The 144,179-nt window shown below is 41.9% G+C and overlaps 3 protein-coding genes across 4 annotated transcripts in view; all 3 read left to right on the forward strand.

The window, feature by feature from the left end:
- Positions 1–33,101: 33,101 nt before the first annotated feature.
- CHN1 (chimerin 1) lies at positions 33,102–90,338 on the forward strand. 2 transcript variants are annotated; one of them, XM_039712614.1, is made up of 9 exons: positions 33,102–33,253; positions 44,183–44,471; positions 61,857–61,934; positions 74,594–74,678; positions 85,012–85,185; positions 85,887–85,964; positions 87,097–87,234; positions 88,223–88,328; positions 89,414–90,338. In XM_039712614.1, the coding sequence occupies exons 1-9, from the start codon at positions 33,180–33,182 to the stop codon at positions 89,583–89,585; spliced, it is 1,194 nt and encodes a 397-aa protein (XP_039568548.1). In that variant the 5' UTR covers positions 33,102–33,179; the 3' UTR covers positions 89,586–90,338. The 2 variants fall into 2 exon arrangements, with proteins under 2 accessions (XP_039568548.1, XP_039569329.1); XM_039713395.1 differs by lacking the exon at positions 44,183–44,471 and having other exon boundaries at positions 33,128–33,253.
- Positions 90,339–102,823: 12,485 nt separating this feature from the next.
- CHRNA1 (cholinergic receptor nicotinic alpha 1 subunit) lies at positions 102,824–113,349 on the forward strand. The gene is made up of 9 exons (XM_039722653.1): positions 102,824–102,866; positions 104,627–104,772; positions 104,908–104,952; positions 105,383–105,492; positions 105,733–105,928; positions 106,539–106,776; positions 107,887–108,110; positions 109,386–109,625; positions 111,582–113,349. Exons 1-9 carry the CDS (start codon positions 102,824–102,826, stop codon positions 111,711–111,713), a joined length of 1,374 nt encoding a protein of 457 aa, XP_039578587.1. The 3' UTR covers positions 111,714–113,349.
- Positions 113,350–127,105: 13,756 nt separating this feature from the next.
- WIPF1 (WAS/WASL interacting protein family member 1) overlaps positions 127,106–144,179 on the forward strand; it is a 45,555-nt gene continuing 28,481 nt past the window's right edge. The window contains exons 1-2 of the mRNA XM_039699483.1: positions 127,106–127,286; positions 138,423–138,534. The gene's annotated coding sequence lies outside the window, so the exon portion shown is untranslated. The remainder of the gene's footprint in view (positions 127,287–138,422; positions 138,535–144,179) is intronic.

Consider the following 144,179-nt stretch of genomic DNA (forward strand, 5'->3'; position numbering starts at 1 on the left):
GGGAAAGTGAGCGCAGAGATCAAATGGCAGATTGTCTGTTTGGAAAAAAACTCCTTGTTTATGTTACATTGTATCATTTTGAATTAGATTGTTTGAAAATCTATAGTTTGTTACACTGGCACTGAAGGTAAACATTGTCATTTTCCCTAACAGAAAAACATTTTTTAGGCTGAAACACACACATGCTCCATGCTGAGTGTCATAATCTTTTTCTGCAAAAATGAAGAATATTTTAACTTTTAAAGAAAGTGGTGTTCCTGTATCAGCTGCCTTTTTTTTAACTGATGTGATTCCTTTCCAATTTGTATGTGTTTAATCAACTGCATGACATATTCTATTAATACAAATTTGCATTACAAAGTAACTTGGTGGTTTTGTGTGTTATCACATCTGTTGTTACAGTAAATGTCATTGATACATGTAAAAGCTAATGAGCTAAGAGAAGATAGAATGGGGTGCTCTGCTGTGTCTGTCTCATTTTGAAACATTGTCTTGCTGAGGGTAAAACCTCAAGATTGCACCTTTTTAAGAAAACAAAAAGTGACGATAAAACAGTGCAACAAATATGTCTCATATGCATCAACAAATGAATGTGATGCCTTTCACAAATGTAAAAGCTTTACAGTATGCCTTAAACTGTGAATGCAGGAGTGTGACTTGTGTAAATGCAGCAAGTGTATGTGAGTGCCATGTCTTTGCAGATGTGCTTGTGATTAATTTATGGTTGAGCCATCACAGATTACTGTGTTGCTGTGGGTCCTCTGAGCTGGGGTAGCTTGCCACACTTTGTCTCAGCACACAACAAAGACACACTACTGCATGCTTGCTTTGAGCTCCAGGAGCAGTGTTCAGCCTTTATTACAAATGTTGGCTGCTGATGGATAGTTACATTTTCAGTTACTGCACTGGAGCTGACCCACAGTAAATCCTTAAAAATATAACCCACAAAAGAGGGGGTTTTTGTTTATTTCAATGGAACCCCTACCAATATCAGCAAATCTGAGGAAAGGCAAATTAAATGTCTGAATTAATTTATCTGTTTTAAGGCGTTAAGCAGCTGTAACTGTGCTATTTTAAATTCACATCTATCTTATACCAGTAAAATTGTCCTGAGCAAACAGATTTCAGGGGAGTGGTTTCTTTGGTTCTGCTCACTCATGTAAATTCTAGGCTCAATGTTGTGTTTTTATTTTCCCTAGCCCATAATGATATACCACACTGAACCAAATTTCACCGTTCTCAGGCTGCTTCTAATAAGTTGCACTCCAAAGGCATGTAAAATTTGACATAAATTGCCATGTCAACTTTTGTGGGGGAGAAAATTCCCCAAGTTTCCTGGGTCCCTTTCAATCAGTGTGTACTTGTATGTGCACAGCCAGGGAGAGGGGAGGGTTGGCAAATGTCCTAACATGCTCTAGGGAGTGTTTTATGGCTCTTCCAGTGCACAGTGCAAAGACTGCTCCAGGTCTGGAGACCAGGCTGACGTTGTTGCAGATCCTGGATTAGGAGGGGCACGCTTACCAGGAGGTTGAAAGTCAGGTCCTGGTGGAGGTTGCCCTTTGCCATTGTCATCAGAGCAGCCCCACAGGAGCACTGTCTGCAGTTTGCACCTTTGAGGCAGCAGCTTGAGACTCTTGGAAAGTTGGAGTGTAAAGAGTTTTTAGTATTAAAAATGTATCCACAGCATTTTTCTGCAGGAAACCACATAAAGCCTAAGGGGTTCCTGACTTACCCCTTTTCAGTTACAGCCTATTGGCAAGATTATGATGCAGCAATAAAGTACAAGGCAAGAAAACATTAAGACCTTCACTTTATCAGTTTTAGTTATTTTGAAATTCTTTTCTTCATCTTGTCGTTGTCTCTCTCTCATGCCCTTCCCAGATATCCTGTGCTGACAGCTGGCTGGATGGAAGGCACGTAGGGGGCTGCCCATGTTCCCCTGGTGCAGTGGTACGGATGATGAGTCTGTGATGTGGGTTAGGGGAAAGAGGGGTTCAGCTGCTCCACAGATGGGAAGAGGAAGAGCAGCCCTGTTGGAATTAGTCAGCAATGGGAGAGCCTGCAAGTTGTTAGGTGGAAACATACCTCTGTTACCTCAGTCATGCTGGCTACTTCAGGCAATGTGTCATCCCAGCAGGGTTCATAGTTAAGCAGGGTTAACACTCACAGATGTGTGCTGAGATTTTGGCCTGTTCAGGGCCAGAACTTGGGCTCCATGATCCTATTGGGATACAGCTCAGGATATTCAATGACTGTGTGATAAAGTTGCAATGACAGAAATAGCCTGTTGTGACCAGAGGTGGTCACCCATATGTGCCATGCCTCTTCATGGTACCAGCCAAAGCAGGTACCAAAGGGTTTCACCAGTACATTCTGTTTGTGTTCCAGTGGCCAAGCACTTGGAATGCAAGTTTGATCTAACAGTGGAAAGCAGGTCCTGCTCAAGGACTGCATGAGCAAAAGACTGGAAGACAGTCAATTTCTCCGAGAAGCAGAAAGAATTGCTGTCTGATTCTTTTGTTTGTTGCAAGTAAAAGATGCAATTGGTTTGATATCCATGTGAATTGCTTATTAAGAGTCAGTGGGGATTTAAAATTCATCTTATTCCACACAAAGTGTGCATTTTCACATGCAGTGTGTGTAAATGTCTGGAACTTGAGCAGATGTCCAGTTATATTGCTGTTTTTCCTCCTACAGCACAGTCCTGTTGCCTTACAGAAGGTTGTGGTGATTACAGGTGTAGCCTCCTTTTTCTCTCTGACTATTTCTTGCTGCCTGATGCAGCAGCTGGAATGGTGTATAAGCCATTCTCTAACACATTCTCAGCACAAAGTCTGGTGGCTGCATGCCCAGCCTTTGGGAAGCTGGGCTGAAGCCACTGCCTGGCTTAGCAGAGGTGGCTCAGGGATGCCCACCTCTCCTGCTGTGCTGAGTCCCTGCAGGGTAGCAGCTTCCTAGTGACAGGAAGAGCAATCAGTCACGTTCCTATGGCTAGACTTCCTAAAGCCATCTGTTAATAGCCTAAGATGTGAGATTGCACAGTGACAGGGCTGAGGTGCACACTGTCATTCCACTTGGATGACTCAACTATTGGAAAGATAACAAACAACACAGAGGGAAAAGGAGGGGAAGTATTAAGTTATCCTACTGTTTACTTGTGTCTTTGAATATCCTGAAAAGTGTTTAAAGAGAGTCAACACTGTACTTTGAAAGAAAAATAGTTTTGTTATGTTTAGTGCTCGCAGGTTGTCCTTTTCTTTTATGAATTCCCTTCCTGTTCATTTATTTGCTCATCAACACTCTTGTGTGAACAAAGAAAGACATTTCAAAACAGCCAGGAGAGATCTTCATGGACATATTTGTAATTTGTTATCCATGCTCTTGCCTTCTTGCTCGGAGCCTGCCAATGGATAAAAACTCATCCCTGAGTACTGGTGGTTAAGAAATGAGAAACGAAGCAATTCTCTTTTAATCTTCAAAGTGCTTGCACTCTGATGAGTGGCTACAGCTGAATGGGATTAGAGACAGAGCTGTAGTCAGCATGACAGATATGGTTTTATAAGGAGATGATGAACAAGGGCAGTTTTTAGACAGTTCTTTAGGGAAAATATCAGAGTAAAAGGAACAAGCAATACACTGCTACAGGCAGAAAGGGCAGGGACTGAGAAGCCAGTGATACCTCTGTTTCAGGTGTCCATGCATTTCTGAAGGAGCATGTAAATAGTAATTTGCTCACTTAGCAGAACTACTTCCACGGCTGTGAGCTCTGATGTTGTACTACACAGAATTAATTTTCTGTGACTATTTTCCAGTATGGGTATGAAGTGAACATTTTGAAATAAGTTCTTCCATACTTGAAATAATAATTAACAAATTGCTGTTTCAAGTTCTATGTATCTATGATTACTGTTCTCCATGCAAACTGTGCTTACTCATGCCTGCTTCAAAAGGTAGGATATACTTATGTTGGTTCAAGCACATAATTTCTAATGTGTCAGTCTTAAAGAGAGAAATTTTTCTCTGAATAAATATTTTCTTTGCTTGGGAAGGGGCATTAGTTTTTAGAGTGCTTGGTTGGCACAGGTACAGAGAAAGTAAGTTTTCCTCAAAAAAATGGCTCACAACAGGTAATGCTGCAGATTCTCTGTAGGATAGGAAGTACTCAAAAATTAATCTGCTCATTTCTTGTCTTGTGTGCAGAGCCTTCTAAAAATAGGAAATAAACAGATTCCCTACAATTCAAGTTATTCTCTGTGTTTTCTCTATATTTGGCCCTGAGCTGCGCTTAAAACTTGTAGATACCTGTGATTGTACAGTTTATTGCCAGAGCCCCTTAACTCAAGAGTCCAGTTGTACCAGAAAAGTGGTCTCTGAATATGTTCCTTAACTGAAGTAGGTAATGGAAGCTTGTTCATGGAGTTGGGACGTTTATAGCAGGGTTTTTGTCACTACAGGGAACATAAATGTAGAATGATAGGAATGGTATTTGTCATGGATGCTTCTAGGCCAAAAAGAAAGTAAAAAACTTTGAAAACTGTTTGAAGAGTGTAAGGTGAGCAACAAAGTGAATACATATCCCATGTGGCATGTGCTAGGTCTTTTTCAGCAGAAAAGCAGTGAATTCAAAGTCATCTTTTTAACCTGGTTGCAACAGATACTCTTGAAGTGGTTAGCCCTTGCTTAAAATACTTGGGCTTCATTCAATATTGACTGATACCAAGCTAATTTTAGAGGAATTCAACATCTAGTCACAATGGGAACTACAAATATTCTAATTAGATGAAACTATTTAGGGACATTAGTACCATGTTTAGGTTTGGGGGGTTTTTTAACATTTAAAAATGAAGGTGATTTGTTAAAAATTGAAACCATTTTAGAAAGAAACTAGACCTTCCAACTCCCATTCATGTGTCTGGGAGAAGTGTCCAGGTGCTGAGAGTTGTAAGAACATTTTCTCGTAGGTGCCGTGCTAACCTTTCATGATTTATAAATGAAACAAATGAAGAGAGCAGGCTTGAAAAGGTTTTGCCAACAATGCAATGAAAAGAAAAACCTGTATAGGATCTATTAACTAGTAAATTGGTATAAATTGATCAAAATACCAGAGAAGTGACACTAACAGTGTAGACAAGGATGAAAAAATTTGAGTTATGGCTTCTCAGCTTAGTACTTAGAACTGTGTGCTTCACACAGTGGCTAGTATAAAAACTGTGTTTGCTTTCAGTTGTGAGTATTAGAATAAGAATCTAAAGAAATCAGAAGTTTGAGGATTGTTGCTGAAACTGGAAAGGACGTGTCCAGTTTTGTGCTCAAGTAATGAATTAAGGTGATATTTTTTAATTTTCTCCAAGAAGATTCTATTATGCTATCATCAGCTCAGGCACATCATTGTCAATTGGATCCCTTTCCTCCTTGACACCAGCAGATCCACTAAGAACAGAGACAGTCTGTGTAACACAGAATCTCATCTGATGATTACAAGGTGAAAGGCATTCTGAATGTGAGGATCTAGGAAGGTGTCCTGATGGACACTTCACGTCGGCCAAGGGCTGATGTTTCAGGTGTAAATGTGGGGTGTCTTCTGTTTGTTTTGGACTCGGTGCTTTTTGCTTTGTCAGGTTTTGGGACTTTATTCTGCCACTAATTCTCTTCAAGAGGTCTTGCCTGTTTTTTTCAGGTGTATGAAAAGTTTTCTATTGACAGAAAGATTATCTCAGTGTCCAGAAAAGACTGTATGTACTCACAGTGGCAGTTCTATAGTCATAATTTAAATACTGCTCTAACAGTAAGCTCGAAGCTCAAGCCTTTTGGAAGACTGTGCTTTTTTTGGTTGAATAAAGGCAGATTAATCAAAATCCCCCAGGGTGCAGACATGGATAACTGCTCTGTGCAGTCTAAGGTGAATGAGCATTTGTGGACAATTCTGTTTTTTCTGAACTGGGGTGTAGCATCCACAGCTCAGGCTACTGAGCTGCTCCACCCTGTGGACAGAGATTGTACAGTTCTGCACACAAATGTCTTCACAAGGAAACAAAACAGACCCGAGACCTGCCCCAAGGGCTCTTTTGTAGTTATTAACAGAAGAAGAGATGCTTCCTCCTTCCTCATAAAATTGTAAACTGGCTTGGTTATTCTTCCAGTGCCATGGATTGTACCTGGCTTGTACATCTTCACAAATGATGGCAGAAAGTTTAAAACCCTCTAGAAATTGCTTTTTTGAGTCTATGTTGAAACAAGGAAAAATACTATTTAAGGTCTCTGAAATGTTTGGTTTTCTAAAGCATTTAACAATATAGCTAGGACTTGGTAATTGCCTGACATCTGGGCCTCAGGCACCCTTGCTGGCTATGCCCAGGAAGGTGCTGGGAAGAATTCCTGCAGTTCTCCATGCTGTTCTGAGGGTTTGGCAGTGTGTGGAGTGATTGGTCATTGTCCTGGTTCTAGTCAGGGGGAGGGAGGGAGGTTGGTCACACCCAGCTGGAAGCCAATAGTGTTTCTGTGTGTGCAGCAGCCTCTGTGAATGTGTAAGAGGATTGGTTGACATTTGACATTTACAGCACTCTGAATGAAAAAGGTATATAAAATGAAAATTATATATATGAAGTGATTTGAAAGTTATTGGAAATTGTGCTCATAGAATTCTGTTTATTCATCTGTGAGTCTAATTTCCATTATATATTTTGAGATATTCATCCCTGAATTTATTTTCATGACCTTATTAGCTGTTCTGTGATAAGCATCATGGAAGACCAGTCATGTCGGGGCTGGTTTGCTTTTGGTTAAAATTTTATAAATGCTGATGGGATGTGATAAAGTGGTCTGTTTTTCATGTGACCAAAGCTTAGTCCCTTGGGGGAATGCATTAGGAAAACTGCATTCTCTGGTTGTGGATCTCTGAAGAGGTTGCAGGCTGGACCTTCCTGCTCACAGTGAGCAGCTAGCTTCCTTTTGGTGTCTGTCAGTCTGTAAGGAAGCCACTGTCACATCCAGCTTTGCTGCAGGTGGCAGGATCTGGCTCTGCTGAGCACATCGTGTGGTTGGGTCTGGGTACTCCTGGTGCTGGTGGGAGGTGGTGGTTTCCTCTCTGCTACAGCCCTCATCTCCATCCCCTTCCTGCTTCCTTTGTTGCAAGAGCTGTCTGGCCATTTAAGAAGCCAAAATAAAAATATATGTTTTCTGATCTTGATCAGAAGCTGAATGTCCCAAGGCAGCTTGCTTGTGTAAAAGTTCACTCTAAACATGAAGGTAAAACTGTTTCCTAAATACTAGAACTGTTTTGTTGCCCACTGCATTGTGTGTGCTACCCCAGCTACAGAGCCACAGTTGCAACCATTTAAATTACACAGCAAGTACAATAGAGCATCACAGAAACACAGAGGAGTTGCAGTTGGAAGGGACCTTAAAGGTCATCTACTTCCTACACCCCTTGCCATGGGCAGGAGCACCTGTCACTGGATCAGAGCCCTGTCCAGCCTGGCCTTGAACACTTTCAAAGATGGGGCAGCCACAGCTTCTCTGGGCAACCTGTTCCAGTGCCTCAGCACCCTCCCAGTAGAGTATTTAATGTGGGAAAGCTTTAGAGTGCTGCAGCACTGATAAGGAGAAACTAAATTATTTCTTCTATGGTGTAAATAGGGGACTGTGAAAAAAGGAGGAGAACAGATCTGAAAAAGAAACTACTGCTGCAGCACTGGATAAGGAGAAACTAAATTATTTCTTCTGTGGTGTAAATAGGGGACTGTGAAAAAAGGAGGAGAACAGATCTGAAAAAGAAACTTGGTGCCTTAGTGCAGTACCAGACCATTCCTTGTGCTCACACTGGCAGGGTACGAGTCAGTCCCTCAATGCTGAATTGGTCTGATGCATATGCAGTCCAGAGCAGAGTACAGACTATAAAAGTTGCTGATAATTATTTGGTAGGGCCAGTCTTCCAGTGTTTTTCAGCTGTGCTTTATGGTTTCCATGTGAATCTGGACACAATGTTTCAGTGCAATCTGGGATCATTTTTCATTTTAAAAAAAGCCTACCAGAAAACCCCAAACAGGATGTACTTCTTCCTCACCTCTCTCTTACAGGCAGAACATGCACATGTGGGTTTATCCTTCCAATTAAGGAAGCATAATTTTGACACAGCAATTAATTCTACTGATTTCCTTTTTGGCTTTTTTTTTTTTTTTTAAAGCAGTATATTTATAAATGGTTGATTTCCTTTCTGGCTTTTTTTTTAAAAGCAGTATATTTATAAATGGGACTTAACAAATGTTGAGTAAAATCTTCAGTGGTTTAATAGAAACAGAAGGGGAGGAAGCTTGCCACAGCATTCATTTCCAGTGGTGAGCTCATGTGCCTGTAGCTGTGCTGTTCCTTTATTGTGGTGCTCAGGGAGCTCCTGGCTGGCCTGTGTATTTCCCAGTGCCACATCATGTCAAAGCAAGCTGTGGCCACAGTCCTCTCCCTGCACCACCGTGTGCCCCTCCTCAGTGGCAGAGCAGCAAGCACAGCAGCAACTCGATGGAGCATCTTGTATTCCTTAGATTTTATTGAAACTGTACTGTGTAAGAAGATATCCCCACCCCAATCCACCTCCAGCTGCATTAGACCAAAGATGATAATCTAGTCTCGACTTGCTCTTCTGCAGGCTCAGGATTAGCAGGAGCTGGGCTGTAGTCCCTGTGTGCCAGCTGTCCCAAAGCATGGTGAGCCCCAGGCTGGGACAGAGCATGCAGCGCTCCTGGGACAGGAGCCCAAGCAGCCCCTGAGATGGATGAGCTGCAGACTGCTCTGTCAGAGGGAGAGCTCACTCTGGCTAACTCAGCTTGTTGCCTTTTTTTCTCACTTCTCTAAGAAGCAGAAAGATATTTTCAATTGCCTTTTTTTTTTTTTTTTTTTTTGGTGGGGTGGTTAATTCTGCTGTTAATAGTGATTTTTAAATGTAAAAATCTGTCATTTTCCTTCTCCCACTGCTGTGCAAGAAAGAGCAGCTTGCCATGTCAGGCAAGACACAGGCAGGCTTGCCATGTCTCAGAGCTGTCTTAGCATTTGCCCTTCTTTCTCTACAGATATCCTGTGTATCACAGTCTCTGACAATTGCTTGCAACATTCTGCCTCACAGCAGTTTTCACCAAGCTGTGTCAGGCCAAGACCATTTTTAAATTATAAATTGGTTTTTGATCTGTCCCATCCTATCACTATCCTTCTGTCTGTCTGTATGTGTTTTCCTGTGCTGTCAGTTGCCATGATAGGGTTCTTTTTATAAAGTCAAAGTGGGGTTGAAGACACAAAAAAAAGCTGTTATCCAGAGAGACAATGCTGGCTGGGGGAATACTGGGTTAGCAAGACTTGGGACTAGAGATACTGATCTTTCTTTGATGAACTCATCTACAAGGGCCTCTGCTTCTCTCACCAGCTACTGTTCCTATTTTCTGTTTAGGAAACAGAAAATACGTAGGACTGAGTCTGCTTTTCACTTGTGGACAGTTCCATGGGATCTTAATTCCAGTAAGGATGCTTTGATATCCTAGAAAGGCAGCTCATAATTGTTGGAAACCTGTTTAACGTAGTGCCATGATAACATGAGAGTTAATAACCCAGGTTTCTATTACTTGTGGACAAATTTGTCTTTCTTCTAATTAGTGGAGAAAAAGGAGAAAGAAAACAATTTCGAAACAGAGACAAGGAAACCATCTGAGTTCATCTTCTGTAGGGGGAAAGAAACATGGAGTTATCTGGAAAAGGACTAGGGGGTTATCTCTGAGCATTGATCAGATCAAGCTTTCCAGCTATTTCTCCCATTCTTTCAGGGCAGTACCAAACCTCTGTTCTGCTCTCCTTCCAGCAGCCTGTTCCCAGCTCCCCTGATCTGCTTTTCTCCCCCCAAACCCAGAAGGAGCAGAGGACAAAGGGGAAGCCCATGCAGGAAAGCTCTCAGTGCTTGCAGAGCTGCTAAGGCCCTCTGAGACCATCTGGCTGGTCTGGCTGTTGCTCAGTGTGCTGGGTGTGCAGGAGTGGACCCAGAGCACAGCTTCTCCATGGACTGGCCCTGCTCTCTCTCCTTTGTCTGGTTCCTGCCTAGTGCAGCAGATGAGCCTGCCAAGGAGGAAAACCATTATGAAAATGATGGATGTAATGCTATAAACAGGGAGGGGCTATTGGGAGAAAAGCTTTCACCATAGTTCATTGGCTGCAGTTATAATAGTGAGCCATGGCATTGCCAAAAGGAAATGTGAAGTTTTCAGCTTTTCTACCTGGAGCATCCTAATTCATTTCTTTGGAGGCCTCTTGAATGTTTTACATGTGAAGCGGACGAGGTAAGGAGTGGTATGTCTCAGGGGAGAAGCTCACAGCAATCAGAGAATGCCTTTTGGAATAAAATCTTAAATTCCAATTTAAAAAAAGGCATTCTACCACATTGTTTCCATTTCCTGTCTCAGACCCTGCCAATAATTCTTTTAGGACTTTCCTTCATGACACTGTAAAAAGCAATCATGATATTGGGCCAGGTTACTTTACTCGGTAGTTGCATCTGTTCTGAAAGTAAGGACGTAAATACAAACCATATTTTTGCCTGAGCAATGGTGTGTGTTATTGACAGCTGTTTTAGAAAATGAAAAATCTGTTTGTAATAGGAATCATTATAGGTTTTTATAACTTGATGGTCTAAGAGTTTAAATGGGTCAAGTTTGGGGAAGGAGAAGCCACATCAGTTTGACCATCTGACACAGTTGGAGCGATGTGCTTTGGAGTATGTGAGTCTATCTTGATGCCAGTTGTAACAGCAGTCAGAAATCAGATCTGCTCCTAGTTTTCTCTGGAAGGCTCTGATTTTTGCCTGGGCTGCTAATGGGTGGTTTGGTTTAGGTTTTTGGGGTTTTTTTACCCCAGGAGGTTAATGAATGCACAGCAGCTACCTTGGTCTGAAATGCAAAGGTGGGCAAGTTCTCAGTGGGTTTTTACCAAGGGATAGGGTGGCAGAGTCAGTCTTGTGCTCTTTTATTGAGGTTTAGCTTTTGGTAAAGCCACAATGGTCTAATTAAAAGTGTATTTTAGAGTGGGAAAGTGAACTTATGTTCATTATGTTGGTGTTGTGTGTGGAAAAACAAATCAAAGCAAGCAAGCAAACAGTGGTAAAGCGCATCTCCCTATTCAGCAAATTAGGGGATTATGCAATGGATGGAGGGGTTGTATTTCAAAAGAGCTTGTCCGTTTTTTAGGGTCTTTTCTATCAACTTTGACTGGACAGACATTGTATTCAGGGGAGAAGATTAATTTACAGCTAGAAGACACTTTTATACCCTGTCATGTTGGCTTTTTTCACTAGTAGGGTAACTGTTCTGAATATTTGTGTAATGAAACCCCAATCAATATTCCCTATTAGATGTGTTAGAGAAATGAAGACAAAAAAGTGTTTCTGTGAATGCCTTGAGACAGTGGCTGTAACAGCTGTCACTGGCTTGAAGTTATGGTAAAACTGCTGTGCCCTTGTTAGTGCTATTAAGGTTTGGAGGAAGTGAAGCAAGTGATGGGAAATGAGTTTTGTCTTTGTGCAGGCAGACTTTTAAAATAGGAGACAAAGAAGGATTTGCAGAAGAAAAAATAGGAACGGAAATGTCAAAGGGTAAATGTTTTCTCTTGTATTATCCCTTGCTATGGTTGGAATGAGAGAGTATGAGAGCAATGGCCTCAACAGATATTTCTCCAGTCTTTCAGGTGAACTTCACTGGCCATGACCAAAACAGTGTCTACAGAGAAAACCAGTCTCTGTTTCAAAACAAAGAAGTCTGATTGCAGTGTTCAAACTGTGCAACCTGCCTTTACTCTGAATTTAAAGTGAATAAGAGTTTGCTCTACTGACTCTAAAAGGTACTTGGAAAAATTTCCTGTTAAATCTAACAGAGGCAATTCATCCAATAAAGACCTATTTCTGAAAATTTTGACCTTGCAAAATTAGTCTGCAATAGATCTTTCAAATAACCCATAGGGAGGATGGGAAACTGCCAAACTCATTGATCCATCTCTTCAGGGCTGCAGTCAGACATAGTCAGCTCTGTCACAATGAATTAAAAAAAAAAAAGGCTGTTTTTCTTTCAAATAGATATATTAGAGAGGCATATCTGATTTTGACAACATCTTTAGTTGGAAGTTATTTACTGTGTAAATTAGACATTTCAGGATACGTGTTGTGATATAAACAAGAGGGTTACAAGACAGCCTTTGGCCTGACTTTGTTGTTTTACCTGCAGCTGACCTGCAGAGCCACATCAGGAAGCAATTCCCATCGTGTCTTTTCTTAGAGAGCAAAGGGAGTGTTCCCAGGAATACTGAAAATCAGCAGCAGCCTGTTTTCTGGAGACTGAGGTCCAGAAAGTAACATTAAATTCCGTCTTTATTAAATGCCCACAAGGTGGCACTTGTCATCTTTTTACCTCTCTGAGAGTCAAATTTTTATACTTTCAGCAACACTAAGAAATAATACTAGATGTTTTGAAACTTAAAGAGCAAGCTACCTGTGCTTTCATGGCATATTTCTCCACCCCTCCATTAAACTACTGTCAAGAGAAAGACAAAAACAGCTGTTTTCCTTGTTACCATTGCATATGTGAAAATTTCACCTTAAAATTTAAGAGTTATTTTTTTTGCTGTAAAAGATATAATTTTTTTTTTATTTTTCATTACTTATGCAGTCATATGCCAGTATTTTATCTGGCAAAGAGGAGGAAAAATGAATACTTGCTTCCTTTGCTTTGGTTAAATGAAAATCTAGAAATGAATGATTTGCAGCCTGGTCTAATCACTTAGAGGATGAGTTCATTTCACTGCAGCAGTGCTTGTGATAAGCAAAATATTACTTCTTAAAATTTCCCATCATTCATAAAGAGGCAATAATAATAGACCTGCTCATAAAAGTCATTGAACTCTGGCTGTTTTCAGTGGGTCTCTCATTCAACCCCATTAGAAGCATTCCCACAGAATTTATTGTTGCCAGATCAGACATTGTAGAAACAGGATGGCAGTGTGATCCATTTTTTCTTTCCTCCTCAAGACTGATGTAATTATCAGAGCATGCCCCTCTTTAGGCCCCTTACTTTTGCTGAGTGTGCTTTCTTGTCTCCCCCTTGGTCACAGCAGAGAAATGCCATTAGCCCTTGTAGCCTTCTGGGGCCTTGTTCACACTGACTTTCTCTTAATCATTTTTTCTCCAGTAATAATAAGAAACCTAATTGTACTTTTTTGGAGTAGTAAAAGGAATAGTACAAGAGGATGAAAGAGCAAATAAAAATAAGTTTTTAATATTAAAAATTCCTGAGGCACAGGATGTGTGATGTAGTGCCATCTTGCAACTGAAGGGATGCTTTCATTACTGGTGTCTGTTTTCAGTGATTTGCATCTTTCCCTTAGATGTATTTTACTCTTGTTCTCCTCCCAGATGGGAATGCCTCTGAAAAAGAGAGGAAAATACACTGAACTGTTTTCTTGCTTAGATAACTCAAACATAATTTAATTTTAGACGTCTAAAGCTGACCATGTGCATTTGAATTTATGGGCATTGAAAAGTGTAGCTACCTGTGCCAAAGGTCAAGGTAAAGGAGTAACACTTAGTATAAGAAGCATTTTCACTGATGACTGTCACCTCTACCCAGAAGCTTGGGCACGTCCCTGTGGGTGGATGCTTCAGTGGTGGAGTGCCTTTCTTGTGTGCCAGCTCTCCCAGGGCTGGCCTGGGAGCAGCTGGGTGCTCTTGAGCCGGCTGCCTGGGACCTCTGCCTGCAAATTGCCATCCCCTGGCAGGAGACGAGCCACGTAAGCTGGCAAAATCTCCTTTTTGGACCTGGAGGCAGTTTGTCTCTGTGGTCAGACTGGGATTTAGTTGGCATTTAGCTCCCCAGCGTGGTGGGTTGTGTCGTGTCAGCAGCACGATGGGCTCGGAGCAGGGGATGCTCTGCTGGGAGAGTTAGCTGTCTGCACACCACTGAGGTGCCTGCTGAGCTCTGGCACCTGCCAGCACGTTGAACTGGATGCCTGTCCAATGTCTTTTCCCTATCTGGAGAAGGTGGAGAAAATAGGTGGTTTATTTGGAGACTTTTGCGCTGAAGCTCCTTACAGCATTGATGTCTTAGGAAGAGCCTTGATACATTTAAAAGTTCTCAAAGCATTTTTCTTTTTCTTAATTCAAAGGAAATTGTGTGCCAAAGATAACATTAGAGAAGCATCAAAGACTCAGTAACATTCTAGAAGTATCAGTCATCATTGCTGAGTGACATACAGAAATGTGGTGCTTATTGCCTGGGGTGCTCTCAGCCCTTTGGGGATGTTCCCATAAACAAAGGAAATTCTGTGATGCTCAGGTTGTGAAACCCTAAGCGTTTTCCACATGGCCCCAGGCCATATATGCCATCAGATTCTTGTCATTAATGTCTTTGTTTTAAGTCACTAATGGAGCAACATTACATTTGTGTTAACATTATTTATTCGGTGGCTTCTAAACCCCAACTTTTTTTTTGTAAAATAACAGTATAAGAGGTTTTGTTTTAAGAGAAAAGGAATATTCCAAAAAGTTGTGTGTCATATCTTTAAAAATGTGCTGTAAACCTGTGCAAGATATTTTGGTCAGAAATAGTTTGCTGCCCCTTTGCTTTGAAAAGATGAAGGTAGGACAGAATTGAGCCAGAGGATCATTTCCCTTTTTCTATTCATGTGAAGGACTTAAATGCTGAAAAAGTATTTGTTTCTAAGAAAACATTTCTTGCCAGGTAAGAAAGCCTGACCACAGCTGTCTGCCTTGTTTATTGACACTGACTGAAGTGCAGTTCTCTGCAGCCTTTGGCAGCTGTGTGTGGCTCCCTGAAGCCAGGGTGGGGCGGGTTGGTTTCCACAGGACCTTGGGCAGCAGCCATGCATGTGGCACTTGCTCTTTGCATCAAGGTCCTGCTCCTGCCCACCACCCCATGATTGTCATCTAACTTATTGCTCCTGGTGGCAGAGGGGTGCAAAGAGGCTTTGTGCAAAGAAAAGGGCATCCCAAGGGCTTGTCTTGGAGCAGTGAAGGATGTTCAGTGTGTGTCCCTTACTTTTTCCCTACACGTGCTCTAGGTAGGGATGGTTTGGTGTTTTCTGCACCCTCCATCCTGCTGCCCCTCTCCAGAAGCTGCCTGGCATCATCTTCCTCTCCTGCTGCCAGCTGCACAGGGATTTCTGCAAAACACTTACAGTGCTGCTGCAGCCAAGGATCAGCTTCTCATATTTACCCTGAAACCATGGAGTTGTAGCCCATCTGTTTTAGTGCTGCTGCCTAGGGCAGTGGCTGTATTCATCCTTTAATTAACTCAGTGCTGTGTGCGTTTTATTTTGGTTGGAGTGTGTAAAGGCCCTCATTGCTAGGGCCTGCTTGGCTGCTGCTGAAAACATTTTGTGATGGTTTGAGCTTAGTTTCTGAAATGCTGTTGGCACTTGTACTCTGAAAAACAGGCATGAAATGACATTTTCTGTTAAATTGTGTTGGTTTTGTGGCTTGAGAATCTCACCAGCAAATAAATTATGGCTTTGTTTCTCTAAGTTGAGTGATTTTTTTATGTGCATCCATTGGGCATGGAGAAGGTGCTAATAAGGAAGATCTGGGGGCTGGAGACAAATTTTCTAGAAGTTGCTTTTCAGGCACAAAAAGGAGTCTGTTCTATGGGTCAGCTAATGGCCACATCCACTGGGCTGGTTGTGAATCTCTCCAGGAGTTAATTTTTGATACATGCTGCTGCCAAACAAAGCAAGATTAGCCTCCTACAAGACATGCCTCTGGTTACTGCCTAGCTGGAGCTTACAGAAGAATGTTTGTACTTTCTTGCATCTTTTCATATTTGTGACCTACACCATTCTAGGTCCTAGACCAGTTCTGAACATGAAATTATAATTTATTTTTTTTTTCTCCTGATCATGTTGGTATTTGGTCCACCTGGCTGGGAACTGGCCTCTTCCACAAAGTTCCCCACCTGAGGCCTCACCTGTATTCAATAGAGATATTATCACATAAAACCAAAGGTTGGGGTAAGAGCTGCTGTCTCAGCAGATTAATGTTGCTTGGGAGGAAACCATCATCTATCTCTGCTAGAGATGACCAAGGTGCAGGTACTGACATACAGTAAAAGAAAACTAAAACTAAATTCTCTAGAGTAAATCTCTCTGTAAGTCCTACATTGCTTTGTGGGGTTACCCTGCAGAGTTAAGCTGCTGCAGCTCCTCTACCCTTGAACTGGCTGATCTCTGGTGGGAAGAGAAACAGCCATTTCAAGCAGGGGTAAACACCTTTATTCTTTCTTTAAAAGGAATACACAGAGACAAGCACTCTAAACGGTTTGAGGCAATAGTAACAGTTTTCATATCTGCAGTTAACATGTACACTCTGAAAGTACTGCAGTTGTCCAAATTTATATAGTGGGATAGAATAGGAGTGTGTAAGAAAGAAGCAAAATAATGCAGGGAAATGCTACATTGTAATGTCACAATTAGTCACATTTGTGTTTATAGAAAATCTGAGATGTTCTCTTAGTGTTTGTGTCTGTATAAGAACTTCTAAACGGCTGTATGGTTGTCTGTTGGCAGAAGCCCATTTCTGTGGGAGTATTTCTGATGGTCAAGCTATGCTTTTCAATTCTTAGTTGCAGGTGGTTCATGCTCAAGATGGGTAGTTAATATTTTTTAATTTTTTTGGTGAATTGGTGTTGTCAAAGGAGGGCATTCTGGACTCAGAGAGCAATGCTCCTGCCCACTGTGGCATTTCTGACTGTTGCCAGAAGCTGCCTGTTGTACTGTTCTGGGCTTTCTGTCTCTGTTTTCTCTGCATTTAAGCAAATTACAAGGAGCCTTGGAGTAGAGATGAGATAAGATGGCTTGAGAATGAGACGCTGAGCAGATAGAGTGGGATGGATAGGTGACTCCTAACAGGACAACATGGGGAAGCAAACAAAGCGCTGCTCAAGGATGAGCGGAGAGGTCTTGCATGGAGGTGGAGATTGCTAAGGCTGGGGGAAGGCAAAGTCCTGGAAAAGAAAGGAGTGAAGAGGATGACATGGCAAGCAAGTGCTGAGTATCCAGGATTTCTCTTGTGATTAGAATATAAGGAAACCAAAGGCGGATCTTCAGGAAATTTTGCACTTCTGAATGAAACAAAGTGAGAAAGGATGAGCCACTTGGATCATCCTCAGAATACTACATATATGAACTGATGGCATTAAAGAATGCTTGTACAGACTACCAGAGTAAGAGCAAACACTATGTCTGAGTTGCTCAGAGTAAACTTCGTGTAACACCACTTGTCAGAAGCTCTATACAAAGCTGAAGAAAAGTGTTTACTGTCTTACATTGTAAATTTGGCTTATGGGAAATCTGTGTGGTCATATCATGTGCAACATGTTTGTAGCCCAGTTAATTCTAAGGGAAAGTATTTGTCAGCTTGAAAATGGTCTCAGTTTGAAATTGCAATTTATGTACATGGACAGTGTCCCTGATCTAAAATGTCCTTGCTGATGAGAGTGCCTTCATATTGGTAAAGACCTGACCAGTGTTGGTAGGATCACATCTGGACAGAGCTGATAGCATCAGCTTATGTATTTATGTTTTCCCTAATGCTCTGGGCCTTTGGGGAAGAGTAGCTTTAAGTTGAATCGCATCTTATTTAGGGCAGAAAATACAGTTAAGATAGAACCTGATGCACAGCTTGTAGAAAATTATTTTATCCTGGAAACATTTAGCAGAGCTGAGTTACTGTGAAAAAATTCTGAGAACTGACAGTGTACTTTATTGCATTAATTAGAAAGTGCTGCAGCATTAGTGAGAAAATGTATTTTGGGTTCCACATTTTTTGTGGGCTTTTTATCATGCCTGTAAGTGCTTTTCAGATGCCTAATTGGAGATACTGTACGTGGAAGCCTGTACTATCTGAAAATCAAACCCTTTTCCTAATAATGAATTTCTAAATACTTTTGATGTATTGAATGGGACCACATTGGTTAACCTTTAAAAACAGGTGACTAATAGACAGGGCTGGTGTTTATGCTTATTCTATTTCATCTTTGTGTAGTAGGATAGTTTTAGTAATAGAAACATTCTTGCTCAGAAACAAACACTACAAATCCTCTGCCTCACTGTTTCACTGTGCTTATGTTTGCTGCTACACTTTAAAAAAAATCACAATAGAAATCACCTTTTGTTTTTTCATTACCTTGTGTGGGATGGCTGGAGGGTATTCTCACACTGCAAAGGCAATAAAGCTCGCCAACAGATTTTTTTCTAACAAAATCCTTCTGCACAGCTGTGTAACATAAATCATTCCTTCCCATTTCTGAATGTTAGCTATTTCTTGTATGAAAGTAACTGCTGTTCTTGCCCTGACTTTAACAAGGTTTGGGGTTTTTCATTTGGCACAAATATTGTCACTTTTTAGTTTTATAACCACAATGCCCTTAGCTGTAACAATTGCATGGCTTGAGTGTGAGCAAGTATAGGTTAGACTGCTGAGATGTTTGTATTTTTGTAACAGTCAGCTCATATTTTAAAAATACAGTGTGTGTTGTCCTTTACTTAAACTATTTATTTGTGAATTCAACTAGTGCATATATTGCCAAAACCCAGAGTATATCAAAAGTAAATTCAGGTGGTGGGGTAAGAGTTGTCTTCTGGGACTAAAGCCATTATTTTTACTTTCAAATTTTGCTCCTTTTCCACGTGACATTGCATTACTAAGGGATCATGTTACGATGCTTCTGGAATGAATCGACTTGCACTGCCTTAATTAAAGGTATCAAAGCAGGAATGAATAACCCTGGCTGCATCTGTTGCTGCTGATTTGCTTTTACTGCCACAGTGAAGCACGAGCTGCTTAAGGTCTCTCTGCAGATTCAAGGTGTTCTTGCTGTTCTGCAGGATGTGGTAGAGCATCTGCAGGACCTTCCAAAGATCAAACCCCATCACAATCAGGGGGATGGCAGTTTAACTGAGTGCTGCCTTAATAATAAAGTCATAATGAATTGTATTTATAAAACCCACTGCCACCAAGGTGGTCTGCAAGGTCTGCACCCTCTTCATGCACAGAGCTAAAATATGGGGTAAAAAATGGAACAAAATTGCAGTGCAGTCAGGGCAGGGAGTGTTCTGGGAGGGTCTGGCAAAGCCCATGCCACTTAAACTGGGAAATATCTCCTTCCACTAAGCTCTAGTTTAGAGATATTTGACGTGACTGTGTGTGAAAGATGGACTACAGCAAATATCTGAAGAAGACAGATTGCTTACTCAAAGGGGAGGCAAAGCCAAATCTCAGCTTCAGGCTCAGTTTTGCAGGCCATAAGGACTCTGAAGTGGAGATGCCACTCAGGCCAAAATCCAAGCAGCGGGTTCCCAGATTGCTTGATCTTTATGTAACCTTATAATAACTGGAAATTCCTATTGTGTTGGGTGCAGCAGGTAGTTCCATGAGCTGACGATGGCAAAGAGAGCTCCGGCATGAACGCTGCAGTCAGCAGTGGCTTCAGACAGCAAGGCTGGCTGCGTGGGTGGCTCAGCTTGGGACCCTGTGGCAGTGAGGGTGGAATAATTCTCAGGATAAGCACAGCATCTTGCTGAAAACCTCAGTGACTTGTGGCATCAGAACTGAAGCTGGTCAGAGCAGTAGAACAGTGGATCAGAGTCAAAGCCCTGAGCTCAAAATATTGTATCAGTTATAAAACAAGTCATAGGGGTGACAGAACTTAGAATACATTGGATTCTTATTTTTTAAAAAAATTATTTGAGAATTAAAATCTAGGAGGAGAAATAGTTAGAATACATTGGATTCTTATTTAAAAAAAAAAATTATTTGAGAATTAAAATCTAGGAGGAGAAATATGTTGTTACTTTTAATATATACTCACTACTTCCAAAAAGAGCTTGTACCCAGTATGGAAAAAAACTCCCTTAATTTTTCCAAAGTATTTTGCTGTCCTTGCATAGTCTGATTTTATTTTAGGAGTTGTTAATTGCCATCCAGAAGAGGAAAAAGCCAATGGCAGGAATAAGTTGCATGGAAACTCATTTATTGGAATATAAATTGAGATTAAAAAAAATCTTTCTGGTGTAGTTGAAAATGGAACTTCTAGATATATACAGGGTAAAATAATATACATTCTTCCTCCTCACAGTATGCTGGCTTCTGATCTGCATGTTTGCCATTTTTCAGATTTGTTTCTATAGGTTTTTTTTCCTAGCTGGATAAAGAAAATACTTTTTTCCATTTTTAGTTTAAGTAAAAAGGGGGAAATTATAACAGGTTGTTCTAAAATAGTAAAAAGTAAGTTCAGAACCTAGGTCAATATTATCTTAATAATTCTGCAAGTGCTTCTGCAGTTTTTTTCTGTGTTAAATATTTCCTACGCAACATGAAGATTTTTTGTTTCTTTTCAGATACTGATGAATACAGACCACCTGTTTGGAAATCTTACTGTAAGTATCTCAGCATTTTGGGTTTTTTTCCCAAGTTGAGGCTGAAAAAGCTTCAGCTGGATGTTTTAAAAGACTCATTTCTCTTTTCATCAGAATGTGAGTTTAAGAAGTATCAAAGGGGTTCACTTCTGTTTAGAGAATAGGTACAAGGAGGTAGGTTCACTACCCCAAGGATAAGTGTACATAGATTATTTAGTGGAGTAGATTCTCTGCCCCTTATTAACGTGCCTTGTCCCACTCCTGCTTGGTCTTGCTTATAGTGGTTTGTCTGCCTAGACCAGGGCTTATATAAACCCCATTCATGCCTTAAATTTGCCTTAAATCCTTGCAAACGTCAAGGGCTCCTGTGATCCAGTGCCTTGCATCACTAGAGCTGAGCTTGAGCTGGCTAAGAAAACTCAAAATAAATTGTTTTCTTCAGGAGTTTGCTGGTGTAGTAAAACAAGAGCATTTGTTTGGCCTGGTGTGACAAATCGCAAGCAGGTTTTTGGAAGTCCTGACTAGAAGGGCCTGGATGCTACCAGCCTGCCTGTGCTCTGCAGTTCTTGGTGTGTTTGTGCCCGTGCCCAGGGGCAGCTGGCCTTGCAGGCTGCCTTAGGCAGGTGTGCAGGGCAGCAGTCCAGGTGCCTTGCCCTGAAATTAGTGCCACTCTGTTGGGAACTTCACAACTTGCTGATTTTTTTTCAAAAAAACCCCAAAACCACAAAAAAGCAAACAGCCATTTTTAAATGCAAAAGAATTCCATGTAAAGGAATGACCTCTAATTTGACTGTGCAAATGGAGGTTTAGGGACATGGAAGAGAGCATGAGCAAACTGTAAAAGAGCATTGTAGCTTCCCACAGTGGCTCACCTGTAAATTCTAGTTCTTCGTAGATACAAAAGCCAAGACGTGAGACATTTTGGGACATGAGGAACCACAGTGAAAAAGAAGAGTCTTTTGTGAAAAGCAGATTTTGCAAACAGAATGTTTGTGTGTATAACACACTTAACAGTTTAGGGATGTCAGACTTACATTTGCATTACTTTGTATATGTTCAGCTTGGTGTCTTCAGGCTGGATAAAGGGATTTGCTCAAGCAACATTTCACATTGTGAAAATGTTTGCTCTCTAAAGGTTGAGGAGATTTAGCACTTGAGAAAATATAGTTACTTTAAAAGGTAACTTTTAAAGGTAACTTCCATCCTGCTGTGGGAAACTTTAAAATCAGAAATGTGGAATTAAAGGCTAGGTGAGAACCATGGTTAGAAGGAGAGCAAGTGCAAGAGGGAAGATTAGATATTTTTTTCAGCTCTGTACCTTCTGTGAACTCAGGGAGCCCTGCTCCAGTTTATTCCACACCATAATCTAGAAGAAAGAGCTTGAACCTTTCTAATACCAGATCTTCATTGGCAACTTGACAGAACCTGAAATCCAATCCTGGCACGTGCGTGTTCGCACCCACTCTCCAGCGTGGTTTGCACGTATGGTTTGTGTGTACCTGTTCTCCTACCACATCGTGGTTTGCCTGCCGTGGTGAACCTTCCTGTGGGTCTCAGAAGAAAGCTCTGGATCCCGAGGTTTGATTAGATCTGTCTCATGACAGAGAAAGAGGAATGTCTTGTTTGACTTCCCTGGCAATAATTACAGCAAGGAAAAGCTGCCATTGAACAATTTGAATTGCATATATCAGAGGAGGAGGGATAGCAATCCTATTTTGTAACTTAGCTAGTCAGCCTGCTGTGCTACTTACTGGAAGAGGAGAAAGATATTGCCATTGGTGAAAAAGAATTTCCTTTCAGAAAATCTTTTCACCTTTGCTTGAAGTAAGGTGGGAAATAGTTCTCACTTTTCAGCCAGTTTCTGTGGAGCATGCTGGTTGTGGGTCGGTCTCCTCTTTTGTGGAATTCAGAAAAAAAACTTAATTGCTCTTGCATTTTGGTTTTTTTTTCCCTTTGAACTTGGCTCTGCAGTTCCCAGAATTAGATATGGACAAGATCCAGTGCCATCAAATACAGCTTTTAAAACAGAAGTTAGGGAATCTATGTGCTGGCAATATAAATGGTCATGCTATGTCTAAAATGATAATTGCACTTTTATATACCAGTGTGCTGTTCTTCATCACTTGCAAAAATCATTTTTGTATTACCCAGCATGGAAATGACTGATTTTAGTAGCAACAGGAAAAACCATTAGGTTTTTTTATTTGGAACAAAGGGAATGGTTTTTTCCAGTTTATCATACGATTCAATGGTCATTGGGCATCTTGCCATTTTCTCCATTCCCATGTAGGTTGATAGATAAATACAGCATTTGCTAGTGGAAAAGATTTGGGATCAAATGAGAATTGTAATTAAGTCAAATTGTATTGGTTAAATTTATGTATGGCCTTTTCATCTGAAGAAGGTGATGGCACAATGTAGACCTTGGTATTTGTACTAATGATTGCAACATAATTTAATTTTAAAATGTTACAATTCCAAATGTCCATTTTGCCATTTCTAGTGTACTATTGAAATACTAAGTGTTGACAGCCTCATTTTGAAGGTGACTTGCCAAACCAGATTCAGTTGGCATAGAAGTTGAAAGTCATTCCTTTGGTATTATACTATAAAGTCTGCACATACTAGTAGCATTAAATTTACATCTGGTTGCAAAGATCTGTTATGGCTTGATGAAGCTTATTTTAAAAAATAGAGAAAAAGGAGGAGGAAAGATATAAATGTAAGTAAGTGTATGTCATAATTTGGGCCTTAGCTATTTTACTCTGCTACTCAGCTCATTATGACTTTAGATCTGCAAAGGCAAAGGCCATCCTTCTCTTTCTTCAGAAGGTTTCTCACTGAGCAGTGGCAAAGGCAGAGGGTTTGACAGTGCACAGTTCTGAGTGATTCTTGTAAAGTCTTGATGTATTGCAGGTGACTGGGTGTGTGCCCAGCATAGTAGGATTGGGCTCCATCTACTTACCCAAGAAAGTGTGACAGCAGCCTGATTTGGTATATAATGAACTTTAGTTTGTGTTTATTATGATTCTTTTTCTGATCTGTTTCTTGGAACTTGTCTGATCTCACCTAGTTATTCCATATTACTTGATGAATTCATTGTAAAGAAAATCAATATCCCATTTTGGCTTGCAACATTCTTTTTTTCTGACCACTTCTTAGTAAATTTTTATATCTTTCGTATCCTTGTGTTAAATTTTGCAGAAAGTCTCCTTTATTTAAACTGCAATGTTTAATGTTAAAATGCCTAACTTACACAATGATTCTTTATAAATTAGAATTTAACTTCTGCCTCCTTCCAGTGTATCAGTTGCAACAGGAAGCTCCCCATCCTAGAAGAGTAACCTGCACTCGTGAGGTAGGTACCAGTGTTCAGTTTTATACAGTCCAGTAATTCCGTGTCTGTACTTAATTGTGTCCAGCCCAAAGAGTGGTTCCTTGGGACACTTTGTGCTGTGATTAGAGTGAGTAGCCTTGGGGCACTGGTACTTGGAAATCCATTTGTTCTAAAAATGGAATTTTATGTGTACCATCATTTACCGAGACTAATTTAATACTTTTTGATTCTTAGACATAAGGAAACATACATTTTCTCCTCATTTTCTCATGAGGATCTCATTTGTGAATGTTTTAATTCCCACAAAATTAGAACCTTCATTTTTCTGTATATGTTTTTATTTATTTAAAATAAAAAAAAAATAAAACAACAACGACATTTTAAAAACCCAAACCAACCCATAACTGAAAGTACCAGCACAGTTAAGGAAGTCATACAATCCTTAACATGACAATTGTAATTATTTTGTAATTATTTGACTGCACAAAGTATATGTACTCTGTAGTCAGAGAGAAATTGTAAACTGATGAAGGAGTCTGGGATAATCAGTAAGATATGTTAGCATTATATCCCAGGCTAGTTTGGCTGCAGGGAAGGGCTTGGAGGTCTTCTGTCCTACGTGGTGAGAACTCACAGGCAAATTTCATATTCAGTTCCTTTTTGTAATGTTTCTTAGAATACTATTAGCTAATCCAGTCAAATGAACAGAGACATAAATGTGTAATCAGTATCTAAAAATGAAAAAAATTTATTGCCCCTGGTGTGATGGAAATTGCTCAGCTATTGATCAGATACAGATTATCCTCTTTATAGAACAAGAAACTTGCCAGCCAAATATAAAAGCATCTGTGTAAATCTTCTTTAGATACGAATCACACTTACTACTACAACTTTCTCATCCTCATTTTCACTGAATTTAAACTCTTAATTGGAAAATGTTACTAGGTCTAATAGAGATAGTTAATTGAAAAGTTGGACTGGTTTTCAAAGGAAAATTTGCTATGGGTAGTGGTGGCCTGTTACAGTCAATGGGGGGTTGCACAAGTACCACAAACAATAGAAACACTGCTAAGTCCTGTCTTCAGTAGAGAATGAAATGCAACACATTAGTGTCTGTAATGTCATATTTCTATGAATTTATTCCAAAACAAGATTATGACATATGACAAACTTTAAGTAAGGGTAAAACTATCCCTGAGTGAACAAAAAATGAGACAGTCTGTGTTTTAAAATAGCTTCTTGAGTTCTGTGGAGTAAACCTGTGTCTGCACCATGAACATTGTTGTAGAAACTGAGACATAAAAGCTGTCGATTTAGAAACTAGTGAGAATAGAAGTAAATAACACAAAACTATGAAAGAATCAGTCAAGTATTTGGCTGCAGAACAGGGCATATTAAATGCACATCCTATCACTGAAGAATTAGTTTATTTAAAAAAAATTACTGGAAGCTTATTTTTAACTAATAGAGGTAAAATTGAAGAAATACATTATCAGTGTGCATTTTCCTACTTCTGCATTAATTCTTTATAATGCAGATAAGAGTTTTTCATTATAAGTGTTGAACAATTTATGCAGCTGAGCTGATTTGTAGTGAAAATATATTCAGCAAGCAGTAACTTGTTAACCTTTCTCTCTGGTCTCAGCCTCTCCTGCTTGCGTTGAGCTTTGTGATCTGTTCTTTCTCAGCTGGGTTTCTATTAGCAGCCACACATGAGTCAGTGGGAAGCAGAGTCTTTTCCTAAGTGCTTGAATTATTCAGCTGTATAAACAAATTCATAATATTAGGAAGAGAATTTTGGTCCTGAGAACATCAGAGAGGTCAGTGGGAATGAACAATGTGTAATTTGGTGAGGTATTAACACATAAATTGCTCTTCTTGCCTTATTGTAATCCACTTGTTGACAAAAGCAGGAGTGATGATTAGGGGAAAAAACACTTGTTAAAGAATAATTTGAAATCATACCGTAAAAAAACCCCAACCCTTTATTTCATGTGCAAAGGCACACGTTGTACAAGTGCTGATACTGAGAGGTGTATTCAACAGAATGACCTACTTAACTTGAAATGCTTCTCAAATACAAAGAATTGAAGTTTCTGCTCTGCTACACCAGTTTCATATCAGAGCAACACACAGATCAGTGGAGAGACACTGAAGTAAAAAGAGCATTGCATTAATTTTGAAGTTTTTGTTGTGGAGGTGCAGCAGAGCTGAGCCTTTTAATACTCCATGAGGTTAAAGTTGATAATTCCATAACATTGTAAGGTTATTTGACTTCTGCATGAGGCTTGCATGCAAATTATAATGTTGTTTGTCCAATTAATACTGTATTTCCTCCATTTTATTAATATTAAAATTAATATTTTTATGCATATAATCTTACATACACATGTGCATGCGTTGGCATATTTAGGGCAGCCTTGACTGATATATAAAAGCATTCAATGAACAATTTTAAATAACTATATTAAAAAATACATAGTATAAAGATAATTAAAATCACTGTCTTTTCCTGTCCTTTTAGGAGGCTTCACCTAATTCAGTGCTAATAGTTAATAAACCTGTTAAACAGCATCTCTGTGTAATATTGTGAAAATGGTCAAGAAAGACAGAATATGGGCATATATAATGCACATCCTTATTAGAGCTGTTTGTAAAGGTGGCTTTATCTGTTGATATTTGACCATGGTGACTTTGCAAATTTCATTATAGCTAAGCTCTTTTCCAAAGGAATGTCTGTTATAAAGTGCTTGCCATGTCCACTTGATTTGTCTGTTCATAAATTTGGTTTCATTGCCTTCACCCCTCAGTTTGAAACAATGGCAAATTAAGCAATGGTAGATATCTTGTTGATCTTTGTGTTTCTTGAAGGTATCACAGGGAGACCTTAATTGTTTCCCATGGCCTCTATTAGTGATATACAAATAAACACATTTGAAAACAAATTTCTCATGCTTTTTTCCCCCCATTTTTTTCCAAGTTAGAAGCAATTTTTAAAACCTTGCCAAGCAAACAGCAAGAGGAAATTTTCCCATAAGTAAAAATCCTGAGAAGTCAAAAGGCAGTGTTCAGCTGATCTTTGCTGGATGCAAAGAAAAAGAAGCAGCTATGGCTGCTCTTACTCACACTCAGCAATGCTTTGGTCCAAAAATATTGCCAAATCAGAAAAGAATTCTGCAGACAATAATTGCACTGTATTTTCAGCTATCATATTTGCTAATAGGACCAATTTCTTGCTATCATCTTATTTTAAAATATATTTCCTTTCTTGGACGGGTTTAGTTCCAGTCCAGATGTTTTGGTTTTGTCTCGTTAACTTACAGATGACAAACTTTGAAAGTTGGACTATTGAAACTTCTGAACTAAACTGTTTTGGCTTTCAGTGCTCATGTGCAAAGGGAGGATACGTGGATGCCTGCAATTGTCATTTGTAGAATTAATTTTGTAGAATACGGTCTGCCAGGAGCTCTTTGAAGTCCAAGGAAACACAAAAGACCAAAGAAAGCTGCACGTTGCTGCTGATTCCAGTGAAGTTAAGGATAAGAACACTGTGTCTAAGTTGCAAAGGGTGCAGTTGGTGTAACACCTGTCAGAAGCTTTACAGAAAGCCTGAGAACAATGTTTACTGTCTTACATGGTAAATTTGGCTTACAGAGAGTCTGTGTGGTTTTCTCAGTGCACACAAACTGCACTGTGTATGCAGCCCAGTCATTCTGAGTGAATTAGAAGGCCCCTGCTGAGTTCTGATGGAATTTTCTTAAAAGTCTTAATGTATGTCAGTATAGATGTCAAAACCCCCTAATATCATCGTAAATGTAAAAAGTGATTAAAAAACCCCAAACCACAAATAAACAGACAGTAAAAAAATATCAGTGAATTGAGGTTCCAGCTGCACTGAGTCTTATGCAAGCAAAAATGTTGCACATCAACATCGATACTGAAGTTATTGCAAGTTGGTAAAACTGATCAGTAGAGACAGTGTTAACAGAAGTGGTTATTCTCCTTTTTAACTCATCATCCACTAAAATGAACCGCAAGCCTAGCTATGAATGTCTGGAAATCCTGTGGGACATTTTTCAGATGCTTTGTTTCAGTCATCTGCCCATTCACATTTTCAAATGTTTGCACAGAGTGTATTATAAATTTTCTTAGGACTTGCAAGTACTCTGAAGATGCCCTGTCAAGTTACTAATCCATGTCTGAAAAGGAATGCCTTTGCTTATATAAATTTTCCAGTTCTGTCTTATGAATTCACTGAGATAAAGATAAAATCTCACTAGACAGACAACAAAATCTTATTCATGACAGGATTCTTCTTTTAACAACTGCCCTAAACTAGTGTCTTGGCTTAAGGGTTTTAGTTCAGAAGTGTTGCAAGTTTCTATAATAACAAAAATAAAATGCTTTATTTTTTTTTCTGTTTATGTTGCTATCTTCTTATTGAAGAAATAGCCTACATTTAACAAAAAATATCTAAGACCTTTCTTCTTTTTTGAAATAATCCTGTCTCTTTAGGCCCTTTGAAAACAGCTATCACACCAGGCAACTCTCGTTTGCTGTTATAAAGAAAGAGGAAATATTTTAGAACATGATAAATCTTTCCAGCGATGGAATGTTTTTTCCAAAGTGATGAATCATTACAATAGCTTTTTATTTGCTGGGAATGTTGAAGAATTGTTATTAAACACTACATCAGGATGTATGTTGTTTTTTGTTGTTTTGGATATCTGAAATCTTTATACTCCACTGAAAACTGGAGACAAGCACTAATATTATTAATAGGCTTTTTTGTTGAAAAGATGGAAAAAAGAAACTAATGTGGCATTCCAGGTTTCAGCATAGCTGGATTGTTTTCTACTTCTGTAGTTCAAGTTGTATAACTGTTGACTTTTACTCCCCAAAGAGTTTCGCCCTTTAAATTTAGCAAGAAAGGATAACCTGGTGGTTTAGATTATTAGCTGATTTCTGTGGGATATGCTGTTCCTCACTTGGCTCTAAACTTCTTGTACAAAGGAAGATGCATTACTTCATCTAAAATAATTATCAGGCAACTTGTACCCTGACAGCCCTGCATATTGTGTGCATTTACACCATGAGGTCTCTGGGGCACAGCAAGGTGGAGTTACACTACATAACACATGCACACCTGCTTCTGAAGTCTTTCAGGTGATACTGCAGATCACACAGTTTAGTGAAGTCAAGAAGCACAAGACTTAGGCACTTGGTGAATTTACTCAACCATTTGCCCTCACTCTGAGGGGCTGTATAGTAGTGGCTTTATTTCAGCAGGGCACCAACAGGTCTGTGATGGAAGGCAACCTGTAAATTTAAGAGTTTTATAGATGTTTCATTGTATTAGTGCACTCAGCAATATGGTGCACTTACATGCATGAAGTGCAAACTCATTTCCCCTATCTGGCACTTTGTAAAAGCAATATTTAATGCCATCAGTTTGTATATGCAGAATCCTGAGGATTACATGATCCAAGTGGCTCATCCTTTCTCACTCCATTTTAAGCCATTTACAAGTGCATTGTTTTCTGAAGGTCTCCCTTTGGTTTCCCTATGTTTTAATCACAGAAGAAATTCTATTCTAGATTATTTTTGCCAGCACTTTCACATAATATCCCTTTCTGGTTTTAATACTATATTGTAAACAGTCCACTTACTGTATAGCTTCTCTTGTTATGAAACATTACAATTTCTGTTGTTTCTTCTAGGTAGAGAACAGACCCAAATATTATGGAAGAGAGTAAGTAACAGACATCTCTGATAGTGGTTTATCCTGACGTATTGGTTAATAGCAGTTACAGAAAAGGTGTTAAGTGCTTACTCTGTGCTCTTTGTTTCTTCTCCGTGTTTTACAGCAGTGTCTCAGCATCAGAGCATTATTGCACTGCCTTCACTTTTGTCTGCCTAAAATTACAGCTGCAGTTTCTGATGGACATGGATATCACTGAGTGCTACTTTGAGAAAAACATACATATATTTCTGTACTTTCAAGGGATTGTCTTTTTCTACCCCACTCTCCTGTTGGCTTTGCAAAATGTGTTTCTGTTTAGGAAGAAAAGATATTTGGATCCCAAATGCAATATATGATCAGTCTCTATGTGTCTTCTGTTTCAGGCTGCTAATGCAGAGATGGTTAGAATTAGTGTGGAGAAACAAAGAAGATCTTACTTATGTTTATTTTGGTAAAAGATGTGTGGTGTTACTGGGTTATTGCATCAGCAATTACTGAGATTACAGCAACTTGCTAAAATCTCAGGGATCACATAAAATATCCTCGAATGCTTAAAAATGTTTGATTGCATGCCACTAGCACAAAACATGTGAAGCCAGCAGGAGAAAACAGATTTATTTCTACACATTAAATTGATAAATGCAGATTTAAAAACAATATACTTGTTTCATAGATATTCTTTCCTAGAAGCTTTTCTAAACCATTTGAAGTACCTTCAAATACAGGCAGAAAGGGGAGTTTATTCAAACTGTAGATTTCTGGAAATCAGTCATTTTTATGTTTGTTTCTTTTTTAATTACTATTGTTGGTGCTTTTTAAATGAAGACCAAAAGGTGATTTAAAAGAGAAGAGGCATGTGTTTAAAAAACTCTTTGTTCCTTAGATTCCATGGGATGATCTCAAGGGAGGAAGCTGACCAATTATTAAGTGTTGCAGAGGGAAGCTATCTCATTCGTGAAAGCCAAAGGCAACCTGGAACCTACACTTTGGCATTAAGGTCAGTAATTAATATTTCATTTTTAAATTTATAAAATATTCAAATGGTTTTACTGTGTTGCTGACCTCAGATCATAAAATTCTTTGTAATTGTTTTAATTTCTTTTTCATCATTATACTTTTTTACCCTAGTTACAGATTTGGTATCTTTGACCTTTCATGCCCTTTTTTGAAGTGCTAACATTCCATATTGTTTGCACCATCAGGATAGCAGCAATTGTGGTTTTTCTGGTGGGGCTTCATTTTGCCCTTTTCCCACTATGATACAGTTGTGACCCCATGGAGATGTTGGGAGAGCAGGTGATCAAGAAATAAAAGGCACATTATGAGTTGCCTGATTAGTCTGCCATGTACTGACCAGGCAGCTGAAGAACACTTAGTCCTCCCTAGTCTCTCCATGGGATGGAGGCCTTTTTTTGTCTGAACACCTGTTAGCTAACAGTGCTTGCAGATCTACTTCTTCATTCCTCAAAGTTCTGGCAAGCGGGTCAGCTGTAAATAAAAAACTCAAAAAAGTAGTTGTAAGGTTTAAATAGCTTCATTACTTTTAAGACATTGGAGATTATTTTGGCCTGTACTGTACACCTGAGTACTCAGATGGGAAGTAGTGATTATTAGCAATGTTGTAAATCTAAATGGGACAACAAACATTGAAGGAGAAGATGCAGTTACTGAAAGTTTTATATGGGTAAGATAAGATTATTATTAAAATACTAATGTCTTGAAATAATAGGTTGTGATGAATTAATTTTTCAGGGGAAAAAAAGTGTATATTTTCATAGGATATTTGTTTCTGTAGTAATAAGATTTCAAAGAGAAACATTAGTGACATTTACACTGAATTTCATTAACAGTGTAATTTTGGTATTTCTTATTAAAATAGTTCTCAATTTCATCATCTTCTGCTCTTACAATATTCTTTTAAAGCTACAAAGAAATCAGTTTTTGTAACACCTGGCTTGAAGGCAGAGCTCCCACTCCCTGCTTCCAATGGTGCAGAAGACACAGGGCCTGTAGGCTAGTCTGAAACTGCTGAGCATCTTCTATGATGTGCTGCTACAGGCTGTTTTTCAAATGCACCTCCAGTCCATCAAAAGGTGGCTTTTTTCCCAGGTTTGATGGTATCTCTCACACTGGAAAACCCCTTTGAAAACAATAGAATCAATTTTATACCAAATAGAGAAAAGTTGTTAGTGATCAGTTTGGGAAGAGGTTTCAAATTATAGCAAAGTTGTTATCATTGATTTATTTTGATGAAGTTCAGTGTTGGGGAAAACACATCAGAAACTGAAACTGCAGCATCTTGCAGTCATTTCATGATGTTTAAGTGGTAAATGACTTGTGTATCATGGGCAGTGGGTTTAGGCCTTCCAAGTGTGTGAATGAGGGTGTTAAGTCTCATATCTTAGGTGGAACTCTGTGAACTGTCGTGCTCTATCTTCCACACATTGGCATTTTACCACTAGGATTTATTTTTATCACTACTAGGCAGTGTAGCAGGAGTCTCCTTTTCCATTGACTGGAGGGAGAGTTTTTCTCAGGTTTTATTTTTCCTCTCCCTGGAATTATAAATGCAGAATATGACCATTGGCCAAAATGCCCACTGACTGTGTTTCTGACATTGTACCCTCTCTTCAAGTCTAGGTCCTTTCTGCAGTCTCCCTGTGCTTCCTGACTGTGAGAAGTTTGCTGTGATTGCCATGATGAGTTTATGTAGTTCTGTCATTTTCTGAGAGCATCACTTGTGTTTGGGTCACTACACTGCCAGATGACAAAGATAGCCCCATCTGCAGTTTAGATATTCCCAGCAGGAATTTAAGAATGTAATTTCCATGGCCAAAACCAGAGCTTGTCAGTAGGATGGTATGTATGAGCAAAACTTTTCCAAGTTCAACAGAAAGCTTTGATTGAGTGCAGGGTCTCTAATTTCACCCTTTCTCTTCTGGTTGTATGATCAAATTTGGTATTTTCATACTAGGTTTAAGTGCCACTCTGTCTCTGAAGCAGCCATGTTAACTTTAAGGTCACTTCAGTGTGATTTTTGCTTTTCCTTCTTTACCTTTGTTTTACACTTTAGAAGGTATGGGAGGAAAGAAAACTTGGTCAGCTGTTACATAAAAAAACAGACACAGAATAGATTCCAGTAATTTTATGAAGTTAACCCAACAATTCTCTAGAGGTGCTCTAATTCTGCAATAACATAGTGACAAAACATAAAATGAAATATCCTTGTTTTCTGATTGGTTTTTAGGCACATTTTGGTAAAAAATGGAAAAAAGTTCAGTAAAATTTGGATTCTTGAAGGTACTATCAACTCTTGGCATAAATACTTGGTTCCCTCAGTATTTCTGTGTATCTACTCAATCTCTCTCACTGTTTGTTGTCTGATGTGTCAGTCTTTGACAGTCTGTCAATTCTGGCTAGGGCAAATTGGAAACTGCCTATGAAGTGTGATTGCATCATGAAATCCCAGTTCATGGAGACATAAAAGCCTTGTGGTAGCTCTGGGTAGGAGCAGCTGATGTTGAGACTGAGACAGGTTTGTTTCCTGGCTTGTAGCTGCCGATGGCTCTGCTGGGGAGGCAGGCAATTCAGTGAGACAGACGGCCCAGCACGTCCAGCTCTGGCAGATGTCTTCTTCCTGTGCTTGTGCCAGCGTGCCTGGGAATGCTGAAAAACCCAGTGCATCCAGTCGTGAAGAGCAGTGTAGTGAAACAGGATCATGTCCCTTCTGTGGCAAGGTATGATGTCTCTGTAATGGAATGTTTCCAGCCATCTTTTCTGAAACGAGAAGAACAAGCTCTTTGTGATTTGTCCTGAGGACCCAAGCCAGACAATTCCTCAAATCATCATGGGACACTTTCAGTGTTACATTTGGTTCCACCAGCTATTGTAGCTGATGTCCAAAATCTCAGTGTCCATACCAGCCAGGACTGCACATCCTGTTCAAGATAAGCTGCACCACATGTTTTAGTTCTTTGTTCTCTAAAGCCTTCTAAATGAGTTTTTGACCACTGTGAAGCATTAGGCTGTGGTGCTTTTATGGAACTAGCTTTAGCAGATCTAAAGATCTTGTTCCTGAGCTGCTATAGCTACAGACATAGCCTAGTACCACTTAAATGACCAAATATAGGACAGGAAAAAATAATACTTTTTGCAAGCTTAAGCAAAGAGGTCAGCTGTTCTTAGTGCAATACTGTGGAATAGTTAATTGAGTAAGGTAGGGAAAGTGACTCTTACCCAAAAAAACTTTTCATTTTTTTAAAGTTGCTGTTGAGTTACTGTAAAATCTGCTTTCCACTTATATAACAAGCTGCATTTTGATCGTCTTATGATGAGCTATTTTTGTCTACTTTCATCCATTATTGTGCAATTAATTTGCATCATGACTTTTTTAAAGGCAGACTACCTTTTAAATATAAATTTGAAACAAAAGATGGTGGGTTTTTTTCAGAATTTTTTTCAGCATTTGTAAGAGAGATAGAAGTATGTTCTTAAAGAAAAAGAAAATTATAATTTAAATGTTCTTTGAAATATAGAAGTTTGGCTAAATAGTCAGAGCTGTCCTTCAAATAAAATTGATGTTCAGAGCCTAAGAAGGCCTGTAAAATTGTGTCAGCTCAGATACCATGTAAAGGAGAATGAAGCATAAAAACAACTGAGAGCAGCAAATCAGCACCCTACTATATTTAATGCCTGTACTTAATCATGGATGCATTCACCAATCTTTACTAATTAATTAATCAATCAGAGAATGCCACTGAAAATGTTTTGCAATCTTGAGGTTTAAAAAAATTGCTAACATGAGAAAACAATCATAGATATATTTTTGTGTCCATACATATCAGCAAGTCTCTGTTAGAATAAAAAGATACAAAATACATTGTAATGTTAATTCAATGTTCCAAGCAGATTTGAAATAATGAAAATTCCTAATTCACTTCATTCACTTCTGGAGCTATTAGATCTGCTTTTACATTTGGCAAAAGAGTAGTACATTGCTTAATGTTAAGACCTATAGCAAATGACAGTGACAATAGACATGGTTTGCAATGTAGCCTTCTATGGTGGAGAGCTTGTTTAATAATTAGGATGAGGATAAAGAGGAAATGGGTAGAGAGTGTACTAGTGGTAGGCGTTGAAGTGTGATGGTACTGCATGTTCTTTTGAGCAGATAGCTGCTGTAGCACATTTAATTGGTTACCATGGTTTCCCTTCCTGCAAATTCTATTGTTGTGATACTGAGAATGAATTGAAATAAGGTTCTGCGGCATGATTTTTTTTTTTAAAAAAAAAGGTAATAATGTGAGCCATGATTATGAGTCATGTTTTCTTTATGTTTGGAGGTTTGGGCACATTGAATATTGTGTAGCACCAGGAAAGAATTCTTCAGGTGAAATGAATGTCAAAAATTAGTTATCTTTATTTTAGTCAACATGTATGGTGCAAATTCATACATACATTCTCAATCCCTAAGTTAGGACATTTCTTTGAGGAAATATCCACAGGCATTTAAAAGGAGACCTAATTGGTAGGCTATTAGGGCATAATGCTGCAAATGAACCTTTTAAGTTTCAGAGGATGACTGCTTTGGTAGCTGGATGCTATTTATTTTCAGTGGGCTCTTTTGGGACACATGTGTAGTGCTGTTCCAGAACATGTGTGGATTGCTGTGGGATTACTTACACATGTAGAATTCAACATCTGCAAAAGGCTTCTTGAATTCAGAGATTAATGCTGTTGATCTGTGTTCTGCTGAAAAGCCTTGTTGTACATACTGGGGCATGGGAGAGCAGTTGGGGAAAGAAGAATTGTTTGAAACTACTTTCTACATGATAATAACTGAATTATGTTTTTTGAATTATTAATGTATCAAAATCTGGTCATAGTTTATCCTGCATCTACGGCTGATCTGTAAGTAGTCAGAAGGAGCCCAGCAAAGCAGTAGCTAACTGCTTCTCTTCACTTTACCATGGTAACAGTATTCTGACATCATGCTAGTTGGTAGGGAAAAATTATAAAGACCATTTTAAAGACTAAACTTTGCATATCTTTCTGTGTATTTTTTACCTGATTTGCAAATGAAGTGATTGGCAGTAGCATGGCTTGAATTCAGTTTCTAGAATCCTTTCTAAAATATTCATACAATATTCCTTGGTTGCTAGCTGAAAAAAAAAGGGGGTTAAAGTGGTAATAAATTCTGGAGCTTGCTTTTCTGCTTCAAGTAAAACAATTGGCCCTCTATCTAAATTATGTTCCATATAAAACATTTCTTTTCCTCCATAAAATTTCATACTAAATAATTGACTCTGTTAGTTTGTCAATGACATGTAAGGTTCAGCTATCAGTAAACACCTGAGGTGTCTGTTTATCATCTGCCTTATGTAAGTGCACCTGGGCACTACTGAAATGGCTTCACTTAAGTATTTAGAATAATAATAAATAGCTACTAACCTTAATGAGTAATTAACTGGCTACCTAGGTCCTCCCACAGACTAGAATGCTTTTTTCCTTATGGTTCATGTCTTCTTGCTGTGTTCCTGTTCTCCTTCCCTCCTCTTCCCATCTGTTGTTGTTGTCAGCTCTGTTTTCTTTTGGCTAGAGTGTCTAATTTATCTTTAGCAATTCAGTTTTCTGCAGTCTTTCTCCTGCTGGTGTTAAGTTCAGCACTTCTCAGAGGAATACTCTCTGCTTCAGTGTGTTGTGAGCTTTTTTGGGAGAGCTTGTCCAAGAGATGCCTGTGCTCAGTATCCACAGCTCATGTCATTGATGCCGTGTCCTTCACCCTGGCTGCAGCTCCTGCTGAGCCACAAAGCTTTGCTGTGATCTGCTGGGCAGCAGAGGCACTGGGCTTGTGGTGAGCTGTCAGGAGGTCTGGGCCACTTGGCTTAAATTGTGACTTTGGCTTTAGGCCATGAAGTTCTGCAGGCCTCATTTCTCCATTAGAGAAGATGTTTTCTCTTCTCTTCTCTGTTGTCTCACGTGCTTGTTCAGTACTAAAGTCTAGGATATCTTAAAAATGGCCTAGACAGACTGAAAGTTGTACTCAATCTCTCAGTCTACCCTGTCACAGCTTCTGAGCAGGAATCTGTGTTGGACTTTGCTGGTTTTATGCTGCATAATGTCTGCCTGGTTCAAAGCTTTTGGGCACTGTTGGAGTTGAAATAATAGTTGAAAAAATCAAATCATAATGCAATCAGTTGCTAATCAAATTGTGTGTGCAAGTACATTGTGCTCTCCTCTCCTGTCAAAGCATATATATCTTTTCTGTCTTCTGCAAGTTCTACTGGAAAGCCTCTTTTTCTCTAGTGCTTTTAGAAAATGCTAGGTAGAAATATATCTGCTAGTTAGTCCTTTTGATTGGCCTCTTATTTTTTATATTTTTGGAATTTGTATTTAGAAATTTTTGTATTTGGAGAGACACCTTTTTTCCTGTACTTCATCAGCTGTAGATACTGTGGGTGCTTTATAGACATATTTTCAAGATAACAGACAATAACTGTACGTTGTTGTTTAATGTCATAATTATTTTTATCAAAACATGTATTAATTATTCAAACACCAAAAGAACTGACACATATAAGTGTTATCTGGCCCAGTTTTCCTTGTCCTTCTCCCTCCTTTATACTTAGTGAAGCTCAGCTGAGTTGAGTATGGTGCCTCCTGATTTTATAGGTTCTAGAAAGAGAATCAAGCTATTTTTTTTTCTTTTATGTCTTGAGATAAATGAACTCTAACAGTTTCAGTAATAAGTTGACATCTGCCCCATTTATTGCTGCACTTGGATGAAAGAAGAAATTGTATTCTAGAAAAACAGAATATAATAGTAAAACAGCTATTAATCTTCATTGATGAACTGTTAGTAGCCCCAAGAATTCCAACAATGCATGTTATGTATGCAGGAACTATCTCATTTTATGTTATTATGCTTGTTTATTGTTAAGGAAGGCAGCTTTGAGGGAAAACCATTTAGAGAGCAGGGTGAGTATATTGGTGAATCTCACTGTTTGCAAAGGAGTGATGAGTACTAGAAGATTAGAGGTAGACTACACTGAGAAAATAAGTGAATAGCAAATTCTATAATACCTTTAAGTAAGTTAAGTAAACCTGCATTGTAAGCTTTGAATTAGCAGTGGCTTATTGCAAATCAGGTTTGACAAAATCTCTGTGGAACAGAAATCTTACTGTAGGTTGGTTTTTTTTTTGATCTAAGTGAATTTGGGTTTTCTTGAGACCCTGAACAACAACCTGCTGTGTACCATAGGAAAAAACCCAAACAAACAGGAACAACAGCAAAAGCAATGTTGCTCCAATCTGCTCTCCAAAAACTTTTTCTGGACTTGCACAGCTATTTTACAATAAGAACATTTCTTTGGGTTTTGACTTGATGTCTTCCACTCTGGTTTCCTTGACATACTGAATTAAAATATCCACATTGTTTTAGAAGGATAAATTAAGAGCAAGTTGCTTTTAGTGTGAGAATGTCTAGAAAAGCAAAAGAGAAATACGACAGCCATGAGTAACTTTTGAGCTAAAGGAGGGTGGGTTTAGAGTAGATACAAAAGAAATTTTTTTATGATGAGGGTGGTGAACCACTGAAACAGGTTGCCCAGAGAAGTAAGGGATGTTCCATCCGTGGGAGAATTCATTGGATGGGGCTCTGAGCATCCTGGTCTCTAGGTTAAGACGTCACTGCTTATTGCAGGGGGATTGGACTGGATGACCTTTAAAGGTGCATTTCCAACCATTCTTTGTCTCTATGAACTTAAGTCCTTGTAGGAAAAGCTACTCTAAGTGAAACAAAAATGAACATATTTGAGCATTATGCTCTGGCAGTTTTTCTCCATAGTACTCAATTGTAGTGGAATTCCTGCTATGTTGCTGATGTTGTTCTACTTCAAAATATACCAGAAAAACAGTGTCATATATGACCTAAAATGAAAATGTTTTACATAGAGCAAAATTTGCATGCACATTTTGAAGTTTGCTGAGCAGGCAGTAGTAGGGTTGATACCTTAATTTAGATGAATTTGAAACACAGTTCTATTTTAAAATAATATGAAAGGTCTCTGTAGCACAAAGCCACATGGTAAAATTAAATCTTGTAGAACATTTCTTCAAAAATTTTGTAAGCCTTAGTTATGTATTAGGAAACTGTGAAAGTTAGTAGCTTTCCTGCTAGTTATATTTCAAGATGATCCTTATCCAGGCAAGACAGCATAGGTTTCCAAATACTGCTCTCATGTGAAGAGAATATACCAGGCTTTTAATACATTCCCATGTGCACGTAGAATTCAATGTGTCTTAACCACTAACCACAGTGAGTCTACTTCCAGGAAGCATGGACTTTCATCAGGTAGAAAAGGCAGTAAAACAGTGCCCAAAACATTGGTATTGGTTCTGATTCAATCTTCAGATTAAACCCAGCAATTTATATAAGGTTAAATGGAATAAGGCATACAGGCTCAGTACTAAGAAGAGGTAATGCATCTGGTCAAACGAAACAGATTATTTTCAAATGCTTACCACTAATGAAGAACAGTAACTTTTACCTTAAGTATTAAATGGTTTTACTGCATATTAATAGCATATCATGGCGCCTGATCAGCTGACACTTTTTCAAAATTTTAAGATGGTGAAAATCAGCTGTTAATGGTAAAGCAATACATCGAAGCAAAGGAATTATTTTCTAGTTTTGTTAGATTTATTTGTGAAATGCTCTATTGCAGGTACCAAGAGCTGATAACACTTGTTTTTCATTGCTTTCAGCAACTGTTGCCTACTGCTGATGCCCTAGAGCAGTTGTTTTGTCCCTGACAGTGCTTATGATCCCCAGGGAAGTGCCACTGCTCTGGTCCTCCCTGCCTGCTGTTGGCACGCTATTTATGCAGTATTGTTTTCTGGCTTGGACAAGGAAGTTTGGGCAGTGATGTCTTCAGCCTCAGTTGAGAGAGACTGCTGGGAAGCTGTTATCAGTGATACCCTACAAGCACTGAATTTTTTTGTTTGATCCAGGTTAGACAGAGGTTAGAGACTCAAAGGTTGTGTCTGTATTGGCAGGGGATAGACATGTTGCAGTACCAGGTCTAAGATCTCTTTTCTCTTTGGGAGGATGCCATGCTTTTTCCATGCTGAACTCAAGTATCCTGCATTCAGCATGGCTGTTACCGGGTTTTAGGGATAACTTTACACTAAATTAATGTTCATCAAGCAACAGTCTGCTAGCCAGTACTGCCCTTCCAAATGGCCCTGGAAAACTATCCATAGTGACTGTACTCTGCCACCCTTCCCAGCATGGATTTTTTTTTTTGTCTCCATTTGTATCAACCCCTAGTGCATTTGATTACATTCATTCATATTCATATTCACATATATATGTGTTCTTGTATAATACTGCTCAGGTTTTGAACACTTTATTTGTCAGGTAGGTATTCTGGAAAGTTGGCAAGTTCTGCAGCTCCCTGGCCATCATCAGCAATCTTGTTGCCAATGAATATTTAAAAAAAAAAATTACCTGCTTTCAGGAGCTGGAGACCTTCAGGGATAATTGTGTGGAAGAGGTTTTGGCTGCATGCAAGGCTTGTCTTTCTTTGACAAGGAAATAGGCCAAAAGAGGATCTATGGAATAATTTGTTTTCACTCCCGAGAACACAGCATGATTAAGAGACATTCGTGATGGCAATATTGCTTATATTCCTGTGGCTTTTTATGGAGTGTCAAGACTCTAGTCGTAAGTGTTGGTTGAGAGTTTTCAGAAGATAGAACTGAAATTTTGACACCTAATTTTAAGAAAGACTTCTGCCTTCTGGCTGTAAAGCCCATTAAGACTCTTTCTCCAAGGGAAGATTAAGTCCAAGTGGCCTTTAAGCCCAGACTTAAGTTTTCCCAGTTCAGTGTATGAAGTTGCTTGAAACTAAGGAGGACACGAGTAGTCCTGAGGGGTATTAATTTGTCATTTGGTTGCAGCTAGCATTCTAAACAATGCCTGTGTCTAGAAATTCTTCTCATCATAAAGTAGCCTGTGAAAGTGGTGAATAGCTACTATAAATTCTGTATGTGGACTGTAAAATTAATCCTCTCAGATGGTAAGAGTGTATCGGTTCTCTCAATCCTTCCCTTCTTCCTTTTGTTTCTTTACTGAATGCTGCAGACAGGTAGGTGGCTGATTCTGAGGCTTGTCTCCCATGGCATGATGCCTAATTCAACTCCTCAGTCCTTTATTATCCTTTATTATCAGCCACGTTTGCTCTACTGTTTGATACATTTTCCCACGTTGTCTACTCTGCCCCACTGGCAACCAAAGGAACTAGACAGTGATTGCTTTTCAGACAACTTGGAATAAAAAGTCTTTTATCTGTAGTCCTGCTGCTTGCAAACAAATGCATAGTGGACACAATGAAACTGTTTGACATGTCAGAGGTCTAATTCTTTTTCTTGGAAAAACATCTGATGTTCCCCTGTATAAACCAAAAGAGAACATATTTTATCTGTGTCCCACTTTCTACTTATTAAACAAAAAACAGCTGGTACTAGTACTTGCCTTTAGGAGGAGAGCATCAGGAAGTTGAAATATCAAATCTTGGCTCTACTTAGTTGCCACGGTGATGTATAATTAACTAGGCTGCAGGAATGTTGCAGAAAGTAAACATAAGAAAATAGTCTTGCTAGTGGAAAAATTTAAACCATAGTTTTAAGTAAGATTGAAGATTAAGTATTTAGTAATAATTTTCAATTTAACATGTATGCTTTTTTAATATTGTAATTTGATAAAAATAGTGTCATTATGTGGTCAGGAAAAAAAATTTAAGTTAATTTGAAAGAAAACAGGATTCTGAGACACATTATTGACAGCACAGTCTTTGTAAAAGACTGGTGTTTCATTGATTTGTGGAGATTTTGGGAGTTTATTGCCTTATTACTAGTAGGATTCTATTTGAAAACCACTACCTTTCTCCACAACATATCCAATTAGAAAAGAATAAAGGAAAAAAAAAATATTTGGAACAAATGGGAAATTGGATAAAGAGAAACCATGCATCTCTTGGAAACTCTATTCATTATAGTATCTCTCAACAACACACTTCATGTGCAGCAGTCTGAACAGATCTACAGCATAGGGGCTGCTCAGTAAAACATACCTGGGGTGGGAGGGTGCACCTTCTGAGCCTGTGGGAAAGACAAATAATCTTTTAAGAAGTTCTGTCTCTTTTCTGCATTTGGTCATCTTGTTTTTCAGAGCAGGACTGTTAGAAAAGAATAAAGGAAAAAAATATTTGGAACAAATGGGAAATTGGATAAAGAGAAACCATGCATCTCTTGGAAACTCTATTCATTATAGTATCTCTCAACAACACACTTCATGTGCAGCAGTCTGAACAGATCTACAGCATAGGGGCTGCTCAGTAAAACATACCTGGGGTGGGAGGGTGCACCTTCTGAGCCTGTGGGAAAGACAAATAATCTTTTAAGAAGTTCTGTCTCTTTTCTGCATTTGGTCATCTTGTTTTTCAGAGCAGGACTTCAGAACCAGACAAGATGGGTTTTAGGTTTTGAGGGATGTTGCTAAAATCAGAACATTGTGTGTACTTAGTATTAGGCCTTGTGATGCTTTTCTGTGCCTTATCATCTCTTGGTAAAATTAGTGTAATACTTTTAGAAAACTAAGAACAATAAGTGACCTCCAGCTTGCTTGAAACTCTGCTTTAAGTAGTCAGAGCAGATGTTACTGATTAGAGCAGCAGTTCACCTGTATCTCTTAACATAAGTCATTCCAATTTATACGTCATTTAAGGCCCATTATTCTTCACCTTCAAACTTATTTGGTTCTCCTGATGAAGTGAGAACCATCAAGGTGTTTCTATGTGCTCAGTGTGTATTATTCCCACTGACCTGAGTAGGTGGCAGTGAAGGTTGCTCACTTTGGCACTGCAAAGTGCTGAGCACTCTTGCCTCATGTGGGCTTCCCTGACAGTCAAGGGTGTATAAAGAGGACATCTCGTGGTCAAAGCTTGTTTGCCATACACTGTGTTGAGTATAAAGGTGCCCTGAAGAGTAAGTCTGAATACATCTACCCCTTCTGCTATAACTTAGGACATTATCTTTCTACTTTCTGAATGACTTGTATTCACTCAGAACTGCATCTTGTGATGAAATGAACATTGGGTAAAAATGTGTTTCTTTTTGTCATTTTGTAATTTCTCATTGATTCAATGAACTTTTAGTTTGTATGGCATAAAAATATGCATGGAAGTACCAGTTAATCTGCAGGAAAATGTCCACTTAGTTCCTACGCATTGTGTCCCCTTTCCTTACTGAGCAGGATGCAGATTCCATTTACATTTGAGTGTTTTGCAGGAATAGCAGCTTCTGAAGTTGCAATCACTGTCAGAACTGTTGATAGGGTGATGGGAAGGTTTGGCATTTTGATATAGAACAGAGAAAAAAATACAGATTCCAGAACCATGTATTTTTTGTCCATATTTGCAAGAAGAATGCAATATTTCACCTGAGGCAAGGTGTAAACTTATGCTTTCCCCTGTTTGGTGAGGCCCCACTGACAAGAGGAGCCACTTCAGCAAAATATCATTATTTGCTGTGCTCCTTAACATCTCCAATGAAGCATTTGATTGTAATGTGAAACCAATCCATCCTTTCAAATTTAGTTCTTAAAACTTACTTGGCACATCTGACCTCATAAAGAAAGAGGCCTGATACCCTCGTTGCTGTCTGACCACAGAACAGCACTGGAGTGAGCTGTGAAAGCAGCTTCTTGCCTCCATCTTCTCCACAGGAAATGTTGCCAAGTGCAAACACCAGTGTGTTTTCACATGTTTAGACTGCTTTGAGGCTGAAAACGGTTGCAGATTCTAAGTGCTGTTTTTAAAAATATGCTGCTCTTCAGGTAAATTCAGCATTCTAATGGTTGCTAAGAGCCTGTATCAAAATGCTGTTCCATCCTGATGCAGAATGGCTGGTGTTGGATAGCTTTCGTGTTATATATCCTGTATATTACAAAGATTTGCTTGAAGCTTGGGACTTAACAAGCATAACACAGAAGGACTTTTGTACAAAGCTTGAAGAGTTAGTCCTGGGCCTTTGGCCAGGAATAAAGAATGCTTGCCCTTGTGCCATTTTGTCCTGTGCTGCTCGGGTTCTGGCAGCAGTTCTGCCTCAGTGTAATTGTTGGCACTGGAGCTCAGCTGAACCTTGACTGGCCTCTTCCTGCAGGCAAGCAGGGGAGCAGAGGAGCAGGACGGCATCAGAGCTGCGTATTGATCGGCTCTAATAGAGGACTCTGTTATGAGAGCTCTTCATATCGCAGCCAAGCAAATTGACTGCAGTGATAAAGTAGCAAGGCACTAAAAAAAGCCATAAGGAGTGTGAAGTAATTTTTCAGTTTTTCCATAGATAATGGAAAGGCTAAAAGAATACCAGAACAAACAGCTCCTTCTGGGACAGTACTGTTTTGGCTGTCTGTCTGCAGTTGTTGTTGATCTCTCCTTCCTCTCTGTGCTAAGCAGTAGTTCCCCTGCTCGGCTGGACAAGACACAGAGCATAGTCACAGCTTTAAGTGATAAAGTGTTTTTAATTGTTTGCAAAGGCTTGCTTACTCTTATTTATTCTGCTTACTCTTATTTTAAAAAAACAACTTTCCCATTTCATTGAGGCAGATTTGGAAGTCAAACCAGAAACTTCAGACTCTACTACGATGGAAAACACTTTGTTGGGGAGAAACGTTTTGAGTCCATCCATGACCTGGTGACAGATGGATTGATTACTCTTTATATTGAAACGAAAGCAGCTGAATACATTTCCAAGATGACAATTAATCCAATTTATGAACACATAGGATATACAACCTTAAACAGAGAGCCAGCACACAAAAAGCATATGCCAACCCTGAGAGATGAACATGATGGCAAAGAGTCTACAGGAGAGGATGAGGTAGCAGAAAAGAGGGTAAGCAATTGTTAACCCACGCTTTTTTTCTGTTAGAATTTTATTTTGTACTTTTAACCTTTCCCCTCTCCTATAAGTACTACAGGTCTCTGCAGCTATTTAGTCTACATAGTTATTTCCAGTGTTACATTAACAGTAATATTTAAACTGGTTATAGAATTTTGTAATGGTAATTTTTTTTGTCATTGTGGTTCTTCAGGTGTTTTTATAGTTATGGATGTTACCATTAAGCCACTCCTTTATTTCAAATGGGCAAAGAATATTTAACCTTAAAATTGTTTACAGTATATAAGACAATTGCATTTTATTTCTTAATATATTCAGATTTCCCCAAACAAATGCATTCCATAACCTATTCAGCAGTCTGCAAATAATGACAGTAAAGTTGTCCACATTATAAATAAGACTGTTCATTAAGTTGAAAAAATGTTAAAACATTTCACTTGGCTAAGTTCAGCCTGTCAGAAGCTGACCGAGCTATTTTTGTCCTCAGCCAGACTTAGAAAGAGGGATTGCTCTCTTCAGAGAGTTGCAGTATCAGCTGAGAAGTAATTGCATCCTGGATTATAAAAGAAAAACGAAGAAGGAAAAAAATCTTAGAACCAGTGAACATAAAAATATTAAGGGAGATTGGGAGTGTACTGGGCAGACAAAGTAGCTGCCTGAAATTTTATTTGTATTTCAGAGACTAAACGTAAAAAGAAACCATAATGTAAATTCTGTTGTGTTAAATGAAATACTTTGTTTATTGAAAATCTGACAAATTAAATTATTTTTTAAAAGTTATTTTTACATGGGTGTAGGTGTTAATGCATGTATAATAGTCTGATATGTTTCCCTATTTCACAATTTCAGAGTGATACACATTAGGCCTATCTAATATGCTTATAGTGCATAGAAGAAATGCTAACCTTGGTTGGGATCTTTTATCTCTCCAATCAGAAAGATGTGATTTTAGTTTCTGTGGATGTGGAGGAAAGGTCTGACTGACAATTTCCAACATACATGGCTATCACAGTGAAACTAAGCTCCATACTGAGTCCACACAGAGAGAGGCTCATAGCTTTGGTCCTTCAAATCCTCCTTCAGCAGAATCTGTCATTCTGCACTGAATTTGCTGAGAGATGAAGCACCCAACTTAGCTTAAAGTATGAATCTTCACTGTTATCAGATCATTTTGACAAAAGAAATACTGCTGGGATATTGAAGCTGGCTGACCACATTTAATATCCAATTTCTCGCCTGTTAGGTAGCAGTAGTAGAGGGGTGAGTTATCACTTACAGTTCCTGACAGCCACAGCTTCCAGCGTGCTGTTTCAAAAGGATTTTTTTTTTTTTTTGCATATTATCATAGGCAGTTTATTATAATGCAAAGCCTGGGTAAAAATCTTCTCTAAGTCTTCTGGAAGTTACCACTTCGAGTTTCTTTGGTAAAATTAACTTTTCCTGCATTTAGAAACATTCAAGTGACAGCAGAACTCTGTTCTGCTACATTTTTTATATTGATGAAACAGTGTTCATAGTAAAGAGATTTCAATGATTAGTGTTGAACAGCGCTGGTTTTTCCATGGATTACATTGTGTTATGTCACTCACCAACTGTTTTGAAACACTTTTCATTAAATAGCTCAAGGACTATTGAATATTTCTCAAAGATTGAAATTTTATGTGGACCACCTTTAAACAGGTTAGACACGTAATCTCAGCATCTCACTCCCTTCAGCATCTCATTCCCTTCAGGAATTTACATGTGACTAAAGGGACTTCAGCCACAAAACAGTTCAACAGCAATGGTGTTTTCAGTCCTGAAGCCCAGGTTTTAATGCTCTTCTTTATTTTGTCTTGCAACTATATTAATGTGAACACACTGCGGCACACAGACATACAGGATGATTAAATGTGGAGATTTCTATTTATTTTTTGAGTCAATGTCCAGTTGGGATTGCTGTCTGTGGCTGCATGGGGACAGTGCAGTGTGGTCTTTCTCACCATGGAGTGGCACAGAGGTGACATCTAGGCTGTCTTTGCACCTCTTAACGTTTTGGTGGGAAGATGGCACAGATTTTCCTGCATGTCACTTCGAGTAAGGCATTCAGCTCCATGACCAACACCTGACCCCACTAGCAACCTCAGCATTTGGAACAAGCAGCTGTTTGTAAATAGGTCAAGTAGTTTTTTCTTCTTTTTGGTGGCAGGGCTGGCAGGTTGATTCCTGTCCAATAGGAAGAGAGTATCATTGAATTGCAATGAACCCAAGAAAATTGTTCAGAGTTCAACACGAAAAAAACCCATTGTTTATGATCCAAGCAGCAAGATCTGTGTGCCCATTAGCCCCATGGTGAGGATGAAAATTTCCTCAGCATCTGGCAATTAATGCATCTTTATCAGTTATATAGTCACACAGCTTCTCCCTGCACTGTATGCTTCTTCCTCTGTAAAGAGAGAAAGAAGTGTGGGTCTTTAACGTGATCATTTGATCATCCTGAGCCAAAATATGTTCCCAGATCTGCAGGCTCTGAGGCTGTTCAGATACAAATCTAAATTTGTGCCTGTGACCGTTGCCCAGTCATGTGTAGGTGGTGTATGGAATATAAGTCCTTCAGAAGAAGGAAAGAAGAGACACAAAAACAGTCAGAGCCTGTGGAACAGCTGGTGGGAATGGAGTCTCACTTTCTGCCATGGAAACTGGGCAGCTAGAGAATACACCCCAAGCCTGAGAGTGAAATATTAAAGGGCACTCACCCAGTCTTCAGTTTGGTGTGGGGCAGTAGCAGGAAATGCTGCATTTTGTGGTAGATGCCTCCCAGCAGGCACTTGTAATACTTCATTTGTTCCCTGCTCTTTCTGTAATTAATGTACGGTAGAATAATTGAGTATGTGTTGGGTGACACTTTTCATTTGCAATATATTAAAAAGGAGCCCTAGTAATGGGGAAAGATTTAAAGACTGAAAGAGATGAAAAGTCAAAACTTATGCAATCGTTAGATAAGGATTGTAAGACAGAAATTGCAATACTCCTGAGTTGTGCAAGAGACCATATTGTGGCATGATTTAAGATGCAATTTTTGATGGGAAAATATAATCCTCTACACAGCATGTGCTTCACTGATAATGAGAAAGAATATAACTGCATACCATGTACAAGTGTACATTAAAACTTAAAATTCCTGGTTAATGATTTAATGCTTTTCTTAACCTATGAAGGAATTACTAATTAGTCAAGAGATAACTGGAGGAGGAGAGACTGAAAACAGGCCAGTGCTTGTCCTGCTTGAATGCCCCAAATAGACATTTTAGCTGTTGCACTAAAAAGGTGATGGTGGTTCTCAAAACAGTCTGCAAATTGTTCAGAGGTCAATTGTGAGGCTATCATGGTCTGTGTGTTAAGAGAGAGCTAAGAATGATTTAAAAGAGGGATTCTCTTGTGGATTCAATCTGTGTGACCTAGTGTGGAAGTGGAAATAATAGCCAGTATCATAAGATTTAGTATTTCTCCTGTTCTTTGAATACTGATGGGTCTCAGAACATCTGTACTCTCAAAGGCAATTATGGACTTAGAGCAGATGACTTGATTCAGCTAAACACTTTATAAAAATGGTAGCTCTCAGAAATTAGTAAATATCTAGAAACATGTATCAAAGTCCTTCTTTAAAGCCTTGCAAAACATTCTTTTTAAATTTTGACATATTTTTGATTTCTTTATAATATGTATAATGTGTAAGAAGGTGTATGAGTGATTGATTCAAGATTTAGTATTTTTTACGAAAAAAATTAAATCATTAGTTATGAGTTATCCTGTCTTTCAAAATGAAATGCTGGGGTAAATGTTAGGATAGCAACTGAATCACATCTATTCATGTTTACTTCAGTGATATGTGCTATTTCTTCAAGACACTTCAATGGCTGCAAATCAATTAAAGACCCCTTCTAGACTGTACTAGATTCCATTCAATTCCTATAGATGGAAAGAATTGAAAGAAGGTTTGTGGCAGCAGTCACCCAAGAAAAGCAATCTTCTTTTTCTGTTTTCAATTACCTTAGTTGGTGATACCATTTTTTCCTCTATAGTGAAGAAGGCTGATTTTCTGCAACTCTGTGCAAGGAGATCTGAAAATGTAAGTCTGTATTATTTTAGTAGGAAACATGCTTTTGCACCTGCCTCCAAAGATAATATAGATGACAAAGTTCCGTGTGATCTGTGTACATTTCTAGTAAATTCATAATGGACTCCACATACAAAATCAAGGGTGATACTTTCAGATGTTTGCAGAGGGACCAGTCTTACTTTCCAGCCTTAAACTAACACTTCTGTTTTCATTAATGACACTACTATTTTTCTACTTTTGGTCTCAGTCAAATCTCTTAGTAAGATCTGCTTAAACCTTTCCTTCACTGTGGCTTATTTTATCTTCAGGGACAGCACATGAGAATCTGTAGCTGAGGAATTGCAGTAGCTGGCATGGAAGTATAGGCACACTTATAGAGCTCTGTGATAGAGGCACAGAGCTTTGAACAGCACTGTTTGGTGCCCAGTAATGCCAATTCTGGAACTGATGGGGCTAAAAAAGACCTGGTCTTAATAATCAGGGAGCAAAGTGTGCTTTGAGAGCTGAAGCAATCTTCATGCTGGAAGTTGTTTGAAATATTTCCATTTACTTGAATTAACTTCAAGATGGATGTATAATGTTCACAACGTCTAAACAAGCCATAGCTGTAACAAGGGTAATAATGAAGCAGTAATGTTTTTAGAAGTGCAGCTAATGAATGTTTGCCTTAAAGTGCATTTAAAGATGCAGGATACTGAGCACTGGAGGATCCCATGGGTTAACTGGAGAAGATTGTCAACTCTTTTCTCACAAATGTTCCTTTCCAGTCCCTGCGCGGGTGTCCATGACAATCACTCTGTAACTTTAATGTAATTTATAAATAAAACATAACTCTGTGGAAGGCAGAAACTTCTATTTATTTCTTCTGGGTTTAGCCCATCTTTCAGCAGAGACTTCAAAGCACAGACAATTTTGTAAATTCCAAGAAAGTTCTTAGCAGGATGAAAGATGAACCTACTTTTTAGGTAGCTGCTCCAGCATATCAGCAACATTGTGCTCAGAAGAGATTGGCCCAGCCTCAGTCTTCCTCATCTCTCCTTTCTGAGCATTAGCATTTATGTTGGTGTGGAACCAGTGTCATGTATGGTGTTATGTATGACACTTAGAGGCCAAACTAAAACTGCAAATGGTTACAATGCATTTTTACAAACATATATGGTTTTAACTTAATTCTGTATTTATCAATGCTCAGGAAAAGAGAGCTAAGTGCACATGTTGCCCAGTGTACAGACATCAGCACAAAGAAAATTATTTTCTCCAAACTGCAGAGTGCTTTTTCTACTTATAAACACCCACAGTAACCAAAGCCCTTATTTGTGTTCATTATGGCAGTAAAATTGTTTCACTAAAAAAGCTCATATGAACTGATTTTGTTTTAAGATTCAGAGCTTCCAAATGAAGCATGCATGTTGCTAATTTAAACCCCAGGTCACACACGGAATATCTAGTTTACTCTTATCAGTATCTCATGCTTATAAAAGATAAATTAGGAAGGAAAATTTGTTTTTTAAGGGTCTGTAACTGGACCTCCAGTGTTAAACACTGTCCTGTAGTTCATCTGTTTCTCCCAAGACAAATTCTTTCTTCTTCTATTGGTGCCAGCTCTGCTCAGTTCATTCCTGCAGGTTACAAATGGCCTCCTAGTTGATCCCAGTGAGCCCTGCAGGACTTGCCTGCCTCTGTGTGCGTGTCTGCACCTCCAGAGCACATTAATGTAATGCTTACACCATAGTGTGGGGATTAACATGGACTAAAAGCTGTGTGCTCATGTTGGTAGCTCAGTTGCATGTTGCTGGTCCAATATTACAAGGGTCAGAACAAATAGGGCTCCACAGCCTGCAGAGAGGGAGTTGTGCCTTAGGTCAGGCTGCATTTCCAGCAGAGACTGCACCTCCTGTTGCTATGCTACTCCTGTAGAGTTGTTCCCTGTGTTCTGAAGGTAAACACAGTTGAGGATCAGCATCCTGCTCCAGCCTTTTGTCATGGGTACGTGTCTCTTCACTGCTTGCTGAGATGACCTTTCAAGTTTCTTTCTGCTTTTTCAGCAAAATGTGGCTCTTTTATGATCTGACATGTGAGATGTGTACACAAAGATAATCTTCAGAAAGTTTGGTGTCAAATTATACTGAGACAGGCAGCTGCCATATGAAATCGAGTGCAGCTAGTCTTTCAGGCTCACACAGCAGACCCTCAGCAGAAGTGTGGTGAGTAATTACCCTCAGCATATGCCCTGTGCCTGATTGAGCCTTTGTAAGATGAATAGTGTGCAGAACTGTTAAAAAGGCTGTAAAGCAGTACAGTTGCTGTGCAATTAATTCTGAAGTATAATGCTTGTGTTGTTACTGATGAAATGAAACCATTAGCAGTGAATAAACTGTTACTCTTTTCCTGTGTTTCTCAGTGTTGTGAGGTCAGTCAGTGTGAAGCCCTCACTTCAGTTCTTTTCAGGGTTTCTATACTTGGTGGTTTGGATCTGGCTACATTTTTAATGCCCTTCAGAAAGTATTGTACAGCCTTAGCCTCTCTTACATGTACTGTCAGAAATTTGTTTTGTAACTGGGATAGGCTAGTACAAGAAGACACACAGGGAGAGAGGGAGGACTCTTGAAGAGCCAAAGAGGATAGCTTTCTTTGGACTCTCTTCAGGGTGAGAATTAATTTTCCCACCCTAGTGGACATTAGTAATTGGGACATAGAAATACAGAGGTCCAGCTCAGCTCTGGATGAGCAATGGAGGGCTGTTGTGCCTTCAGTCCTAGCGTGCTGTAGGAGTCTGCTGCTGACCTTCCCCATGGGCCTTACACTTGAGGCTTCCAGAGGTACAATGGAGAAGCCACATAGACACATATAAGTAAATTACAACCTTCTTTCCTCCTGTTTTTAAAAAACCCCTGTAGCTACCCTTGACTTTTTATGCCTTCTCACAACTGAATAATCCATGCAGTGCCACAGAAGGGAAAGGTGGGTGTCTCAGAGCAGCCTCTAAAGCAGGAGTGTGGTTCTGATTTATTGCTTGTGCAAAGGGCTTTCTGGATGGTGAGGGACTGCGGTGGGTTGCTAGCTGGCAGCTCCCTCGTTTGTTGTTCTCATTCCTTAGCTGTGTGAGTTTGGGGTCTTTTTTTTTTAAACTCCTCCTCCCATCTGGCATCTCCTAATTATTTTCTATTACTAATCACTTCTACAGGAAACAGACTGGACTGTTGAATTAAGAGCCCTATAAAAGGATAATTTTGTTATTTACAGGTTTCTTAGCTCACTTAAACTTTATAGCGTGACACTGTATAGCTGGTGATAATCACCTTGGGCTACGATTGTGTCCAATCTCATAAACTGGGCAGGGTCAGGTCTGGTCATTCGTAGAATGTGAGAGGCTCAAGGAGAAGCTGGGGCACTGCAGCTGGTAGCACAATTGGTTGTGAACTAATATCTGAAATATCTTGCATTTTATGCTTTCTGCAGCTCTGTGTAGCCAGTTCAAACCTGTCCTAGGAGTCTGACTAACAGGATTTTCTCCAGTGATCTCCCTCTTCATTCAGCAAAACTCCTTTCTCTCCTTACTGTTTGTTCTGTGTGTATCTAGATGGAAGCAGGGACAGCATTTTACATGGGTCACTGTTTACATGCTTCCAAGTACAAACCCATGTTTTTTGGCTTCTGTACAGAGATGGAAAGGACGTGGAGCTGTGGTGGTCTGATGTGTCACCCCCATCCAGCTGGAGAAGGCACATCTGCTCCACTAATAATTGCCCAGTCATAAGTGGTTATCAGGTGCTTAAGACCCATGGTGAGTGAAATGCTTGCTTTAGAGGTGGTAGCAGAAAGAGAAGTAGTTAGGTGTGCCTAAAACAAAAAAGAAAATAAGAACAACGTTTTTCCTGTGGTTAATGCCACAGAAGCTGATCTGTTCTGGTCCTTGTTTCTTTCTTTTTAATCTTTCATAAGAAAAAATATATTTTCAGTAAAGCTTCTCATGCTTAATTTTAGTCTCTAGCTGAATGTTTTCTGACTGAACAAAGTAAGGAGAGCAGTTTTATTACTAAGCTCAACAAACTACTTGCTCCTATTATTTCAAACCTGTCACACTTGTCATCAGCAAAGACAGCAACTCTTGACAGTTTTGCAAAGTCTTTCTTTGATCATTAACTTTTAGAACATTAAACTTTTCCATATTTAACCTTTATTCTGCATGGCATCAGCAGCTAGAAACAGTGTTGCTTCTGGCATCTAGTGTTTCTACAGTCTTAATGTTTCGGTAAAGTAAGAATCACCACACTGAAAATTCTGGTTCTCAGTTCTGTTGTTGCTCTAATCTTCATCATGTTAGTATTGATATCCCTCAGTTTGAACTTCTATACAATTTCCAAAATAAGTAAAGGATTATGTGCTTCTAATAGTGAAGTTCATATTATAATGCACTTTGATTATATTGCTGTGTAGTGGGAATTATTATTGCATTTTCTTAGAGCTTAAACAGTTAGAAAAAAGTTGCCTAAGGAACCTTATAGCTGGTATCACAGAGTATAGTATCTTCTATTAAGCCTTAGTAATATGTGTATGTGATTTAATAATTTTTTAATGTTTTCCAGTTTGTGATTTAGATTAGTAGCACTTAGAGGAAAGCAGCTTTTACCCTTTTTGAGAGGGGATTGGAGGAATACTGTGCAATTATGAAAAGGCTCTGTTCCCAATTTCCATTTTGCATGTAATGGTGAAACATTTTAAAAACTCTATGCTTTATATCATGTGTCAAATAGTTTATTGGTAGAAGATTTCTGATGATTTTACATTGCTGGAAAAGTCTTGAAGCCATTTCCCAAAGTTAATATGATCATGAATTACATTTGCATTCAGGCGTTTCTGTGAATTGGATGATGATTAAAGGAGCAGTATGTTTAATGCAAATGCACAAAAACTGTAGAAAGTATCCTGTGTTATGTTGCACAGAATTTCAAGTGCTCAGTGTCTTAAGTGACAGCTTCTTATTCCCTCCAGCTCCATCCCAATCCTTGCTAGTGCTGGTCACAGCTGGTGCCTGGGAGCTTCTCTGCCACACTGCAGTTCTCCAGGCAGACTCCCTGCTCAGTAAGCTGATCATGCTGAGAGCTTCCTGGACAATTTTTTATGGACCTGATGGGTTAATTCTCTTGGGCTGTTTTTATTGTTGAAAATTCATACAACTTCAGTGTTAGAAATCTTACAAGCAGTGTCATTTTTAAAGTGCTAGTTGATGGTGGCAGTACAAATGAAAAATTGCCCTGTAAGGTAAGATGAAAAGCATGCTAAGAAAGAAAGAAGAAGTTTTGCTGGTTTAACATTTTGTTTAGTTCCAGTGAATTTAAGTAATGCAAATATACCCTAAACTTAGTCTTTTAGCTTTGATGTGACCTGTACCCAAAAGAAAAGCTGTTGGTCAAAGACCACACACATCTGAAATCCCAGGTGTGGACTGGGACCTGGGACTAGTGTATTTCAACTGAAAACAGACATCAACTAAGCAGTATGTTGTAAGAAACCACAGACTTGCTGGGGGGCAAAAATAAAAACCCCTAGAGCCTCTCCTATGTAACAGAGGTTGTATGATCTGTCCACATGCTTCTCCCTTGAAGGTAAATATTCTGTGTAGCCAAGATTTATGATGGGGGTTACGTTGCCAGCCCCATTTTGAATCATTCAAAATCAGTCCATTTTCAAATCCAGTGGTTATTTAAATTTGTTTCAAAGATGCTGTGTTTGACCATTTGAGATGATGATTTCTTGAGTGCCTGTCTCAAGAATTTTTAACAGTCATAGCTTTCTGTAGGGAAATGGGATGTTTACTGCCCTTATAGGAAATTTTTTCCTGACAGAAGCATTTTAAAATGTTAATTAGGAAACTTAGAGGGAATAAATAGGAAAGATGAACCATATATATAAAAGGAGAGAGGAGAAAATTGGAACACTGGTCAACAGAAGTGAAATGAGCCTTTTCTGAGAATGTGATCAGGGATTAGAAGACTTTATGGGTGGAAATAAACTGATAATTTGTTAAAAATTGATAATGTGACTTTGGGAGCAGACTAATTCTGTTGCCAATTCCACTCTGCTTTCATTCATTGCAGGTTTCAAAGCAGTCTTGATTTAAATAGAGATTTATGCAAGGAAGTGGGAGTCCACATGAGACTCATTTGAAGGATGATCAGCCCATTTGATTTTTCAAGTGTGCCTGATTGCACTGTGTAAAATGAACAGACCCTGACCCACTGGTGCAGCTATGCCCATGGACACACATGACCTACAAAACTGGTAATCAGGGTTCCTCAGGAGTGTTGGGGAGCACTGGGGGTTACCCCATTGTTTAATTTTTCTGCAGTGAGGTGGTCCATAAGCAGGTTTTCACCGTCATAAATTTGGCAAGCATGTTGCATAGAGCCAGTTGACAACTCTAGTATTCCTTCAGGTTAAACATTGTTTTCATCCTGACTCATGGGTTCAAATCAAATGGTAATTCAGGAAGGGCTAGGAGACTTTGCATTCTTACTCTTATTTATGCTAAATAATTATAATTATGGACTGAAAGTATGATTAAGAAAGAAACTGTGACAGCACATGTACCATAGCAACATAGCTTATTCAGGAAGAAGTGCATGGATTCAAAATAGACACTGTGCCAAAGGAGCAGGTGTAGTCTGAAATACAAAGAGTGTTTAGAAATTAATGAGCTGCAGTTTTCAATTATAACATACATTGAATTACTCTAAATTGAATTACCATGTAGAACAAAAGAAGGCTAGTATTAGATGCATTAGACTGCCAGTCAAGACTAGACTAATGTGAAATAAGCATAATACATTAGGTAAGAAAATTATGATGAGACATAAAAAGAAATTTCCATACCAGTAGCCAAAACTCCCTATTCCACAAGGAAAAAATTAAAAAACACCTAATAAATATATGAACAGAAAAATTTAGTGGATTACACTCTTTTCATTCCCTAAGTGTATACATTTTCAGTCACAAAAGATAACAGAGGTTGATTATAGATTTATTTTATCTGTAAGATTTTTAAATGGATATTATAAAGGAAATGTAACATTTACTTCCTCATCAAAGGTATGGTTAAACTTCTCTTATTTTTATCTTTCCTTTTATTTGAGGAAATCCTTATAACAGTATGGGTCAGATGAGGAATAAAACCACCAGTCCTTTGGGGTTTCAAACAATTAGTCTTAATAGCCTGTTTGTTCTTGCAATACTTTAATTTAGTATATCAGTAATAAAGAGCATTTGCCAAAAGAGGAGCATTCATGCAGCTGCCAATTTGCATTACATTTTAACTGCTATCACTCCTATAGAGCACATGACATTTATAAATTATTTTTAAGGTCTTATTGGAGTACAGTCTGCCTCGACATGTCATGAATCAAGAGGCTTTTGCTGGAGTGACCCTTCACTGCAATGAATGTCAGTGGAGCCTCAGTCACAGCAGCACAGCTCTCTGCAGACCAGCAGGGAGACATATCCCAGACAAAGGGATGGGGAGAAAATGCAGTGCTCCTCTGGCAGGAGAGGAGGAAGATAGGATGGACCAAAACTAAAACTATGAAGGATGGAGGGTAGATGGGAAGGACAGAAGGCAAAATTGGGAAGGACAGTCTTTGTCTGGAGGATTTACTGGAGACAAATTCCCGTGCTTAATGATGCTTCTCTTTTTCACATATTATCTTGGATGGTTTGCCTGGGGAACAGTGATGCTGCCAGGCCCCTTGAGGCAGGAATGTTGGTACTTTCTGTACTCTACCAGTTCTTGGTCTCCTTCCATACTTTCCCAGATTTGGTTGGGGTTGGCCCCCTTTTAATGCAGTTTGTTTTCAGGCAGATGAATGGGAATGTGGTAAGGAGCTACTACAAAGCAAGGAGAGAGTTTCTGAGGCTGATGCCTCAGCTTGAACTCATAGTCATGGCAACTTCTCACCACGGTCAGAGTTAGGAGCTCACTTCTTAGCTTTTTGGGTAGCTTTTATCATGGTGTTTGATTGGCATCTCCCGCCTCAGTGTCACACAGCTTGGTGGCAGCTCTCCTTTTGTCAAGCAGTCCCATCCTGCCTCTTGCAAGCAGTCTAGTAGTTTCTGTCTTTAGGGAAAGGGCTGGAGCAGTGGGTTATTTTAACACAGGCAGCTGGGACCATGGGGACATCTTGCACTGGTGTCTGCAGGGAAGAGCCCCTTGGTTGCTGCTTGTCCTGGGTTGAGGGCAGGACTGCACTTCTTCATCCACAATGCAGCTCTGTGAGGATGTGTATCACTACTTATGCTGTATAAAGGAACTTGTAGCTATAGCTTATAAAACCCAGTGAGCACCATTATTGATTGCAACATCCCACCCCTACCTGTGCCCACCCCTACCACGTGCCCACATACACCCCTGTGGTGGGATTTGTACCTATGGAGTGTGGAGGACACCCCAGGAATTACCTGTGCATGGCAGGCCAGTTGCTGACCTCCTGAAAGTTAAGTCACTTGATATTAGCAAAGTCCTTCAGATCAAAAGCAGGACTTCTTCGTGAAGGTACTGAGAAAATTTTATTTTTGCCATGTCTAGATCCGTAGTTATATACCAAAATATATCCCCCCACCCCTTGGAAAAGAAGGGGTTGTATTTGCCACTGAAAAGTTCCTTGCTTTTGTGCCACTCTCCAGAAAAGTAAATGTTCAGTGTTTTTGCCTTGCCAGTGACTGAAAGAGAGGAATGGTCACAGGGGTGCTCTTTGCTGGTGCACAGTTTGGAATTGTCATTCCAAGGGCCCCTATCAGTACTGCCAGGAGCAAACATACAACCTGTCAGCCACTGGAAACAAAATAAATCAGATCCCAATCAGCTGTGGTGACCAGTGGGTTTTAGGAGTAAAGCAACAGAAAAACTTTTCTCTTGGCTTCCCTTAAGATCTCCTTGCTTTTTTTGTGAGTATGCTCTGCATGGTAAGCACACCACTGGGAACATACAGTCTTCCCAAATAATGCCAATACACTTTCATTGTATTGTACAATACAGCACTGAAGGAACACACTTTTGATGCAGTAATTTCTAGCAGAAATATCAGGCAACATTTTTTCCATGATTTAAACTTTGTATTTATTTATTTAACAGCCTTACTTGAAGTCAAGAGAACATTTTGGCTGAATTTGTTTAATTACATTTTCAATTAAACATTTTTTAAACCTTCTTTTAAAATTCTAGATATAAGATGTTCATTAGCAGCTACAGAATAATGTATGTTTTTATCAAAAATATAAATAGCCATTTATTTAGATTTTGCTGTAAGTATGTCACCGGAGAGAGTGGGGAAGGTCTCATTTAATTAGAAGTCAGTCCATTTGGAAAATTTTGTTATAAAAACCAGAACTTTCCTCAGGAGTAAGATTTCATCATTTAAGCATGAGTTAAACCCAGCTCCCCTGTGGGTAACTGAAAGCAGGGCTCAGTGTTGCCTGAGGATTCCATTGTGCCTGAGCACTGTGGGAGCCTGAAGGTGTCCATGTGCCAGGTGAGTGTGGCTGTGTTGGGGTGGCAGCAAGAGAAGTCCCTGGTGGCTGAGGCTGCGTGATGGTCCTTCCCACCCACCTTCTGAGATGGCATCTTTCAGCTGAACTTTTCTTTTAATAGCATTCCTACCCTCTGCTCACACCATGTGAGCAGAGGCTGTGCCTGGCATTAGCATTCTGCAAGTAAAGAAAATTCACTGAAAGCAAGTTATCACCACTTTTATTTAAAAAGTAAAATTTTGGGCTTGTCTTTCCCTTCAGAAAATCCTATGAAAGATATGACTGGGAAAGTTATATTTAGCTTGGAACAAACTTCCACTAAGAGCAGCATTGAGGAAGTTGGGCTCAGTTTCACAATCCTACTGATTAGCTTTTGAAAATCATGTACTGAGGCCATAAAATATGCTCGTAAAGTGTTCATACATTTTCTGAGCATGTGCATTTGGCTAAGTTAGCTATACAGTGAAACAGAATACTGCAAAATGTACAGTGGCTCACTGCATAGTAAACCAAGTGTCTTGTTTCTTTATACATGTACAATAGGGCATCATCTTTGATGTTTTTAAAAATTGCATGCAATATAATTGCTGGTTATTAGTAAAGTACAGGGAAGGGATCATATTATATATACATTCTGAAACAATAAAGACATATTTAGTCATAACAACATGAAAGTACTATTTGAGAAGGAAAAGCCTGCAGTGTACTACACATGCATTCTGAAGAAAACATGATTATGTGTGTGAAAGTGGAGCCAGGTGCTCGGAAAACGAAGCATTCCATTGTATTGGAAATGCACCTGGGCTTCAGGATCAACTGATCAACTCTAATCTGGTTATTCTAGGACCTATGATCTTAACCTGACTTGAATGTTTCTGTTTTGGTTGGGGTTTGGTTTTGGGGGCAGAGTTTTCCTGAAGTAGTTTCACTTTATTACTCACCAAATGGGAATGCATTGATTTCCCTTTTTAGAAAGATAGTTTGTGCGATGTTGACTGAACTGTGTGACTGGATTAAACTTACATAATGTGTCTTTCAGAGAGTGACTAATTGGAATTTACTGCAAGTCGCAGATGACTTTTAAATCAATTCTGTGAAGGCTTCATAATAAGACTTACTGATTGGGAGATTAGTACCAGAAAACACGCATACATTATCCAGCTGACACTGAGAGCAAATAGTGCTCCAGAGAGCAGCTGTTTCTCCTGCACCCTGAAGGACTACTCCAGGGGAAAGTAAGGAAAGTAGGACCTACACTGAACAGCTCTTGCAGCTGAGGTTTTACAGCAAATGGGAACATTTGAAATAGCACATTACAGCCTTTTATTCCTTCCCCCCCATCCCCTTCAGTCCATATGTAAATTGTAGAACCTCTAAACAGATGTTGTAGTTTAAAGGTTGTTGTGTTGCTGGGTTTGGCTTTTTAGTGTTTAAATCACTAAAATGTACAATGACTGAGGCTGCTCTGGTTGCATGCTCTGCTGAGAAGTTGCTCAGCTGTTGCTTCCAGTCATTCCATTTTACAGTTCACCTCAGTCCTGTGAAATCATGCCCTGAAATTAAATGTAAGAGTGACAACCCCTGCAGTTTCCTTCCTCATGCAGTCTGCACAGCATATTCCTCCCTGCACGTGCAATTGTGATTGCAAATGTTTGTCGCACACAATTGCTAAAAAAATCCCAAAAAAATTGTGATCCAAAAAATTAAGAGGTAGGAAAGTAGAAAGGAAATTACTTTCCTCTTCAGATTTTTACCTCTTTTTCATCGAGTATGTAGCAGACAGTATCTTCAGGCAGTATCTTCAGGCAGAGCAAGTTACAAAGATAATTTGTTGGAAAATGAAGGGCTCTGGAGAGGAGACTTTGCTGGCAGGGAGTGCAGGAGCCACTGGTGGAGAGCAGGCACTGAATCAAAAGCCAGCCCAAGGTGTAAGAAGAGGAGCAGGACCTGCAGGCTACCAGCAATAGAGACAGCACAGAGAGCCTGGAGCAGGAGTGTCTAGGGAGTGGATGGCTTCCTGCAGGATTTGAGTCAAGCCCCAGGTCCCTGACTGCACTTGTTAGCTCTCAGGGATGACTCACCTCTGCAGTGACCAGGGCTGCTGAGGACAGTGGCTTGCTCTCTGTTTCTTTATTATCTCACATACTAAAAAGTTAAAGATCTGGACCTGCCTGATGACCCAAACTGTTGTCAGGAAGGTGTGTACAACAGAAATTTCATTCTTCAGTTTGGTTTTTGAAATCAGGGATGTGGTGTGTGTAAAGGAAAGCACTGCTTTGCAAAGCCAAATGCCCAAAGTTAGGCAATGGCAGAAGAATGAGCATACCCATTATAAAATTGTGTCATCTGAAAGCAGTTGTATAAATTTTAATTTTTCGGTTTCTAGCTTTATGGCTTTAACTTTGTTTCAATCTGTTTCTGGTGTACACTACTGTAGAGCATACAGCCCAGGCTGTAAGGGTAGGCTGAAAGGTGGTAAGCCCAGTACTCCTTTATTTGTAAACAGCAGAAAATGCTATGAATTGAACAATGGGAATCTGATTTATGTCAAACCAATAAGCAGTCTCTGTTAGAGTAGTGTAACACAAAGCAGTGTTAAAATTAAAATTCATAATTGTATAACTACTTTCCAGATTATAACGCATTTTCATAATTACAGCCATGAGATAGGACCTTTCCCTGTTGGGTAGTTTTGCTTACCTTTTTATTGGCATTCTTAGATTTAATTTTCCAGGATCCAGAGATCTGTTTCTACTAGCATGACTCTAAAGTGCCATTGAAAATAACTCAGTTCTTCAGAATTAGGAAAAGGGAAGCTGACAATTAAGGAGTAAGTATGCCAAAACCCAGATATGTGCTCTACTAGTGATTGAAAGGGAAATTCAGCCTGCTTTACCTTGCTTCTGAAGTGAAATTACACAAAATAATAAGAGTTGATTCTGATAGTAAATTTACTATCTTGAAAATCACTGCATTGTTTATTTTCAACAAATTCCATCTTCAAAGAATTTATTTCCAAAATGAAGTTTTGGTGATGCATTTTTTCCCCTTAAAAAATAAGAGGAATTTTGGGTTGCAGAGAAATGGATAATGAAATGTTATTAGAATTCATTACTTAATTCCTGAGCCTGTCATCACTCAAAGTTGTTTGGAAAGGATGACTCTTCTGGGGCAGGTGTAGGTCCACCTTCTTCCATGAGGATTTCACCTGATGTGATTCCTGGGAATTAAACTATGAAGTGACTTTAGCGGAAAGGAAAGGAAAGGAAAGGAAAGGAAAGGAAAGGAAAGGAAAGGAAAGGAAAGGAAAGGAAAGGAAAGGAAAGGGTCCCCTGAGTCCATGCTATTTTTACACTTTGTGTAGATAAAGTGTCAGTTCTTATCATCTCTTACTCGTCATCTTAGTTTTCTTGATGGTCTGTTGCCATGGTGTGTTAATATACTTGCAAGGATGGACAGAAAAATGCCTCCCCTGAGTCTATGCTATTTTTACACTTTGTGTAGATCAAGTGTCAGTTCTTATCATCTCTTACTCATCATCTTAGTTTTCTTGATCTTCTGTTGCCATGGTGTGTTAATATACTTGCATGCCGGCCAGGGAGCCCTGGGCAGCGCAGCGAGGCGGCGGCAGCGCGGGGCACCGCGCCGGGCACGGGGGCCGGCAGCGCGACCTGCTGCTCGCAGCCTTGGGCATGAAACTGGGCGCTCGCAAGGCGTCTGTGACAATCTGGCAGCCTCTTAAACTCTTTGCTTATTCGCAGTTGACGTCGCTCGTCCGAAGAGCAACTCTGAAGGAAAATGAACACGTTCCGAAATACGAGAAGGTTCATAATTTCAAGGTAAGACGTTTTCCTATCTAATTTTTTTTTCAGGCAAAGGGACTTTAACTCGTGTTTTGAAATGGGTCTGGTATCGCAAGGAAATCATAGGTATGCACACCGTGACTTTCTAGGAACTTAAAAGCTGCAAGCAAAGCTCATTGCCGGTTAGATCAGTGAGGCACATTTAGAACATGCAGCAGAGAAACTGGGATTTTGTTGTTGGCCGCTTGTGTGCACGCATTTGTTTCAGTAACATTTGCTATATCTAGTTATCTCTTTTATTTAGAATTGGTTCATACCGAGAGAGATGCTAAAGGTGAGAAAAACAGCAAAGTTTTCTTGCGACTCGAATGTAGTGCAGTTTTACTTTCAATGCAAAAAAAATCTCTTAGATCTGTAGTTAACTGACTAAATTGACCTTATCTCAGTTTGTCGATGGTAAATAGCTTTGGAGGTAAGAAGTGTGTTCTGCTGCACCTGGATTGAGCAGATGGTCTGCATTTCCCTTAGTTTCTGGCTTTTCTCCTGTGTCAATGAATTGAGTGTTGAAACCAGCGAGGCTTATGCCATGAGGCTGTTGGACATGCTGGCATCAGCAACTACCTTGTGTTTTAATAACATTTACTTAGTCTTCTATGTAGCTTCTAGTTATTGTTCTAATTACTTTAAATAACCAGTGTTCTTTGGTAAGAGCGATACATGTCAGTACAATGTATTTGTGTTTTGTGTCTGTCTGTAATAGGTATCCAGTAAGAACTCAGTAATGCAATCTTTTGGTGGTCAAATACATTAATTTTAAGACTGTGTAAATTGATGTTTTACTGGATTCCTGTAGATGACAGTACAAATTTCATATATATAGTTTGAAGGCCAAATGTTGTCTTTAATGTAAAAAAAAAACCCACCAAACCCAAAAAACCCTACTTTTATTTTTTTTAAGAGAAGGGCAGATTGTTAATATAATACAGGCATCTGATGATATAAGCATCCATTTAAATGTCTCCTGTTTTCAGTTTTGATTTCTATCACACACACATGTAGGAATGTGGGAACATCCACATGCATGCACATGTATTAATTTACCTATCCTCCATCTGACTTTATTTAAACCACCTTCTGGCTTTTGAGTGCAGATAATCACCAAAAGTGGACACTTTATGTGATCAGGATGTTTTGTTTCATTTGAGTACTTCCATTAAGCACAAATTTGAAAACTGTGTACAGAATGGTATGTAAGCGTTTAATACAAATGCTTGGCATAACATATTTGTGCTGGCTGACAGTTCAATGCAGAGCATTTTTTCACAGGCTCCTGAGGTGTCCTAAATATCTGCAACGTCTTGCAATTTTCATTTGTTCCTTAGAGTTTGAAGATAATTCTTGCAGATGCCAGCAGATTGTGATTTTCCATGTACTACGGTGTATGTAGGATATTAAGTATTTAATTTTGCACATCTGTGTTCCCTGGTTGCTTTTCTTTAACATCCTGAAACATACCTGTTTTGAAAATAATCTGATAACCTGATTTTCATTCATTCGGGTTTGTTTATTTCTTTTTCTTCCATGGAAAGTTTCAGAGCTGTGAGTTTTCCAGTCTTTTCCAAAAACAGACTGTATGTCTGCTCCAAGGTCATAGCCATGGCATAAACTTTCCACACAGATTGTTTTCTTTATAATAGTTGTACTGCAGTTCCTTTATACATACTGTTGCCAGAAAAATATGCCTTGAGAAGTGTATTCTCACGTCAGTGGAATGGAGTTGCCTTTCACAGATGATTTCTGCTGTAAAAGACTAGAAGGGGAGAAGCTCCTTACAGGGTGTGCTGCAACCAACCTTCCCATGGAAGGAATGCTGCTGGCATTCATGAACTCTAAATGTGTCCACTCTCCCATCAGAATAAAAAGCAAAAACATAAGCTCTTAGCAAGTATGGCTCTAAAATGAATGTTAGCTTGTGTGCTTCTCTCCTTTATAATTTCTTTGCATCTGTCAGGGTTTTTTCCTCACATGTATAGATGTCATCATTTAAAATGTCTGCATGAGTCTCCTAGGTTGCCTGCCAAGCAGCAAATCTGCCACCCATGTGGAGAGGAAGGAAATGTCAGGCCCAGAGTCTTCAACCTAGACTTTTGTAACAAGCTAAGAAAAAACAACTCAGAAATTAAATAAATTTATCCAGTTCAGCTAATCAGCAGTGACTGCTGTCCCCAGAGGCTCCACAGCAAACAGGAGTGTGTCCGCTGCTCTGTACCTCTGCAGCTAAGCTGCTGTGTGTGCTGCAGGCACCAGGCATCAGACAGGGAGCCCTCACCCTCTCCCAGCAGCTTCTTTGGTCAGTCACATCGCTGCTCACAGAAATAAAGGGGTCTCAAAAATCCTTTTATACTGGAAATGCTGCAGCATCCTGCTAGAGAGAGGAGAAATGGAGAACCACACACGCACAACAAGCAGCGGTGTTTTCTTGGGGGAGGGAAGGTGACAGCTGCAGCCACTCCAGAGGCAGCCTGTGGTTAGCAAACATCCCAGAGTTCACAGCTGAGGGATCTCAGTTCTCCCTGCACCTCCTGCCTCTGTGGGGTGGGTATTGGGGCTCAGGTGCAGTTTGAACGCTCAGACTCTGTTTCCTGCACAAGGCTCAGGTAGAGGAGCATGGTGGCAGAGGGGCAGTGTAGTGAATCCTCATTACAGGAGTGCAGTGCCTAGGGGAGGGGTGAACATGAAAGCTGCTTTTAAATCATCAAGAGGTCTCCTGAATAAATCCATTAACCTATGTTTTGCTCCAAGCGTTGTTTGAAAGAAGAATGTAAAGACAGTTTTACTGGGAGTGCTGACATGGCAGGGTTTTTGAGAGGATTTAATCTTACTTAAATCTCCTGGAATGTGAGTTGTCTCTTGCCTGAAGGGAACAGGCTGGGTAGCCAGGGTGACAGGGAGCTCTGCAGGCAGAGCTGGTTGGTAATGATCTCCAACTCTGTAATATTCTCCTGGCTGGGGAAGTCTGGTCTCTCATGAGCACATCTCAAATGCAAATATAGAGTGCCTGAATTCTCTTAAATTAATCTCCATAAGTAAAGAAAGGAATGATTATTTGTAAATGTCAGTTCTGACTGAGTTTTAAATGTGTGTCCTTTAGGATGAAAGCTAGATGTGAAAAGTATTCTCCTTTTAAGCATATTTTTGCCTTTTCCAAGTTATAAAAAAAATTAAATTAATATTTCTGTGTTCTTCTCTATAAATCTATTGTAAAAGATCCATTTTCTAATAATTCAAATATATCAGATTAAAGAGACTTACATTGTTTGATAGAGCATTTTATTTAGCTCTAATTGAATAATGGAATTTGACATGAGTGTGACTTGATTGGGTCTGTCTTTTTGCATATTTGGATTACTTTTGGTTTCCCTCTGTTTACTGTGTTTTCCTAAAATCCAGCACACTGAATGAGATCTCTTGTAAAATGAATCCTTAGACCAAATGAGGACAGTCACTTCATCGTCCTCAAAATTTCAGCCCCACCTTTTCTCACAGAAAGGCTTTTACTTTCTTTCAATTCACTTACCATTATGGGGAATAAATCTCCCCACAGATACCATTGTGGTACAAATGTATCAATATGGACAGGGGTGTCTGTGTGTGATGGATATCAAGCTCGTTCTTCCACCCAGTGTAAGTGAACAAGAGCATCTTTTATTTGGAAGCTCTGGGAGACCTGTGCTCTTGGAAGTGCTGACAAGGAGCATAGCTGAAGCCAGGGGAATAATCACAGGGGAAAGTTCTGTAACAGAAGAGTTAAAAAGTTCTGTAACTTCATAGAAGTAACCAAAATAGATTAATACTTAATCATTCTCATAAATTTTACTCCTATATCCTACCAATAAGAATGCTTTTTACTGTCCCTTACAGTTCTCATAGTTGCTTATATTGTCCCCAAAAGGCAATAACTGTGATAGCTTGTAAATTAAAATCAAATTTTTTACCCAGCTGATATTTAATCTATTCAATAGGTTTAAGGATAGGAAGCAGCTGGGCACTTCTGGGCAGGCAGAAGGAGGAGGAGATTAAGGCAATAGAGGAACAGTAAATCTGAAGAGAAAAGGGGCAAGATGCCATGTGGATGGAAAATGAGAGGAGGACCAGGGGAGGACCAGCTCTGGGTTGGAAGGTGTGAAGTGGGCTCTAGCCCAAAAGACTTAGATAGCCAAGTTATCCAAGAAGGGTTTAAGGTTTTCTCCATCTTCTCTCTCTGGTGAGGCAGTTTATTAGGGTAGTGAACACAGGATTCCCCTTGCTCAGTCCTCTGCACTTTCCCACTCTTCCTCTCCTCGTCTCTCCATTTCTGCTCTTGGTTTGTTTCAAAACATCCCCTAGTTTTTTGCTGATAAAAAGGTGCATCTAATAAGGTATCTTCTGCCCTGGGTCCACCCTATCTGACATGGACTGTCTTGTGCATCTCCTCACCACCTGGTGCTGTGCTTTGGACTTGGGCACTGACCTCACTCTTTCGCCTGCTGTTTGCATGGGGCTGGGGAAGGAGATCAAACTGTGCTTGAAAAATGTTCTGGGTAAGGAGGGCAGTTGTGGAAGAGGAGCTGGGATTAATGGGATGATAGTTTCAAAGGAAGAGAAAGGTGAAAATCTGAGATTAACAACAAGAAATCTCCTGGGTTGTGACATTTGTCAGTCAGTGCAATAATCTCCTCATCACTTGGCAAATTTAAAATAAGCCTGGACAAAACACCTTAAAGGTCTTCACTCCCCTTCAGCTTTTGTGACTCATAGGCCCTGGGGAAGTTTTAGCTCCCTTGGCTGGTTACAGGTATTCCTTCAGACATCTCTGGCTCCTGATGCCTTGAGCCAGCAGAACACCCTGCAGGTGTTTTCTTACTGCTGCTAGTCCAAGGCACAGACCCACTCTTCTGCCTGGGTTAGTGCCATGGTGCTTCACTGAAGCAAGAAGGTGTCTGTGCCTGTCAGGGCTGGACTGAAAGCTGTGCCCCCGTGCATCATTTTATCCAGGATATTGTCTTGTTTCTCTCTTGCATTTCACAAACCAGATCTATCTCCAGAAGACTCATCTTTTGCTATCTCTTTGTGCAGTGCTGGGTACTCTCATGCTGTCTTACTAGTGCTGAGGGCACAGTCAGTTAATTGTAAAAAATAACAGTTGCAAGGCTGCTTGCTAAATCAGTCAACATTAACAACATGATTCCCTTTCAAGCCAATAGTTCTTCCAGAGAGATGTTTTTCCATGGTTGCTTGAAGTGAGTCAGCCAAGCTGCTGATGAGCCTTGTTTGTTAGGATTCCTCATCCCCCTCCTCGACTGAAGCAGTATCCTGGCTTTCTGTTTGAGGATTTGAAAGGCCAAATGGGGAGCTCCAGACCGGAGACAACATTTTTTGCAGAAATAACTGGAGGTGGAATATTACCTTAAATATGCACAAGGAGTGAAGGCTCAGGTGAGGACCAGTCCCTGGAAAGACTTTGCTAGTACAGACAGACTCAGGCATCACTTTAATGAAGAGACTGCTGATATTAACAAGAGTTACTCTGCTCATGAAATTTGTATCACATCTTGGAAACAAATTAACCCATCTGGCCCTGCCCCAGATTTTACTGGGATAATTGAACATATGCTGGGTGCTTTGCTACTGTAAGAAGTCGTAGCAAATCACTTCTATGCCACATCTTATTCAAGAGAGCTTCTCAGTAGAGCCATGCCTAAACACTGGGAAACTGGGAGATGGAAAATGCAGAAGTGCTTCAAAAAGGCCAGAAACTATAACAAACTCATACTATATTAAGCAGAGCCATTTTTCTGTGACTTCTGACATGAACTCATTTCTATTTCTGATGTTCTGAAAACTGGGGCAGAAGCTGATTTGGGGTAAATTGATCTAGCTCCACTGAAAAGAAGATGCTGGATTTTTTATTAGGAACAGAACTGGCACTGGACATTTTTTTAAATATCTTTAATTGAGCCACTGCACTAATATAAATATTTAGAGAGAGAGAGAGAGAGAGAGCTGGGTGCCTCTAGCATAATCCCTGGGGAGAGTCAGTGTGTGTTCCCACAGATAAGGACACCTCAGGAAATTTAATGTTTCTATTAGACTCCTAGGACTTGAGGGGGGAAAATGGTTTAAAGGCATAGAAAATACCTGGAGAATATAACTGGAAAAAAACTTCTGAGAAGACCTCAAAAACTCTATGTTGTTCCTTCTGAAACTCAGTTATAAGACAGTTCAATCCAGAAAAGCTTTTAGTCATTGATGGATTTTAGTCTCCTAAAGTATTTATTTAATGTTACTTGCACTTTTTTTTTTTCCAAAACAGATTCCAAATAGCACAATGTTATTTAAACCTTTCTGGTTTCCTAGTGCTAGTCCCTGAATTCATGCTTTGCCGTTGATTAAAAAAAAAAAAAAAGAGAGAGAGAAAGCCTTTATTCTAAATACTTCATTTATTTGGGCTGTAATTTCTTCCCACCACACCAGCAGTTTTTTAGTCTGCATATGTGAATCCTGTGAGTTTGCCTTGTGCACAGCCCAAAGCCAGACCAGCTCATTTCTCTGGCAAGGCTAGGAAGTGCTTTTCTGGGGAGGACTGGGACTTTGCCTCTAGAAGCTTCTAGTGCATGTTATGCTCTCTCATCATCAACAGCTTTTCCTCCATGTTAGCCTTAGGATCATGGCAAAAGCATTCATTTAGGAATCTCTCAGGGATTTATATTCTATTTACATGTGTATATGCAATTCTAATTCTAAGGATTATATTCAATTTTCACCTCTAGTTTCAGAATTTTTTGTATGGCACGGATCAAGTAAGTTAGACTTGGAATAAAATGCAAGATGTTCCTGTTTCCAGATATCAATTTAAAGAAAATCTGCTATTCCATCCTCAAGGAAAGGTGGCCATTTTCACTCAATTTACAAGCAAAAAAGCCAACAACCTGCAATTCTCATTTCTCACTTCGGCTCTTGTAGAGCACAAACTAACCTCAATTTCCTGTTGTTCCCATCTCTGCTGACACAGGCAGTGCAAACAGAGAGTAAACAAGACCTGACAGCGCTTCTGGCTCCAAGTGGGTGAGGATGTTGAGGGAGGTTGTCCTGCTCCACATTCCCAGTGCCCCAGCGGCGATAACGATGCTATTTATACCCCACGCTCTGACAGCATCTCTCCTCTCCAGAACTGCTGCACAAAGGCACTGGGGAGCTCCCGGGCTGGCTCCCCATGGCTAACACCCCAGCTGGGCTAAGCAGAGTGAGCTCTAGCTCTGGAGAAGGTCTGTTCCATGCTCTCAGTTAACATTCATTTCTGTTACACCTTCACGTGAAAGCAGTTGCCTTGCAGGTACTGCTCTGCCATGTGGGTTGTCATGGCAGTCTTCTTGCTACTCAGATTACTTGTCAGCAGCAATATTTTCCTCACAGGAGAATTACCATGTGCTGGAGTATTTGAGACCCTTGTTTTAGAGGCACTATCTAATCATCATAATAGATACAAGGACAAATGGAAGCATTGCACAAACTGATGGTTGAGTTTCTCACTCATATCTCTTCTTTACCCTTCACGTCCAGGCAATCTCTGTCTGGACCAGGGATGGATGAAAAGGACAGTGCCTATTGGATGCCAGCATGGGTGTGCTCAGTGCCTGATACAATCAGCTGTGACAGGGAAAACAGATGTTAATAATACAGGCTGAGTTCATCGTTCTAATTGGGATTTACAATGTCTCCCATATTCAGTTTAAAGCTTGGTAAAACCCCAATAGGCAGAATTCAGCTGATGGAATTGCAAATCAACTAGGACCACTGAGCTGACTGTCTCCATCAGCAGTGCCTCATCATCCTTGGGAATTTGTTTGAAGAACAGTATAGCCAGCAGACCTGAACCTTTGGAGTGCTGTGTGGTGCAAATGCTGGGGGTGTGTTCAGTCCCTGGTGGACTTGGTCTCCTCTCTGAGCCCCAACAAGGCTTCTGCCTGAAGTGTAAGGCTCTGGTAGCCCAAGAGTATAGAGCAGCAATTTTTTTCCGTCCTTTTTCATGGTGATGTATTCCATCCCACAACAGATGGTAATGCCTGGGTTTCCCAGACCCTGTTACTCTGACCAGCAGTTTGATGTGGAGGGCTGTGAAGAGGTGCTCTGTAGGGAGCAGGGTCTGATGGAATAAGCATTCAGTGAGACTGTGGCAGCAGCCTCTCAACAAAGGAAGCTTTCTTTGTATACTGTCCCAAACACTTCTGTTTTATGTGCTCGGTGCTGCTTTTCTGTAACCATAGTTTTTCAATTCCAATCCTGTTTTCTTCCTGTCAGTGGCTTTGCTAAAGCTCTCTTGATCCACCATCTTCCCTCATATCACATTTGCACAGCACTTCACTGATATTTTCCCATTTTCTTCCTCCCTGCCTTGACAAATGATAAAACGTAGGTCTCCAGTTAAGAATAAAAATTATCTGCTGGCTCATTCCTGATCTTCAGTTAGCAATCAAGGACAGCTGAATAACTGCCTTGGAAAAACCAAAAGCATAAAAAATAAGTGGAGTAACAAGGTAACTAACTTCAACAGTGATCTTTATAGAACCTGAGAAAAAATGGGGAGAGATCTGCTTGAGCAGTTCACAGCTTGTGGTAGGATCTGCTGTCAGAGCCACTGCGTCATTTTTTATTTGGTTCTCCTGAAATTTTGTCCTTTCTAAAAAATTGAATTAACTACAAAACAAAAATGAGTGACGTTTTCTAACACTCGGAGTTGTTAATCACAAGAATTAAGCTATTTTTCCTTGTAAATACTTTTTAAGGCTGAGCAAAAAGCTTCTCCTACGTGGTTCACAGCAGTTACATGTTTATTATGCCTTGCTGATAGTGCAGGAGAGTTCAAAATAGAAATGCCCAGGGTATAAACCTAACGTGAGGCTCTCTTCTTGCCTCAGACTTGCAGGACAGCTTAGTAATGGTATTTTATGTAGTTTCTGAAGTAGATATTTTTCTTTAAAATTATCTAGACTTTTCTTTTAAATTGATTTTCTTTTGGAATTTTACAAATTAAGATTAAAACCAGTTTAATTTGCTCTCCCACTCATTTATTTTCCAGATTCTTAAAAAAAATTATTCCCATTTGGACAGAAAGAAATGAAGATTTTTGGGTGGGTGTGAGAATGGATGGATTGGGAGATTTAAAGCCACACTTGGCAATCCCGCTCTCTCACATTTTATGAGACAGTAAAAATCTGCATATGGCAGATGCTCTTTTTTACAAGGGGAAAGAAACCCCTTGTAATTTAAGTCAGGATCTCTGGGACTCTGCTGGGTGTGTTTTTAGAAATTTTTCTGAAAATCATCTTTTAGTTTTGAAAACAGACAAATTGCTTGGCTAGTTTTTAGAATGGGGAATTGAATATAAAACTAGAATGCTGTGTTAAACAGTGTTATATGATAAATACAATATTGTTTGCAAGTACTGGCTCTTGAACTAGCAAAGGGATGGATGCTAAGGTGTTTTTTAGCTGCCAGACCCCACCCATCCTCTAGGATTAGAGGCTGTTCTGACCTACCTCAGAGGACAAATTTTTCAGTATTTCCTGGCATCACTCACTGTGTCTGATTTAATTCCCAGGGAGGGTGTGTATTCAGAGCAGGGTTAGGTGTCCAGTTCCACTCCACAGAAGTGGGAATATTGATGCTCTGGGAAAAGAAAGCACTGCTCAGAACCCCCTCAGAAACAGAGGCTTCAGAGCTGATCTTGTAGAGCTGTTTACACCAGGGCTGGGAGGACATTGTGACCTTTGGGCCTCCTGTTTAATATTGGCAGAGAACCTCCCATCTCATAGAAAGGATGAAGCAAGGCGGCGCATCACGGGACACAGAAAAACCTACCCTCACCTTTTAATCTGCTTTGAGTTTGCAATCAGAATAATGGATAAGAAATAGTAATTTGGATGGGGCAGCATAAAGCAGAGCAGGCTCTGGGTAAATCCAGCTGATTATATGGAAAGTCATTTCAGTGTTTGGATGAAGCCTGGCTGCATGGGATGAGGCAGAAATGCCAATGCTGCTGAGACAGTGGTTCTGAAGGACAGAGTCAGTCCTGGTGTTGTGAAGGGTGACCAGCACATGCAGTGTTGGTAGGGAAGAGGAGAGTCCACCTTGTCCTTGTCGTTTTTAAGGTGATGATGAGTCATGAAAACTCTTCTGAGGAGCAGGCTGAGAGCCAGGGTGATGCCGGGGAACTGGCTGTGGTAGAATCTAGGTGAATCACAGCTACTACATGTAAGAGAAACTGAGCTCATTAGAAAAGTTCATCATATTAAAAATGGAGGCAAAAGGTTGGAGTGGCAGATTTGGGATGTGATAGATCCTGCAGAAGAGTTTCTAAAGAGAATCAGGAGATGGAAACATGCAGACCCTGGTGGGGAACAAGAGGCCAAGAAGGAAGAATGTTCACTGTTAAAACAGCCAGTTAGAGATAGGACATCTGAGCTTTAATGAGTGTCAGCACTGGGGGTGGCTCTGGAGAAGCTAAGCTGGGACTCCAGCACCTAAGGACAGCATTAGAAATGCTTCAGCAAATAGAACATTCAGTGATTTGATGTTTGATGAATTGAAATCAGCAACCACAGAGGCACAAGGTAGGATAGTATAATTCTTTTTATTTAGAAAGAACTAATAATGTATTCGTCAGCATTTTAAGGAACAAAACAAAGTTCCCCTCCTTTGTGCAACCAGAGATAATGAAATCAAAGCAACTTAGGAAACTGAAAAATATTGTGAAAATAAATTCATTATTTTTCAGATTTCTGAAATGGCAATTTTGTTTCAATTTTCCTTGACAGGATTTTTGAGAAGTATTTTAAAGGGTATGTTTCAGGGAAATTTGACCCAAAAAAAATATGGTGACCCAAATTATGCCTTCTTTTTTTTCCCTGAAAAAGTTCTGTTAGTTCTGCAGGCATTAAAGCACAATGCTTTGCTTCAGGGTATTAGAATGTTCTTATTCTGGGAAGAGAAGACTGCCAAAAACCCGGATAAAAACCACCAATCTGAGGAAGAAAGTCAAAAGGATGTGGGTAGTGCAGGTGGGTAATGAAATGAATGGTGTGAAAAATCTCTTTGTGGTGAGAGGAAGAAAGAAAATGGAGAGTACAGCTGCTGACAGTCTTGTCATCATTTGGTTTGTGGAAGTCAGCCAGATCTGCAGGGAGAAGAGGCCTCGTGGAGCACATCTCACCTTCCAGGGGCGAGTGGGATGGGTGGGGACAGGCAGGGCAGGGCACTGGGAGCTGTGCTCGCTTTGGACCAGGCAATCAGGAATCACTTGGCACAGATGTGGATGTGAATTACTTGGTGAATTCAGCAGTAAGTTTCCAGACTGCCTCAGCAATGTCACTGCTGCTCTGAGGGTACCCAGGAGGCTGCAGACAATCCTGTAGCCAGAACGGAGCTGTGGCCTGAATTGTCACTCGTGGGGGTGCCAGCTGGATCCAGCTGCCTCTTCCATCAGTGGCACTTGCCTCCTCAGTCAGGCCACTTTGCCTTTCAGTGTTCATAACCAGAGCTGTGTGCAGCTGTCAGGAACAAACACTTCCAGCAGCTCCTTCTCTCTCCTGCTCCACACTGATCCGACCGGGCGCTGCACACACGTGAGGTTACTGCCTGCTCAGTAACTTGGAGGAGCTGTGTGACTCCAGCCTAAAGCAGTTTTGCTGTATTTCACTGCAAATTTCATTTCTTTATGATCATCAGCTACTAATTTTATTTTCAGCCTGTCTATTCTAAATAGCAGCTCAAAGCCTTTTACACTGGCTAAGGAAGTAATGATTTTCTCTGTAAAGAATCCTGTGGTTTCTTACAGCAGGAGCTTTATCAGAATGAAATCAGAAGCAGTTAATGGTGGCTGCAGGATTTGTAACAAGCATGTGAGCCAGGAATGAAAGCAGCATTGGGGTTTTTTTTAATTCTTTAGCTTTGAATTTTTTCCTGGTTCAGTGGATTCTTTTTTTTTTATTTTGGGTTTTTCAATATGTAGCATTAGTCTGAAGAAAATTAATTTCCTGTTGGAGTTATTCTAAATTGGAAAGTCTCTAGGCAAATTTACAGTATTTCTGTGTGGCACTGGTATTTTTGCCTGGCAGGACTGTTTCCATGTGAGGTGGAATCTTGCAGCCCTGTACCCATTTCACACAGTGCCTTATGAAGAGGAGGCCACAGCAGAAGGCATTGGAGATTGAAAAGTGAACTCTTGCACAGTTGCTGCAAAAGCCTTGCCTTGTGGCTAGGCTCCTTGCCCAGACAGAGGGATGCCAAGAGGTGGGAGAAGGGCTATCTGTGCCTTGCCTTCTTCTCTGACCTGGGCTTGGAGCAGATCCCCACAGACCCAGTTCTGCTGCTCTGGATGGCTCGGGATGGAGGACTCTGCTTTTCCACAGAGTCTGAAAGAGTCCTGGTTATTAAATCTTTCATAGTTCCTTTCTTCCTTTCCTCCAGAAACTGCATGTGGTACCTTCAAAGATTAGTTCCTTTCTTCCTTTCCTGCAGTGATAAAGGGAAGCTTCCAGAAACTGCATGTGGTACCTTCAAAGAAGAGGAATTCTGCACTGTTTACATGCATTGATGCTGATGTCTGTGAAATGGCTGGGTCGTTTTCTGTAATTCTCCTTTCTGCTGCTGTCTTCCAGGTGCACACGTTCAGGGGCCCGCATTGGTGTGAATACTGTGCCAACTTCATGTGGGGCCTCATTGCTCAGGGAGTAAAATGTGCAGGTAACAGTCATTCAGTGTTCTTTTCCTGAGTCATTCCTCACCCTGTAGCTCTGTAATGTGCAGCCTGCTGTGCCATGCCACTGGGGCTGGGGTCAGTCTGCTCCCTGTTCAATGGAAAGAGGAAATTTGCCCACTCTGCTGCTGCTGCTTTCAGGTATCTGTCAAAGTGACTCACTGGAGTGATGCACAGCACCCCTCCAGCACTCACAGAGAGGAGACAATCATCATTATGAGATTTTTTTTCCCCCCACCCTTTTAGAATGGAGGAGAAAGTAGATGCATAGTTAGCTTGATTTCTTTTACACCATTCCATGTATTGGTAGGTGTGAGAAAGTCATTGGGGATGTTGATGGGCAAGGTGGACCTCAGCAAATTCCACGTTGCTTCTGTCAAACAGACATTCAGGTTAATTTTATATATAAACCAGCTGTGTCCCAGCATGCCACAGACCCTAAATCGCATCTCCTACTTGCACACTGAAAAGGGATGATGCATAAGGGATGCCTGCTGAAATGTTACATAAACATTCAGGTGCTGGTAGAAGTGTATTACACGCCTGGGTATCACTGCAGGCATTTCTGGGATAAAGCCTCTCCAAAGGAAAGCAGTTGGACAGCTTTATTGATAAGGTTCTTCTGAAAGGAAAGGACAGTCGGCTTTCTTTCAAAGGCAAAGAAAAGGATCAAAGTGATCCAAATAGTTTGCTGTATTTAAAAAGTATTTTATGACATTCTAGCAAACCGTATTTATAAAAATGGTGCAGAGATGTTGATGTATGAAGACCTGCTTACGTTGCCCTGGAAACTGAATTTTCAAGCTAATTTAAGAAAATCTGCTCTGTCTAAAGCTTTCTGAAGTCTTGTCTCAAGCAAATAAGAAGGCTTTTTATCACAGACCTGCAAAATGATGTAATATTTAAAATCATTTCTAGCCACATAGGATTGAAATGTTTTTAAATTCTTCGCCCATAACTATTTGAATGCAATATTTTGTTGTTACCATTACAGTCTGCACTGTCCAGGACACATTAGAGAGTGCAGCTCTGTTTTAAGACATGATTATGCAAAAATGGCATTTCCTTTCTCAGTATTTTTCCTCTACTAAGAATACAGGATTGCAGCCATGTCCTCCACTTGTGAGTGAAGATTGTTAGTAGGTTTTACTGCTCTTGATTTTATACAGGGTGTACAGTGCTAGGAGAAGAAGAGAAAGCTTGATTTTGGTTTTCTGATTAGTATGTTTTTGATTACACTTGAATCAGTAAGTATGCTGTATTTATTCCCTGCCTTAGATTCCTCCATTTGGGCATTTAGGAGAGATATCAAATATTTTGCAGATCAATGTTAGGTAACTTTGATCCAGAAAAACAATAGAAATAAACGGTATGAAGGCTTGCAATGCTGCATGACACTGTGGAATTAATTCTGTTACTTTTACAATTAAACCCAAATTGCTTATTATTTTGTACTGCCTTTTTTTTTCTTTTAACTGAAGTACAGCTGATTTTTCTGGATTTATGCAGATTTTTCTAAATTGTGGATTTCCAAAAGCTTCCAAAATCTGGTTTTCTTTCCTCCTTCTGAGGATGGTAATAAGTACTGCATGCACCCATTCTCTCCTTGCAGCATAAGGATGTGTATTAGATGACTTCATAGGTTCAGAAACTATAATTAGGGCTTTCTGTCTTCTGTGAGGTTTCACATCAGCGTTGGTAGCTTCCAGTAGTTTCTATGATCTTATTTGTATTTTAAAATCCCACATTGTACAACCATGCTTGCTGAAGTGTCAGCAAGGATTTGGGTGGGTGAGGCTGCAGCAGCGTGTGCCCATTCCCACAGCTGAGGCCGTGCAGCCATCAGAGCCAGAAGCTGCCCAGATCTGGGCATTCCAGGGAAACACTGGAGCTGCACAGACACAGAAAGCAGCCCTGCACAGCCAGTGCTAATGTACTAATGTAGGGGAGCTCAGCCTTGAGTGGTGGGAGTTTGGCCAAGTTTGTGTGGTCTTACAGTGCTTTTAAAAAAAAAGTAAATTTTGCTTCTGAACTGAGTCTTTTTAATATGGAAACAATGAGGCACAGTAAGCCAGGAGCCACATGAGGCCATTGTTTTTCAGAGTGGGCTTGTACTAAAAAAAATAAATTACAGCTTTTAGCAGGATGCAGCCCACTTGAAATCAAGTGGGGTTCAATGCCACTTCAGGGAAATCCATGAAATCTGTTTGGTGGTCTGTATAATCATTTTATTGAAAATACCTACAAGCAAAACTGCATGGATCATAGGTAATTTTATACTTTTTAAAGCGTTTGCTTTTTATAGTTGCACATCTCAAGAGGACTTTATTTGCTGTACAGAAGCGATGAGTTTAACAAATAGAAATGGATTACTGCATAGTCTACTCTCAACCATTTAAAATCCTATTCTGTGCAGAAGCACAAAAACATGCAAAAAGAGAAGTGTAGGACAGTCCAAGACTGGACAGCAAAGATAAATGTCACCCATTTCAGAAAGGAGGAAGAGCCAGTGGAAAAAACAGAGTTTATTTCTAATGGCTGATAGTTTATGTTACACAAAGTAAGCCAATCCTTTAAAAAATTATCAGCCAGAACTAAACACTCCTAGGAGTACACATGCCATAGCAACCAGCAGGATGCCTTAGCAAATTCAACTGGAGTCGTGCTTTGTTTCAGTCCAGCATGGCTGAATGTGTCTCTGCCAAAAGACTAGAGTGTGGTCAGGATCTTGTCAGGTGCAGTCCTGTATTATTAGTTCCTGGAAGGTGGATTCTCCCTAACTTATCCTTGTTCAGGTTTTACGGTAGGTAAAGAAGGAGGACTGTGTCTTTTCCTACCTTAAAGAGGTAAATGTAGGCACCACATTGGACACCCGATGAGTAGTTGTTGGTTGAAATGAGATGTTGGGTGTTATCTGGACTGCAAAGGTTTGGGAATTAATACAAACTACCAAACGTGAGAGGAACTTCATTGTCTTCCAAACTTAGAACTTGGAGTAATGCCTGGGATTTGGATCCTGTAGGAAATTAATTGGTGGGTGTAGTATGTAGTCTGACTTCTGCTGAAGGTATCTAGCAAAACAGAAATAATTTCTTTTTTTCCTAAAATGTCATCCTCTCAAAACTGGTCTTTATTTCATCAGCATCTTTAAAGACAGATTTGCTTCCCTAGAGGGAATCCTTATAATAAATATCTGCCCTACTGCCTCAGAGGGTCATACTTCCAACTTTTGCATCCAAGCCACAGGCCCTTAAATTTTTTGTGAGATGAAGACACATCTGTGTGTGAGGAATCTGCTTTTTCTGATGGCATGCTCCATCTCTAGTGTGCTTTCCTGCAGGCTTTGACCATAAGTAGAAATTAATGAAGAAGTATTTATAATGCCATCACTTTGTGTAAACACTGAAGGTCAGTAGAAGTTAATGAAGACGTAGGATTTTACCCCAGAACAAAATCCAATGCATGAACTTAGAAAAATGTATTCTTAGCTACATTTCTCCTGTGTAAAGCTCTCCTATGTTCACAGGGCTTATCCCAATGTTCAGAAGATAAACTGTAACGGTATTCAAAGAAAATTTGCAGATGTGCACCAGCATGTTCTTTTTATGAATGACACAAACATGTAACTCACAGTAGCATTCCAGACCAGTGTATTCTCAGAGAGTGGAGCACTGCTGGTACTGTTCCTGTGCTACCCAAATGGACTGGCAGACTGGCAGATCAGTAGATTTGTCAAGCTGCCACCTGTCTCCAGCCCATCAGAGCTCTCCTTCAGCTAGATACCCTCTGTGCTTTTGCTTGTTGTTCCTTGTGTATAAGCAGTTTAATCAGAGGATTTATTTTTTAACAGGCTGGTTATAAAGCATTAATTAGCTTATCCTAAAGATATTTATATATATATATCTCTGTTTCCCTGGATGCTTTTGGTGGTATTTTGGTTTGCTCCTAATAACACCAGTGAGCACGACCCTCTGAGGCTGTACACAAAGCACCATTTCTGCAGCCTTCATGGTTTTGCTCCAGACTATCTCAGCCTCCTACACATGTAACATTTCCTGTCTTCTGCTTTCCTTGGAGCAGGTAAGTTCTCTCTGAAGAACTGATAGAAATTAACTTGCAGCTGAACTATCAGAGTGCAGATAACCAGCTCCCACTGACAGACCCCAAGCAATATTGCTGCCAGCCCTGACCACAATAAGATCTTGGAGTTCATTTTCAAAAGAGCTGAAGTACAGTCTCAAAGCAGGATTGTTTTGTGAATTACTGCTTAAGAGTTTAATTTCCCCATTTCTTCCATTTCCTTCTCCAACAATTGAAAGAGGTCTTCCACTTGCCCCATTTCCTTTGCTATTTGTTTTGCCTTGCTGTGCAATCCTTTGTGTTGGACAGTCCTGTGCTGGTCCATTGGTGTGTAAGGATGAAGGGGAGCACAAAGGAGCCTGTGCATCCTCAGGCACTGATTGTGCAGGCAGAGTGCTCACGCTTTCTGTGCCTGGAAAAACAGCTGATGCTCTTGTGACTGAAGTCAGCAAAGGGAAAGGCAAGGTGTTCTCATCACGTTGCCCACTCTCAGGGTATTTTGCATGGCTCAGTCATGAGAAGCTTCCCCTCTGCCCACGCTTGTGCCTTACAAACACATCCCAGCTCCTTCTGGGATGAACACCCGGATTCTGCTGGCTGTGGAATGCCGGGCACAGACAGCCCAGTAGAGGAGCAAAGCAAAGTCACAGAGGTCAGGGCTGTGGGAAGGGGGCTGGACAACAGCCCCTGCCCATCAGCAGGTGCTGATGCTGTTGGAGATGTGTGCTGCCTGACAAGCTGTTCCACCAGCTCGAGATCTGGTGGTGTTCCTGCAAGGAATGAGCTCCGGAATTTTGAAATGCTAATCAGACAGCAGAGCCTTGCTTCAGAGCCATTCCCCAGGGGAAGCTGTTCTGGAGCTATATATTCTTGAAGCTGTAAGTCCTAAAAGCAGCTTTATCTCCAAGCCCACACAGACCTGGAAGCCTTGAAGAAGCCGGTGGCACAGCCAGGGAGCTGTCGAGGAGGTAGGCAGGTGTCGTGGCAGGAAGCCTGGGGACTTCTTGAACAAACTGACTCTAATCCTTCAAAACTTCTGTAAAATGAAACCATTGTCACTAAGCACTTTGGAGGCATAAATGTAAGTATTCTTGTGATTTGAGATAAGGGAATATTGGCTGGTTTGATAGGCTTTTCTGTTTGTTTCATCAGCCCCGATTTTTCGGTAGCATTAGGTAATTATGTTGCCAAGTAACTAGCTGCCCTCTTGAAATTCCTGTCTTAAAACAATGTACCCTGTAGTGCATGATACAGTGATGTGGATGTAAGCAGGTTTTAGGGAGCATACTCATACGCTGGGAAGCAATTTTTGCCATGGGGCTGCTTGGTGAAGTGGCTTAAGGCTCTTTGTGGGACCAGGGTTGCTTCCAGATGTGCATTGCAGATGAACACACAGCACATATCTGAGGCACTGTGGCAGCTCCAGTGTGGCCAGCCAAGTGGCAGCCACGCAGCTGAGGAGGAGGAAGAGGGCAGACCTTCACAGCACCCCGCTGGATCGTGCTTGGAAGCACAGAGTGCAGCACGTGGGGCCACTGGGGCTGCTGCCTTCACTTGCCTGTTGGAACACACTGCATCCCAGGAAACAGAAAACGCTGCTCCCTCTGCTACAGAAAAGGTGTTAAATTTTTAAAGAAAAGCTACGAGCTCATGAGTGATGTATGAGAGCAAATGGCTTTCTAACCTGTTCACCCTTGCAAGAAGGAGCGATGCCAGTGCGTTGTGCTTGTGTAGAGCCCAGTGTTCCTGTGTCAGCTCAGGTGTGAGGGTGTTGCCCTGTCTGGTGGGTGCTGCAATGGATCTGCCCAAGGCAGCACTCGGTGCCAGCACTGCAGCTCCGTGCTCCCCACCCTCCCACACTTACCACAAACCTCAGGAGAGTCTTTCAAGACTTCTTGCAGATAATGTATATCTACCTTTAGCTCTTAAAGCTGCTCTTCAGACTGAAAGAACACATCAATTTTGGGGGGAATAATTTGGACATATAATTAGAGTGATGTATGTAACACACAGTATCATTCCGATGGAGCATGATCAGCAGTCATGTTAGCCAGTAAATCATAAACCAGAGGAAATCTAAAACTGACTGAAGTCAAATCAACAGTATAACAAAACACGACAGCTAAGTATATTTGAGTCTCTGCAAATATTTATACTGTGTGCTCATAGAGCAGTAGTAACATGCATCTATCTGTTGGCTTTGCTCATGCATTTAATATGAACATGTTATTTGTTCTCTTAGCCCCGTGGACTAACATCAGTATTAGCTGTTTCCATAAAATTACCAGACCTTATTCTAGGCATCATAGGAAACTATTGTCAGGCTGGTTTTAAATTTATTACTTCCCATAGAAGTAATGTCACAGCCCATCTGAACTCCTAGATCAATATGCTGTTAAAGCCAGGGCAGCTTATCACCGACTTTCAGACCTGTCATCTAAAATTACTTTCTGCGCACCCTCCTTAAATTTCCAAACTTCCTATAAACTCTTGAATTTATGACTGCATTGGTTTTGGTCCATGTGGTATATTTGAAAGGTGGCCACAGTTTGATAGCACTGTAAAAGCAACAGTAAGAGTGACTTACAATTCTACTTCTTAGAAATCATCTCTGTAAGGTGAAACTGATTAACCAAAGTCAGCAAAAGTTTTACTGTTGACTGCAAGAGCTCATGACTGCATCATTTACATCTGTCCTGTATTATTCTAGGATTTATCAGCAGATACAATGCTTTAGGGGGATTTCTCTGAAGCTCCTCACCAGCCAGCAGGTTCTGTAAATGGATAAGGCTCCTGGTTACTTTAGATCCATAGTAAAGCTGCTATTCTGGATTTATTTTGACATAATGAAAAGTAAATAGACCCTCTGTTTGAAATTAAATTAATCCTTTTGATCTTCATGAACCAAGCCAAATTATGAAGCTCATATGCAAACAAGGCAAGCAGTCCTAAGACTTTACCCACAGCAGTATGTTAGGAGATTTAGGACTTGGCTTTCCTCTTCCTTCCCACTTGATTCTAAAATAATGGCTTTTGTAGTTTTCAAAGCATCTGCAGTGAGAACAGAGGACTCTTTTTTTAATTTAACAGTATTCAGTTTGCATTACAATTCCTGTAGTTTAGGACTAACAGGTAAGTTGGGTATGGTTAAGTACAGAACTGGGACATTCCCAGTGCTCTGTGGAGAGGAGGACTGACCTCCTGCCCTGGTGCTTTTGAGCTTGGTGGAGTTAGCAAGACATCATCCTTAGTTATCAAGTGAACCAGAGATGAGTGAAGTGACTGAGACATGAATGTTCTGCCTTTTATGAAGTATTGTCAGCTGGGGTTAGAGGCCCACTTGGTTCAGGAAGCACAGCACTGGTGAGTTTCAGGTTCTTCATTGGAAAAAAATACCATCTTCTGATGTAAATTCACTGAAATAACCTTGATATATTTCCTGATATGAAATTGCTAAAGATGGTTTTTTGTGCTTACACAAAAGCCTTAGTTATCACAAGGACACCACACAGCCCAATAATCCTGAACATAAGGCTTGCACATTTTCTAAACATTAGGTATCTGAAATATTTCCAGTTTTTAAATGTTTCTCAGGAGTGTTGATAAGCCCTTAAGCAGTGGGTTAGTGCATAAAATCTAATCAAATGCAAAGGAAGAACAAATGAGAGAGGAGAAAAGTTGACTTCTGCATTTGTAATTATTATTCTGGGATTAATGAGGTCAGATTCAAAGCCTATCTGACTCTATGGGATTAGCAATAACACAATTACTGTCAGAAGCAAGGTTTTCACAATGAAAACATCTCTGTAAATTGAGATTTTAATGAATTGAAACTTTCTTGTATATAAATATAATTAAGATTATCTCAGTCAAGGCAATAATTGGTTTAAGTCAAGTGTAAGATACTTGGGAGTATGTGGTTTTTTTTCTTTTTTCTTGTGTATTTTATTCTTAATTATCCTTGGGTTTCCAGAAATGTAACTCTGAGCTATATTGCTGTTTGTGTGAAGCAGCTAATTTGCACTCACAGAATCCTTCATGAGTTCTCATGAGTGAGGTGCTGCCATCCCAGTGTTGTAGACATCATTTTTGACAGATATTTCATGTTTGTTGGAAGAGGTGCTTCTTGAGGCAGTTTTAGGAATTGTATGTACAGTAATTATATTTGCATTTGTAAATACTATTATTACAATGTTAAGGTTTATTCCTAAATAAAGGAAGTCAAGATTTAAGATTTCCTATGTGGTCTCAATTTGCTTTCCTTGTGTGCGTGTTAAGATGTTACGTCTAATTATTTGACTATTTTTTATTTTTACTCCTCAATTTCGTCTTTATTTTGAAAGCAGACTGTTTTAATAGCACCTATTCAGTATTTTGTCTTGTAGTTTTTAAAAGTGCTGGTGTTACTAATGACACAGTATTCAAACCTTACACCAAAAAAGACTTATTTTACCTGTGCATTTCCACAAACATTTATTGCTTTGGTTCTACAAGACCCGGAGGAGGCAAGAACAGCTTCTCCTTGCCCAGGTCATGTGTTTCAGTGAATGTGGGTTCCCCATTTAAAGCCCACAAAGACCTGGTTTTTCAAAGTTCAGGCAGAATGTGGCACAGGGCACAGATATTTAAAGCAAAGGAGGGGCTCCCCTTGCCCATGCTGCCTGGCAGGCTCAGGATTTCTTTGTTCTGTGCCCCAAAGCTGCAGGTAGGGAGAATGCTGGGCATGTGGTCACTTCGGGGTCACTTTGGGGTCTTGGAGCACTTGCCTAAGTGTGGGATTTAAAGAAGTGCTCGGGTGAAAGCAAGGCTGTCACTGTTCCCTCTTTGCCAACACTGAGGAGCCCGGGTGCCCAAAGCAGGCTCCCCAGGGGCAGCAGTGGGGTCTGGGCTCTGCTGGGCAGAGCTGGGGCAGAGCAGCCCTGGGCTGGGCACAGGGTGTGCAGGGTGTGCGTGGCCAGGCTTTGCCCACGGGGGTTCACAGCACAGAGCTGCAGCCAGGAGGGAAATCAGCACCGCAGCTCCCTGCCCGTGCATTCCCTGCTCCTCAGGAGGAACGAGGTCACTCCTGCACAGAGGGACCTCCAGAGAATTCTAATCAGCCATTGCATCTGGAGCAGGATCTGAGCAAGTTTTGATGGATTGAAGGTGACATGCCAAACTTTAATTGCAACCAGAGGATCCTAAGTGACAAATCCGGTTGTTTTACAGGTCTTTTAAGTAAACAAAGTGCTTTTAGCAGCAGGCTGCAGCTGACTTAGTGGAAATTAAGCCTAGCCATGAATTCTGGGATTTAGTGTTTTGGAAAGAACTAAGTCACATAACTTGGAGCTTTAATGGAAGTACAAGTATTGGCAAAATCAGCAGGAACAAAACAGGAAGGGATTCTTAGTAGATAGATACCCAGTCCTGCAGTGAGAGAAGAAAGTGCAGATTTTCACCAAGGCATCGATCCCTCAAGCTCCTACATCCCTTAATGCTGTGACAGTGCAGGGCACTCGGGATGGCAGGGCAGCGGGGTGCAGGAACAGCTGCAGAACAGGGGTCCCTGTGTGTCCCAAGTGCCCAGCAGAGCGTGGCAGCCACCCTCACTGGGATGTGGTGCTGTTCTCGCTGGGCTCAGCTGTTTCCTGGCAAGCACAGGGCAGTCTGCATGGCAGGGCAGGAGAGATGGCACTGAGCACAGGCACAGGGTCAGTGCCAGGGGTCAGCTCCCCTCCAGGCAGGGCAGGGCAGGGCTGCCACACCTGTCCCTGCAGTGGCTCAGGTTTTGGCACTGCCTTGCCAGCTCACTGCAGATGGGTTGTAGCCTGTTTTAACCCAGTCCCTACCTTCATCTCCCCTAGCAGATGTCTAAAGTGCCAGATCCAGGGCTACATTGAAGATAGAGGTGTTAGGAAATCCCCAGTAATTTGGGAGAAAAGTCTTCATTGTGACAGCAGTGTATGTAATAGTGGTGGGGAACACAATTGATCCCTAGCTCCTGATTTGAGAAAACATATGGAAAGCTTGTCACTCTGTGTTAGCCCTTCTAGAAACAGAATAAATGTCTTGGGTAGGAAATCCTTCTGACTTCAGGGCTGTCCCTTCTTCAGGTATCTGGTGGTTAAGTGCCCTGAAGAGAAGTAACTGTAGTGAGCTGAGGTCAGATCCTGACGGAGCCATTTGTACTCCACAGCACTGATCTCAGAATACACTTTCAGCAAACACCAGCCTAATCATGTTTTCATTTTTTTCTCTCAGATTGTGGTTTAAATGTGCACAAGCAATGTTCCAAGATGGTCCCAAATGACTGCAAGCCAGACCTGAAGCATGTCAAAAAAGTGTACAGCTGTGACCTTACCACGCTAGTAAAAGCACACTTCACCAAGAGACCAATGGTGGTAGATATGTGCATTAGGGAAATTGAATCTAGAGGTAAGGCATCCTTAATGGACTTCTGTTGCTTTACTGATAATCCATTTAGATTGATCTGGGTCATCTGGGTTTCTGCTGAATGTATGATTGCTCAAAACAGATTTGCACAAGACATTTTATGACTGCCAATTACCCTGCACAGCTAATATTATACTGTGCATTATTTCATGGTTCATACCATTTATAATTTTTATAGATTCTGCTAGAAATTGCTTAATGGGAAGTTACTGCTTTGTAGTTACATATTAGTGCCTATCTTTCCAATAATATATTCATTTTAAAAATTAAATTAATGTGGCAAAACAAAGGGGATTCATATTAATGTGTTCACTCTTGCTAGTTTCCTTAGGCCCACACTGAGTATCCTTTTCTAGAATTAGGGTACTTGTTTTTATTCTGAAATCATGACTGATCATCAAGTATGTTAATCTGAGTTATTTTTAAATGAGCTGTAACTGGTTTAATACGTTCCTTCAGCTCTGAAGTAATTTTCGTAAGTACAGTTTAGTGCTGATAGAACAAGGCATCTATTGCAATGGTCAGGGTTAAAAACCCAGGATAAGGTTTCGTTCTGGAAGAAAAACCTGATAGGGCTTTTAAAGCCTTTCTGCTTTTTCTACCTTAAATGAAAAACTTGCCAAGGAAAGAAGGCAATGTAAAACTCAGGACTAATTTTAATCTTGTTAAAATGTTCATTGCAGGTCTTAATTCTGAAGGACTGTACCGAGTCTCAGGATTTAGTGATCTTATTGAAGATGTCAAAATGGCATTTGACAGAGGTACAGTCTTTCCTGCGTGCTGGAACTTGGTGCTGATGTATAGCATATACACAGTTTTTGTGCAGAGCCCCTGTCTCACGCTCCGCTGCACCGTCCGACGGCTGTGCTGGCAGGAGGGGAGACTCCCCATCAGAAAAGCACATCAGCTTCACTCTGGCCTTTATTACAAAAATCTCCTTTTCTCCTTCCATCAGTATCTGTGCTCCAGTAACCATGTGTGTAGGAAGGACAAAGCTTTGTGAACTACTGCCCTAGTTTGCAAGTCAAACTGTGCTCGGAGGGGTGGGGGAGGGATAGAGAGTGAGTGGTGAAGTGCCTTAAGAGAGCTGTGCAACTTAAATCCATCTTTCTGGATGAAAGCTCCAAAATAATAAGATGAATGCAATAGTGCAAACAAAGTTTGAATTATTACAAACTAAAAGAAGGTCACTGAGAACAAAATCTTCTCTCTGAGAAAAGACAGTGGGAAAATTAAAGGCTTTCCAGCTGCAGTCCCTCTATGCCAGTAGAAATCAAGTCCAGAATCCATGCTGGAAACTCTCTTTCCTGTTTGTCTGGGGGACTGGACCGATTCGGACAACATCTGCAGTGTTAGCAGGGTGGGGACGTGCTGCAGAAGCCAAGTTCTGGATGTGTGTCCACTGCAGTTTGGAGTAGGTAGTATGCTCTAGTTAAATGGTGAACACATGTTTTTCTTATAAAATAGGGGGGCTGTGGACAAAGCTGGTTTTCTGCCTTTTACTTTTTTCCCAGACTCCCTGATTTCTCATTCAGTGCTGATGAATGTGTTGTTTTGCAAGGCAGTGTGTTCAGAAATAGCTAAACGTCCATACCTTAATACAAGACAGACACTGCAAGATCATTCAGGCAGGTTTTAAAAAAAACCCAAACTGTATTTTTTAGTAATTATTTGAAACAAAGAAAAGATGTTTTACTTTATAAAATGCTTGAGGTTTTCACCCTGAAACCATGAACATCACAGTCCAGTAATGGTTTTACGTACCACAACCAAAATCTGTAGTTGTTTCCTTTTCAATAATGTTTGCTTAAGCAAGTTATTATTTTTCTTTTGAATGCTGCTCTACATCTGTTTACATTTCCAAGGCTTTAATATCAGTGTTTCTCCACACAGATGGGGAAAAAGCTGATATTTCTGTGAATATGTATGAAGATATCAATATTATCACTGGTGCACTTAAACTGTACTTCAGGGATTTGCCAATTCCACTCATCACATATGATGCCTACCCAAAGTTCATAGAGTCTGCAAGTAAGTATAACACATTTTTGATCTGCTTTTCATTCTTAGCCTTTTCTCCTTTTCTTGCAGGACTGTCCTATTTGTTTTATAGCTGTCCCACCAGCTCTTACTCTGCATGCCCAATTTAGTAAGGATTGCAGGACTGAACATGCAGTGCACATTACGGCCTGACCATGTGATGCTACGTGGGCATGGTCACATTTTCCTTTGCCTTTGTCACCAGGAATGTTTCCTTTTCATCACACATTATGGATTACATCACTGGTGTGTCTTGCATGAGTCCTGGGTACTTGACAGTGATTATTTAAAGTCTGCTGGTTTTATGGTGCCAGAAAGGTGATTTATGGAAATGTTTAGAAATAAGATGTCGCTTGTTTCTGGAGTTGTCCATTTTGAGTGTTTTCCTAAGCTGATAACCACTCATTCTCCCAAAGCCAGCTTTGGGGCTGGCCTGGCAGAAAGTGGGCCTGCAAGCACAGCAGTAAGCCCAGCTGGAATATCTCTCCCAAACATCCTGGCTGCCTGAAGCATTTCTGTGATGTGTTCACACCAGCCACACCTGAAAGGTGTGAGGTAGCCGTGGTTAGAAAACAAGGACTGCGTGCTGGCCTTACAGCTCCTTTGGAGAAGGCTTTTTCCAACTCGTATGGAGGCAGCCAAAGGCACTGATGGCAAAGTTCCCAGTACCTTCTGCTCTCCCGGAGTTGCACCTGCAGATTATTTGTGCAAAACCAGTCCAGTTAGCAAGATTGCCAGAGGATTTTTTTAGTAGGCTGCAGGGAATCTTTCAGTGGAGTGCAGTTTGCTTTGGGGAGTTTTCTGTGTCCAAAACCAGTCACATCCTCACGGTGCTCTGAGCACCTCTTTGGACAGACAAATCCTCCATGAGTAATCCAGCAGAGCTGTGAGACCCTGTCTCCTGTGCAGGCCAGGCTGTTGCCTTTCTGTGTGTGAATCTGGCTGTTTGTGTGGTGACAGCTGAACATCTGTGTTTCAGAAACCACGGATCCGGATGAACAGCTGGAAATTCTCCACGAGGCGCTGAAGCTGCTGCCGCCTGCACACTGTGAAACATTACGGTATCTCATGGCACATCTGAAGAGGTGGGTGCAACAGCTGCAAAGAACTCTAAGCCACACTCAATTCTAGCAAAAATCCATGCTAGCACCTCCAGAAAAGTCTGGTCAAGGCCCATCAAATCCTCCAAAGGGCCTGTGGCAGGAGTGATACTGTACACAATGGCAAAACTCAGACACAGGGGATTATCCCTTGCAAAACAAAACCAAGGTGGCATGTTAGGGTGTCCATTTTAATTGCTCAAGTAACATGAACTTACTGTCAATATGTAAGAATCATTCCCTTTCCATAGAAAAATGATTTTATTTTAAGGTCTCTTCTGCCTTTTTTCATTATATAGCTCCTCTACAAGTAGGACTGTGTTGATTCTGCTGAGTGCCTCAGGCAAAATTCAGCTACTGAGTTTCTGCCTGATTTGTCCCTTTATTTCAATGACATTTCTAATGGGTGTTTTAAAATGGACAAAGGGATGAGAGACATAGGAACAAAAAACTCCACCTTACAGCTTGTGACATGTGAAGTTAATTTTTCCTCACCCTGTTCAAGATTAGCTGTTGCTGCTCTACCTAGCAAATTGTTTTCTGGTATAGGTGAATGATAAGGTAGAAAGGTGACAAAATTCACTATTTTTAAACTTCTGTTTAATGCTTTGCTAAAAGGAGCTGTGCTGTTCAACAGGCCATTGTCTTGCTGCTGAATTCAGGTAACCAGAACAGCTCCTTTATTTGAAATACTTACAGACTAGAGACACGGCAACTCGGTAACATCAGTCTGACCTGTTTCTAAATAAAAACTAAGGCAGAAAGGGAGAAACAGAAGAAAGTTTGAATCTTGAGTTTGTAGTTCTTGTATACCAAAGGGCTTGTTCATGCAGTGCAAGTGAGCACGGTCTGTGTGCTCTGAGGAGGACAGACACTGACTCACCACAAACCCACACAGCCTTTGCTTTCACTCGCTCCCAAGGTTTCACCTGACACTCCCATGTGTCACCTGCTGGGAACAGTGGCTTCTCCTTGGGAAAGGCACACATTTCTGTCCAGTGTCCCTGATTTTCAAGCATATGCAGGCATGGTCTGGCACCCATGTGAGAATCACTGGGCTTTTTTTACAGAGTAACGCTCCATGAAAAGGAGAACCTGATGAGTGCAGAAAACCTGGGCATAGTTTTTGGACCAACTCTCATGAGAGCGCCGGAGCTGGACGCGATGGCTGCGCTGAACGACATCCGCTATCAGAGACTTGTGGTGGAGATGCTTATAAAAAATGAAGACATTTTATTTTGAATATTTTGGGGGTTTTGTAATAAAAAAGGAAGCAACAGTGTTCTATGGATGAAGGAATATTTTAAAGTAATTTAATGGCTCTTGTCACTGATTTCCATATTTGCTAGAGCTTTTGATGTATTCAGAATAAAAATGAAGGAACTCTTTGTCGTTTCTGTAGTGCCATTCAGCTGATGTTGAAAAAGGTTAACACATACTTTCCAGTACTAGTAATCCTGGGTGTTTATCATGTTGAAATAAAAAACAAAATGCCTAAAGCTATTGCATGATTTGCTCCCTGTTCTCCCTGTTCTGGTGAGACTCATTCCATGAAGAAAACAACTGAACTGGTGCAGCATCTTTGTTCTGGATAGTTTGTGATTGTAATTCAGCATGTTTCTCCGTGTAAACCTGTTGTGAATTTGCTTTTTTTGTTCTATGTAATTGGTTTCTAATACTAAAAAGAAGGCAGACTTCTGTGAAATGGAGCCTCTGGCCATTTATTGACATTTCATATTCTCTTCCACTTCTGGGGCTGATTTCTTCTTGGGTTTCTTTCCATTTTTTCATCATATAGTAATTTGTTTTTAACAGAAACAAAATTGTACTTTAAATGTTACTTTAAGTAATTCTCCATGATGTTTATGGTGGTTGCAGTGAAATCTGCAATACTGAACAGTGTTCCTTTATTATTATTGCTATTTCAATTGTAATTTTGTATTTTTATCTGGCATGCATATATTAATTTATTAAATTTTGCTTTTAGAACTCTAACATTACGCTATTTATTTTTACTTTTTGAACTTGTTTCAAAAATACCGATTGTTTAATTTCTTACATTGGCACTTTAATGCTGAACAACCTCTGACTTAAAGAATTGAGTTAGAGTTTCACCAGTTTTGACAAGACTATTCTAAATATTTTGGGTCCTGACACGTTGCTAAGGTTCCCACAAATTCCTGTCTACTTTGAAAACTTTCTTCCTTGTCCAAGATACCTCTCAAGAAGGCTTCAGAATTCTTAAATAAACCACGAAAGGTATTGTCAAGCCATCTACTACTTCATAAAATATATCTGTTGTTGTAATTGCCTCAATGTGAACTGGAATGGCAGTTCACAATTACTCAACTGTAGGTGCCCACAGTAGATGGATACACCACTGAATTTCACATGCAGATACATCCTTGGACATTTCCTTTGCACTTCAGAGGTTCAGCTCTGGTGCAAGCACTTTGGTCAGCCCTGGAACACCTCCTGGAGCAGGAGGAGAACAAGGAGGAACAATCCCCTGGTGATCAGAAGCAGCTGTGCTGTCAGCACGGCTGACAGCAATAAGGTGCCTCACTGCACCCCACCCTGCCTTGCATGTCTGGTGAGGAGAGGAGAGGGGAGATGGTGGCTCTTCTGCAGCTCTCCTGAGCTGGGGATTGAAGGATCCCAGGCAGGAAAAGGTGAAGCTGGGGATGTACACTGGTGAGCATATGGGGAATGCTGCTCTGGCCTGGGGGCTGCTGGGGAGGCAGAATGGGAGAAGTTGTGAGGGAATCTAAAGTATGGTTTGGTTTGAGGTTTTTTTCAATAGTCTGTAGCAGTGAAAGTGGCTTGCTGTTATAATTCCTGTACTAATTAGTGCACATTATCACTTTATTTATGGTAATGAACTCCAACAGATGGAAAACTCTGTGTCTCTGGCCATAGCCTTGCCTCCCCCCAGCCCAGAAGGAGTGGCCCATATGCTGCTCAGTCACATCTGCCTGGCACTGCAGCAGCCACACATGCTCAGCACCGCCTTGCTCCAGGCCAGCTCCTGAACATGCTGTGTCACCCACTGCTGCCCCCATGCTTTGTGATGCATGTCCTCCCTGGGCCCTGTGTTTTGGGTGGCTCCCCAGGCCATCCATCGCTCCTGCATTCCCCTGGGGATCCCTGCAGTGGCTCTGGCTGGCCCTGTGCAGTGTCCTGTCACTGCACTCAGCTCTCAGCCCCCGGGAGTGGCACTGCTCAGGTGCCCTGGGCTCTGTGGTCAGGAGAAGGGATGTTTTCCCAGGGAAAGGGATGTTTTCCCAGGGAACGCTGAGAGCAGGGCTGTGACCCAGGGCAGGGTTGTGACCCAGGGCAGGGCTGTCCCCAGCAGTTCCAGCTGCGGGGCTGGCTCTCCGTGTCCTCGGGAGCCAGAGGAGCCCTCGGCTTCCCCGAGCAAAAGGCAGCTCTTGTTCCCCAGCGCTGTGCAAGTAAACCTGGGCTGGGTAGTTGTACCTGCCCTTTCTAAAGCGTGTAGCAAGGAGCACGTAGTAAATGGCAGTAATTAGGATAATTACCATTTCTTCTGGTGTGAAATACCCAGCCTGTCCCTCTCGGAGCAGCAGCAGGCAGGTGCTGCTGCCACAGCTGCTCCCCTCCAGGTGCTTTTGGCTGCGTTGGGAAGCAGAGGTGGCCCCAGCAGAAAAGGCCGCAGGAACAGCAAGCCTAGATTTGCTCTGGGGATGGTCAGTGCACACCAGAGGGGCAAACAAGGTTTGTTGGCTGCTAATAACCATGAGCCTCCTGCGGGAGATGTCCCCTCTCAAGCACAGTTTAACAAGTGATTATAATAATGGAAGTTTCTGCAGGAAAAGAGGAAAACTTAAATGGGGAGCCACTGCTGAAACAAAAAACCCAAACATAATACACACAAAACCCCAAAGCTAGAGCAAGCAAAGGCCCTACAACCCCCCACACCCACAAGTAAATAGAACCACCCTCCAAAAACCCATGCCAAGCAATGCAGCTTTTCCCTGCTGCCCCAGTGAGTGGTGGCAGCAGCTGCAGCACAGGAGCCCGGGTCAGGCAGCCAGGCCCTGCTGGCACCAAAGCCCTCTGCTCTCCCCAGGTCTCACGTTCTGGTGGGCTGCGAAGGAAACAGCATGCCAAGGGATGATGTAGCTTCAGAATCTGTTCAACACCAGCTAATGTCAATATTCAACTAATTAGGGCTGACACTGTGTGCCACCCACCCTGCTCAGCCCACGTGGAACAGAGCTGCCCCTACAGGGTGCACATCTCTTGGATTCGGGTATGTGGGTCACACGTGTTAGGGGCAGGAACGTGGGATGGAAGACCCCAACAGTCAATGAAGTGCTTTCTTGACTTGGAATCCCAGGAATCTGTATGCAGTGACTTTCCTTTATTCTCTTTCATTGCATTTTTTTATTAAGTGTGGAGGCAAAAGCCTCCATTTTAATCTTGTTTTTGTTGCTATTGTATGAAACTCTGATCTTTCTTGAGTAATAATCTTTTAAGCAGGTACTGCAGAAAAAAACATTGTCTTTGCAGTGAATTTGCTATTTCTTTTTGCTAACCAGGAAGATGCTTTGCACAGGCATACAAGCAAATTGCATGATTTAAATTCCATTTATTTGATTTTTTAATTAAACACAGAAAGTATTTTTAATATTTGTATTAGTTAAGTGGCAATAGAATAAATAATCTAGGTCTCTGAGAAGCAAGGGCTTTCACCAAGTTGATTTGTTCTCTGAAGGAATTGATTTCCATGAGCAGTAAGTGCTGTCTCTGTTTCAGCTGACCTTGCTGTCTCAGTGCTGTGGGTACGTGTGGACAGCTTGGCAGAGACCCTGCAGCCAGCTCACTGGCAGCACCTTACCACAGGGCAGCTGGACACAAAAAGATGGGGGAAAGGGATTAAACTACAGCTCCCCACTGGAGGGATGTGTGGGCATCCCCATTTCAGACTGCAGAGCTCAGGGAAAACACTGTGTGCAGAGGCTGCGGGCTGGGAACCTCTGGCAAGGCTTTAGGAGAGCTCTGTGATGAGGGAAGCAAGCTGCCTTCTGAAACAAGCACATGAGCTACTGCTAATGTCAGGTTAGCTGACAGGATGGAAAAACCCGTTATTTACGATTTGATGCAATAACAAACTTCTCTGGTTCTTCCCCCTCCAATGGCAAAGGAAGGAAAAAAGGCATATATGATATACTCACTTTGTTCCTGACCTAATTTTTGCATGCCGATGCATGTTCTGCAATGTTTTTATTATAGCTATAATTATATTGCAGTTGGGGGGAAAAAAACATTTAGTGAACCTAGCAATCATGGGTTTCTTTTTTAGTCGTGCAAAATTACTGCTTAGCAACTACACCTCAGCCCTAGGAAGCTTATGTAACACACGGGGAGGAGGGCCAGGACATGTGTGTGCATCCAAGGGATTCTGAGCAAACCAGGTAAGGCAAGCAGAGAGCCTGGTGCTCTGGCCACCTGCAGGCAGGGCTGCAAGCCAAGGGCAGGGGCCCTGTGCCCCATGGAGGGGTGTGAGGGGCTGGGGTGGCACTGCCACTGCCCCCCACATCTCCCCCAGGGTCCCCCGCTGAGCTCTGCCTCCAGGGACCCCACGGCTGGTGCACTGAGAGGAGGAAGCTTAGCTGTGCATTGAGGGGTCCAGCTCTTCTTCAGTTCTTCAGCACTTTCTTCCCCTGCCTTGGTCATGGATGTTTGGAGTTAAGCTCTTCACCAGAGCCCTTGCATAATCTGATCATTTCTTCATGCTGGCCTGACTGTCTCTCTCCGTGGTCTGGGCCACACCACAGAGAGACTCTTCTTGATGCCTTTCCTGAATCTCAATTTGGACAGCATGACTCGGTGATTATCGAATGTCTGTTGCTGGTTTCATGGTCAGAGTAACATTTTTCTTTGATCTCTCCCAAGAGTGATGTCAGTAAGCTGCTCAAGGAACTTGTTTAAGAGCTTTTATTTAGATGTCCTTCTGTATTTCTCATATATTTTGTCTCAAGGCCATGTATAGCTCCTTACATTACTCAGGTGTTCATCAGTACTCTGCCTTGGTCAATTGGAGCAAGTGGTTCTTAGGCCTCTGGGAGCTTTTGATTAATGTATTTCCTGAGGCAATTAGGCATTATTTTGAAATATATATTTGGCAGCCAACCAGGATTTATTTTCAAGCATTACGTTGCCTGTAATATTTCTTTCTTCCTACCAAGCCTAGAGATTGAATGCTAAGGTTTTTCTCTTTGCATTTTTTTTTTAAGATTCATTAATAACTCTTTCACTAATGCAAATAGGATTGTACAAACTATTAAAATTACTCATTTTATAGACTGATATTCATAAGGTGGTGTATCCTAAAGCTTGCTTGAAGGACCACTCACTAAACTCAAAAGAACTTAGCACCATGCTGTTGCTCACTGCTCAAATCCAGCACCTACTCTGTTCTCAAAAAGGAGAACATGAGAGATTCTTCTAATTTGTTATCTGTTATTTTATCCCCTTTTATGCTTTCCAGCATCATGTTGCTGGACATATGTTGTTTGTACCATGCAACAACTCTCATATGACATCTTCCACTTAACTGCTGGAACTCAGGTACACTGAGATGGCTGCAAGGTGAGTTAGACACCACCAATGTGGTGCAGGACAAGATACCTCACAAAAAGGGAGGTTTGAAGTCCAGCTGAGTACTTTTATTTACAGTAGGCAGAGGGCAATAATGAAATAGATGTGGAGGAGGTGGAACATTTGTTGCAAGCTGCTGCAAGGTCAGGGATTTGCAAATCCCTTCCTCATGGAAAACTGTGAGCTTCTCCTGGAAGTACTTCTCCTTGCCACTCAGAGAAAAGGCATAGTTCCCAAATGTGGACAGTGGTTACATTGGGTTTAAATTGTGTTCAAAAAAATCCCCCAAATCCCAGCAGTCTATGCTCAGCAGTCCAAATGCTCACTCTTCTCAATCATTTCAAAACCAGTGCAATGCTGAGTCTCTACAGCTCCTTCATGCCTCCTCATTGAAGGAAGAATTGTGGTCTGCCCACAGCTTACTTTGAAGTTCCCTCTCTGTAGCTTAAATCAAGAAGGGCTGGTCTGAAGCTGCAGCAAAGTGACTGCTGAGGATATTGAGGATATTGATTGGTGAGGATATTGGTATTGACTGGTGAGGATATTGGCAGTGGGGGAAGCTCAAGGAGGAGTCACAGGTACTGCCATGGAAAGTGGGGACTTGTTCCGTGCTCTGTGTTCATTCCTGGTTTCGGAAACCTCCCCCAGCATTAGGAGGAACCTGACATTCTCTTTCTCCTGCACAGGTGGGAGGAATCCCCCACTGATGCTCCCTCTTGCCCTGCAGCTCTGATGTCAGGTTTAGCCTCACACCTAAGCTATGGTCAGTGTGCCCACAGTGTCAGTGAGGGGTGAGGCTCTTGCTGCTGTCACAACCTTCCTGCAGAGCCAGCAGCCACCCCAGGACCCATCCCAGTACATCACCAGTGACCTGCAAGTGCAGGGGGCACAGAAAGAGAAGAAAGGGAAGAGAAAAGGTTTTCAGAATTGGTTACTTAAAGTAGCAGGAAAAGTGACCAAGGACATTGGTCACATGGAATGTTCTTTTTAGTGAAGGCAGTGTGGTTGGGCTGGGTGTTGCACGTGTATCATCTGGACACTGCAAAGCTGCTCACAGCACAAACCACTGCTGTGCTGAGCTTCAGTGCTGCAACATTTCACCTGTGAGCACAGTTAGTGTGCAAACTCCAGGGCTGTGGATGTAGCCTTTGTCTGCTAGGAGGATGAACTTCACAATCAGCCTAATCCATAAGCCAGACTTTGTTAAGCCTCATTAAACTGGAACTGTTTGTTTCAGTGCCAGTTTCTCTTACGGGGCTGCTCCTCTGGCTCCTGCACAGCCCAGGTTTCACTCACATTGCTCCCCTTGCTGTGGAGTGTGTTTACCAAGACATTCCCCCAACTGCCTTGAGTATGGTGTTTTGAACTCCTGTCAAATCCCAAATATTGGTGAGCAGGGAAATCTGGAATTTTTCTTCATGTGAAATGCTGAGTGAAATCTGTGGGGCTGTCAGAGGAGCAGGAGCCACCTCTGACTCCTGTCCAGGGCTCAGTGTCCCACCCATTTGTGCCTTGCCATTGCCAGCCCCCACCCTCCTGCAGGGACCCAGTTATCACTCTGAAGGTGTTTCTGGGCTTTAGGGTGTATTTTTCTTTTTCTGTTTTATCAATTGTAAACACAAGTTTGTAAGTTCCCTTTTGTCTAACACAGCCAAGATCTTGCAGGCTGCCAAGGAGGCAAAATAAATTTTGTGTGATAGGTGAGAGCTACACACCAGGAGCCACAGAAGTCAGTATTTTCCACTAATTACCAAGAAAATTCTGTGTGTGTTGGCATAGATCCCAACATAAGCAATAAAAGTGAGTATTTGGCATGAGGTCAGTCCTGGGTAAAGCACATATCAACAATTCCAAGTGTGTCATGTGCAGGAGTAGAAATCTGTCCCTGGGAGCATGGCTGGAGGGTGGCATTTCCTGCTTTAAAACACTCTGAAGGCTCAGGTAGCCCAGTGGGGTAGATGTTGACTTTTGGAAGGCAAACACTGCAGCCCCAGGTGAGAGGGATGTTTTGCAGAGATCTGTGGGGTTTTCTAGGATCAGTGAGGGCTTATGAAGGGGAAGCACCATGTGGGGAGGGAGAGGGCTTGCCACTCAGCTTACTGGCCGAATTAAAAACAAAACAAACTTGTTTCAATGTGTTTATCCAGATCACACCAGCAGTGAGAGAACCTGCACCCCAAAGGTGGCACCCTGAGGCTCTCACAGGGTTACAGATGTGTTCTCAGGATCACAAAAGTTGATGCTAGCTGCAGTCACTGCAGGTGTGATGTGGGATGGTTTAGCATGTCTGCCTTTCACCACGGCACTGGAGCCCCATGGGAAGCAGGTGACATCCCAATGGGTATTTATGCTCTCATCCCATAGCTGGGGTTATATGGGCAATGTGCTGTGAGGTGCCCCAGGTTTCAGGATTTATTTTGTATTTGGAAATGATGACATTGCAGAAGGGCTGTAGTCAATTATATCCTTGTGGGCAGCAGAGAAGGGCCTGTGTCAATCTGTGCAGCAGCTTGAAGCATTAAAACAATCCTACATTGCCACCTCTTCTTTCCCCTGGCTGTTTAGTGGAGCACCCCTCAACATGCCTTCAGGAAAACTCTGAACTATGGAATTCTGGCCAAAATATGTCAGCCCTCATGGGAGCCGAACAAGCAGCTTTTATGTGAAGCTAAACTTGAACAGCCTGCTCTGCAGTTACTCCAGTGGAGAATCTGCCCTTAGAAACAGACAGATGTATTTAACCAGGTAAATGTGAGCATCCAGAGAAATACTTTGGGCTAAATGCTCCTGTGGTCCCACTCGTGAAAGCCTCTGTGTGGAGTGGGATAGGGATATGATACATGTATTTCCAGAAGTCAGGTAATGCTGAGCTCCACTTTCTGCACTGGTAGTAACTCAGTTATATACTTACAAACAGCATCTGAATATGCACTTAAAATAGAATAATGTCACCTCCAGAGGCAGACACTCCTAGGAGAGCACTTGGGTGCCTAACACTCATTTAAACTTTGCTTTAGATGTCTCCACATCCTGCTGTCTCAGGATGCAGCAGAACTGGCAGTGGAACTGGTTCCCAGCTTTGACATCCAGGCCACCTTTCTGCCCAGTTTTACTATCTGACTTTTGTATTTTGTGGAGTTTTTTTGTGGCTGCAGAGAGAAAACTCATGGCTGGTGATGACAAAGTTCAGAACAGGTAGCAGTAGTGGTTTGTGCCAGATGAGGGCATTTTTCAGCTTGCACTGAATAAATAAATTCAGTTGTCACTGAGTTGCATCTGAAAATTAATTAAATTTTCCTGGCCACAGAAGCAGAGTAGCTCAGGAGTCCTGCTGTGCAGGAAAGTCTTCCTGAGGGCATGGACCAGCAAAGCTGCTCCTCTGCTGTCCCCACTGCTCTGGCATGGCTCACACAAGCTGCTGTGCTGACAGAGCAGCCCACAGGAGCAGGGCAGAGCAAACCCCACAGCCAATGGACTTGTCCTCTTTTGTTTCTTGTTTGGCTCTCCAGCATGCCTCACCTTGGCCCCAGAAATAGGCCTTGTATTTGGATGGGAGCCTGAGAAGATACCATGTCAGGGATGTCAGCTGGAGTTAAATTTGCCACTGCTCCATTCAGTAACTTTGTGCAGCTCCAGGGCTGGTTACTGGTGTGCCCATAACAAAAAGGCAGTGTGACACTGCAGCCTGCTCACTGATTCCTTGGACATTTTGTGGTTGCTCAGCTTGTGCCTGTCACCTCTCCTGATTCTGTTTTCAATTATTCCTGTCTTCATTCTTGCTGCTTTGGGCACAGCCTTGCCCAAAGTGGGGAGATAAGCCTCTGTTGACAGTGTCCTTTGTCTGAGAAGTGTGACCATGAGGGCCAGTGCCAGTTTAAAGGCAAGCAGTGTCTCTTCTCACCTGCATTAGATTTACACTTGTGCTACTGATCTAATGATGTCTTTTGGGACTCTGGTTTCCCTGTTTGACTGGGGACCTTTTCCTTGTTCTTCTCTTTCTCTCCAGAAACATCCTTTAGATTAGGTAACTGCGCCCTGTCTCTGCCATAATATGAAAGCTCTGTAATTTCAGAGGTTAACATCACTTTTGAGCAAGTTTTTGGTACTTTCAATTCCTTTGGGTGGTGTGACAGAAAACAGAAAATATGTGCTGAAACCAAATTTGCTACAAACACCCGTGGGGATAAAACATATTTGTGGGTTGGTGGAGATGTGTCTGAGTATGGAAAACTGCCACTTTGGATTTCTTGATTTGAGGAATTTAATCTTTACTATACATGTCAGAACGTATTGCTAAACTAATGCTCAGCATGTTCTTATGTGCACTGGAATAAACCGGGTAAGTACAGTCAAGATTGTCATTAATTTTTTGTGAATTTCTTCTGGCAAATATTTGCTCCCCGTTTTCCCTTGGCAGGGACAGTTTGCGTTGCGCTCCCGCGTCCCGGCGCATCCCCTCATCCAGCTGTTGCCATCTGGCGGCCACGGAGCCGAGCGGCCGGGCTTCCAGCGGGGAGCGTGTGCCATGACCGGGACCGGGCAATCTGGGAACAAACGCACGGCAGCTCACGGATACTTGTCTACTATCTGCCTTATTCAGCGCTGCCGTAATCTGCTGTCATCAACAATGCCATTTTCCTGATACAAAAATGCATTTAAAAAGTATATATTGCATTTGAAAACAGAAGTTAAAACTGCTGGACAGTGCTCTTATTTTCAAGCTTTCGTTCCTTTAATTTCCCTGATGTACTCTCTATCTAACCTGTTCTTTTTATTAGTTTTGCTTCTGCTTCTCAGCACCTCCACCCTCCCACAGGCCCTGTTGTCTGTGTGTCTGCTGGAGCCTCTGGCACCAGCTCTCTTCCATTGGGCATTGCCTCTCTGTACTCAATTCTGTGACAAAAATTTCACTTAACATCTTGCATTCCTGACTCTGCCAAAAGCAGCAGGTATTGTGCTCACCTTGCCCGTGTCTGCACAGTACCACTCTGCCAAAGGGACTTTCCTGCAGGAGTATTGCTTCATGGCTGACTTCCTGCAGGCTCATTCCTGTGCATGGATGGAAGGAGCAGTGCCCTACATTCAGCAAGCAGTGAGTTTGCTGCTTTCCAATCGATCTGAATCAGGCTGGTGTGCCATTGCTAGGGGGTAGTGGGTTTGTGTGAAGGATGTGGCTCATAAAAACAAGCTGAAAAGGTTGGAGTCAAGACACGTAAAAAGGGGTTTTTGTGTGGGAATGAAATGTTTGTCCAAAAATTCGCTGAATACTCTGAAGGAAAAAAGAAAAATACCCATCCTAGCAATTGATCAAATTCAGGCATTCAGTGTAGCTCAGCCCCTTCCCCTGCTTTCTCACCTCGGTCACGGTGGGTCACATTCCCTAGCTGAACAACAAGCGGCATTCACTTCTCTGTCCATATTTAACTGCAGTAGCTCAGGTTGCCTTGCGTTTTTTGCGAGGTAAAAGGCTTTGTGCCTCTGCCAGGGAACGTTTCTCACAGCCAGGCTGCTGCTCCCCACAGGCCTTCTCCAAATACCTGCTCCTTCCTCTTCCAAGAGGAGCGCTGACTTCCAGCCAGCGGGGGAGGCTGGCTCCCAGGCTGGGCACTCGGCTCTGCTGCAGAGCAATAACCCCTTGCTGGGGCTGCAGACTTGCTGGGGCCCCACACTCTGCACCCTGCTGGCTCCAAGGGACAGACCTTGAGGAGGGACAGACACCTCTGTCAGCCCAGAGCTGTCATGTGCCAGAGTGTGGCAACACGCTCCTCCATCCATCCCGGAGCCAACCTGGCAGCCCTGCCTGGGGTGGGCAGGAATGCTCTGGGACCCTGAGAGGATCCGGAGGGCCCTGGTCAGCATTCCCACAATGCCTCCATGCAATTGTATCTCCACGGCAGCTGCCTGCCTGGGATAAAGGCTGGGAGCAGGCAGACGCGGGTTTGAAATAAGATCTCTGCAACAATGGGAGCTGCCGGCCAGGAAGGAGGCCAGAGTTATGTAGATGGAGAGATTTTACTGGAGGATAAATGTAAATGCAGAGGCTGAATGCTTAGTGGAGGGGGCTGGGTGAGGGAAAGTGATTAAAAAATAATTAAAATAATAATAAAGGCATCCAGCATGAAACACCAAGCCAGCTGGCAGACAGCACAAAGGATATCCAGCAGAAATAGAAAATACCTCTGGTGTCACCCAGAGGCAAAGCTAAGGAAGGGTTTTGTGGGGAATGTTTTCTGGAAAAGGGAATTTGGAACTCTGTGTAAGAATGGTTGTGGCAGGGCACCCAGTGGCATGTCCTGTCTCCACATGGCCTGAGAAAAATGCAAGAACACCATTAGCATTAGGCAAGCTATCCTCAGGACACCACCCAGAGTCCTGAGGCTTGTGACTGGGTCTTCAGTGACAGACTTCTTAGAGGGAATGTGTGTGTGTGTACATTCAATAATATAAAATTATTTAGCAGACTATTTTTTCTGAACAGAGATAGACCTCTGCAAACAGACACTCCTGTGGCACCCAACTCCACTGCAGACACACTCTGTGAAGAACTGTCTTGGTTAAGCTGGACAACTCTAATTTTACCTCAATGCCCTCTACTTTTTTGCATGGGGACAGCAAGTGAATCCAAATCTGCCTTCTCCAGACCATTTGGGATTTTACAGACCCTACCAAAGCTCTCTCTCTTGCTCTCAGACTGACAGTTCATACTCTTTATCTGTTCCAGGTACAGAAGCCAATTTGCACTGTGGATGTTGTTGTCACTTTCTCCTGGGCCTTTTCCAAGTCTTTTGAAACCAGATGACCTGAACTGCAAAGAACATTCACAGATTTATAGTGGCATCTTTCCTTTTTGCTTCATCTCCTGTCCTAGAAACTGATGGACTTGCTTTTTTTTTATGCTGCTGAACACTTCACAGGACTATCTCTCTCAAGGTTGTGTTTCTGAGTGATACTGTTGAGCTCAAAGTAGATAATCATGTATATACGAGGTAAATAGGGGTGTGTGTGTGTATATATATGTTTTTTAAATCCTTCACTGTTTCTTGTTTTCTTTGCTAGCCCAAAGGACTGAGTATTGTTACCAAACACATCACTTTTCTCTCCTTTCCAGGTGATTTATGGCAATAAAGAGCAAGCATTTTCATGCTCTACAGAAATGCACTGGATCTGCCCTGCTGTAGAAACAAACCAGTCCTGTTTCTACCACTTGACTTTCTCAGTCCACTAAGTATAGAGGTGGCAGCAGGAGAGTGGGGTGTCTTCTCTTACTTAGTTAATAGCTTCCAAGGTGGAGATCCCACCAGGAAGTCCTGGTAGACTCAAGGAGATGGATCTCTCTTGAGAATATTTGTTTACTTCAAAGCTTTCCCATTCCTCTGTGAAGCCAAGGGAGCAGCCTCCTCCCAGCATGCTGTCTGTACACTGGTGGGGGTGTATCAGAAATAAGTGACTACTCTGTTTTTTCTCAGAGAAACAAAACCTTAAACCTGGCAAGTTGCTCTCTTCACAAAAAGTTTCTGAGATCTCACCAAGATGTTCAGTTACTTACAGATAATTCTTTCTTAGTTTATTTGGGTGTGCATTTGTTTAGTAAATCATAGATCACATTGATACTTAGAAAAAAAATGACCTTCTGTAAACTGAAGAAGATATTTGGTGGGTGAAGCACACTGTTCTCCCGTTTCCAGCCCGGTGGTGCAGTGGCCCTCAGCTGTTCTGTCATTCCCAGAACAGGTGCTGTAAGCCAATACCCTGGTGGGTGTATTTTGGCAGTACCCTGGTGAGGCAGCACAGCCCCCTCTGAAGAGACCTCAGAGGTGCTTTGTGCGTGCCTCCATCTGTCTGACTGTGGCAAGAGGATGATGAAGGCCCATTGTGTCCTCCTCCTCCTCATCTCCACAGGTAAGGTGTTCCAGCCATTGCCTTGAAGGGGGGGTGTCTCCTTCCAGAGCATGTGGGACCAGGGCTTTGCATACACATCAGCACGAGCAAGCGCGTGTTCCAGGAGCGCCTGTCCTACTGGTAAGGTTTTATGAGCACACCTCATCATTTAAAAGAAAGCTTTTGAGTTCATTGATAGCAGCTCAGATAATTGTAATCTCAGGCACCAGATATTTTGAGCGGAGAAGTTTGTGTTTAATTGTTTTTCTCCCTGCAATATTTTTTTCGTGCTCCCGTTTGCCTCAGTGCTAGATGTATTTCAAAATATGTGAAAGGATCTAGTAAGCATGACTTGGAATGTGAAAAATCATTACAAGAAGTTTCATTCAGTTGTGGGGTGACTGACAAGGAGGTAGAATTGATTGGCAGCTGCATGTGTTGTACTGAGCTAATTCTTTTTAAACTGTCCCTTAAAAGAATAAATATTTTGTGATCCTAAAAGCTTTTCAGAAAATTCAGGCAGTATATTAAATTGCTACCAAGCTACACCAGAAGGGAGCAAATGTGAAAGAATTTTAGTTGTGTTAATAAAGCATAGAGCTTCAGTTACCTGATGCTGTAATCATAACTTAAAAATTGAAAGATGCCTCCTACCTACCCTCGCTCAGCCTCCTGGCAGAGGAAGCAAACAGTGTGTCTGCAACAGACAGCTTTTCTGATTGGCATCCAAGCATTTTCATATAATCTCATGGCAGGACAGGGCCAAGGCAGAATCCTTGGCAATCTCAGCTCTGTAAAAGAAGTTGATGAAAAGTCAGTTAGGAAACCAGCAGAAATCCTAGCTTAGGCTGGAGTCAGCAGTAAAATTCTTGTTGACTTCTGTGGCCCAGGATTCAACAGAGAGGGGGAAACAAGGGTGCAATCTGCCAAAAATTCTTGCAGTGAGGCTCAACTGTTCTGTTCCCTCTCACTACCTTTAAGAGGGGAGACATACAAAAAACATCCCCAAGCACCCCTCCCACTTGCTTTCCTCCCTTGTAACAGTGAAGCAGCTACAATCTGAGGTCCTCGTGTGCCTGCTTCCTCTGCCACAGCTCTCTGGAAGCAGGGCCCATCTGTTTTCCTGTGCCCTTGCTTCTTGGCAGTGCAGTGCCATGCACAGGCACTGTGAAGGCTCCACTGGAACAAGGTTGCTCCCTGCCATTTTCTCTTGTGACATTTTTCTTTCAAGGCTCCTTGGCACAGCATGGCCAAGTCATGCTGGGCAGCCTGTGGGCAGAGCTGTCCATGGACCTACCCCACACAGTGAGTGGTTTCCTTCTCTCACCACTGCACAACCCGAGCAACTCCCTTTGTAGAGAGGAGCTCTTGTTCCTCCTAGATAGCAGATGCAAGGAGAGGGGATCGGGATGCTTTCTCCCTGACTGGTGTGCTTGGTCCTTATCTTTAACGTCAGTGTCCCAGGAAGGTCTGTGGAGTTGAAGGTGGAAAACGCAACATTAGAAATCCGAGACTGGGCATTTTCTATGTTTAACTGCCCATAAATACTGCATGTTAACACATTTTCAGGCTGGAAGACTCCTAATGGTGTTCATGATCCTGCCTATTTTGCATTTGTTCATCTCCTGGTTGGAGGCCATGGTCACAGGGGGGACTTGGTGCTATCCCTGCAACAGCAGCTTGCCTGGCAGCATTTCCTCCATGCCAGCCTCAGACTGATGGTGCTGTAGCCTGCTCCCTGCCCCTTCTGACTGTTGTTGCCCTTTCTGTCTGTTCTGCAGCTGGGCTGGCCCTGGGCTATGAGGACGAGACTCGCCTGGTGGAGCACTTGTTCAGTAACTACAACAAGGTGGTGCGGCCCGTGGAGGACCATCGGGACGCCGTCGTTGTCACCGTGGGGCTGCAGCTCATCCAGCTCATTAGCGTGGTACAGTATGGACACGGGTGGTGTTGAGCCTCTGGCTCACGTGATAGTGCCAAATGGTGGTGTTGTTCTAAGGAAACAATTTTTATCCTTTAATCCTACTGATTTTTTTTTTTTAAAACTTTCTTTCTTTTTAAGGATGAAGTAAATCAGATTGTGACAACCAATGTACGCCTGAAACAGGTAACTTTAAATATTCTTAACCATTTGATCTAATTCAAATAAATGCACTCAACACAGTCAGGAATTAACTACACTCTCTTACCTTCAGGGGCAACATGGAGAGGTGGGTCAGATAGCAGAGTATTTCTTACTGAGATCTAAAGAATAACGTGCTCTAGATACTAAGAGTTTTAAGAAAAGCATTTGGGGTTGTATTTCAAACAGTAGGCTTCTGGTATCTTTGTATTATTTTCTTTTGGGGCTTTTGGGGTTTTTTTAATAAGCTTCTTAAATCAAAATATAAGTTAATGTAGAAAATGAGCTGGGGGTCCCACTCCCATATGTTTATGCTTACCTGCATGCCCCAAAGCAAGGGAGGAGCTCTTTCTGGGAAGTACTCTAACCCCAGTGCTGGGAGAGGCTCTCAGGGGCTAAAATCTTCCCTCTTTAGCAATGGACAGACGTCAACCTCAGATGGAATCCAGATGACTACGGCGGCGTAAAAAAAATCCGCATCCCCTCAGATGATATCTGGCGGCCAGACCTTGTCCTTTACAACAAGTAAGGGGTGCCAGCTGCCAAGGGAGGCAGGGAGGGAGGGGAGAGGAGCTCTGCCTTGTGGCACCGCTCTGGTGGGACAGTTTTCCCATGAGCTCTGTTCCAGTGGGTACAATTCCTCAGGGTAAGCTTCTCCAGGAGCAGGCACTGGGGCGTCATTTGACCCTCAGCCAGAGCAATCCTTTTGTGACTCTGTTGATTATGCTGCCCATATTGCTTTTAATATCCTTCTTCCTTCTGCAGTGCAGACGGTGATTTTGCCATTGTAAAATACACCAAAGTCCTTCTGGAGCACACAGGGCGTATCACCTGGACACCACCCGCTATTTTTAAGAGTTACTGTGAAATTATAGTCACACACTTCCCATTTGACCAGCAGAACTGCAGTATGAAGTTGGGAACTTGGACATACGATGGCACAATGGTTGTTATTAACCCAGTAAGCAAGGAGTTTGTAATTGAGAAAATCAGCAAAGACCTGTACATGTTTTTAAGAGAAATCTCAGATTTAGAATGGAATATGACCTAGTTTTGACTGGAAAAAACAAGCAGACCCTACTGGCAAAATAGAAAATTCTCATTTTTAGATCTAGCACAAGATTTTCTGGTTTGGCTCCTAAATTCTGCTTACATATTATCCCCATGCCCTAAAAGTATCCTGTCTGTCCTCTGGCAGCTTTGCACGACTTTTTATGGTGCTGCCTGTTCTGCTTCTGTTTTCTCAAGCTTAGGGTTTTTTTGAGGGGTACATTTTCTCTGCTCATGACTTTCCATTGCCTAAGACTCCTTCCCTGTCCCCTCAGCTATGTCTCTCTGTAGTATTTTTTCAGTCTACTATCCCTGACTGTTTCTGTAAAATGTTCAGTTGAATGCTGTGTAGAAGCTGATATTCTAAGGAAAAATAACATAGATGAGAGCTGTTTGCTCACAAAAAACCCCCACAAAGTGCATGAGTTATTTGGAATCCTGTTCCTGAGCCAAACCTGCTAAGTTTTGATTTGGTTCAGAATACCTGGTATTAAGAATTTGTTGGGATGTTTTGCTGCCAGGAGAGTGATCGTCCAGACCTGAGTAACTTTATGGAGAGTGGGGAGTGGGTGATGAAGGATTACCGTGGCTGGAAGCACTGGGTTTACTACGCTTGCTGCCCTGACACCCCTTACCTGGACATCACCTACCACTTCCTCATGCAACGCCTGCCTCTCTACTTCATTGTGAACGTCATCATCCCCTGCCTGCTCTTCTCCTTTTTGACTGGGTTAGTTTTTTACCTACCCACAGATTCAGGTATGTACATTTATTCATTCTGCTTCCATAGAAATTGCTCTTCTAAGAAGTTCCAGAGAAATTACCAGTGTTTGAAATTATCAGCCAACTTGAGGGCCAGTGGACATTTCCACTGAAAATAATGGCTTTAAATATTCTGCAAAGAAAGGATAAGTGCTGAAAACTGAAACTGTTGATATAAATAAATTGGGATGCTTTCCCACAGAAATTGCTTACTGTCTATCCAGTTAACTTCTGCAAAGTAAAGATTTAGCTAGATAATTTTTATGTTTTCCCATAGGTAGTCAGTGTGTTAGTACATCCTGCAGTAAAATGAGCACACAGGTGTGACAGAGGCCCTTCTGCATCGTGTCAGAGCAGAGAGCTCATTACCTGCTCACACATCACCTTGTGTGACACAAGAGCAATCCTGACCTGTTCTGGCCTTCTTTGTCTCTGCTGAGCCACTCATGCTCCCTGCAACCATTTCCTCTTGCCTTTCGTCAGATTTTCATACTGCTTAATTGCAGTGTGAGCCCCGCTTCATTCTTTTCGCCTTTTGTCAGATTTTCATACTGCTTAATTGCAGTGTGAGCCCCTTCTTATTAAATACTTGATGCATTTTTTTGAGTGGAAAACTTTCTGGATTAAAAAAAATGTGTGAATAATGTTTTGTAATTCATTTTTGACACCCTCCACATGCGAGGAGATCTTACATAGCAACTGACCCAATGTCAGATGTGATTTTAGTCTGCTCTCTCAGCCCAGAGACAGAGAGTAAGGGAAGCAAACCCTCAGGAAGCTGTGGAGCAAGCACTGAGAAGGTGCATATACTGCACTGTTCAAAATGCAGAGCCCACAAAATGCTCCTAGCAAGTAAAAATATTCAGCACCCAGACTTCAGCCCAGTCATTCCTGGTAATTCCCACCTTACTGCTGGAGCTGATGCTGTTAGGCTCTCAGGTTTGCCCAGCCTACTTGCTGCTTTGGATGCTGGCAGAGATGATAGCACAGCAAATGCACACAGGTGTTTGTGTGAACAGCTCTCACCCCCACCCTGCTTCTCGAGTAAATGCTCTCTGTACTGAATGATGGGAGCAGCAATGATTTTGGGGGGCTTTTTTATGACAGGTGAGAAAATGACCCTGAGCATCTCCGTCCTGCTGTCTTTGACTGTGTTCCTGCTGGTCATCGTGGAGCTGATTCCCTCCACCTCCAGCGCAGTGCCTCTGATTGGCAAGTACATGCTGTTCACCATGGTGTTCGTCATCGCTTCGATCATCATCACCGTCATCGTCATCAACACCCACCACCGCTCCCCCAGCACGCACACCATGCCCCCCTGGGTCAGGAAGGTGAGCTCTGTGTCTCGGCACGCTTGCTGTTTTCCACCAAATGCTCCGTATTTTATTGGCAGGTCTCCTAATAAAAGTCAAAAAGAATTGGGGAGGTAGATGCATCATGTTAAAGAGCCCAAGAGCCAGTGTTTACTACTTAGCTGTGCGTAAAGTCAGCAAGATTGCTGAAGTGCTCCTTTAAGTAACAAAATTGTCCACTGGGGTAGAGTTTTCCAGGGAACAGATGAGACAAAATGTGGACAGCTAAAGGTAAGGAATGGGAAAAGAAAATGTCCATCTGGACTCGAATTACATATCCTGGTCTAATTCTCCACTGACTGCAAGGCACTGCTGCCTGCCAGTGACCAGCCACCAGCCTGCATGAGTGCAGAGCACAAAGGCCACTGGGAATACCAGCATCCCGTTTTGCAAAAAACGGTTTAGCAAAAGCTAAAAAAAATCTTCTATGTACTTTTCCAGTACACAGTTGCTCTGCAGCCCTTGGGAGATCCTTGCACAGAAGTCTAAATGTTAATCATAAGACATAGAAAAAATTGGTTGTCTGTCATTACAAGTTCTTTGCCAGGGAGACAGTACCAAAGATCATCTGATTTATTCAGTAATCCTTGCCGTTTTGAAGGCTGCCTGGGTTTGTACTAAACCATGACACGAAAGGAGGTTTTTCTGTGTATTTCTAATAATGCTTTTAAGGTTACAGCTTATATCAGATTCCCTCTGCAGCACAAACAACCCCTGCAGAAGGGAAATTTCAACAGGAAATGCTGCATGTGCTTAACATTGCTCTGGCAGTAAGTCTCTTTCACTCCCGTGGAATTTACTGTAAACCTTATATGCCTGTATAGCAAACATTCGTAATAGCGAAATCAAACCTAAGTAGCCAAAAGTTTCTTTGTAGCCCATTCTTCAAGTCAGATCTGTAGGCAATATGTTTCAAGTTAGATGGGATGGATCAAGCTCTGTCAGCCTGTGCTAGCTGAGGATCTGCTCCGTGGCATCACCCCCTGCTCCACGTGTGGATGTTGGGTGTAGGGCAGGGGGGATGGCTGTCAGAAAACGTGCTGCAGGCCTGCCGGGACTCCCTCTGCCCCGGGACACGAGGCTGACAAAAGCCCCGGTGTAATAAGGCGTGGGCTGTGACACAGAGAGGGAATCTGCAGCAGACCCAGCACGGGGAGTGATCTGGGAGGGGAGAGGTTGTCTTTGTTCAGCACAGCTGCAGCTGTAACACAGCCCCACACACCAGCGACTGTCATCTTCTGCCTTTGTTTTCAGATCTTTATTGACACAATCCCAAACGTCATGTTTTTCTCTACAATGAAACGACCATCAAGAGACAAACAAGACAAAAATATTTTTGCAGAAGATATTGACATTTCTGACATTTCTGGGAAGTCAGGTTCTATGCCTGTGAACTTCTACTCCCCACTTACCAAAAATCCAGATGTGAAAAACGCTATAGAAGGAATCAAATACATTGCAGAAACGATGAAATCGGACCAAGAAGCCAGTAATGTAAGGCATTTTTTTGGGTGTATTTTTCATTTCTAGCTTTCAATTTGCTTCATCTTACTTTTTTGGCAAAATATCCCTGTCTTACAAAAACACTCCAAGCCCTGGTTTTGCTCCAGCAGTGGACAGTCTTCTCCCCTTAATGGAGTCAACAAGGAGCAATAAATAATTGTCACAGGTGTTAATTGAATATTGGATTCCCAGAATAACAGAAAAGGAAAAAGTGTCAGTGTTAAGGTTTTCTGGTGTGATATGTGAAGCCATGGAGATGGAGTGTCTGTGAGTAGGAAACGAGTTTCAAGAACTGTAAGCAAGTTCCAAAACACATTTCTTCTGTCTCTCACTCAGACATCTTGCCCCTGTAATAAGATCCTACTGCTTTTGAAAACCCAGGAAGCAAGGCAAACTCCAAAAGACTAGTAGTGTTATCTCAGAAGTGTTAAATGTAACTTACAAATTATATTTCCAATTTTGATAAGGTTTTGTTTTATTCCTGAATACAAGTAGTCCCTCCAAATGAAGTATGTTATGAGCTATTCTGATTACTGACTTTTTCCACGTTGCAAGCCAAAGGAAGGATAAAAGCATATAGAGTCACACATGGCAGCGTTCCCTAGGAAAACCTAGCTCTGCCTCCTTCTAGCACATTCAGTACAATTAACCCCTCTTTTATTTCAGCTTTCACAGGTCACACAGCTTTAGCAGAGGTAATTCAGTCCCAATATTTCACCTTCCTAGGTGGTCATAGACTTCTCCTGTTGAGCTGCAGGCTAGTCTGAAGACAGGGGAGCTCTCTGAAAAAAAAAATTTGACCCACTCTCTTGAAAAGGAGGTGCTTCCTTGCCACTGACAGGATTTACACCACAGTGTTTGTTCCTGTGACCAAATTCCTGGAGCATGTGAAATGGCTCTGGCTGTAGTCTCATGTTCCCCGTGACTCCTTTGCCTCTCTGCAGACAAATTGTTGTCTTCAGCAGGGCTGGCGTGGCTTCAACATCTCTGGGCTTCACTTCCTCCTTGGCTTACAAGGGGGTCTTCAGGTTACCAGCAAATGCCCCCTTCGGAAGTGGAGCCCAGCTGTTTGTGTCATCTGGGCACTAGTGAGATATCACTTCCAGGGGGTTTCAAAAGTCATATTCCCTAAATAAACTACAGGTTGCAGCTTCTGAAGGCTATCACTTCATTGCATTTTCTTCTGAACCACCTCAAAACAGTAGTCATTGTCAGTGTCCTTAGATAAATCACAACAACCTCTTCTACCTGTGGGAGAACCAAGGCACAAGCAGAAGGTGCTTTAGGCTAGCACATGTCACTCCTTAAGGTGGCGTTCCAGAGTGGAAATCATCTGCTGCACTTGGTGCCTTGCACTCTGCATGCTCCTACTGTGCTGGGTTCCCACCAAAAGCATCCAGTGAAAAGGTACAGGGCAAGTGGTTCATGGTGTCCCACAACTGGAAAAAAAGACTAATAGAGCTACCAAGAAGGTTTTACAAGACAGTGGAGTGTATGGAAAGCAGGGATTAGAGTTAAATTCATAGGAATTGCCTAGATACCCCATGAGAACAAAAAAGCAAAGGAAAAACAAAAGTCATTTAGGTCAAAATAAACATTTTGCTTTCAAGATTTTAAACTCTCTTTCAGAAGCAAGAATTGGCCTAACAATTAAGCTTTTCAACATCTTTTAAAAATTAAATTGTCCAGCAAATTGCCAGGGTTTCTGGTTAGTTTGCCAGGGTTTCTGGTTAGTTTGGTGTTGAAATACAACTGAAACTTGTATTTCTAGGTTCCTGAGGCTTTTTTAACCACTGACCTTCTTTTGAGAAGAAAATGAGCATTTTTGTATAGCAATAATGGCACTTAGGGAAGAGCCTTCCCCTTGTTCAAGACAGTAAATTACAAGAATGCTGTAACAAACAGGGCTCTGCAGAGATTTTACCATCTCCTTTGTTTCTTTCCCAGGCTGCAGAAGAATGGAAGTTTGTTGCAATGGTGCTTGATCATCTCCTCCTTGGCATATTTATGCTAGTTTGTTTTATAGGAACATTAGCTGTATTTGCTGGTCGCCTTATTGAATTAAATCAGCAAGGATGAACGTCAGCTGGAAACTATTTGCTACCCTGAACATCTGAAAGCACCACAACCATCAGAATCTGGCCAGCCTCTCAAAGGTTCACTGACAGGAATCAGGAACCACTGGGAAAGAGCAGGGATAGTAAAACGTAAGGCCCCATACCGAGCTGCTGCTCAGTAGCATATAATTGCCAAAAAGAAACACTTGCATTAGTGGTAAAATTGAACTGCTGTCGGCCAGGTTTTGATCCGTCTTATCCTTTATTAAACATGTTAATGTATTAATAAGATTGTCTGACTTTGTAAGCAACAGATACTATTCCAGTGAAGTCAACAGCAGTGTAATAAGCTTTAGCTGAGCTGTAAATCTGTATCCAACTTTGGCATTCAAGCTGGTTTTAATATCTGCTCTGTAGCTTTTATATTTGCAGGGTCACTCGCTGATAATACTAGATATAACCGTCAGAAATATCTCAAACTCCATACTTAAGCACTTGATGCACAAATCTGAACTGACTGTCATGCATGACTCTACCTGTAGAAGCTCTTGCTGCAGCAAAGTGGAGAGACTTACTTGGAAAGGATCCAACCTGTTTCTAGAATAATCTCCATATTCAGCCTACTCTGCTCTTGGAAGGTTGGTTTCCACTCCGCATTTGGAGCGATGACTAATGCTGGGGCACCTTCGACTTGAGGGTGTTTATTTAAACACAGTCCTCTCTGTCTGGGAAAACTGTCCCTTGCCCTGAGCCCTGGAGCCAGCCCGGGCTGGCGCTCCTTGCCGCACGGTGCGGGCCGCAGCCGCGCTCCGGGACCCGCTGGCGGAGCGCTCCTCCTGGAGCAGCTCCGGGAGCTGCCCCGGCTCTGCTCAAAGGTGGAGCAGCAGCTCGCTCTGGTGGCTAAAGCAAAGCACTGCTGCCTCTGCCCGACTCCGCCGGACTTTGTTTACTCCACGTTGGACGTAAGCGAGAAGCCTCTCTGCGTGCAAATAATGCCGTGTGGCAATACCAGCAGCGCTGCCTCTTCTCAAAAATAAATAAGGATAGGTGGGGCAACTGCGACAAGTTAGTCATCTTTTCCAGCTGCTTGTCCAAGCCAAGAGGACTGCTTTGCTAACAGCTGTAAACAATTTACTGTGAGTTTAGTAAAATAATTCGTATTATGCTAAAACATGTCATGCCTGTAGAGGACAGGCATTTGAAGCACTAGAGGGAAAATGAGGCACTTGAGCAACACTCCCAGCATTGCGTAGTGTTTGCTGGACAATGTTTTGGTGAGCTGCAGTGCTAAGCAAACAGTTTGTCTGAAGTAATAGATCACTTGTAGCACTGCTCTGCTCTTACGGTTTAAAGGATGGTAATCTTTGCCTCCCTGGATGATCATTAACCCTGCAAGCGAAGGCCAGAGATGTATCGCTTGGCACCACCTCTGCTGACAGAGGGAGTGTTCACTGCAGGTGGATTTATCTCCGGTGGGAGCTCCCAGCCCCTGGGGGGAGTCAGCAGCTCCCGGCTCACGATGAGTTAAGCTGCAGCCTAACGGGGCCTGGAACTTAATTTGAGAACCTCTGATTGGCACTGAAATTGCCAGAACAATCCTCTTAGAGCAGCATGTGGTTGAATCTTAGCATTAAAAATAAACATCACTGGTGAGCGTCCACAGTATCTTTGTTCAGCTTCCCCAAGGCAGATCTGAGTCTTGGCCTCCAAATTCCCTCATCTGTGTGCCAGAGTCAATGTGTGCCTGCCTGCTTCTCCAGCTCTCCTTATACTCAGCTAGGTACCAGTGCTTTCCTTCCACTTCCTCAGAAAAAGGTTTGAAACTATTTATTCAAAAATTTTCATTTATGATGGTTTGACCTGTTTTATAGGCACAGCAAATCTTCTGCCTTTCTGTCACTTTGACTCTTGATGAACTAGTTGTGTCTCAAAAGATGCGACAGGAGGCAAAAATAAATGCTAACAACTTCCCTTCTTTAGTTGCAGATTCCGGGCATTGTACTCTGACTCTCCAAACAGAGTTCTCCAAGCATCAAATAAGTGCATGTTTTTCTGGGTTTTTTGGGGTTTTTTTGTTTGTTTTGTTTTTTTTTTTTACTTTGCTTTGCTTTGAATACTTGGACTGTACCAGCCTCTATTTTCTCTTCCTCGATCACCTTTATGATACATTTTTCTTGCATACCACTAAGATCCCCTGTTACCACTATTCATCCACTAGCAGAATGCTCTCACCTACCTGCAGACTACCTCTTCTTAACTGCTACTGTCCTTTCAATGTCAGCCCCTGCTAAAATAGTAGCTTTGGAGGTTGTAAATGTTCTGCCACAGCCACAGAAAATCCACTGTACACATGTAAGTATGTATAGTATAATGATTTCTCATTTACAGCTCTGCAGTCCCCCCCTCTTGCAACCTTAACACTAAACTCTCCTCTCTCCTACACGGGTTGAATCAGCAGCCCCAGGGAGATGACCCTAGATAATACTTTGCAACCCACACATGCATCTCTGCTGCCTCATTGCCTTGAACAGGAATATTTCAGCCTGGAGCTTCAACTAACAAATCTCATGATAAGCAAAGCAAGAAACAGGAATCACATACTTATTGTTAAATTTCTCTAATAAGTATAAAAAATAATGACATGCAAACATCATGGTGCTGAAGTAAGCAGACCTCCTTTAAATGAAGGCAGACCAGGGGCATCTGGGTGGGAAGGTGTTGCTTTTATATTGATAGTACCTGCAGCAGTTAACTGCCACCTTCTTGCTACTAAAACTGCTTTTGTTCACTTTGAGCTTGTCGATAACATCATATTTATGTCCTTAGTAGAACAGCTTCCTGGAATGTCTCCATCTTTTTCAGTTTGATTCTCTTTCCAGTTTTCAAATCATTTGGCAGTTAACTTTCCCCTTCCCATCCGTTTAGCTGACCTTAGCTACTCTCTGCTGTGCCATGGATATGTTGCTCTCAGAGATGCAGTCGCTCCCAAATCTCTTTCCTCTTTGGCACTTGTGCTCTTCAGGAGACCTGACTCTTCTGAGAGGGTTATTTGAATTTTCACAGTCCCTTATCTTGTACCGGCTCCAAGGGAGCAGTTTCACCTCTGCATGAGTCTGTAATCAGAACAGGCTGCTGCTCTCCATCCTTACCAGACAGCTGAGCTGAACTCCATGTCCTTATTCTGTCTCTTCAGCCAGTTGGATCTTGGCTTTGTAAAATGTGGTTGAGCTGGTCAAGAGAGAGAGCAGAAAAATGACACTTGCTGAACTCCAAGCACTTTGCTATGAGCTTGTGTATGCCAGGTGTGATCATTCATCTGCCACCAGTGCTTGGGTCCCACAGCCTCCTTCAGTTTGAGAGTTTTTAAAAAAATCAGATTATTGTTTCAGGCAATTTCAAGACAGTTTAAGTACGCTAGTACGCTTTTTTTTTTCTTTTTTTTTTTCTCCAGGATATAAGTTGCTGCCAACCTCCTTGCTGTGGCAGTCTCCCCAGAGAAGTGTGAAAGCAGTGTGAGTTTCATCAGCCTGCTGACTCAGCAGTTCCTGTTTGCACAGCTGAGGCAAGCCACAGCGGGCAGGGACACAGGGCAACAGAGAACGTGTAACACAGGACCCACATAAGTGCATAAACACTGTGCTGCTGCTGGAGACAGGGCACGTTACCTCCCTGAAGGGTTTGTTTTCTGGTATGGTGACAGGCAAGATATCACCTTTGAAGTCACTGATAGTTCAGCACATCAGAAATGCTTTTGACTTTGGACACTTCTAGAATGTTGCTGTCCTTGGCTCCAGTCAGGAGACCTCACATTTTCATATGTTTACTAGTGATAGATAAATTGTTTCCAGGCCCCTGGGCATGCTGATAGCTGTAAATTACCTCTCTCTTTCACTTCTTAAAACTTGTGAATCTGATACAAAGTCTCCCATGCTTCTGAAGGTTGCACAGATACTGACTTCTAACAAAGCTCTAGAGCACTCCTCTCTTTCTGAAATTCAAATCCCAAGTAGAGAAAGGGCAATCATGCACTGCTTTGCAAAAGATTCTCTAAAATGATCATGCTTCAGCCCCCAATAAAGTCTAAGAGACTGGCACAGCTATGGGAAAGAGCCAACCTGTAGGCAAGCACTTCTATGCCCACTGTGAGAGCCATGCTGAGTGCTGCTGGCTGCAGGTGGGTTATCTGCAGAAAGGACAGGACCATTTCTCTTGTTACCATGCAACAGGCCAGCCTGACCAGCAGGCAGAAGTCCAAGGGAGTTTGTAGGCTACTGCATCACAGTGATGATGGATCACTCAGTGGATTCCCCATAAAGGGACAATTCTTTCCTAGCAAAGGTTGTCACCCTTTCCTGTCATTCCAGCACAAGTCTCCTATTGCAGCACGTCTTCCCAACTTCTAAAAGCTGAGCAGATCTGTGTCATCCTATCTATTTATCCCATATGGAGCCTGGATTAAACACATTACATGGTATTTCCCCAGCATGTAGACAAGATGAAGCTGTTTGCCTCTATGTGACTTCTCAGCTAACCAATGACCCAAATGCAGTTTGCTGTGCTGGGGAACCTCATGTGGATTTGTATCCCTCTTGAGAGAGCTTTGGGACTGTAAAGACAGTAAACACAGAGTACCTGCAGTTTTACTATTTGTGAGCACTGAAATTTTTGCTTGCAAGCTAATCTACATTGTGTGTACAGGTCAAAAAAGGGTACACATAAAAAATTGTACCAGTTTTTGTGTTTTCTTGTAATGCTCCAAGCATACAATGACACAGAAACAGAGACATGACCTACATAAAAGCCTGGCAATGTTTCCAGCCTTCCACTGAAGACAGCACAGTAATGCCATTGCTCTTATGACAGCACGTCTCACCATAATGCTGTGCCTTCAGGCAACAGCTCATCTCCTGAGGAAAACATGAAAGTAACTTGCAGCAGGTTAATTTAGCACACAGGTTACTCAGTCTTTGACCTTGCTAGGACATGTTGCTACAAGTGAATCAAGAGCATATTTCAGTTCTCCAGGACACCTGTCCCTAACATTTTTATTTTAGATAACAGTGTTATATAGCTGCTGGGCTGGACCATGTCAAAGCATGGAGTAAACAGAAACCATCTGAACACCTCCAAAATGTGAAATCCTACAGAGACAAAAGCATGTGAGATCAATGTTGGCTCAAATAGACACTCAGGACACAGTTCCTGCACTTCAAACCTTGCTCCTATCTGCACAAGCTACTCCATTACATATATTGGGCATCTTTCCATCCAAAACCTCAGTGTTTGACATAAAAACATTAACAGAAATTTTGTTTCTAGAAAACTTAGTCAAGCTGAGGGGGAAAAGAGAACAGAATCTGTTGCTTGCCTGGCAAAGCAATCTCTGCATGAGTTAATTGAGGTATGAAACACAAATACCTTCTGGGGCATCCTGCAGAGATGGGTAATTGACCTTCCCACATTTCAGTATACTGCAAACCTTAACAGAGAAAAAGCAAGCATCTCTTTCCCACTGTTTAATTACGGTTCTACTGTACCGTGTGTCTCAGCCTGGTGCCTTGCTATTCCCCAGGTGCCACTACGCTTTCCCCGCTGGCTGCCATCGAGGCCGTGGAGGCAGGTCGGGGGAACAAAGCGTGTTGCGAGCTCTGTGGGCAAAGGGAGCCCCGGGAGCAGGGCCGGGAGGAGCGGGGCTGCGCCGGGGGCCGGGCAGAGCGGGCGGCACGGAGAGCGCAGGGCCCCTGCCGTGAGGGGAACCGGGGGGGCTTCGAACGGGACGTGTCCTCGGCAGAACCACCCAAGTCACAGTGCAGGCCGTTGGCACTGGGGGCCCGAGCCCATCTCCCTGTAAGGGGCTCTCTGTAACTCTGACTGAACTCCCACGGGGCACCGGGCACAGAAAGACTGGGCATGGCCATCACCGGCATCCCACGGGGAGCCCGCTCCGCCGGCCGGGCCGCGCTCTGCGGGGCCGGGGCATGTGCGGCGGCGCGGGCGGCGGGGGAGCGGCGCCCCAGAGCCGCGCCGCGCCGCTTCCTGCCGCTATAAATAGCGGCTCCCGGCGGGCCGGGGCGGGGGTCTCTGGGGCGGGCAGGGCTCCAGCGGCCGCCGCGCTGGGGCGGCTCGGCACCCCCGGCCCCGCGGGACGAGCGCCCTGCGGGTACAAGGGTCGGGAGCCGAGTCTCGCCTCGTGCCTGTCTGCTCTTTCTCTCTTTTCTTCCAGACTGCTCTGTCTCGGGCTGGACGCGTTCCTCCTGCCTCCCGAAGCCGTGCTGGCAGGCTGGGATCCCTCCCTGCTTCCCCTCGCATTCCCGCTTCCCCCGGGTTGGGCGCGTGCCCGCGGTGGCGGCTGGGCTGCCTGAGGGCGCAGCCCCGGCCCCTGGGCAGCGCGGGCCGCGCTCCTGCCCCGGCTGCCAGGGAGGTGCCCGCTGGCATCCTTGTCCATCTCTGCTGCTGTACAGCTGTGAAATCCTGGCCGGCGTGTCAGGGTGGGGAGAGCCTCGCTGGGGCTGTGGCTCACGCTGGAGCCGTGGCACACACCGCTGCCCGCACGTGTGGCACCCACGCTGGGCATCGCTCTGTGGTCACACACGCAGGTGTTCGTGTTGCCAAGTGCCTTCGTCTGCAGCGGATGTTGGGGTGACCGTGTAGTTAGGCTGTGTGGTGGAGTCAACAAAGCGGGTCTCTGCCCTCTGAGCTGGCCTCAGGGGCTTTTTGGAAGGAATCAACTTAGGGAACCTCAAGTCACCAGTCTTCAAGTTTGAGCTTGTTTTGCACTTTGCCTCTGCTGCTCTAATGGCTGTGTTTCATCTTCTAATGAACACCTTCTGGAGTGCAGGGCTGTGTGCCTTCTCAGAGTAGGTGTTCCTCAGCTACCACCCTGTTTGAGCGGCCTCTCTAAAACAAACGTGATAACAGCACTTGTCTCTGGCACCAAGGTGTGCATGTTCAGGAACCCACCCTGAGGTACTTCTGAGTTACTCCTTTACTCCTGAAGTGCCTTCTCAAGGACAGGGCTGTAATAAGCAGCTGCTCTCAGTTTTGGTCTCCAGGGGATGGGCTGAATAAAAAGTTTTGCTTCTTATTCACACCCTTTTTAACTCCATCAACCTTCCCCTCTGTTTCTTCTGTCCACTAGCTCTTCCAAGCCCAATTTGGGAGGATGATGCAGAGACCCGGGAGGCCACATAACAAAGAAAAGGTCCTCAGCTTGGGAGCGTTGCCTTCAGTGAAGGCGGGAGGCATGGCAGTGCACTTTTTCAAGCTCTGTAAAGCACGAGGCCAGCTGAGCTGGCATGTACTTTCCCCTCTGCTGTGAGGGGAAGGAGCAGATGAGGAGGAAATACAGCTGTTCCACAGCACTTCTGCCCTCTGTCCAGCCCGAGCATGTGAGGGGGGAGGACCAACGCAGAAAGAGATTCAGGAAGAGAGTATGGGAGGTTGGGGAGGGGTGAGGGGAGGAGAGGAAAGCTACAAATGGAGAAGAAAAGCTCTTTATGTATGCACGAATGTTATTTAAAGATCTGTTTAGCTAGAGTGAGAGCAAATAGCCTGAAATTATGAGGTAGTGTCTCTTGAGTCCCTGTTATTGTTCCTGCAGAAAGTGCTGCTTTTCATTCCTCAAGTATTATGTGTGTCTTTCTGCCTCAACTCTTCTAGGCTCTTCAGCATCCTCTGACCTCAAGCTGAGCAGGACGTTGCCCTTAGCTTCTGCCTGTCAAATGTGTAGTTCTCCATGTTGTACATGAAATTATTATTCCCATAGTTGGTTAAGGCAAGTTTCTGAGGAATGTGAAGCAAGAGGCACGCCAGTTCCTGTGGCTGGCCTTGAGTGGAGTGCAGGCATTTTGGGACAGGGGCTGTGCCTGGAGGCTGTGGTTACTCTGAGTTATCCTTGGCAGCTTAGGGATTCCTGCTCCTGTCCCTCCCACCCTTCTCTTATGTCTCATTGCTGCTCACCTGTTCTGTGCCCATGCTGCAGCTGCTTCAGCCTCTCCCAGTTGTCTGTGGGGTTGTGCTGAATAGATCAGAAGTCTGAGTAAAGAGAAGAGAAAGCTGCTACTGCCTTGTCTGTAGAGAAGTTCCCTCTGAGCCCTGTGATGACTCTCCCCTGCATCCTGCTTTGAGATCCCTCACCCCAACAATTGGGAATTTAAAGCAATTGAAGCTCTCTAGCTATGTCCTAATTACTGTTGCTGCCTTGCTATTTCTTCTGAAATTGCACTTTCAGCTTTCTCCAGGATTAGTTTACTCTCTGAATGGCATCAGGTAGTAAGGTACGATCTTTGAGGGCTGCATGGCCACAAGACCACTAAACGTTGTTTTTTTTTCTTAATGGAAAACCCAGTTACCTACCCCAGCAGGGTTTCACTACTTTTGCCTGTGAAAATGCACTTACATGCACTGAAAGTGTGCATGTAAGAAAAGGTATTGGCTATGGAAGAGCAATTTCCCACCTGTGATAACAGTATGGTCTTTACATCTGATGACATCCAGACCCCGAAAAGGCCACTGAGAAGCACAAGCAATGCTAATCCCTTTGAGAAGCAAGCATGCTGTAGTATTTCTCTCTATTACCTACACTGCATAAAGTTCTAACAGCTATTTAGTTTTGTACCCTACTTGTATAAACACTCCTCTGCTTTGTGGGGAGAAAAGAGTGTATGTTGGTGTTGTCTGACAATTGTGACATGACAGGAAGGCATAGGCTTCCTCTGGAGCACATGTTGTTGATTGGCTACATGTACAATGTAGTAAAATGTCTTTATGCAGCAGCTTTCAGACATGATCTGTGCTTTTAACTACCTTGAATCTTCATCTGGTTAATGGGCTTATGTATAGAAACCATATGAAATAATGATGCAGCAGAAGGGCAGGTTTCTTTAAAGTTTATGCTTTTGCCAAGATAAACATATCTTAATTATGGCTTCACAATAATGAAGTGTTATAAAAATTCAAATTTAATTAAATACTTCTGTGTTCTTTCTACTGATTTCTCTTATTCTTGACTCCAACACTTTCTCATTTTCTTCATCTGGTGCACTCTAACATTTGGTCTGTGGGATCTGTTATAAAAAGGACTGTTTACTGTCTTGGTTCAGAATCTGTGTTGCTAGCTGTGGTTGAGTAGGGGTGTGGAGACCCAGTATATGGGGAGATAATTAAATTCTGGGATGGTAGAACAGATTTTGGTAGTACTGAAGAAGTGGATACTATAAGTAGACACAACTCTTCAAGGCAGCTGTCTGTCCTGTGTACAGTTAACATCTACTTGTTTAGCTCCTTACTTCAAAGAGGTATGTGAAAACCTGTTATTGAATAATAACTGCTGAACTGTTAGTTGGCAAATAGCCCAGAAAAGGCATTATTAAAAAGTAAATTTAATAAAGATGTCTATAATCATGCTTTAGTAGGCTGCTTTGTTTAAAGTAATTTGTGTGCTTGTGGTGGCCAGTATGATAGCGTAGTGTTCACCAGGTACACACATGCATTTGTCTGGGTGTCTGAAGAGCAGGAAGGAGAAGTAACAAACTGTTTACTATGTTAGTACTCCGTTGTGATCCTCTTGGGGACTGTGTCACTGCTGCTGAGCTGAGGGTGAAATCTGAATAGTAAAAAGGTTATTTTTTCAGTGGCAATAACCCTGAGCATCAAGGCCCTGAAAGGTACTGGAGTTGCTCTTCATCCCTGCAGACACACAAGTCTGCAAGCGCAGCTGTCCTTGGGCCTTGTCCAACACAGTTCACAAAGATCAGTCAAGAGTGTGTCTGAGGCTGGAGACACAAGTGGCGGGGGAGCAGTTTCGTCTAAATCGGAGACATCAAAGGAGTTCAGAATAGAAAGTTTTTCCTAATTCCTGGAAGGAGATAAACGGGAAGCACAAGGAGTAGTTTGAGAGTCTGTTTTGTAACACTTAACTCAGCCATAACTTCAATAGTGTTCTTCATTTGGATCCAATTACACATAAGTATGCTTTGGAGTTAAAATGTTAAAATAGTTTTGTAATTCCTTAAACTACTAATGTTGTGGAAGCAGAAGTTTCTGAGTTTTAATGTGTTCATGTGCACTCCTCATCTTTGATCTGCTCAGTGTATGTATGTCTGTAGCTCCCACCATTTCCTTCTCATGAAGCCCATGAGAAGGGCTCTCCTGTGTGCCTGTGCATGCTTTCACGAGAGCCCTCTTTCTGTTTGTGCTAAGCTTGAGCACGGAACTCCTGATGAAGCAACTACAGGATATTCTTCAACGGGAAGTAGTACAGATGTTAAAAGAAATGCTCTTAGCAGCTTCAGTGAGCCCAAAATAGCTTCTGTGTGTTTCTCTTATGATAAGTTCAGGAAAGGGGGTGATTCCCTCTTCTTCCCTCTCTGTAATATTTTGAGTGCTGAAATCCTCTTGCCATGAAGAGCAGGCAGTGTGGAGCAGGCATCTCTTTATTCTTCTGGATCCTGGCTTAACAGGGCCAGAAGTGAGCCCTAAACAGAAATTGCATTCCCTGGCACAGTGTCCTTCCTACAAAAATTTCCACTGAGGTCCTTGGTGGTGAGGGGGCTAAACCACTGAAACTGGTTGTCCAGAGAGATTGTGGAGTCTGTTGTTGGAGATGGTCTAAAAACTGGATAAGGCCTGAGCAATCTGCTTGAAGCCAGGTTATATCCCTGTTCTGAGCTAGATGAGATCCAGCAGTTCCTTCCAGCTGGCTGTTTGCCATGTTTTTGCATTACAGGGGAAGCATGGCTGTCTTTGTCTGTCCCCAAAACCAGTGTAGTCTTAAAATAACTGAAAACGGCCTTGAGAACTCTGAATAAAGACTTCAAAAATTGAAGTATGTAGAGAAGCATAGTGTAAGGAGGTAATTTTGCCCAAAGTCTCATAACAGCAGGTCAGTAATAGTGCTGGGAGAGGATCATAAATCTCCTGGCTGGCAGACTAGTACCTTGGTAGCTAAAAGATTTTGTCTTCATACATAAAACTACCTCCTTACCCTACTCAACTATTTTCAGATCATTTGGCAACAGAGACTACACTTACCTGCTGAGAGATATCATATTCTCTTTTTAAAATTTTTTGCCTTATCAGTCATGTTTATAGGGAGTTTTAGTACTAAAGAAAAATGTAGTGTGTTGACTTTTTCAGAAACCTAAAAAATTTGTTCTGGAAAAGAATTCTCTCTGAAATAAAGAGAAGAGCTGCAAAGGAAATTTTTAGAAAGTGATGTTATTCCCAGTTAGTTGCACAACAATCTCATATTTTTTAAGAGCAAAAAATAGACGAAGCTGTACACACTGAATCCAAGTTTGAATATCTCTTTGTTTAAAAAAGAAAAAAAATCACTTGAAAACTTCTAAAAATCTGGAAGCTAAGAAGAACACAGATCAGCATTTTAGAGAGTATCATGGAAAGAGTTAAGCTGTGAGTTAACTGCATCTGTGTTTCAAATCCAAATGCTACGAACAAGGCGCCATTCAGATGTTCAGTTATAAGTTATGCTGAATTTGTTATGCTGCGTTTTTTTTAATTCTGTTCAGAGGAGAAAAAAGAAAATCATGTCAGATGAAAAAAAATTACTCTTGTCTTGGTAGCTTGTTTTTTAAGTGATGAAGTAGGATTTTTTTAATTTTTTTTTTTTTTTTTTTGTCTAGCACTTACGCAGGTCATCTGCTAAGTATTAGCAGCTGTGGAATTGTGGAGTTGCATAAGCATAACTAAAAGTCAGTGGAGCCTTACACCATTCTGCAGATCTATCCATTGCTCATTCTCCACAACAACAGATCAGTTTTGTAGCTCAGTTGACACAAATCCCTAAATGTTAAGAGGGCATCAGCAAGCATGGCAAGTTGGGAAATCTCTTTAAGTCATGGAAATCAGATAGGATAATGCTTTATTTTACTGTTGCCACAACCTGCTGTCCAATTAGACATGTGCCTTGGTGTTCTGTGAAGAGAGCTGTGTCAGAGTAATGCCCTGGAACAGCTGAGCCTGCCAGCTACATAAACCTGATTTGTCTGGGCAGCTTTGCTTGGAAAGTGGGTATGGGTGCTATGCCTGGCTGCTGTGGGAGCAAGACAAGTGTGAGTGCTCACACATGGAGCCCAGATTAGCCATGCTTAGTGATATGGCTGAATACAACAGTCTCTTTTAAACTTTAGAAAAGGCATCTTTGCATGTATGGGGCTGAGAGCCTGGAATGTCTTGGCAAGGGAGATACCTGCAGTGCACATGTGAGTGTGTTGGCAGCAGCAGCAGCCCAAGGCTGGCAGGTCCAGCCTCTGCCCCCAGGTTTTTGATACTAGCTCAGCACATTGCAGGATTTGGTTAGCAGGGTGTGTTTCTTCCCACTGAACCTGAGGTTACAGAGAACTTAATCTCCTGTGGTTCTGACTTTTAAGTCATAGAATATGTAATGAATTTTCTGATTTAGACTCTGGCTTTGTTTTTTTTTCATCCTTTCTTTTGCTGGTTTAAAGATCTCCACAGGCAACAAAGACTCTGAAATGGTGAGTACAGTGTTACTAAAATATGATCCTTACAATACTTGGTCTTGGAAATTAAGGAGATAGAATAAGTTTCAGCAGATAGTGTTCTTCTAGACCAGCCCATGTACTTGGTGTCTCAGAACTTGGTGTCTCAGAGCTAAGCCCTGTTCCCTCTTTCAAGACTTGCAGAGGAGTTTCGCTGAGCTCCCATTTTTTCCCCAACCCTTCTATTTTTTTTCCTCTTTTTTCCTTTTCCCCCCACCCCTATTTCCCCTGCCATTTTTAAAGCAGTGATATGAACAGTTGAGTGAGGATGCTTCCCCAGATAAGTGGTGTCTGTGCTGTTTCTGCTGGGAACAACGGGCAGTGCTTCATTTGCTTACCTCACCAGCAGACTCTGCTAATGGTGAGACCTTTAGCTGCCCTCAAATTGCTTTGGTTCCTGAGGAAGGCTGTAAGTGCTTGGAGGCAGATTGCAGCTCCAGTTGAAGTAGCACTCCAGAATTGCAAGTGTGGCATGGATCAGGAGCCTTCCTTTTTGAGTAGTCTGAGCAGGATGGTAGCTGTTTGTACCAGCTAGGTCCCTGTTGTGCAGGAAGACGTGGAGATCAAAAAGTATATGGTGGTGAGGAGAAGAGAGGATTGCTTCTTCCCCCCCCGTCACCTCCTACCTGAGGAAAGATTCCTCAGCTGGTAATTAAAGGGTGCTGTTCTTTGATGCTCTTTTGGTTCAGTTTGATTTGCAGTTTGGCAAACATGAACAGCATCAGCCATGTAGTACTGATCTCTACTGTCCTGTCTTCAGTTTACTCCAACTCATCAGTCCTCTCATGACCATCACATCAGTCATTGCTCTCCTCATGTCCTCATTACCCAGCACTGACTGACCTACTTTGCCTAACATATTCCCAAAACTGTTTTTCTGGCATAGGAATGCAAAATAGAAAATTTTCACAGTTACTTTCACATTTGAAGTTACCAAAGACAGCTTTCAAAGGAAGTATTAAATGTAAACCAAAAAGTCTGCTGTGTTGTGTATGCTGTAAGTAAAGAAGCCACTTGCTCACTGTAAGTGAGCTTGCATGACCCAGTGTAGTGGTCTCTTTATATGGATCTCGATTTGGTCAGATGCTCCTTCATGTATTTCATATGATTGAGTGCTTTGTCTTTAATTTTAAGTCCCCTGAAATAGGGAATACATTTTCTATTCCAGTGGGATGAAAGGAAAAATCAGATGATAGCAATGTGGTGGTATCCATGTGTGATTATTTCAGTTTTACAGAGAATGCCATTCAAATGAGCCACATGGGCAACACCTACCAGTATATAATTGTTTATGTCTGCAGGTTACATTTTAAACCATTCCAGACCATTATTACTTTGAAACAGAAGAAGATATTCCTTAAAAGTTCAGCTTTTCCAGTCAATAGTCCTGATGGCATCTTGGAATCTGAAACTCTCAAATGGCAGCAGGCAGCCCCAAAGCTTTGTTTTAATACTAGGCAGAAACAAACCACAAATAATAATCACTTGGAATGTCGTATTGTATTTTCAAATAAACGTTCCTCATTTGATCTTAATAGGTGACTTAGGGAGGGACAAAATAATTGCTTCATGGCACAGTTTACTTGAAATAGAATATTCTTAATTGAATTGACCAGTGTCCCTTGGGTATAAATGAACAAATCATGTTCTTATCTCATTTGAAATTAAAACTAAACCAGATAATGCTTTTCAAAATGAAACATCTTACTCTGAGGAGTTACTGCATATTTACACTTACTTGTACCCTTAGGTGGAACTAGAGCAATATTTATTTTTTCATTTAATGGTTATCCTTTTCCAAGCAGCTCTCTGCAGGATCAGTGTCTCCAAGTTTTATTATAGCTTTTCTTATTTTTTTCATTTGTGCATCCTTCAAAAATAGTGTGCATGCTGTCTGGTGTCAAGAGGAAGACAAATTAACTTGAGCTGCTATAGGGAACTAGAAAATTAAGTGTTCCATAACTGACAAACAGCTTGAGATGACTGGACAAGTTCCCTCTTTATTCATCTAAAATGTGTCAGTTGTTTAGCAGAACATCCCTGATAATGCAAGTGAATTGCAGGGTAAAACCCAGTTGGATGTCATCATGTGCAGTACTTAAATGAGAACACTGAGGGATTTTGTGTTTCCAAGGGAAAGAATTGTCATTGTTGTCTTCTGGTTTGTGTTACTTGAAGTTCCCCAAGAAAGTTTCCTCTTAGGAGGAATAATGGAGTTCATAGTAAGAATGGTTTATGACTGCTCTTTTTTATTTGAAAGCTTTCCTACTTCTCAAAAAATGTTTGTTCACCATCCAGTCATTAATTGGCCAGACTGAGGAGGCATTAAAGAAACCATAGAAATTTTACCACATGATATCTAATACTAGAGCATTTACAATTTCCAAGGCCTTTGCTCCAGGCCATCCACTGTGAGATATGGACAGAAGCAAATGAGAACATAATAGGGAAAACTTGCAAGAAGTGAAAGAAAAAAACCACAAAACTAACCCAAAAATGTATTTTCACTTTTTCCCCTTTAGATAGAAATAAAGAAATGTCCCACTGGCATTTCTTAATGAGTCACGGTTTTATGCCCTAGGAAGTGAGAACAAAGATACACAAAAAAATCACTCTGAAGTAGCAGAGGGGTTGATGGGTGTAACCTGGGCCCAGTCCTGTAGGTGCACAGTTTGTGGTGGTTTGGAGTGGGGCTGTGGCCGAGCCTCATCCCCAATGGGCACAGCTGTGAGCAGCAGGTGAGCAGCACTGACAGCAATGAGCCATGGAGTGCCCCGGGGCACTGACCGACCACCAAAGGGAGCAGAGGGCACACAGGTGCAGTGCATCAACAATGAGGGTATAAAAGGCTGGGCTAAAGAACAAGCTGGGCAGGTGGCTGAAGCTGCCTGAGGTGGTGTGGTGTCACTCTGTATGGGTTGAAGCCTTCTGATGTTGTATGGTGATACTCTGCCTATTGTGACTGTGATGCATGCTGTGGCACCTGCTGCGACACAGTGCTGCCCTGGGTGTGTGGTTGCTGTGGAAGATCAGTGCTGAGATGACAACAGTGGAACAGGATTGCTTCAGAAAAGGTCAGGATGGCATTTTTCAGGCCTTTCTTGTGGAGCTATTTTCTGTTTGGCTTCTGGTAGAGGCTTTCTCTTCTTGTCTGGTAGACACTGCTGGTTATTTTTGGAAATCACTGTTCTCAAGGTAGGATGACTGTTCCTTCTGCTCTAAAGCCCCAGTGCCCTTGGGGTCTTTGCTTTAAAGTTTTGCAGGGTCACTGTTATGTGATTGTGCTGAGGAGGAAAAAACTCAGATTATTTTTGGGCTTGTTTGGTGCATAAACCTGAGTTCTGTCAAGTGACATTGTCAAAAATTGCAGTTTTTCTGTATTAAGTCTGGTTTGTGCAGGTTCTGTTTTCTTCACTTCTCAATGGAGCATATGACCCCTGGTATCATTGTAATTTCCTCTAAAATGCATTGAATCAGGATTTCAGACCCTGCCACTAGGGAAAAATGTCTGGCAGAGAACAAGTGTAAAAGAGCTTTTAAATAGTTCTTAAGGGTATAATTATGGAAATAGCCTTTGGGACAGCCAAGGGTCTTCAATATCTAAGTTTCCTAAAGTGATGCTGGCTTTGGCATTTGAGGCTGAGAACAGTCCTTGTCCCATTTACCAGGAAAAAGCCTGAAGTTAAATATGTCACAAAGTTCACTAAAACCTGAACTAGTACCATCATGAAACATCAAGTAGGTGTATACAGCCTGCATCACAGCTTGTGCAGCTGAGCTCCTGCTGGGAGCATGTAGTGGCAGGGAACAGGTGAAGAAACACCTTTAGACTCCCACAGCGCACGGGGATGCTTTGAGGCATTGCTGAGAGAGAGCCAGGAGTATCAGCTCACAATTAATCCTCCATAAGGAGCTCTGCTGGGACTTGGCCCACAGACCAACTGGAACCATTGGGCTCTACCAAAATGCCCATGACTAATCTTTTCTACCCAAAGGGACCCATGTTTTTAGGCCAAGCAGGAGGGGTTTTAGGAGTCTTTGCTGCTTTTCTCTGTGTTGTTCTCTTAGGTCACTGTCATGGTACAGCCTCTCAGGAAAGCCAGCCAGCTTTGCTGAATACTCTAGAAATTGGACTGTAAGGTATTTCTGCTCTTTTAGCAGCACTCTTTCAGACAGCCCTGCTTCAAATTACGCAGTCTGGTGTTTCTGTTGAGCATGGGTAATGCCCTTGGAGCCATAAGCCATAAACTTAGCTGTAAATTTAATTTTTCATTTCTCTGCTATATACTTGGCCTTTTGCTAGTGGGAGAGTAAGGAAGAAACAAAACACATGTAGAGGGGGATGCAGACAGATTAATGCATGTTCAGTTATAGTTGTGTGTTGAACCTCTGCTAATGAGGGAGACCAGGTGCCAAGCTGTTTTGAGCCAGAATATCATACTACTGCCTCTGCTTTCAAGCTCAGCCTTCCCATTTGGGCTATCCTGACTGTCAGTTCCCAAGCGTGTTATGGGAATTTGTGTCAGAGGTGCAGCTCCTTGTATTTGTCTGGCTGTGGGAACAACAGGGTACTCACATACCCTTTTGAGGTAGAGGTGTGGTTTGTCTTGTGAGTGCAGTCTCCTGATAACTGACTCAGTTTCAGCAGTTGATGAAACCAGGTTTTGATGAATGGCAATATAGGGTGCTTTATTTCTAAATTAACAGTTTGCTCTTTAAGCCAGGTGAGCTGTACTGAAAGGTTGCTTTCTGTCAGATTAAGCATAGTCTACATGCAGTGAGTTGGTAACCCCAGGTCTTCAAAACAAAATTTCCTGCTCAAAGTAGCATTGCATGAATTCTATGCTGAAAGCCATCATGTAGTCAATTGTCAGCAAGGATTGAGGCTGTTCCTGATGGCTAATGAGTGATCCTTTTGGACCAGGGCCAGCATTGGGCATAGGGGTGTGAGCAGTCTGGCTTGGATGTGTCCCATGTGGCTACCCTTCACTTGTAGGTGAGATGTGGGCTTTCACAACAGGGCTGAGGTTCTTTCACTGTCTAAGGAAAGAGCATATTTGTCTCCAGGGCTGTTACCTGGATGCTTTTCATGGACTCTGCAATTCTCTGTCACTTTAACTACTGCACTCTGAAATCACAGTGGCAAACTAATTCATAGTAACTACATAGATAATTGAATAATAATGTGATATATGGAGCATATACATATTCATATACTGAGCCTCCCTTTCTCCTCTTTTATTTTTTGGGGACAATATAATTGTCAGTAAATATCAATGAAACACAAAGATATGGTCTGATCTTGTGCATGACCTCATCTTACTCACCTTACTTGGATATAGTTCAAATCAGTATGGGATTGCTGGTACTTGTAGCTAAGCAAAGACTAAGATCTCATCTGTTACACAGCAGAGAAGCTGATTCTATTTTATAATTACCCAGCAACTACGCATAGACTCCCATCTGTGGCTATATTTGGCATCCAGTTATTCCTGATGTGAAATATACCACCCATGGGAAGAATGCAAGAAATAGACTAAAGTTCCCAAAGACTGGGACTTCCTTTCCCTTAAAAAAAATTGAGAGTGTGCGCTTTGACTAGGAGATTCAGAATGTAAAGGAGAAGTAAACTAAGCATCTGTAACAGCTTGAAATTGTATGGCCTGTGAAAAGATGATAAACTGCTCTTATCAATGAATATTGTTTGTGTGGCTTTAAAATGTGTGATGTTCTGGTAGATTGTGATTTCTAAGGTGTAGATTTGTCTAGCTTTATTTGCATGCACATATATGTATCCGTGTATATATATGTACACAGATGTTCATGGGAACTTTTGAGTATAAAATATTACTCAGATTCAAGTGTGACCTTAAAACCCATTGATGCTTTCTACTGAAATAACTGAGTATATAAAAAATTTGTCATCAAATATTCAGCTGAATATTTGAGACCTTTGACTCATGTGAACAGCTGAACACAAGTTGCTCAATAGTAAATGTATTTTAACTTTGCCATCATAGCAATGCTTATGTATTGAGAAAAGGTACTTGAAGCTGAGGCATGCCATTGCAAAAGTATAGCAACACTGCTCTAGAATAACAGCTGGGCAGATTTTACTGGGTAAAGAGTGTTGAAAATACCCTTTGGAAAGATAGCATGGATTGTTTCTCTCGGCTGACCTGCTGAGTAAGTCCATATTCTTTGATAGGGTTCAAGAGCTTGTGTCCCAAGCTTATTGTACAAAAAAGCTACAAACTAAGAAAGCAGGTTTTATGTGAAAATAAGTATGGAAGCCACAAGCAACACTCTTATTAAAACTTCCTTTTTGGTTCCCGAGAACATACTAAGGCTATTAGAAATAATCTACAATGATATGAAGGGACTTCCAGACAAATAGAGTTCTCATTTTAGAAATATACCTAATTACATATATATATGCACATGTATAAATAATACATGTGTACTGCAGAATGCTTCTTCAGGAGTATGTTAATGTCTGTGTTAGAGGAGCAGGGAGGACAAGTAACTCTGAGGGCAAGGTTTGTCAATTCAGCAGTTTTTGCTCAAGAAATACGTAAGCATTTCTAGGCAAAAGTAAGTTTTTGCAGGTTTTTGTTTATGTCCTGTCCTCTGAAAGGATAGCCTGTGGCTAAACCCAGGGGTGATAGCTGATAATGTAATCTCGTGCACATAGCTCTGTAAAGGGCTTTGAGTTGAGTTTGGGAGGGGGAGTTCACTGTTTTCAGACAGGACTGGAACAGTGTAAAAACTCTTCATTTTCCACACAGTCATGACTATGAGAGAGTGGCAATCTGCCAGAACATTTTTGATCATCAGATTTTGTTCACATTCCAGATGAGGGACAAAATAGTTTCCCTGTTTTATCTAGTATGATTTTTTCCCCACTGCCATGGAATGTGTTAATATTTCATCATTTTGAAGAAATGTAATGGGCAGCATTTAATATTTACGTCTCTCTGAAGTCACACAGATGCCACCAGGATACCTAGCTCTACATCACACATGCTCTAATTCACCCCAAACACCCACTGTTTACTAATCTTCAGCCCCCGTCTGTGCCGATAATGAGAGAGGAAATGGAAACAGCAGGGATTACATGCTACTGAGAAGTCCCAGTTTCTGGTTGTAATTCTTTCAACAAGCTCTTGCCAACTGTGCTCCTGCTTTGAAGTTGGAACACCTCTGTGTTAGTGCCTGGCTCTGGTGATTTGGCTGACAGATCTGGGCTTGGTTGGTTTGTTTGTGGTTGCACATTCACGGTTCCACATGATGGTTTACTCTTGCACTCGCCGGTCTTGTGCCTGCTCAAAGTTGGGGCACTGCAGATTGTTTTGCCTGAGCACGGAGATGTTAATTGCTCAGATTTGCTGGTGACAGGTTCCAGATAGAAAACAGTCCTCACCACATCCACTGTTCTGTCTGTGTGTGTAGTCATAGCCATATTGGTGAATGGAGAGATTTTCTGTATAGTGAATAAATAGGGCCTGTTTTTATAAGGCAGAAAGTATGTGTTGGTCTTGAATGCTGGGCTTCAGCATGCTCTGTTAGTCTGGATCATTATGTCCAGTATACTCTGATGTGTGGGTAGTGCAAGTTTCTAATGGAAACAAAAAACTTCAGAGCCCATGATTGGCTTCTTATCCCCATAGCACAGGACAAGCAAATCATTTGTGTAAATAGCTTTACATCAGTTTGTACTAACATCTTTCTGTGGCTTATCTGTCAGGCCACTGTGCAACTTGTTATTGCTGCTGGGGTGGTCCTTTTTTTGCAAATCAAACACTTTGATCTCATGGCAAGTGAGGGGAAGTTAATTTATGGCTTTAAAAACAACTGTGCCATCTGCAGGGTTACTAATACGTGTCTCTATGAAGTACACAGGTGTACATAAAGGAGAGCTTCATGTATGCTTTCCACTGGGAAGCTAAAGAGATAGGTTTGTCTTGTGTATGTGTATTTGTAAGATAAGACATAGTGTTAGTTGCAAGTGGTTGGCTTACAAAAGATGACTGCCAAAAATCCCTGTTGGAGCTTTGCTCCTCTGAAAGATGCCAGCCAACAGGTTTCTCATCTGTGACAAGGATGGAGAAATAAATGGTTTGTTCACAAGGGATGAAATTTATCAGGCTTCACATGTTTCCCTTCTCATTTTAGTGGTTCACAGTCAGAGCTGACAAATGTTCTGGTGTCGGTGGTGACTCAGCAAACCCCGCTGTGCCAGAGCTCTGTGGACACGGTGGGTCCCCCAGTGTCACACAGCTGCCTCTGCTGTCCCTGCAGTGCCTCTCCATGGCCCTGCTGAAGGGCATGCAGCACTCTGAGCTTGGCTGGAGCAGCACCCTGGGAGGCTGTTTTCTTTGGGCATGGATTAAAAGTGGCTGCGAGGCTGCTGCGAGTTACCTGCTGGGTGAGCAAATTCCTCCCATCTCGAACAATCCCAAGTGCCTGGGGGGTTATAAAAGTGTATTTGCCCCACCAGCAGCTCCAAGCACAGCTCTGGCACAGTCCATTGTGTGTGACTAGATCCTCACAGAGAGGTTGACACATTAAAAGTGACTTTGTAAACGTAGCCCCGTTTTAAAATGGAGAGAAATAACCCATCTCTTGTGAGGGATCTGAGCTGTCTGAAAGCTCCTGGGGGAGCAGCTGGGTGAGGACAAAGAGGCAGTGTGCTGAGAGCAAGCATGGCCACTTCCTGAACTCTTCAACTTCCCCTCAGCGCCTCTGGAGCTCGGGGTCTGGCGTGTCATGTCTCTGACCGCTTACCGAGGGAAAGATGCTTAAGCTGCATGAGGCTCACAGTGCTCTCAAGTGTCTTCCAGTGTAAATAATACCTTGGCCATTTGGCCCAAAACCTTCAGTGGGGGCAGAGCAGGTGCATCTGCAGGCATGTGTTTGCACATGCTTTCCTACTGCAGCTGCAGGAGCTCAGAGGTGCATATGAGAAGGGTGTGTGTGTGTGTGACTCTCATTCAAAAGCATCCATTCTATTGGCTAGTTTGTTGGGGGGTTTTCAGTCATGCACGTATTTCCTTTTGCATGGGTGTCCTATGCGTGTTTACGCATAAAACACTTGTATCTTTTATTAGCTGGGGGTGATTTGTTTAACACTTAGCTGCTGCGATATAAATCCTGTCGTTGTTTCCCTTTTGCCAGAGGTCACTACTCTCACATCTCTGTGGGTAGGAGGGATCCTCAAAACTATTGTTACTCCATTTCCAATTATTTTAACCCACTGATATAAATTACTGGAGCTAGTTTGGCTCATTTGATAGTAATGAACTAGTGAGCAGTGGTAAGAAGCCCTGAGGCAGCAGATGGGAATGTAATCCCTGGCTGGTGGTCACCAGGAGGCTGCTTACAACATTGATGTCTTCATCTGGTACAGTTTAATTATAAAGATGACATTTTAGGGGAAACCTCTTAATTTATGTAGAAATTGCAGAGAATTCCTCTACCCATGGGCAAAGAAGCAGCTCTGATTGACTTGCTCTGGGTCTCTCACTGTAGCCATGGTTTGTGTGACATCCTGGGTAGTGGCAGAGCCAGCTTCCTTCTAGCACTTGTCTGGTTTTGCCTGAAAGTGAGAAAAGGCTGGAAAAAAATCTTGTGAGCTTTTGACCACTAGATCAGCTCCTCAGTGTGGTCCATGGCACAGGCTGTGGAGCCGCTGTGCCAACACACTTGAGGCAGCTGTGGGGTGCAGTGGGAGAACTGAATGGAGGCAGGACAGCCACGAATGACTGTTGCTGCCAAAAGATTTGCATCCCAAATTTTCAGCATCACTGTCTCTTCACTTTCTTCCTACCTTCAAGGTTTCCACATTCACACTTAGGTACAGCTAGAGCAAATCTGTGCCCCGGCAAAGATCTTTGCAGTCAGTCTGTAAGGGAACCCCTCTGTGTCTCTAACCCACTGTTTTCACACAGGCCTTGCCAGGCTGACCGGTCCCCCAAGCATTGTCTGTTATTTCAGCTTGCACTAAATAAAGGAATGTGACGTTTATTTTCACCCCTCTGTTAGCTTGATTGATGAGTGTTTAGTGTTTTCCACAAGGAGCATCTTCCAGCAGAGCAGTATCTCCTTGCGGAGTCTGGTGTGACCATTCTGCCTCTACTGTGGCGTGGCAGTCTTCAAACTTTATCTCCAGCCTATGTCAGCACACTCAGGGTTAGATTGCCTTTCCAAAATTTATGCATCTTAAAAAAATTCTGATAAGGCATCACCTATTGACTAGTCCTGTAAACATAGTACTGTAATGCAGGACTTGACTGTCCTTCCTTATGTGGCATATGTTCAGACCTGTTTGCCCAGTGCTAGATGACAATATGTGAATGCACACTGCTACAACTGAGAAAATCTCTACTCTTCTGAAGACATAAACTACTTTTCATAGGACCCCAACTTCTGTTTACTGTATTCAAATGACAGTATTTCTCAAAATTGCTGATGACTGCATCTGTTTGAATTCATCAATTCGCTACTACTCTGAACATTTGATAAACAAATACCCTTGAACTGAAATTTCCCATGCCTGCAGTGTAATTACATTCTCCACTACTGCATTTATTTCCCCTTTAAAAGAAGGGGGGGGAGGCACACTGAGTATACTGTGGCAGAATCACATTCAGCATTTGGTATTAATATACAGTACAAAAAGGTCCATTGAATCATGGAGTGACTCAGAAGGCAGTAGAGGAGGGCTTTTTGGCTACGCAGAAATGTCAGTGGTTCAACATTAGATCAGACATTTCTTTAACATGTTGTGAGGGACAGTTAGTTGTTTCATCTGATGTCAAAATGTAAGCAGAGCTAGTCTAGCAAGGTGCGGTGAGGAAGTGTGTGTCACATGCTCCTCCACAGGAAACGAGACTTGGGGCTGCTGGGGAAGTTCAGAACTGGGTGACCTCCAACAGATTCAAATAGCACAGGTTAGTTCTCTTAAAACATCTCTTTAGCTGTCCTGCAGGGGTTCTGCACATGTGTTTTTGCTGATTTTTGGCAGCAGTGGGTGAGGAGTGCTCTGTGTGGCAGTTGTGCTGGCGGGTAGTAAGCAGTGTGGGATTTCAGAGCAGAACTCTACAGCGCAAAAATAGGAAGCTCATCTGTGGGTTAGCTTGGTTTGTGTGAAACTTGGAGCCTGCCTTGCAGTACAGCTGTGGTGTGGCCTGAGTCACATTAGAAGTGTGGATGATATCTTCTCCATCTTGTTAAGACTTTCATAAAATAAGTTAAAGGTCTGGATTTTTAATAGATGTGTTCAGTGTTAATAAATACCAGAAAGCACTTTTCCAAGTAGAGGTTAAAATCATTGACTGTAGTGAAAACTTGTTAGTTTGTTTTGGCTGTACCAAGTATGTAGCTCTTCTCTTTGATTTTACTGGCACAATTTCTTGTTAAGGTGTTCTCTCATTCCTGGTGATTTCTGTTGAGAAATTGCATCACGACTTTTCTGTGCTGGAGAGTTTCAACTCGGGAGCACATTGCATCAGGAATGAAATTAAGCTAGGTTGGTGTTGGAGAATTTGGGAGCTCTCAGAGGGAGACTCTTTAATGGGATCTATGTTTTGTACTCTAGCACAAATATAGATTTGTTACTTTTAAATTGCTGGGCAATTGTGATTAATTGCAAGTCTTAAATGTCAAGTTGGAGTGAAAGTTACAAAGAAAACAACCTTCAGGATGATGAAATGTATTATACAGTAGTAAGTGCGCAGAATCTGAACTGAAATGAAATCCCCAGTGTGGAGTCCACGTGGTTCTGGGAGAGCATGGGGAAGAGGAGGTGATGGCCCCATGGCCAGCTCCAGCAATGGTGGCTGGAGGCCAAGGTGCTCAATCTGCACTTTGGGTCACAGCTAGTGAGGCAGAGGGGCTTGCACAGGGATGGTGGCAGCAATCTCACACCAAGTGCAGCTGCTGAGGATGACAGTGCTGTAGCAAGGTCCTGCCAGGCACTAAAATCAGAGAGCTCAGCATCAGGCAGGAAGTCCTAAAGCTGCCTATGCTTCTTCCCAAATGTTTAAAAAAATATTTTTCTGGTCCTGTAGAAAAGCAGACTAAGTTTCACAGCTCTCACCCTCCTTGTACCACCTGGTGCATTCATCCTGGTGTCAGTGTGGAAACATCTGCCTAAGATGGAGGCAGTAGCTCACACCAGGCCAGGCTGCTGCTGCCTCCAGCACGTGGAGCTGGATGCTGCACCTGGCCCTGCTGCAGGGCACAGAGGTCTTGGTAAGCTGGGAATAGCAGGGCCCTGTTCCTGGGCAGTTAAACAGCTCTGTGGTTCAGCCTTGTAGAGCTTTGCTCTCATATTTCAGGCTTTGGGGCTTTCTATGCAGAGAAGGCTTTGGCCTTAGCTGGGCTCCTCTGCATCTGTAAAACAAGCAAGTATTCAGAGAGCCACAGTTCTGCCCCAAATCAGCCTTTCTGATGTATTAGGGTTTATAGTCTTCACTGGAGCACTGTTTAACTAGGAATGTGATTTAAAAGCAATTTAGTAAAATCCCACTGCAGACATTTTCATTTCAGCCTAATCCTGTCTTACAGCAACTCATCTCAAATAGATTAGGAGTTGTTTTAAGCTAAATGTAATGGCTTGTAAATAATAGATTTGAGCCTCCATGCAGTGGTTTGTGCCAGATATTTGAAATGGAATTAAAAAATAAACTGATACACATTCCTAAATAAATAAACCCTAACACTGCTACTCTGCTACCGAGAGTGAACATAGGCAACCAGGATTGAAAGAGCAGGAGAGTTGTTGAAGAGGGGGGATTTCTGAATGGGCCTTTTCCAGCAGCTTGTATTATGAAAACCAGGGAAAGAATGTTTCTTCCTCTAACAAATTAAAAAGGAAATCTGCAAAAAGAGGAAAGGGAATAAAAAGTACAGACTAAACAAAATGAATTAAAATTGCATTGGAATGAGAGAGAAGGAAACCAAAAGAGAAAATAATAAAAAAAATGGAAACAGATGGGGATCAATTCTGTACTTAGGAAAAAAAGGCTACTCTTTTACTGCATTTCAGAAGGAGGAGAGACTGTGTGCATGTGTCTGTGCATTTATCTACAGAAGAAAAATTCATTTTTCTGTGTGTTTTTGTTTGCTTTTTTCTTTCCCTTCAGCAATGGTAATACAGAAGTTTATTGATTTGAGGGATCTTCAAATTTAGATTAAAGCATCATTAAAGAATCTTTAATTCTACAAATAAATAGAACAAACCACTCAATGTCACCTTAATCACTGGCTGGTTTTACTCCCCAAAACCTAAGTGGCTGCATTGCACTGTTGAACTTGTGTCCACTGTGCACTTGGATCCATAGCACAGGGTTGTTCTACTCTCTGCAAGGGAAAAAGTAGGAGTTAAAATGTGCAACACCAGCTACTGCCAACCGGAACTGCACAGGCTTCAGAGAGCTGACAGCAGAATCCCCTTGTGGGTTTCATTTTGCCACACAGCGTATGCCAGGGTTGCGTGGCTGTGAGGGACTGGGTCTTGAGGCTGATTTCTAAATAGTAGTAAATCTGTAAAATGCTGATGCCTACTGTGCTTACCTTTTATTTTAAAATTACTGATTTTAAAGATTTTATTTTGTTGGTTCTAACACTGAATACATCAAATGGTCAAGTGTATTTTTTGTGGGGGTGTTATTTGCAGCACATCTGTTATTTGCAGTCACACCTCCCAGGCTGTTGCCTCTGCTTTTCTTTCCCCCACACATTTGTTTCAACTTTTGCACATTTTTCTCTAGCCTAAACTACAGAAACTTCCTAATTACAAAGCTGGTTGTTGAACCATGTCTCTTACGAGCAGCAGCTGTTGTAGTGGATAACTTTATTTGTCTTACCATCACATCCATGGCTTTTTATGCCTTTCTGTTTTCCTTCCACCATTTATAATGGCTTTTACTATAGTATGTATGCTATGCTGAAGTTGGAAGAATGGACTTAAATTTGTTTGAGAATAAACTGGGTCTTCTGGCCTCAGTGAGCAATAAGGAGAACCCAGCCAGTGTGTTTTCCTGTTCTGATTTCTGTTTAGAAGGAGGGACTCTTCTTTACAGTATGCTGGCACTTTCTTATGCAGAATTTCTACTTATTCAAGGAAATACATAATGGACACTTGCTCAGGCTCTGTGATCCCCAATAGTTCCCAATTAATAGTTATTTTCCTTTCTTCCTTGCAGGATTGTGCAACCTGGGAAATGTTACTGCCATTTAACTAACTTCAGAAAGTGTATTCTGGACTGAATTGACCAGACCTCCTATTCTATGCAAGCATCTCCTGCTGGTGACCAGGTACAGTCTGTGGGGTTTGCACTGAGGGGTGGGAGTCATGGTGTGAGCAGCAGCACAGGAAGCTCCTCTGCAGTGTGTCATTCCTGGCCTGGAAGAGTTGGAAGCCACAGAGCCATCTCTTGTCTTAGGCTGCAGTGTGTCAGTACAGGATTCTTCTCCAGGGCAGGATTAATGGCAGTGCCAGTTCACAGGCATGCTCTGATGTGCCACACCTTTCCTAATGTCAGATTTAGGTGCCTTAGGTCATATCAGATTTCATGCCAAATCCATAAGCTTTTAACATGTGCAGTGAGTTATTTTCTGTTTGGTCTTTTTTTTTGTTTTTTTCCCATTCCAGTAGTATAAGGCTAACAGTGAAGGAATTTAAGGCTTAGCAGGTAGGTCAGGAGACCAAAGGTATGATATGACCAGGTACAATGAATCTGTCCTGACTTAGAGCAGATGATATTACACTTGAAAACTGCACAGTCAAGCCTCCAACATTTACAGTTTTGTGCTAATGAACAGGTATAGTATGAAAAGGTTCACTGAAACACGTGGTTAGTAAGAACAGTATGTTTACTCTTTTTTTTAAATTTTAGTTTAATAATTTTAAATTTAATTTTTGGTTTAATTTTCTTCTTGTTGCAGCAGAGGCTCCATCAGAAAGCATGGGCTGTAGATAGGCTGCAGTGTACTGATCTAGAGCTGGTGCAGTCCAGCAGATCAAGTGTTTCCTATCTCAAATGCTCTGTGTTGTAAACCCCAGCTGTGGCTTTCCTTATGGTTAATGGGCCATGTAGAAACTGATGCTGGGAGGGTCCCAGAGTGGTTTGGGATTTTGGGTCTCTGTAGACATGAGCACAAAACCATGCAGGGTTTCTTCTGGATTAAGTCTATAGCTGGTCCAAGTGGGTTGATGCTTTGGTGTAGTTTCAGCAGTGCATTTGCTTTGGAAACCACAGTCTGCAGAAATGTGGGTGCTAGGCTTGGGAGATGTGAGAGGGAGGAGCTAACCCCAGGAACAGACAAATGTCTCACTTCATTTGTGGATCCACAGCTCTTACCAGGCATGATGGACTGCTGCTGGAAGAGGATTGGTGCAAAGAGTATTATTTGGAGGGTTATTCCACAGGACTGCAGAAGATGGTACTACTGTGTGGTCAGTAGTCAAACCTGCCTGTTTGGGTAGGAAGGGATGGCCTGTTCAAAGAAGGGGGACAAGCAGATAAGGAAGATAGGAGTATTTATAAACTGGCATTTATAAACTTACAATGCAATACTGAGATAAAGATGATACGCATTTCACATGTGATGTGGGATTATGGAAGGTCCCAGGAGCAGCAGTAATGATGACAGCACAAATACCACCTGTAAGGAAAGACTGCCAGAAATATGACTGCATAGCCTAAAGAGAAGTTCAAAGAGACATGTAGCACTTTTCAAATAACCATGAAGAGGAAAGGAATAAATTCTTTTATGCATCACACTTGTAAATAGTGTGAAAAATAGTAAATGAAATCACAGTAAACGGAGGTCTAAATAAAGTACTGGGAAAAGCTTCATTGGCTGTTAGGATAAGATAGATGACAGGGGTATTGCAGACTTTCCACCAGTGGAGATTTTTAGAGGAAAAAAAAGATGAATACTGCCAGGAATGATATAATCTATGGTGACTCTGGGGAAGGAAGGGTAGATGCCCTCTTCCAGCCCAGCTGCCTGTTGTTCTGTATTTCAGTCTCCTTGTTGACAGTGACTTTGAATTTTTCTGGTTATTGATGAAAGCTGAATAGTTATTTTAAAGGCAATAAACATTTCCATGTGGATGGTACGGTGTATTTCATACTCCACTTTTCAGGGAGGGAATGGAAAATGCTGTTTCTGAGTTTCCTGAGGAGATCTTTCTCTTGGAAGTAAACTGATAAAATGAGTGCGTTATACTCTGCACTGTGGGAAGGTATTGAGTTATTGTTAGCAGCTGGCAGGGTAATGACCAGGTCTGCTCCTGGTGTAAGAGGGGCACCTGGAAAGGCAGGACCTGCTGCTTTCTCAGGTGAGCAGTTGTGGGAAGCCAGAAAACTGCTCATTTACATCACAGATCTCAGAAGTCTGGTACTAATGGCAAACTTCAAATTCATGTTGAGCAGCATTCCCTAATAGCAAGTTTTGGTGGATCAGTGCTCACCTGTAGAAGTGTTTGGCTGCAGAGTTGAGGCTTTGTTCATGCAGCAGCCCTGGTGCTGCTGTACCCTCTCTGTGCAGAAGCAGGGCTTTTTCTCTGTGTGGTGGTGCCTGGACTGGCTGTCCTTGTGACCCAGCCTCCTGTGAGCCTGCCTGCTCACAAGGGCCGTGGCAGATGTGGAAGAAAACAATGATCCCTGCACCATCATTTTTTGAGGACTGCCAGTCATCAGGGCTGCAGTTTAAAAGAGAAAGTAGACTTCATGGGAATAATGTCTTATGACCTGATAAAACCGATCCAAAGCTTCTTTTCAGCTGTGAGGTTGATCTAGATATTACAGCTCTCTGAGTTCAGAAAAAAATTGCTTTTTATCTGGAAGCTTGTGGCCTCAGATTTGAAGTAGCTCTTACCTCTCCATCTAATTACAATTCTGGTTTTGAAAGCAAAGATGTTAGTAGTTACAGGTCAGTCTGTATGCTAAATTTAGTCTTCAAATTTACTTAAAGTTTGGTTTTACCCCTGCAAGCTAACCAAATCATTCAGCCAGTTTGATGAGGGTTTTAGCCATCTTTACAGGATTCAGCAGATGTGATGATAACTTTATCTGGGGTTGAACAGCTGTGACAGCCACTCTCATTACAAATAAGGGGAAATGGGTTGCCACCCTCTGATACTTGCTGTTTCAGGGCAGCTGCACTGAGCACTACAGCCTGCAGGTACCAGTTTGTTTTCTCTTCTGAACTGCTGGTAGACTGCCACTAGCAAGGACAAATTACAGCAGTTCTTTGGAATAAGAGAATTTGTTGAATGTTCTGAAGAGGAAATGCAAGTGCTGAATGATGGTATGTGGCTGCTTTTGGTTTTGTGGGTATGTTTTCACGGCAGTGGTATGTCATACATACTTTTTTTAGCTTGAAGTACACTAAATTACTACTTTCATGCAATAAACCTGCATTTGGAATACCAGCAGGAGCTCAGCTAGACCTGCTATCTTGGGTGGAGGCCAATAAGCTGCAAACCTGGCTGTTCCCTGGGTCTCACTGAGTTGCTGTGCCACCTGTGTGGTGCCACCTGTGTGGCAGGCTGCCTCAGAGCTGCCAGCTAACACAGACGTGCCATGCTGGCTGGCCACCACTTCCAAACACTGGCAAGAGCCAGGAGGCACTGCTGATCCTGGAGCAGCTGGATGAGGCACCTTGTCTCTCCCGAGGCAGTGGCTTGTGGGTCCTGCAGAGTTCAGGCAAGACGTGGCTTTGTCCCTCTTGGCATATTCACCTTCCTGGCACGTCTGCCTGGGCCTGAGCTATGCAGTCACTAGCTGTGGCCTCACATGGGCTGTCACTACAGTGGCCTGAGCCCCCTGGTAAACCCTCCAGGGCAGGCACTCACATGGCACACTGCCTTTGGCTACACTTGCTTCATGGAAATATTTTGTTGTTGAAGGTCATAGAAAACAGTTAGGGATATAAATATTTAAAATAAAATGCAGATAACTGAGTGGAACTTCTTGGTTTTTACTCACCATGACTTGGGAAACACTCTCTTTTGACATGTGTTGACTGACTCATAAGTATCAAGTGGAGGGGTGCTGTATGTTTCCAGCCCGGGCAGCTGCAGTAGGCAAGGCAGCTGTGCTGTTTTCCCTCTCAGGAAGGCAGTCCAGGACATGCCTCTGTCTTTGTGTAGGGGGAGATTGACTAGTTTGCATCCTGAGCTGTGAAAGACTTTGCCCTGACTATTTTTTTGGCAGAATCCATTAATAATCATTCTTTCCAGCTTCTCTTTGCTTACTAGTTATGTACTTGCCATGTGCAGCTGTAAAAAGTTGTTTCCAAAGAGAAATAAACTGGAGCAAAAACTTATGTAATTGGAGATGGGGAGGAAAGCAGATGGGCGTTTTCAATTTGTTGTCCTTGAATCCTTTTTGTTTCATTTGTGCCATGCTTTAAACCAGAGCCCTTTACAGGACTGTGTGCCCTCTTGCTTCTGCAATCCGTGTCCTCCCAGTCCTAGCAGGAGCAACACCAATTTGCCTGTGTCCCTTGAGGGACCAGGGGATAACTGGGGCAGTCAACATCAGTCAGAGAGCCCTGTGCTTCATCAGCAGTGCCATGATGTCAGTACATCAAGATAGAAATCTCTTAAAGTCTCAAACTTTGACAAGACATAAAAATAGTTTCCCTCTTTCTCTCTTTTTTTTAAACCCAAAGCCCACATTATTAAACATGCACAAATGTTAGTGCCTCTCCAGGTAGATCAGGGAATTTAAATTCCTGCATTGTCTTTCATGTAACATTAGAATTGCTTTGAGTTTGAAGGAACCATGCACTGATGAAGAACAGAACTGGTACCTTGCCATCTATTAGATAATTGCAAAACAAGTAGAGAAGCCTATTTAATAAATGAAATCTTCAGGAGCTATCTTTACTTACAGGGCTTCCTTCCAACTGAACGATGACACCTTAGATTAGTCACAGGCAACTTAACTGTGTGCCCTTACTGTAGGTGTTTAAATTGGCATCACCTGCTGCAGATGTGTGCTGTGTACTCGGATGCATACATGCAAATTTCATGGTCCCAGTATCATTAGGTATTCAGCTAAAGGCCCAGGAGTATAATCTGAAACCTCCAATTCAATGTTATCTCACCTATATTTCAAAAACGTATGTATTGCATAAATATCAAGTCCTGCTGCAAAGCAGATGGAAAGATTTATGTAAAAATGGCTTTACAAAGCTATTGTGAGTAAAATTTTTATTGTAGCTCTGTTCTAGTAAATGAAACAAAGTGTAATTGTGGTTGGTCAATACTTTGATCTCAGATTAGCTTATAATGATGTAAATATGAAGAATATTAGTATTGCCTGGATTTTGTTCTCTGCATTTTGGCAGCTTATTTATGAACTAATTGAAATGTCTCTTAGCCGTACCTCTTTTCCAAGTGACTTTTGACATTTTTTTCTTGACAAAAGGCAGTGTTGGAAATACTTAACAGAAAAATTCATCCTCGTATTACTCAGGATGTTTTCCAGATTGGACCAAATGGAAATTGCTGGTGATAGGAACAGCACATGAGTATTGCTGGTGATTGCACACATGCAAACTCAGATGCTGAAGGCTGAGGTCTCTCCTGTAACCTGTGGAGAGATGTTCAGTGTGCTGTGGGTTAGGTTTTGATGGCTCTGCAAAGAGATAAATTAATCCAAACAGAGGAGGAAGAATTTCAGGTTTGTCCTTGCACTGCTTCAGCTGCAGATGGGAATCTGAGCGAGCAGCCACCAGGGCGTCAGACTCCTTGCCTGGGGATATCTCTAAACACCAGTCCACAGGTTCCAAAAGCCCCTGGGGTGGAGATGACCTTCTGCAGGGCACTCTGCAGGCCAGAATTTGCTCTGGAGCTGCCCTTCCCTAGGAGTGAGTCTAGAGCAGGAGATCCTCTGCAGGGTTTCTATACATATTTCCTTTAGGTAGCAGTTTTTTTGTGC

Source organism: Passer montanus, unplaced genomic scaffold (genome assembly GCF_014805655.1).
Source record: "Passer montanus isolate IOZ18808 unplaced genomic scaffold, ASM1480565v1 scaffold1, whole genome shotgun sequence".
NCBI classification, from domain to species: Eukaryota; Metazoa; Chordata; class Aves; order Passeriformes; family Passeridae; genus Passer; species Passer montanus.

Coding starts and splice junctions, on each gene's coding strand:
- CHN1 (XM_039712614.1), top strand. CDS start 33,180: ATGCTGAAAAACCCAGTGCATCCAGTCGTGAAGAGCAGTGTAGTGAAA. Junction 44,472..61,856: donor ATGAGGTAGCAGAAAAGAGG/GTAAGCAATTGT, acceptor GCTTATTCGCAG/TTGACGTCGCTCGTCCGAAG. Junction 74,679..85,011: donor TCAGGGAGTAAAATGTGCAG/GTAACAGTCATT, acceptor TTTTTCTCTCAG/ATTGTGGTTTAAATGTGCAC.
- CHRNA1 (XM_039722653.1), top strand. CDS start 102,824: ATGATGAAGGCCCATTGTGTCCTCCTCCTCCTCATCTCCACAG. Junction 104,953..105,382: donor CCAATGTACGCCTGAAACAG/GTAACTTTAAAT, acceptor TTCCCTCTTTAG/CAATGGACAGACGTCAACCT. Junction 109,626..111,581: donor CGGACCAAGAAGCCAGTAAT/GTAAGGCATTTT, acceptor TTTCTTTCCCAG/GCTGCAGAAGAATGGAAGTT.